Source organism: Melozone crissalis, unplaced genomic scaffold (genome assembly GCF_028551555.1).
Source record: "Melozone crissalis strain CALT ecotype California unplaced genomic scaffold, PUWL_Pcris_2 ptg000061l_1, whole genome shotgun sequence".
NCBI lineage: Eukaryota > Metazoa > Chordata > Aves > Passeriformes > Passerellidae > Melozone > Melozone crissalis.
Window position 1 is genome coordinate 16,348,318 of NW_026535839.1, and position 136,896 is coordinate 16,485,213.

Genomic DNA, 136,896 nt, shown 5'->3' on the forward strand with positions numbered 1-136,896 from the left:
GGGGTGGCAGAGGATTTGTTGGGCCAGAAGCTCACACAGGGAAGCCACAGGAACAAACTCTGCTCCTGGTGACAGCCAGGCTACAAAGCTGCCCCTGAGGGGCTCTGCAGTGCCCTGGCAGCCCCAGCCTAGCCCCAGCCCCGTCACTGAGCTGTCCCACACAGGCAGGGCTGAGCCCAGCAGCACAGACCTGCAGGAAACACCTCTGCTTTTCCTTCCTGCAGGTAATCCTGCCCCTGGGGAATCAAATCCACGCTCCTCAGTCCCATGGGCATCTCCCCCTAGGAAATTTGGTTAACACAAAATAACCAGCACACTCAGGTGGGTCAGGGCCTGCCAAGTTCCCCCTTTGCTCAGCACAGAGGGAGGGAGAGGATTTAAAGCACTTTTCTATCCCCAAACTCTCAGTCCCTAAAAGATGAGAGAAGGGGAAGAAGTGACACCCCCATGGCTGCCCCACTCCCAGAGTAAGGTGCAGCACACCAGCCTGGGCTGTGGCAGTGCTGGGGGGCAGCAGGGAATGCTCCTGATTCCCTGGGCCTGCTGGCATGAGGGGAATGAGGAAAAGGGTTTGGGGTGAGAGCCAGCCCTGGCTGGGCAGCACATCCCAAACCAGCTCCTGTCAGTGCCAGTGTGTGCTACAGGGCAAGCAGGCTCTGCTGTGAGGTGTGAACAGCAGCCGAACATCTCAGCTGTGCTACAGAGAGTTTGGGAGGTGGGAAGTTCCCTCCAGGCTCTGATAAACACAGGTGGGAACCAGGGAAGGTACAAACACTTCCCAGAGCACCCTAAACAGCACGGATGTTCTTATCCCAGTTTCCTACTCAGGCACAGGTGCACAAAGCTCCCAGCCATGCTGCACCTGTGGAACAGCCTGAGCTCCAGGAGATGTTACACTGAGTTCATTAACTTGGGGTTGCTGTGTTTTGGGGCTCAGAGGTAAAGCTTTTGTTTTCCTACTTTACCTGTGAGCCCCAAAACAGAGCAACCCCAAGTGATTCTTTATGTGATTCTTTATGAGAAATTATGACAGAATATTCATTTCTCCCCAGGAGGGAATCTCTGGGAGATTCTGAGCAGGAAGGGCAGTGCCAGCCTGGCCCCATCCCTGGTGCCAAGGGGTTTGCAGGGCACAGTGTGGATGCTCACACAGGGAAGTCACAGAGGTGCAGCAGGAGCAATCCCTGGCCCTGTGCCCTGGTGACAGCCAGGCCTGGCAGTGCCCAGAACCCCCAGACCTCCCTGAGAGCACAGCCAGGACTCTGCTGCCACCCCAAAGCCCTCTGTGGGGCTGCAGTGTCTGCACCCACCCAGGGCTGCAGCCGGGCCTCGGAGCCTCCATAGAATCCCAGCGATCCAGCTGCCACCTGGTGTCCGAGCACAGCTCTGCACGGGCAGCCTCAGTGAACAGAGAATTCAGCCCGGTTCTGGCGTAAATATCCTCCCATCAGGGGTATTGCCAGGGTTGGGACAGCCCCCGCTGCTCTGGGCACCCTGTGCCAGGGCCTGCCCACCTGCCAGGGGACAATTCCTGCCCAATATCCCTCTGGCAGTGGGAGACCATTCCCTGTGTCCTGGCACTCCAGGCCCTGTTGTTGCAGTTTGGTACTTGGACAAACCCTCTCTGACACTCTTGGTTTTGACATTACCTTCCCACATCCCTTCCCTGCTGAGTTCTCCCTCCTCAGTGAAGAATCCTGATCCACCAGATCCCTCCTCACGCAGGAGCTGTGGCAGACCTTTGATCACCCTTCTCCACCCCCAGTCTAACCCAATCACAATTTATTTGTGAGGGATTTCTCTGGACACCAACACCCTGGCTTATTGCCTGCTTTATGTTTTAGTGATCAGAACTACAGAACAGTCCCCAAAAAGGCCTTGGGACAGTGAGAGTGCAAAGTGCAGAGGCTGTTATGGACACTGCAACTCTCAAAAATCATGGCATTTTAAATAACTGCAGGAAAAATCTCCTGAACTGGCTCTGCAGCTTCCTGCAAAGCTTTTGCTGGACTCAGAGGCATAACAGGAGTGTCCACCTCTCTTGAAAGGGAGTTCAGGGTGCTCCCCTCATGTGCAGGGATGCCAAAAACTCACCAACATTTACTCTGAGGAGCAGAATTCCCTCCATTCCTTCAGACAATGGATGACACTGCCCTGCCAGGGACATGCTCGACCCTTGGGGGAACAGGAGCCAAAAAGGTGTGGGGATGAAAGAGACAAACAACAGGTCAGGTAAGAAAAATACTGCCTCTTCTTTAATGTTCAAAGACATCAGTAAACAAACAGAATCGTACAGACAGAGGCTGAACCCCCCACCTCCCCCAACAGCACGTTCCAACCCACCACAGGGACCAGCTGAGCACTCAGGACAAGGAGCAGCAAAATCTGGGATTGGAGGGGTGGCCAAGGGAAATCTCTGCTGGGTGAGGGCAGGAACAGAGCACTTGCAGGAAGCAGCTTCCCTCACCCAGCAGCAGGGCAACATCTGCTGGGTACAGCCCACAACTGTTTCCTCTCAGAGCAAACAGCCCAGATCTCTTGCTGACACACAGCAGGGCCATGTGTGAACTTGGGGAACACAGCTGGAAGCTACATTAGAGGTGCAGGACACACTAAGTACTGACTTGGGCAGCCAAACCTCTGTTCCACAGGGATTTAAGCCTCCCAAGGAATAAACACAACAGGGAGGTTGTGTCCAGCTCAGCAAAGTGCTGCAGAACTCGTCTGTAAATGCAGATCTGGGTGTGGGGGGAAGGAATGACCTTATGCTCTGCACACATCCTTCCATGCCATTCCATTGAGCTGCTCCAAGAACATCCCTACCCCATAACTGGTCCTATCCAATAATTCCTGGAGCTGTGGAGCATCAGCTGCTTAGCAGGGACACCAGGAGCAGCTCTCAGGGCAGGCTGCAGAGGACAGCAGGGTGGTACCTGAGGGCAGGTCAGGGACAGCAGGGTGGATCCTAAGTGCTGCAGAGAGGCAGAGATCGTAGGCACAGCTGCTCCAGCTCCCAGCTGGCTGGCAGGAGCCTGCATGGGAGCCATGGAGGTGGCTCAGGCTCTGGGGCAGTCCCACAGCTGCCAGCCAGGACTCAGCAGGGCTCCGTGCCCACAGCGGTGACAGCCGGAACCGTGACGTGGTGACAAGTAAGGAGCACACGTCACCTCTGTGCCTCTCCAGGTGGCAGGAGCCTGCAGTGGGGCTGCTCTGCTGCCACCACACACAGTCTAAGATGGAGAGAGGGCTGAAGTGGCTCCTGCAGGGCCCAGCTGTGTGCTCCAAGCATCAGTGTCCAAGGCGGGAGGCCCCGCAGCCCAGAGCCCTCAGATCTCCACGTCACTCTCCTTGTCATTGTCGTGGTCACCATCATAGAACTCGTTGGGAGCTTCAGGCCTGGGGAAAGAAAAATCCCTGTCAGGGAAGGGGACAGAGACCTGGAACCCCTGGGGCCTGAGGGAGTGTCATAGCAGGAGACCACAGAAGCTCCTTGGGTAAAAACAAGAGGCTCAGAAGTGACTTCCCCACCCATGGGCTTTAAAGTCCCTTCCAACCCCAAATTCTGGGATTCTGTTGTAGGGGGATAGAATGTAAGTAAATAAAGGTAGTAGAGAGAGTAATCTTACCCCCTAAAGAGTTGCAGCTGGGTTAATTATTAAAGATTAGGAGCAGGCCTGATTTTAACAGGCCATACCTGTAGCCAATAAGAAGAGTGTTATAAAAGAGTGGGTGTGTTGGTTGAGGGGAACTGGAGTCAGTTTACTGCAAGAAGAAGGAAGAGTCAGTGCCTAGAGGGGCTGCCTACCAGAAACATCAAGGAGGTATGAAACTCTAGCAATGTGGAACTTTGGCAATATAACAGAACTCTTGCAATGTAATGACAACATTCTATGACTTGTTCTAGGACTCAGATGGATTCCTCTGTATCCCTCCCAGGGGCAGAAAGGGAGGCCCATTGCCCCAGAAGAGGCTCAGGTACCTGTTGTAGTTTTCCTCAGAGCCCCTCTCCTCGGGATCGGGCTCATCTGTGCGGTCGTAGCTGAGCAGGTCCGAGGGCACGTCGTGGATCTGCACGCTGGGAGCGTGGTTCAGCATCTTCAGGTTCTCAAATATGGTCTGCCTGATCTGATCCAGGTACTGCAGGGACACAACACACAGGGATCACCACAGGGCCACATGTCACAGCTCTGTCACCTGCCTGCATCACCTCTGTGCTGGCCAATAACAACACATTTGTGCAAAAAATCATTTATCAGAGCAGAGTGAATTCAATTATTGCCACCCAAGCAGGAAACACTGACACAACCCAGTTGTTGTTTCTCTTTTTTTTTTTTTTTTTTGCCCTGGGCTCTAGCTGGTTTCACAGGACAGAGCATCAACCACAGGGTTTTGGAAATTGCAAGGTGATATTGCAGCATGGCTGCAAGCACTCACCTGCCTGGAGTTCTGATTCTCAATCCTCGTGCTGACATCAGGGTGAAGGGTGAAGTCTGGAGCGAAGTACTCAAAGTACTCTGGGATGGAAGGAGGCACAGTTAGAGCACAGAGGGCCAGAAGCTGTGCAGAGAGCAGAGCTCAGCCCCCCACCTGCCTGGGGGAGAGCAGAGCTTAAAAAGCACAGTGATATTTAACCCTGAGTGCAAGGGATTAGACAGAACACCAGGAAATGGTGCAAACTGAATCACCCTGGACACACGTGGCTGTGTCTGCCCAGCAAAGTGGGTGGTGGGAGATCACAGAATGGTTTGGGTTGGAAAGGACCTTAAATCTCATCTCACTCCAACCTTCCACTAGAGCAAATCCCATCCAACCTGGCCTTGGACACTTCCAGGCATGGCTAAGGCCATCTCCAAGGTCAGGAAGTGCTGACACTTTGGCCCTGCTCAATGCAGAATAGAACATCCCAAGAATTCCAGCTGAGCTCATAAGGAGAAAAGGCAACTCCAACTTACCACTGTAGGGGAGCTCATCACTGATTGGCTCATCCACGAGCAAGGAGGTTTCATAAGTCCTGAAAAGATGGGAAAAGAGGAGCTCAGTTCCCTGAAAGGGACGTGGGAAATGCAGGGATAAATCCCACAGAAGTGCCCTGAGGGGCAGAGAGCAGAGGGGACTCACCAGCAGCGAGCCACGTTCCGGACTGTGTAACCTCCTCCTCCCAGCACCAGCAAGGGGATGTTGAAGCTCTTCACGTACTCCACACACTCCCTACAAATCCCAAACAGGAAAATGCCAGAGCTGGAAACTGCAGCACAGGTTCTTGTGTCAGAAATGTCCCCCTGAACTCCCAACAGCACCAGGTCTGGTGTGATACACCTGGAACTTCCACCCAGGAATCTCCAGCACAGGGGCTGGGTTGGGAAGGACCTTAAGGCTCATCTCATTCATCCCCTGCCATGGCAGGGACACCTCCCACTGTCCCAGGCTGCTCCAAGGCTGTCCAGCCTGGCCTTGGGCACTGCCAGGGATGCAGGGGCAGCCACAGCTGCTCTGGGCACCCTGTGCCAGGACCTGCCCACCCTCACAGGGAACAATTCCCAATTCCCAATATCCCATCCATCCCTGTCCCCTGGCAGTGGGAGCCATTCCCTGTGTCCTGTCCTTCCATCCCTTGTCCCCAGTCCCTCTCCAGCTCTCCTGGAGCCCCTTTAGGCCCTGGCAGGGGCTCTGAGCTCTCCCTGGAGCCTTCTCCTCTCCAGGTGAGCACCCCCAGCTCTCCCAGGCTGCCTCCAGTCCTCAGGACCATCTCTATGGCCTCCTCCTCCTTCACCACCCCACTGATCACCTCCTACAAAGCCTCATTCTCAGAACACCTCTAGTCACACAAATGTTAAAAAAAACCCCAAAAACTGCCGGCAGGTCAAAGCCAAAGCTCCAACCTCACAGCAGAGACTCCTCAGAGCCCTTCAGGTGGTTTTTCTGAGCCCAGCCCTGCTGTACTTACCCATGGCCTCTTATACTGAGGTTAAAACATCCCAGCCGGTCACAACCCAGAGAATCAGCACCACACTGGGGAACAGAGAAACAAGAAAACCAGAAAACCAATTTGGCATAGCTCTCCAGATCCACACCAGGGGATAAAAGGTAACACAGACACAGCCCTCTGAGCCCTCTGTAGGCGTGGATGTGTGCACAGAGGTTTGCTTCCTTACCTGCAAGACTATGCAGGTAGGCTGATAGTAATCTACCACCTGGTTAATGACTGGCTGGAAGAGGTGCTTGTAACCTTTGGAGAGAGAGGTGGATTTGTCATGGCTCTGGAGCAGGAGGACCAGGAAACCCCTGGGGCCAAGGGGAAAGGGGAGGGAACACCTACTTTGGTCATCGATGCCATCTCGGAGGGGCACGTTGAGACAATAGTACCGGCCACTCTCTGCACCAACCTCGTACATGTCACCTGCAAAACAGCACAGGCACAACTGTCTGAGGCTTCAGAGCTGTGCAAAGCCAGGTCTCAGCTGGGTTGAGTCTTTCCACTTAATCAGGACCTCTTTCTTACAACCAACTACAGCTCTGTTCCTCTCTAATCGCTTTCTCCCACCATTTCCCCCCACAGCTCGAATTTTGTGATTTCCTCTTTTCTACTCCAGCAGAGCTTCCAATGGATTCTAAAGCAGGTTCCCACTAGAAATTCAAAACTTACCTGTGCCAGGAAAGAAATAATTGCCATATTTGTGAAATGACACTGTCATGACACGATCTGTCAGGTAGAAAGCCTCCTGCACCCCATCCCCGTGATGGATATCGATGTCGATGTACAGCACCCGGGGGTGATACCTGTGGGACACATCAAAGCTGGGATTCCAAACATCTGAACACACTCAAATATCCTCCTTTGATGTGCTTGGAAATTGGTATTTAAAACATTTTCTTCTGAGTTGGTTGGAAATGGATATTAGAACAAAAAGGTTTTAAATAGGGCCAGAAACATCTTAGAAAATAACTTGTTTAAGCAGCTGGGTGTTCACAAGTTGCAGATTCTTGTTTCCAATGTGCTCATAGTTAATCTTTAAGAGCTCCAGTGATTTTAATCATATCAGGGAATGAAAGGCAAGCTGGCATGGAGGAGGTGGGAAATGGAGCACTTTGTCCCAGCTGGTGAGCACCAAAAATTCCAGGCTAAATTTACTGGGGAAGCAGCCAGAGCCACAGAGAGAGAAGCACACTCAAAATGCAGTGACCTCTGCAGAAATGGTTCCTGGAAACAGGCACATAAATAACATCCCATGAGGGGTAACTGAGCTGTATTTGAGGCCTCTTGTGGATGGGATTTGAAATGGGAGTGCAGGGATAGCCAGGGAAATCCTGGGGTTCCAAACAGAGCAGGGAAGGGGGAGCAACAAACCCCAGTAAATCCCATAAATCTGACTGAGAGCAAATGAACTTGCCAGCAGTCATGTAACTATTGTTTGATCAAATCCTTTCTAATTCCATGACAGCTTGTCTGAGGTTCAGTGACAAGGAGGGCACTTTGAAGTACAAAAAAATCTCAGATAAATTCAAGAAACTAAAGGTATTTCTGTAACCTTTCCTCTCATTCTGAATTTATTTTTAATTTCCTAAAGTGAAAAATAACCTGACTCCTTTCTATGGAGACCAAGTGTCCTTTGATCATCCATGTGCAGCCCAAAACCTGTTCTTAAGATGCTCAAACAACTCCAGAAAGATTTGAGTCATTTTTGTGTCACCAGTGAACCAAAACTTGCATTCACCTACAAAAGGCTCACTGTGGCAAGAAAGGTTGAGACTCAGGAGCCCTGAAATGGGATTGAAGAACTCTTCTGTATCTCTCAAGCTCCCTGAGGGATAACAAAACATCTGACTCCAACAAAACTAGAGTCAGATATTCCAGTGTTCAAACCCTTTTGTGTGCCTTACAGGTAAGGCCAGGACAAAAATGAAGTTTTTGGACTTCCTGGATTCCAGAAAGGCAAATGGGGCAGGGAAAGAGAGAAAGCAGAGGGAAAGCACAAAGTAGCCAGCAGAGCTCAGCCCTGGGCCCTGTCCTTACTTGAGCAGCTCCAGGATGCCGATCACGATGTCATTGACGTAACAGAAACCCGAAGCCTGGAAGAGAGAGAAACCCCAAGAGTTTTAGGATGAGATCAACAGAGCCCAGGCCCCAAAGATAAGAGGAATCCACAGATCTCATTACCTCAAACTTTTTGGCATGATGGAGGCCCCCTGCCCAGTTTATGGCAATATCACAGATCTAAGAGAGGAAAGAGAAGTGAGTTTGAAGTGACAATATGGTGACAACAGCCCTGTACCCTCCTTCCCAGTGCCACCTGCCCATGCCAGGGGTCCACAGCACCCTCCTGGCTTTTCCTCCTCCTCCTCCAAAGCTCCAGCTGGGTTCCACAGGATCAGCACTCAGCCCCTTACCTTGTTGTTCAGCTGTGTTGCTCCCTGCAGGGAGGCCCCGGTGTAACGAGAGCAGAATTCAAAGAGGCCTGGAAACACTGGGCTGAAAAAGAAAGCACATTCCAACTCAGAATCCTCATTCCTCCCCTTTTCTGCAGAGAAAAATGAATCAAACTGGCCAGGGGTAACACCTGAGCAAGAATAAAGCTCAGTTCTCTGTGGAAGAGTTAATTTGGGATCAGGATCACTCTGACCCTGCCTGTAACTCACTGAGCCCCAGCAGGGGAGTGAGCTGCCTGCAAACACAGAGGGGAACACAGGGAAATTGAGAATGATTCCCAAAGCTTCCAAACCAGCCTTGAGAAGGCATCACTGTTCCCAAAACCTGTCAGAGTCTCGTGCCCACAGCTGGGACATGATTAGACACTGCCTCAGGAGGCAGGGGGGGAACTGTCATAGCTCCCAAACCCAGAATGATTTGGCTTGGAAGGGAGCTTAAAGTTCATCCTGTTCCACCCCTGCCATGGCAGGGACACCTCCCACTGTCCCAAGCCTCATTCAGCCTGGCTTTGGACACTTGGGAGGGATCCAGGGACAGCCACAGCTGCTCTGGGCACCCTGTGCCAGGACCTGCCCACCCTCACAGGGAACAATTCCCAATTCCCAATATCCCATCCATCCCTGCCCTCTGGCAGTGGGAGCCATTCCCTGTGTCCTGTCCCTCCATGCCCTGTCCCCAGTCCCTCTCCAGCTCTCTTGTCAGCTCCTTCAGGTACTGTAAGGCCACAGTGAGGTTACCCTTTCCCTTCTTCAGGCTGAACACTCCCAGGTCTCCCAGCAGAGCTGCTCCATCCCTCTGCTCACCCTGGTGCCTCCTCTGGATTTGCTCCACCAGGCTGATGTCCTTTCTCCCCCAGAGCTGGATGCAGACTCAAATTCTTACCAAAGACAGCTGCCACATTCCAGATGAACTGGAAGCTCTTCCAGAACAAGCAGAGTCTGCAACCCAACAAGCCCAAATCTAGAGCCAAAATGGAGCACTGCAACACCCCCAGTGAAGGGAAAGGAATCCGGGAGGCTCCACACCCTTATCCACATGTCTTAGGCTGGAAATGGGGTGTGTGTTCTATTTTCATCTGTCAGAGCTGGGGCAGTTCTCTGCTGTCCATGGGGCAGTTTTTCCTTTATCTCTGCCACAGCCAATCCTCCCTCCAGGAGATCTCTGCTATCCATGGCCACTGAGTGTCCCTTCCTCATCAGACACCTGGCTGTTCAAAGCCAGCCAGCACAGGAGGGACACATCCTGGTGCTGCCCAAAGCAGGGCAGGAATGGCACATTGCAGCAGGGCCCTGGGCAGGGCAGGGCAGCCCCTGGGCACTCACCAGTCATCACCCACGTTGAAGGCATTGAGGCTCTTGGTGAAGCCCTGCATGTTGTTGGGGCTCACCCTCTGCAGGAAGTCGATGTAATCCTCGGAGTGGAAGCGGCACATGTCGTGCTGGGAGGCCTGGTAGGGCTTGAACACCTTCCAGAGATAAAAACAGCAGTTATTTCCCATCCAAACTCTGCTTCCTTGGGCTGGAAGGAGGCTCAAGCTTATTGACAAGTGGCTTGCATAAGGTACATAAAAAATGTGCTAACACTGGTAATTGTGTTCATTTAAATTCAGCTGCTCCATGGAACCTGCTCTCCTCTCATTTTCCCTTTCATAAACCCAAATCTTGCCTCTCCTGACTGCAGCTCCTGCCATAAAATTTCTTCCTACCCCATGGCACATTCTCCTGCTTGGGCAGCAAAATAAATCACACCTTTTCCTTCCCTGGGGGATCCTTCCTTCCTCACTCACCAGTTTAAAACCTTGATCTAGGGGTGCTTCTGATCCCTCTGTAAGATTTACTCACAGGTTCCAAATTATTTGGGGAAAGCTCCCAGTGAGATGGAAGAGGTCCATAAGTTTTGTTTCCTTTGGAAAGGAAAATAGGGGGAATGGTCAGGGAGGTGGATGGACTCAAATTCAGGACATTGTGACAACACAGGTTTGGCACTTGGGGCACATCCCTCAGCAGAGGGGAAGTTAAAAGTTAACCCCAGTGGAAGAGGGAATTCAATTGATAAGAGATATTTTCTGTGATTACTCTTATTTAAAATTCTCTTATTTAAAGCAACCACTTCACAGGAAAAGTGGAAAATGAACACAACAGAAGATGCCCAAGCATTTTCCAAAGGGAAATTCCTCAGGACAACTGCAGCATGCTCCTGTTTTCTGTGCTGAGCAGGAAACCTGGGCATTTTCAGAGCCACCATAAACCAGAACAAGCCCATCTCCTCCTCTCCTGGTGTTTTCCATGTGGAATTTGGTGTTTCTCAGAGGCTGCTGCCTCTAACAACCCAAACAGTCCCAGCTGCTCCAAATCCCTGGTTTCATTTCTCCTGACTTTGCCAGTCCCTGACTGTCTGGGGATGAAGATTTTCAGCTTCCTAGTGGAAAAATAACCCCCCAAAAAAGAATTTCAAGACTAAAAATGTACAGCTCTGCTCACTGCCTCCTTCAGGCAGGGGTTTGCTATTTACAAGTGTTAGGTCAGAACAGGATTTTTGGTTGTTCTTGCAAGGAAAAGCCCAACTCTGGGTAAGTTACTTGTGGAAATTATAATTAAAAAAAAAATTCTGGGGAAGTTTCTTACGGAAATTAAAAAAAAATACTCTGGGGAAGTTTCCTCTGGAAGTTACTTGAGGAAATAAAAAAAAACACCAAAAAACTCTGGGGAAGTTACTTGTGGAAATAATAATTAAAAAAAAAACCTCTAGGGAAGTTTCTTCTGGAAATAAATAAAACTAAAAACAAGCTCTGGGGAAGTTACTTGTGGAAATCCACACAGAGACAGTAAAAATCTGGAAAAGAAATTTTGCAAACAGTCCCCACAGTTCCCTCAAGTGCTGCATTTCCACACAGTCACTGCCCTGGATGTGGTTTTATTTGGGAATTTTAGTAATTAAGGAAATTCTTCTCATGTCTAAATATCTACAATTATTTCCACAAATTGCATCTTTACAGTTGCCTGACCTCAGCAGCTCCTTAGAAGCCTCCACAGCCGCACCTACAGCGCAGGACTGAGCTCTAAAATCATCACTGAGCACTGTCACCCACCCACCCGTGGGGTCCCCAAAGCTCTACAGCCAACACTGAACCGGTCACCCATCTGTGGGGTCCCCAAATCTCCAAAACCATCACCAATCACTGTCACCCATCTGTGGGCTCCCAAAGCTCTAAAGCCATCACTGAACATGTCACCCACCCCTGGGGTCCCCAAAGCTCCACAGCCATCACCAGTCACTGTGACCCATCCTTGTGGTCCCCAAAGCTCTGCGGCCATCACTGAACATGTCACCCATCTGTGGGGTCCCCAAATCTCCAAAACCATCACCAATCACTGTCACCCCCCCACCCCTGGGGTCCCCAAACCTCTACAGCCATCACTGAGCACTGTCACCCATCCTTGTGGTCCCCAAAGCTCCAAAACCATCACCAGTCACTGTCACCCACCCCTGGGGTCCCCAAAGCTCTGCAGCCATCACTGAATATGTCACCCACCCTTGTGGTCCCCAAAGCAGCCCAGGGGGCTCAGATTGAGCCTGGCTGACCCCTCCAGGATGCCCTGCTGTCCCCCCCACACCCGGCCGGGCCCACGCGTGGCTTACGATCATTTTCTTGTAGAGGCCGTAGTGCAGCACCAGGCTGTGCGTAAGCGCCAGGCGGTGCGGCTTCATGGGGTGCCCCGCGCCTGGAACGGAACCGCGCGGGGATTAACGGGGCCGCCGGCGGGGGCACAACGGCCGCTGCCGCCGCCCGCCGCGCTCCGCTGCAGGTCCGGGCTGAGGGGACGGGGGGAACCGGGAGAGGGGAGCGGGGGCGGGGACGGGGACAGGGAGGGAGGGCAGGGCCGCGCCCCTGGGTCCAGCAGGCCCCGCCCGGCCCCGGCCCCACAGCAGCGCCTCCGCCGCCCCGCCCCGGTGCTGCCCCGGCCCCGCTCGCACCGTAGTGGAAGTTGCCCACGTCCGGGTCGTAGAAATAGGCCACGGTCTTCGCCATGGCGGAAAGGCCGCGCCGCGCGCCGCGCTCCTGATTACGTCATCAACCCGCGACACCCGCCAGGGCCGGGGCGGGGGGGGGCCACGGTAAACACACACCCAGAAAGGGGCGTGGTTTGGTGCGGGGGCGTGGCCACTCTGCGATCCCAGTGACCACACCCAGCTGCTCCCAGTTACTCCCAGTGTCACCCCCAGTTACTCCCAGTGTCACCCTCGGCTGCTCCCAGTTACTCCCAGTGTCACCCCCGGCTGCTCCCAATTACTCCTAGTGTCAGCCCTGGCTACTCCCAGTTACTCCTGGTGTCACTCCCGGCTGCTCCCAGTTACTCCCAGTGCCACCCCCAGTTACTCCCAGTGTCACCCCCGGCAGATCCCAGTTACTCCCAGTGTCACCCTCGGCAGATCCCAGTGTCACCCCTGGCTGCTCCCAGTCACTCCCACTGACATCCCCAGCTGCTCCCAGTTACTCCCAGTGTCACCCCTGGCTGCTCCCAGTTACTCCCAGTAAATCCCAGTTACTCCCAGTGTCACTCCCAGCAGATCCCAGTTACTCCCAGTGTCACCCCCGGCAGATCCCAGTTACTCCCAGTGTCACTCCCAGCAGATCCCAGTTACTCCCAGTGTCACCCCCGGCAGATCCCAGTTACTCCCAGTGTCACCCCCAGTTACTCCCAGTGTCACCCCCGGCAGATCCCAGTTACTCCCAGTGTCACCCCCAGTTACTCCCAGTGTCACCCCCGGCAGATCCCAGTTACTCCCAGTGTCACTCCCAGCTGCTCCCAGTGTCACCACAGCAGATCCCAGTAACTCCCAATGTCACCCCCAGCTGCTCCCAGTTACCCCCAGCTGCTCCCAGTTACCCTCAGCAGATGCTCCCAGTTACCCTCAGCAGATGATCCCAGTTACCCCTAGCAGATACCAGTTACCCCCCCAACAGATGATCCCAGTTACCCGCAGCTGCTCCCAGTTACTCCCAGCAGCTCCCAGTTGCCCAGTGGTTTCCCTTCTGCAGGCCTGCAGCTGCCTCCCAGTCATTCCCAGTTATTCCCAGCTGCCTGCTGGTTCTCTCCCATAATTCTCCACCTGCTCCCTCAGGTGCCACCATCGCTCCTCCCTCCTCCTCACCTGCTCCCAGTCACTCCCAGCAGCTCCAGTCACTCCCAGTGAGCCCAGCTGGCCACTGCATTCTCTTCTCCAGGCCCCCAGCTCCCCCCAGTTCCTCCCAGTTCCTCCCAGTCACTCCCAGCTCCCCTGTCACCCCCACAGGGCACAGAGGATGGGCAGTGGGGTTCCCATGGGACACTCACACCCTGATGGGGCTCATTCCATCCCAATCCCTGAGGGATGGGGACCTGTCACTGCCAGCTGTCACCTCCAGCTCTCACCAGGTGCCACCCTGAGGGGTGCAGGCTCTCCAGAGTTTTGGGGAGAGCCCTCTGGAGGCACTGCCAGGCTGGAGGAGGACAAAGGCTGGGTGGGAAATCCCTGGGGGTGAGGAGGCAGCGGGATGGGGAAAGCTGGAGCTGACAGGAGATGGAAACACTCCCATGGTGTGGGAATGGCAGCATGAGCCTGCTCCTGGTCCAAAAGCTTGGAAAACCAAGCCAAAATCAAGGCTTTTTGAAATTGTGGGGTTATTATAGGATATTTCTGGCTGTCTCTGTCCCCCCCTGTGAGGACAGTGCCTCCTCCACAGGCTCCTTGTGTGGGTTTCCTTTTAGGATCCTGACTCCAGCTGGAGCAAGGATCACAGGATGGTTTAAGGGATAGGATTGGAAGGGACTTTAAAGATCATTTCATTCCAATCCCTGCCAGGGGCAAAGACACTTCCAGAGGAGAGCCAGGACCCTCTCACTGTGACCCCACAGGTCACAGCTGGGGCTGGGCACACTCAGAGAGGACACCTGGCACCAAGCCCAGCACCGAATGAGGGAAATTTTGGGAAATTCAGGACTCCTGGCCCCTGACCAATATGATTAAGCAGAAGCTGTTTATTATTTACATTATACAGTTATTTACACTTTTAAACTCTCTGCACACATTTCTTACTGGTGCCTTTGTCTGGTCCACGTGTTCTGAGTGCTGCTTTTAGAATATGGGGCTGGTCACAGTCCAGCTGCTTTGCTGCTGTTATTTACTTCTTGTGGTCTTGGAATTTGGTTTCTCAGCTTCTTCTTTCTCGTTTAGCACAGTTTATATCTTAGAAACCTTGATGGATTCCAGAGGGCCCTGAGCAAACTCTGATAAGAGCAGTAACAAGTGGCATGGCTGGTGCTCTCTGAGGCCTGAGCTGTTCAGGAAATCTCTGGGGTTTGAACGTGCTGAGCAGCACGGCTGTGCTGGGAGCCCCTGGAGCTGTGATGGTGCTCCCTCATGACGCCTGTCCTGTCCGGTCCTGTCCTGGTGCTCCCTCATGACGCCTGTCCTGTCCCTGCTCCACCAGCTGCTGCCACCAGATAACGCCTGCCTGGGGACACGGAGCCACCCGGGACACGGAGCCACCCGGGACATGTCCCAGTGCCAGCCTGGGGACTGGGAAGGAGAGCAGAGACACATCCCTGCTTGAAGAGAGCAGAGACAGAGCCCTGCTGAGGAGAGGAGAGCAGAGGAGAAACACAGGCTTGCTTGGGGAGAGCACAGACACATCCCTGCTTGGGGAGAGGAGAAGAGAGCAGAGACAAGGCTCTGCTTGAGGAGAGGAGAGACATTCCTGCTTGAGGAGAGCTGACACAGGCCTGCTTGAGGAGAGGAGAGATACTGCCCTGGCTGAGGAGAGGAGACACATCCCTGCTTGGAGAGAGAAGACAGCAGAGACACATCCCTGCTTGAGTAGAGGAGATTCACAGCCCTGCTTGAGGAGAGCAGAGACAGAGCTCTGCTGAGGAGAGGAGAGCAGAGACACGGCCCTGCTTGAGGAGGGGACAGACACATCCCTGCTTAAGGAAAGCAGAGACATATCCCTGCTTGAGGAGAGGAAACACAGCCCTGCTTGAGGAGACCAAAGACACGGCCCTGCTTGAGGAGTGGAGAGCAGAGACACAGCCCTGCTGAGGAGAGCAGACACATCCCTGCTTGGGAAGCGCAGAGACACATCCCTGCTTGAGGAGAGGAGACACTGTCCTGCTTGAGGAGAGGAGAGACACATACTTCCTTCAGGAGAGGAGAAACATGGCCCTGCTTGAGGAGAGACAGGTCCCTGCTTGAGCGCAGACACACCCCTGTTTCCAGCTGGGATCTCTCTGCTGCCTGAGCTGTCCTTCTGGCAGCCGGGTGCTGCTCCGGGCATCTTCACGGGTGTTGGACAGAGCAGGGAAGTGTCACAGAGGGATATTTTTAGATGCTCTTTGTGCTCAGAGAGCAAAGGCAGGCTGTGGTTTAACGGCCATTAGCTGCTGGGCATGTTTGGAAAGCTGGATGGAGCAGGGCTGAGGATCCGGGGACACGTTTGACACCATGGGATGAAGCAGCTTCGCAGATGTGAGGATAATTTTTGGGCTGAGCATCGAAGGGAAGACCCCAAGAGGAGCCTGGATCTGGGCACCCCAGCCTGTTTAGCTGCCACGTGGACAGGCAGTGGTGGCTGATCCCCCAAAAGGACGTGGTCCCATTGTTTGTGGGGTAACATTTGCTCCAGTGGCTGTGGAAGAGGAGCAGGAAAAGAGCGGACAAGAGGTAACGTGGAATTTCACTGGGACCAGAGCCAGCCGAGGGACAGGGTGACAGGTGACAGCACTGTCCCACCAGCCTCTCCTTGGCCACTCTGTCCCCTCCCTCCCAAGCCTTCAAAGGCTGAAATTTCAGTGTTTCAGGCAATGCCTGGAGAGGGAGTGAAGCCTCCAAGGACCTCCAGCATTCAGGGAAGCCCTGAGGGGCATCCTGGGAAGGAAGGGCAGGGGATAGTTTGGGTTGGAAGGGACTTTAAATCTCATTCCAACCCCCTCCCACTAGAGCAAACCCCATCCAACCTGGCCTTGGACACTTCCAGGCATGGCTAAGGCCATCTCCAAGGTCAGGAAGTGCTGATACTTTGGCCCTGCTCAATGCAGAATAGAACATCCCAAGAATTCCAGCTGAGCTCATGAGGAGAGACGGCAACTCCAACTTACCACTGTAGGGGAGCTCATCACTAACTGGTTCATCCACGAGCAAGGAGGTTTCATAAGTCCTGAAAAGATGGGAAAAGAGGAGCTCAGTTCCCTGAAAGGGACGTGGGAAATGCAGGGATAAATCCCACAGAAATGCCTCTCACCAGACAGAGGGGAGTCTGTGGACCAGCACTGTCCTGGACTGTGTAACCTCCTCCTCCTCGTCCTCCTCCAGCTAGTGGATGAGGTGGGCAGGCACAAAGAAGGCAGCTGCCTATCCCAGAGCTCCAGCTGGATTGTCCTGTGTCTCAGATGCCACCACCTCAGCTGATGGGGTCACACAGGACGGGAGAGGAGCTGGGATGGGGTCAGGAGGGACAGAGGAAGCCCAGACTGTGGATGTGCCATGAGCAGGTGGTCCACAGCCATGGCTGCACCTCCCTGGCTTGGTGTGGGGCTGTCCCCATGTGGATTCTGTCCCCACACAGCCAGGATGAACATGGCCAGCCTGCATGGAAGGGAGAGCTCTGTTGTGTGGGTCCATGCCTCAAATTCTGGCTGCTTTTGGGGCACAGAGGTGCCAGGGTGTTGTTTCTGGCTCACCTGTGAGGTGCTTTGTGGGATCATTAAAATGCTAATGGGTTCCTGCAGTGGGACAAGGACTGAGGCCCTGGAGGGACTCTGAGGCTGAGGTGGTGGAAGCAGGATGGAGACCAGGAGATCCCTGGATGGGAGAATCAGGAAGAGAAACAGTCAGCTGGGGTAATCCAGCTGCAGAGCCAGGAGGGACAGTCCCAGAACCCCCTCCTCATGCTGGCTCACCCCACAAAGGCCAGGATTTGTCTTCAGGCAGGGCCAGGCTGCTGTGCCACGCTTGTGGAAATGCCATCACACACCAGAGGCAGTGTGAAAACGGGAATGTCCCCTCGAATGGGGAGTGCTGATCAGCCTGGCATGGCTAGGGTCAGGAAAGGGGGTGGGATGCTGGAAGGGGGCAGGGTGCAGCAATGCTCTGGGTGGGTGGGAATGCCCAGGAGGAGAAAGAAAGAGAGATTTATTGTGCAGGGCAGCGTGCGTGGGCACGGGGAGAACAGAAATACACTGGCCATGACTGCATCCCCTCAGGGCCCTGCAGAAACCCAGAGCTGCCAGCTCCCCCTGTGCATGGAAACAGGGGCAAAGAGAAATTGCCTCTGAGCTTTGCTTTGTGGGCTCTTCCTCAGATGATGCAGCAGCTTGTTGGTCCAGGGTTTGCAGAACTCTCCTCACCTGTGGCTCAGCAATCCGTGGCAGGAGAAGTCTTGTTCTTACACAGATGTTCCATTCCTGTCTCCCTGTCAGGACAGCGGGCAGGTGGGTGTCACCTGTGGTGTGGTGACATCCTGAAGTCACGCTGATGGAGGAGGCTCCTGAAAGCCAACTTGGTCACCTGTGCAGAGGGACAGGAGGCTCAGCTGAGAGCCTGGAGGAGTCACAGACTGTGTGACAGACTGGAGTGGGATGATTCCCATTAGGGATTCCCATGGGATAACTCCCATGGAGGAATGTGTGCATGGATTGGAGCTCAGTTCAGTGGAGATGGGCTGGGAGGGGTTTCAAGGGCTGGAGAACTGGCAGGTGGCTGAAGGATGGAGAGGTGCAGGTCTGATTCCCAGTAGCAAAGGAGTGGTGGGTGAAGCCTCCCAGAGTGAGGATAATGAGGTGGAGATGGAGAAGGAGGTCATGGGACCACCACAGCGTGAGATTTCCAATGGCTTAGCCTCTCCTTTTTTAGGAAGGAGGGAGGGAGACACAGGAGTCTCCCGGGGCTCTTTTCCCACCCTCTGCTCGGTGCCGGGATCCCCGTGTGGGGCTCTGCACCCCTCTCCCCCCATTATGCTGCTGTGTGATCAGCCCTGCTCTCACTGAGCTCCACTTCCACCCTTCTCCCTCCCATCGCCAGGGCTCGGTGCCCTAAAATCCAAGGCAAGGAAGGTGCCAGGGGAGCTCGGGGCTGGCACGCGTGCGGGTGAGGCTGTTCACCCCGGGGCGGGCGGCAGCGATTCCCTGGCAGCCTCCCCGAGCAGCGCTCCTGCGTGTCCTGCTGCAGCCTCCCTCCGGCATCTCCCCGAGCTCCTCTCCGCACCTTCCTCCGCCGAAACAGCTCCGGGGAGGTTTTTTTTCCGGGATCGGGACAGGCGGGTGCTCGTGTGGCAGAGCGCGGCAGAGAGCGGCGGGCAGAGGCAGCTGGCTCCTTCGCGGGGACGGCAGGCACGGAGCGGGGCCCGGGGGCCGGAGGATGCTCGCCGCGGTGCCCAGCCGCGGGGATGCGGGGTTGCTAGGAGGCAGGTGAAGGTGAAGGTGAAGGTGAAGAGGAGAGCGCTGCGGAGGACCGCAGGCCCAGGTAGCGCCGCAGCGGGGCCGGGGACAGGCGGGGGGGACATTGTCCGTGCGGGGAGCGGAGCCGGCGAGCGGGAACGCTGAGCCCTTGAGAAGGGAGCCGGGGCGGAGGGAGCCGGCTCGGTGCTGCGGGAGGACGATGCGGGAGCGGCCGCGGGCTCGGCCCTCCGCCAGCCCGGCTGCCGCGGCTCCCTGCCCGCCTCTGCCGGTACCGGTGCCGGTGCCGGTGCAGGGCCTCGGCCGTGAGTACCGGGGGCTGCGGGGGAGCGGCGCGGCGCGGCGCGGCGCGGGAGGATGCTCAGCCATCCTCCGGCAAGGGCGAGCCGGGGATGCCGCCCGCCGCAGAGCCCCGGGCAGGCCGGGGCACCGGTGCCCTTGGGAAGCCGCCTGCAAGGGACGGAGGAGCGCCGCAGCCCGGGGCCGGCGGGGCCTGCGGGGACGCTGCCGCCGCCGCTGCCCTTGGGATGCCTCTTGCGGGGCCGTGCGGGGCAGCAGTGTCCTTGGGAGACCGCGAGGAGCCACCTCCGGCCGGTCCTGCCCTGTCCTCCGCACGGCGCCGGACCCTGCGGGGCTTGGGCTGAGCCCCCGGGTGGGAGCTGCCCTGGCTGGAGCTGCCCCGGCTGGAGCTGCCCCTGACTGGGAGCTGTCCCCGGGCTAGAGCTGCCCTGGATGGGAGCTGCCCTGGATGGGAGCTGCCCCCGGCTGGAGCTGCCTCCGGCTGGGAACTGCCCTGGATGGGAGCTGCCCCCGGCTGGGAACTGTCCCCGGGCTGGAGCTGCCCCGGCTGGAGCTGCCCCGGCTGAAGCTGCCCCTGACTGGGAGCTGCCCCCGGGCTGGGAGCTGCCCCTGGCCCCGCAGGAGGAACGGGAGGATGGCACAGGGTGGGGGTAAGTGCCACGGCTCTGACCTGCCTTCCCCCTCCTCCTAGATCCGCATGTCAGACCATCACGACCCCCACTATGGGGAGTCAGAACCCCAGCACGGCATCACTGTGGTCTTCCTCCTTGTCCTTGTGTTCTTCATCATGGGGCTGGTGGGGTTCCTGATCTGCCATGTCCTGAAGAAGAAGGGTTACCGGTGCCGCACCTTCCGGGATGAGCTTGACCCAGATGACAAAGATGAGGTGGAGGAGCTCGATGATGGTGAGTGCTGGGGCAATGGGGCTCGCTGGGGGCTCAGCCTTGTGCCTGCTGTGGGCTGGTGCTCCTCATGCACCCTTCTGGGCTGTGGGACGGGGCTGGGAGGGTTACTTGTCACGTGTGGCTGGGTTGGGATGAAGGGCTGGGGTGGTGAGACCAGTGTGGTGTTCCCTGGGGATTGGGAGTGTGAGGGACAGGGATCCCTCAGATCCACGAGCTGACAATGGCTGGAGGTGACAGGGAGGTGGCAGCCAGTGCCTGGCCCTTCCCAAAGGAGTGTTATCACCAGAAGGTAATTCTCATGAACATCCAGGACTTGCTGAATCCCCAGACTCTCAATCATAACCCCTGTTCCCTCAAGGAAAACCTCTCCCAGCTGGAGCACAAGTGCCTCTGTCCCTCTGGCATCAGGATGTCTGGCAGGGAGCCAGCTGGTGTTTGTTATTGGCCATGTCTTCTTGTGGTCCCTGCTGTGTTCTTGCAGACCACAGAAGTAGGGCTGCTGCTGGAAGGGGAAGGGACCTGTAGGGAATTTTTTCCATGGCTTCAGGGCACCGCAAGTCGCTCTGGGCTGGCTGGATTGGGAAGTCAGTGCTGCATCGAGCGTGGGTGCCCGGCCCAAGCTCTGTCATCCGGTGCTTTCCTGAGTCTCTGCTGAAGGGGGAACACACATTCCTCTGCTGCTTCCCAGGCTGGGAACAGCCACATGGTGCCACAGAACTCCTCCAGCTCCGTGTGCTGTGGCAGTGCTGGGGAGGATCAGCACCTCCTGCTGCCGCTGCCTGAGCTCAGGAAGGAAACAGCTCCTTGGGCTCGTCCTCAGTGCAGCCAGAGCCTCCACGTGCCCATGGATATGCTTCTCTGGCTTTTATGACTTGGCTGTACATGACATGGAGACAGCCTCTGAACCTTCCAGGATAGGCTTTGCCCTCTGGACACACCACAGCCCAGGGAAACATCTCCATGGGATGATGGAGATGTTCTGAGATCGTGCTCCAACCTGCTTACAGGAACATCTCACACTGCTGACCAGGCTGGAGGTCCGTCCATCCATCCATCCATCCATCCATCCATCCATCCATCCATCCATCCATCCCTCCTACCTCCAACAGTGGCTGGAAGCAGGTTGAACTGAAAGCTGTAGGTGAACTCCACAGCAGAGCAGGCACCAGCCAAGATTCCTCAGAACAGTCTTTAAGCTTTCAATAGTGTGCAGCTCTGGGGCTCTCTCTGTCACTGTGTGATCCTCATTTCTGTATTTAGTGGGTCCCAGTGGGTTTATTTTCTCTGGACGTGTCCTGTCTACCCTTGGGGCCTTGAGCACTGTCAGCATCCTGCAGCCAGGGGCTCCAGGGCTGGACAAGGACCCTCCTCTTCCAACTTTTTAGAACCTGCTTCCCTCTCATTTCTCCAGATGCTCTGAAGGAGCAACACACCCCCTCTCCCTGCACACGCAGCTGCTGGCTCAGCCGTTTCTTTTCCAGGATGAGGGATCTGGTGTTCCCCTGTGCCTTCCCAGTGTGACAGGGGACTCGAGGCTTCTCCAACAACTCTGCTGATGCAGCTGCTCCTGGGAAGGGATGAGTGAGCAGAGCCCTGGAATCCCAGCCCTCAGTGCCACGTTGTGTCTTTTCAGATGAGGCTGACAAGAACGATGACACCGTGGAGAAGATTGTGAGATGCATCATCCAAAATGAAGGTGAGCACTTCCTTGGGCCAGCCTGGAGCCGTGCTGATCACTTTGGCTCGTTTTCCCTCTCTCTTCAGCATTCCCATTTTTCCCTCTCTCTTTAGCAAATGTGGAGGCCCTCAAGGAGATGCTGGGGGAAAATGAACCGGACGTGCCAGTGCCAGTGCCCAGGTGAGGGAAGCTCACAGCAGCTTGTGAATGAGGGACAAGCAGCCCCTTTCCAGCTGCCACAAAACATCTTCCCCACGGGGAGTCCTGCTCTCCTGAGGGCTCTGAGGAGTGCTTCACCCCACTGTCAAGTGGAACAGCTCTTCCTCATTCCTGTCCCCCCCAGAGCTGCTGCTCCAGTGGGGCTGCACCAGGGTTGGGACATCTCCCCGAGGTGACACAGCCTGTCATCTTCTGTTGCAGCCTTGGTCACCACAGCAGCAGCCAGGACGGGGGCCCGCCCCATCACCACACGGTGCACCTGGGCTCCACGCACGCCCCCTGCATCCACTGCAGCAGGAGGAAGAGGCACCCCCTGCAGCGCCAGGGCCGCTCCAAGGAGGGCAAAAGCAGGATGCACCCTGGAGAGACCACCGTCTTCTCAGTGGGCAGGTACCCAAACGAGCTTTGCCGGACATTTCCCTGCTGGAATGAGCACCACAGGCTCTCCTCAGTCCTGTTCCTTCCCCCTTCCTCTTGTACCCAAGGTTCCCTCTTGCTGTTGCACACGGAGATGCCCCAGCAGCAGCTCTGCAGCTGGAGCTCCTGAGCAGCCAGGTGGCTGCTGCACCTGGAAATGCCTGTGGTGTGTGGCAGGCTGTGATGCACCGGTGGCTTCCCTCCTTCCCTGGGAAGGTGACTCAAGCTGGGTTTTCCTGCTGAGTCAGTGCTGGGCACAGCCCCAGCTCCATGTCCTTCCAGAGCCCGCTGTCCCAGCTCGGTGCAGCAGGGCCTTGCTGCCCAACTGGGGGCTTCAGGGACCTCCCTGAGGGCACAGAGGGGACAGCATGTCCCAGGTGCAAGCCACCATCTGCTCAGGATGAAAGAGTGCCTGTGCTGCTCCAGGTTGCTGCCTCTAACAATGTCTGTAATTAGATGACACAGCAGCAATGTAAGAATAGGGGAGTGTTCCTGATACTTCCCACAAATGCTTTCCATCCCCACCTGGTTTCACCTCAAGGGACTTCCTGTGGTCTCACTGTGTCGTCACTAACCTGTAGAGCAGTCTGTAGGCTCACCCAGGCTCCCCCATTCCCCAGCAGAAAGGGTTTGGAAAGTTCCTGGGCTTGGCTCCCTCCGGCTGTGGTGGCTGGGGCAGGGTGACAAGCAGCTGCTGGTCCCTGGATGGCCACCATGGTGAGACACAGAGCTCTGCCATGCTCAGATTGTGCTCAAGGTGCTCATTCAGGGCCTGAGCCTTGATGGAACTTCATGTTGTGGTCCAGAGACAGTGCTTTCATGGAAATGCTGAGCCAAAGTGGGCATGGAATCGTGGGATGGTTTGGGTTGGAAGGGACCTCAAAGTTCATCTCATGCCACCCCTGCCATGGCAGGAACACCTCCCACTGTCCCAGGCTGCTCCAGCCCCAGTGTCCAGCCTGGCCTTGGGCACTGCCAGGGATCCAGGGGCAGCCCCAGCTGCTCTGGGCACCCTGTGCCAGGGCCTGCCCACCCTGCCAGGGAACAATTCCTAATTCCCAATATCCCATCCATCCCTGCCTCTGGCTCTGGGAAGCCATTCCCTGTGTCCTATCATGTGGATTTTCCCACCACCCCGGGCAGGAGCCTCAGCAGGGAGGTGAGCTGGGGCTTTGTGGGCAGGTGGAGAAGCAGGGAGAGCTGCTGGACTGCCCAGGCCCAGCTCAGCTCGGATCACATCTCGTGGGCACTGCCAGCTCCCGGCTCTCCGTGCCCGTGGCTGTCCTTGGAGGTGGTGCCCGGCAGGCCGGGGCTGTGCACAGCTCCTGCTCACCACTAATTCATTCCCTGGCTGGTGCCCAGCTCCATCCCCTCCTCCATGTCCTCTGTCCGTGCTCTCCCAGCCTCCTCTCAGCACTCAGAGTGCTGGACAAGATGCTCGCCTTTCCCAAAGGCACCTTCCCTCAATTCCTGATTTTCCTCTTTAACCCTGTGAGTGTCATACCTCACATCAGCCTTCTCCACAGGGCACTCATCCCATTTCTCCAAGGCTTTACTTTCAATCCTGAATCTCTTTGGTACAAGGTCCAGCTGCTAAAGGACCTATGTGCCCATGACGTACAATCCCACCCCCAAATTCTGCTTCTTATTTCCAGGCTGGCCCCTTTTCCCTTCCAGATCCTCCAGGATGGCCCTTCCTGTGTCTTATTTATGACAAATATCTTGAAGTACTTTGACCCTGCACTAAAGAAACCACAGGGCTTCTTTAACTCACCCCTAGAGTTAAAGACACCCTCAGGTCTTGTTCTGCTTTGTTTTTGGTATTGTTCTTGCCTTGGATGCAGTGGTTGATGGTCCAGCCTGATCCCACATGGAATGGGTTCTGGTAGGCACAGGCTCTTTCCTGAGGAGTGGAAAGCTGTGGAGGTCCACCAAGATCATCAGGGCTGGAGTATGGGGCACCTGGGGAGGCTTTTTTGGCCTGGAGCATTAGAAAGGGATGATCTAATTGTCCTCTAACACTTCCCAAAGGGTGGGTGGAATTTAAGTGAAGATGGAACAAGACTCTCCTCAGAGATCTGCACTGGGAAGGGCAAGAGGCAATGGCCATGAGTTACAGCAAGAGAAATCCAGAAAAGATGCCAGGAAAAACTGTTCTGCCATGAGGATGGTGCAGCCCTCAACAGGGCCCTGAGGAGTGGAGGAATCTCCACCCCTGAAGATTTCCAAAACCTGACTGGACAGGGCTCTGGGCAAAGGGCTTGAGGGTGGGAGGGGACCCAGATATGAGCCGGTGTCTGGACTGGAGACCTCCTGAGGGCTTTTTGCTCCTAAATTGTTCTAAACTTGTGTGGCACTCAGGGTTATGCATGGTATGGGATGATTTACCACTTAGCTCAGTGCTTTCCCTCTACCAGGTGTAGTCAGTGGCAGAGCTTGTCCATAAAACATCTGTGTCTGACCCTCTGTCCTCAGCCCCATCAGGCTGAGTGTGTCACATCCCACTGAATCCCAGGGGTGCTGATGAGGCAGAAGCCCAGCCAGGGCTCCTCTGCTTTCCCTCACCAGCCAGAGGTTGGCTATGTTACCTCTTGTGCCCTCTCTGGTTCAAACCCTTCCTGCTCTCTGACTCCACTCCTGACTCTTCCAGGATGACATTGCTCAATGGCATTACCAAGAAGTGATCCTGTCACTTGTGTCTCCTTCCTGTTCCTCTTCAGGGCCAGAACATTCTTTGGTCTCCCCAAATCGTAGTGCTGGTGTCTTATCTCTGAATATCTGGACAGACCTGAAAGGTCACATTTGCTGTTGCTTGGCCTGGGAACCTTTTCTGGAGCTGGAGCATTTCTCTTCTCCACCCTCCCAACTCTGAACAGCTTTTGGCCCTGCTGAGGGGTTGGTGCTGCCCACGGGCTGGGCTCCAGCCTGGAAGTGCTCTCCTTCATCTCTGCCAGCTGTCCTGGCATCTGTTCTTATCTTTTGGACCTCTCTGCTTTTTCCTTTGGAACAGCAGCGCTGCCATGTGCTTGACCTGTGTGTCTTGCTGTTCTTTCCACACCAGCAACACTTGAACTCTCTGACATTTTGCTTTGCCCTGACACTGCCTTGCAGCTGAACCTCAGCAGAACCAGGTCTGTTGGTTTTCCATGTGTGATCCAAGCACAGTGAGAGCAGCTGTGGGTGAGCCATGGGCTGCACGAGCTCTCAGTGCTGCCATTGGAGTGCTCTGCCTGGTGGACACCAGCTCACCATGGAGGAGATTTCCTCTCTGCTGGTCCAGTGCTGGTGAGGAGAAGTCACAATCAGCACAATCACAGTTCAGACTTTTAGGCTTTGCTGACACCTTGCCCCTCCCAGGCTGAGGGAATTGGGAGAGGAGAAAGCCCCAAGGAGACTTTAGAGCCCCGTCCAGTGCCTGGAAGGGTTCCAAGAGAGCTGGAGAGGGACTTGGGGCAAGGGCACAGAGTGATAAGACACAGGGAATGGCTCTCTGCTGCCAGTGGGCACAGTTAGAAGGGATATTGGGAAGGAATTGGTGGGCAGGCCCTGGCACAGGGTGCCCAGAGCAGCTGTGGCTGCCCCTGGATCCCTGAAAGTGTCCAAGGCCGGGTTGGATGGGGCTTGGAGCAGCCAGATTGAGGGGAAATTGTCCCAACCCATGGCGGGGAATGGGACTGGATGATCTTTTAGAACCTCCTTCCAACTTAAGCCATTCCATGAGTCTATGATCCCTAACCCCTCTCTTCTCCCCACATGCAATGTTACATCACCTCTGATTATGAGCCCACCCTTTGAGGGTGTCAGACCCATTTCTGCAGCTTTTCTCCTGCCCACCCAGAGCTCTGAGCTGTTACCTGCTCATGGTGGAACCTTGGTGAGCACTCAGGTACCATCTGCCCCTCGAGGGGATGGTGCAAAATGTGCTCTGGCAGATTTTAGCCAAACAGCTTCTCCAGCCTATGATCCCTGTACCCAAATCACTGCCAAACCCCTGTCCTGCCCTCACTGAGGGCACACTGTCATCCAGAGCATTTCCAAGAGCTGTGATCCGTCTTGCTGCTGGGAGGACAAACTCTGCCCCAGCCAAGACCTGGATTGAGCTTCCCATCCTTCTCTTTCTGTTTGTTTTGCTCAAAATGAAGCGGAAAATCAGTTTGGGAACACAGCTTGTGTAGGTGTGAATGGGTCAGACAGGTTGGAGATCACAGCAAAGCGAGGAGATCTGGGGTTTGGAGGTACAGAAAAACTGGGAATCCAGCGGTGGGACGGCATGGAAAAAACTGCTTGTAAGAGCATTGGGGGTAGGATGGTCAGGATGGATGGAGACGAGAGATCTCTGCAGCCAGGTCAGGAACTTGGGGTTTATTGCAAAGGGCCTGGGTGCAGGGCCCTGCTGGGAGCTGCAGCCACAGCTCAGAGCAGGTTGAGAGAAGAGAGGGGGAGAGAGGATGAGAGGGTAAGAGAGTAAAAGGGTAAAAGAGTAAAAAAGGTAAGAGCCAGGTTCCCGTTACAGTACAATAAATCTTCCTGTGTGTTGAATATTCTAATTCTCACTAACCAATCTAGTACAAGATACAAATCCTATAGCATTTACATACAGCCTGTAAGAATCACTACATTACCACACTGTGTTACATTTTAAACCCTAAAATCTCCTCTTTGGGCCCCTTCTGCTAAGCTGCAGGGTCTGCTCTGACCCTTGAGCCTGTCTGCAAGCAGAAGGTGTTGTTCCATCAAAAGGGGATCACCTTCAGCTGGCCACACCATTGTTTTCCAGTTGTTCAGTAACTGAGGGATCTCAAAGCTTGCTTTCATTTCAATCTTGCTTATAGTTTCCATATTCTCAAAATCTTTTGCCAGACAATCATATTTATAAGGCTTTCCTGTTTCATCTCCCCCAACACCTGCTGTGTCCTGTCCCCGTTGCAGGTTCCGTGTCACGCACATTGGGAAGAAGCCGTGCCTGCCGGAACAGCCGGACGGGGCCCTGCCCGTGGCCAGCCGCCCGCCGAGCACGGAGGAGCTGGAGCGCAGCAGCGAGCTGCTCAACGGGACTGTGCCCACGGCCGGCCTGCAGAACGGAGCCGTCCACACGGGCACACAGAGTGCCAGGAGCACCGAGCAGAGCCTGTCCGCCAGCCCGGCCGCCAACACACCTGCCAGCGCCGGCACCCGTGACAGCCGGCGGGCGGGCACCGCGGGGTCTGGCCCGCTTGGGTCTGGCATGGTTGGATCCAGCACGGTTGGATCCGGCACGGTTGGGTCTGGCACGGCGGGGTCCAGCACGGTTGGGTCTGGCACGGTTGGGCCTGGCCCGGTTGGGTCCAACCCGGTGGGGTCTGGCCGAGCTGGGTCCTTGCCGGGTGCTGGCTCCGCTCCCGGGAGCTCCAGCCGGCAGCGCAGGCTGCTGAGCCTGCCCATGCTGGGAGCGTCGAGTCCCAACATCCCGGGAGAGCTGGCGAGGGAAGGAGCCGGCATGTGCCTGGAAGAGATGGGACTGGCGTCGGCAGATGAGGTGTCGGATATTCACGGGAGCCTGAGTCTGCAGGAGCAGGCCGAGGAGCTGGCGAGAGACGAGAGCAGCAGGAAACAGTCCAGAGGGGAGGATGGGAAGCAGCAGGTATGTTCCTCCTCCTCCTCCTGGTCCCCATGTGGTCTGCTGGGCTGGAGGGGAATTGCTTTTTCCCATCCATTTTCTGATGTCTGAGGCAGTGGAGTGACTGTGACAGGTCCCACCCTGCTTCAGGGGCAGTGGGAGGTGCTGCAGACCTGCTGCCCCTTCCCCTTGGCACGGGACTCCTTTTCCTTTGGGGACATCCATTGAGATTTTGACCTGGGAGAGGTCTGTTACCCTTGGCAAGAGACTCCTTTTCCTTTGGGGACATCCACTGGGATTTTGACATGGGAGAGGTCTGTTCCCCTTGGCAAGGGACTCCTTTTCCTTTGGGGACACCACTGCTGCACGTGGTGTCCCCTGAGCTGTAGCCTCACTGGGGTCCAGTGTGGCCCCACAGGAATAGACAGGGGCAGATTTCTCCAGCCTTCTTTACCTCCAAGGCCAGGAAATGGCAAAGCCAAGTGGTCATTTATTGGCTCTTTTCCCTGCTCCTGAGCAGCTGTGATCAGAGAGGAGGGAAGCCCACCCTTCCTGGAGCTCCCAGTACCTAGTACCTCCCAATGTCCCACCCAACCACCTTGCTGGAGGGGTTAGAAAGCTCCAGGGGATTTTCTCCCTGGAATTGCCTCTGTGCTGGTTCCAGTGAGCAAATGAGGCTGGTGGTGGTGGTTGTTCAGACACCCAGAATTTCACTTACACACTCATTTGTGGTTCTACAGCTGGGAAAAGGGGATTTTCATGGAAAGGGGGCTGGGAAACACCCCCTGTGTAGTGTCAGCAGCTCCAAGAGCTGGGCCTTAACTTGCCTCACAAAACCAGCCTGATGTGGCAAAGCCCTTGGGGAGAAAAAGGAAGCCAAATGCCTGGGTAAAATTCCTGGCATGCTTCAAAGCCATGGAGATCCCCTGGGGCTGGTTCTGCACGGGCTGGGCACATGCCAGCAGCCCTTGGCAGGGGGTGGGATGGGGCAGGACTGGGTCAGCACGGGAGAGGCCTGGGGAAGGTGCCTGGCTGGATGCTGGATAAGGACAAAGCAGGATCCCACTGTTTCCACCTTGGCTGGAAGGTTTGAGCTGCCCTTCATGGAGAAGGGCAAGGCAGGATAGAGCTGATGGGCTGCAGCCCTTCCCCAGAGAGCTGGGGAGGTGGTGACAGGTCCTCCTGTGGCCCTCTGAGCCTTGGGAATCCCTCTGATCCCTGGGGAAGCAGTTCGGTGCAGGGCAAGCCCAGTGCCAGGCTCCTGTCCTGGATGCTGCCCGTGATGCTGGGGTGCGCCAGGACATGGGGTCCCAGGAGAACGGTGACAGGAGCACCCTGGGATGTTTGTCACCAAGCCCTGGTGCCATGTGGACCATCCCCCATGCCCTCAGTTGCGGTCAGAGCCAGCACCAGGGTTGGTGGGTGCTGCTGTCACGTCCTGCAGGTTGTGGGGAAGGGCAGAGGTGGTGCCTGGGCTGTGCTCACTCCTGGAGGCTCGGTGGGGTTCAGCCCCTCGGGTCACTGCTGTGACCATGGGAGAGCCCCAGCCCAGCCCCAGCTCCATGGGAGCGCTGACCCCTCTCCTCCATCCCACAGGAGCCCAGCGCCACGGAGCAGGACCGTGTGTGAGGTGAGTGCCTGTCCCCTGCCCCTGGGACAATGTCTGGGGGGTGGGAGGGCACTGCCAGTGTCCCTGTGTGAGGTGAGTGACTGTCCCCTGTCCCCTGCCCCTGGGACAATGTCTGGGGGGTGGGAGGGCACTGTCACTGTCCCTGCATGGCGGGTCTCAGCTTGCTGCTGGAGATGGAGAGAGGCTGAACCCTTTCTCCAGGGGTCGGGACGTGCCCAGCCACAGGCAGCGACCCCGGGCAGTGCCATTTGGGTGGTGGGGAGGTGCCAGGGCTGCGGGCACCAGCCCCATCGTGCCTCTCTCCCTCCCGCAGCTGCTCTCCGCTCCCGGCTGGAGCGTGCACGGGAGGCGCGCAGCCCCCGGGCCCCTCGGGGCTGGGGCTCTGCCGTGGGGCAGCCGCGGGGCAGCCGGGCTCGGCCCCGGGTGGGCAGCTACGCGCTTGGCATGGCCGGAGCGACGCGCCCGCCACACCGACAACCGCGCTCGGCGGCGCCAGCCTTCATCCCATCGGCAATAGGTACCCGAGTCCCACCCACCGCACCCTCCCCGGACACCCCCGAGGGACCCTCGGGCCTGGCAGGGGCAGGACGGCGCCCGGAGCCCGCTGCCCCCGCGGCCCCAGCTCGGGGGAAGGATCACAGGGGCGGGGATGGAGGCAGCGGCTTGAGCCCCCCCCCGGGGCGGTGGGGAGCGCCTCCCGCCCGCCGGGCACGTTCAGCACAGAGCACAGCCCCCCCGGGCACCCCTGCCACGCAGAGCGGGCACTGGCACACACCCGGCACCGGCAGGGCCTGGGAGATGCTGGCGGAGATTGGAGCTGCCGGCCCCATCCCGGCACCGGCCCGGGGGGCGGGATGGCCCCGGGCCAGGCCAGCGGGCAGCCCCGGGCCGCGCCAGCTTCGGTGTGTAACGCCCTGTACATAGACGAGCTACAACCATTAAAGCTGCTGAACCCCTCGGCAGGGCCAGCGGGATTTATTGATTTATTGGGGACAGCCCCCCACGCCCGCTCCTGCCCGTGGGGGCTGGCAGGGGAGAGAGAGGAGCCCCCCAGGAACCAGGGCTGGGAGTGCACGGGTGATGCCAGGCAGGAAGGATGGAGGCAAAAGGGGGGTGAGATGGGGCCTGGCTGTGGCACTGGGCACCCCAAAAAGGGGTTCTGGGTGCTGTACTGGGGTGCAGGACCAATCTGCAAGCAGCACTGGGCAGGACGCAGCCCCTGGAGAGACCAGCTCGGGGCATGGGGCACAGCAGCTCCTGTGGTGGTTTGCCTGGGCAAAGCTTTTTTGGGGAGGGGGCCGGGGGCACCCACAGGGTCAGCTGAAGTGAAGCTCAGGGTCAGGCTCGGCGGCTCTGCCAGGCGGTGGGGGCGGTGCACGGAGCTGCAGAGAGGGAGAGGAGAGGGAAAGGAGAGGGACAGAAGTGGTGCCAACATGCTGAGGCCACTCATCCCCCTTCAGACCCCCCAAAACACACGGGTGGCTCCATTACAGAAGGGCTGGGGCAGGTTTTGGGGTCACAGCATCCCTGTGAAGGGACTTACCGGCCGCAGGCGCGTGGCTGCCAGGTCTGGAGAGCTCTGCCCGCTGCCCGTGCCGTCCTGCCGGCAACCTGGGAGGGCCCAGCAGCTCAGCCTGGCTTTTGGGCTCCCCCAGCCCCTTCCCAGTTTCCCCAGTTTCCCCAGCACTCACCTCCCAGCGCTGTCTCAGGAGCAGAGCCGGGGACCAGGCTGGCCCCGGGTGCGAGGCCAGGAGGGGAGAAGGGCGGAGGGGATGGTGATGGCAGCTCCTGGGAAGACACATCCAAGAGGGATGGGCATGGTGGGAAGGGGCTTCACCTCAGCACCCATGGAAGCACCACAGTGACACAATGACCCTCCTGGCACCAACCTGCCCAGCTGCCTCCCGGGCCCCGGTGAGCTCCTCCACCACCAGGGAGGGGAAGACGCCGATGCGGCCATCGAAGTCGCCGGTCCAGAAGCCATCGTCCACCTCGCCAGCAGCACGGGGCAGCACCCGGATGATGGCCCCCTCAGGGAAACTCAGCTCCTCGGGGCTCTGCCCCTCGTAGTCGTACAGGGCTCGCACCAGCCAGGCTGTGGGGAGGGCGGGGAGGGGGCTCAGCACCCTCTGGATGCCGCCCCCCTCTCTGGGGTGGGGGTGATGCCCAGCACTCACCTCCAGGCTCCAGCACCAGTTCTGCAGCCATGATGCTGGAGAGCTGGCGGTGCAAGGCAGAGGGGCCTGGGGGGCCCAGCCCAGCCCCCGAGTCACACCCCAGGGACAGCAGGTACTTTTCAGGGACATAGCCGACCTGCCCTGCCTTGTTCCGAGCCTGAGGAGGCAGAAATCACATGAACATCTCAGGCTCCAGAGTGGGGCCAGCCTGGGGACCTCCAAAAGGTGTCCCCCAGTATGGAGGGGGGCTCAGCCTGCTCCCACCTTCACCCACTCCTCTGCATCCCCATCCTCGATGATCTCCAGCTCCTCGCCCTGGCTGATGGACAGCTCGTCTGCCTGGCAGCCCTGCAGGAGACGGGGGCAACGTGGCAGAGAGGCTGAGGTGCCAGCCCTGGGCAGGCAGGGCGAGGGCCAGGCAGGCAGGGCCATACCTGGTAGCCAAAGATCACCCGGCAGGTGTAGGGGTAGGTGCGGGCAGCAGGCCCAGGCTCGTCGTCCTCATCGGGCTCATCACTGTCCTCGTAGTCATCGAACTCAGCTGGGTCCAGCCCCGTGGGGGTCTCCTCTCCTGTCCCCCCCATGGCCCCGGCCAGCCAGGCGTCCACGTCCAGCCCTGCCGCCCGCAGCAGTGCCAGCCGTGCCTCGGCCTTCACTCGGCTCACCTGGGGACACCACACATTGTCACAGTGCCCAGGATACCCCTGGTGGCGTCCCAACCCCATCACCCCCATCCCCAGCACCACACCCCAACTGCAGCATCCCAGCCACCAGCCCTCCCTGTCCCTACATCCCCCACCCCTGGGGGTGACAGACAGATGTCACCCCAAGCTCCCTGACTCAGGGTCCCACCTCTGCCTTGCGAATGTTCTCCCTCACTTCCTCCATCTGCCGCTCCACGGCCGCCGCCTCCGCCTCCAGCCCCTGCTGCCGCCTGGCCTCCAGCCGCTGCAGCACCTGGGTGAGCATCCACAGCTCAGAGGGTGTGCCAGCTGGTGAGGAGCTGCAAAAGCCCCTCTCTGCACCCCGCAGTGGGGCAGGACAACACCCACCTCCTCGCTGTGTGCCCTGTTCTTGTGCTCGCGGGCCACGCGCGTGGCCCAGCGCCGCGCCTCCTTCTCCAGGCTGGCCCCATCATCTGCTGGTGGCAGCAGGCACACCTGGGCAGGGACACGGCGGTGACAAGGGATGGCTGTGCAGACCCCACCTTGCTGTAATGATCCTCTCCACTTACCTCCTCCATCCCCGTGAGCTGGAAGCGCTGCTCGGGCGCCAGGGAGAAGGCGGGGTGGTCCTGCAGGAAGAGGAGCAGGTCCTGCTCCCGGCACACCTGCAGCAGGGGAGCAGCGTGGGGCTGGGGGCTCACCTGTGCCCTCATGTCCCACCCAGCTCAGGGCACAGTGCTGTTACCCGTGCAGATGCCTCCACAACACCCTGGAACCAGTCTCGGGTGGCCCGGCAGGTCTCCACCTCCGTCCTGCTGGCAACTGACAAGTGCTCCCGGAGCCGCTCGTAGAGATCCCCATCCAGAGCCTGGCGGAAAGCAGAGGGAACCCCCCAGCACTGCCACATCCTCCCACTGGACATCCCTGATCCCCTGGGCAGCCAGCCCTGACCCTGTGCAGCGGGACCCTCCCTGCTGGCAGTGGGGAGAGGCTCCTTGTGGGACCCTGGGGAAGGGGCACGGGGGCCCGGGCATCCCCTACCTGCATGGCTGCGGGCAGCTCCACACGCTGGTAGTGCTCCAGGTGGGCAGAGGCAGCCACCAGGGCAAAGCTGTACTCATTCTGCACCCCCGCCAGCTGCCTCGAGTGCTCGGCCAGTCGTGCTGAGAACTGCGGGGACGTGGGCAGCGAGGCTTGGTGATGGTGCCCTGTGTCCCCAACATGGGTACCCTGCCATCCCCCACGCCACCAACCTTGGCACTGAGCTTCTGCAGGCTGGCCTTGGTGTGAAATATCCGCCGGTCGCTCTTGCGGAGGCTGGGGAGGACGGAGGGGGCTGTGAGACCACCCTGAGGCACAGCAGCCCCCCGGCCCCGTGTGCCCTGTGTGCCGCACTCACCGCGCCTCCACGTCGGCCGCCTTGTCCTTGGCCACCTCGCTGCTGCGCCGCAGGTGGCTCAGCTGCTTCTTGGCCTTGTCCAGCTCCTTCATCGTCTCCAGCAGCTCCACCTGCGCCTTCTGCAGCCGCTCGATGCCCTGTGGGGAGTGTCAGCTGGGGGGCACAGCTGTCCCCCCGGCCTGGGCACAGGGACATGGCCTTGCCCCGGTACCTTCTTGAGCGTCCTCTCCTTGCAGAGGCGGGCGCTGCGGGCGGCCTCGGCGGCCAGAGCGCGGTAGCTCTCGGAGGCGGTGACACGGACCTGCCCGGCGTGTGCTGTCCCCTCGATGACGCCTTTCCAGACAGCTGCCACGCTCCTGTGGGCACAGGGTTAACACAGGGACGGGCACTCCCTGCCCCATGACACCTTCCAGGGGTGCCCAGCAGGACTGCCAGCACCTCCAGTCACAGCAGACTGGCACTGGGGACATCCCACCCATGGCTGCATCCCGGTGACTGGAACTGGGGACATCCCACCCACAGCTGTGTCCTGGTAACACCCAAATCCTGGTTGGCATTAAGCATCTCCAAGTTGGGAGGGCTACAGGCAGGTATGGCAAGCCCCAGCTGCTTGTCCCCAGCCCTGTCCCTCTCCGCAGCCCACCTGGAGTCGCCGGCCTCGCCACGGCCCCGATGCCAGTCTCTCTTCACGAACTGGCTGGCCAGCCTCTGCAGAGCCTGCAGACAGACCAGACATCACCATCACTGCCTGACCCTGCTCAGCACCCACCAACCCACCCTGGGCCCAAAACTGGGCTCCCCCCCCACCCCAGCTGCTCACCCCATGGACCTGGGGACACACACGGGTCCCCTCAGAGCACAGACACATCCCCGTGGCTCAGTGTCAGCAGGAATCCCATTGTGCTCCCCAAAACCTTCCGGGGGGAGGCAGCCACCACAATGAAAGGACCCCCCCTGCTGTGGCTTTTGGGACAGAGAATTTTGCAAGGGGACATCAGCAAGGGACGCTGGCTACAGAGACAGAGTAGAGGAGCCCCAGCAAAGCCAGGCACAGCAAGACCCCAACCCTGGGGGAATGGATGATCACCCCCAGTCTGGGGGTGTGAGGGAGGGAAGTGACATGGTGACCAGCTGCAGGAAGGGGGGACACAGTTCTGTTGCAGTATGTCCCCAAGGGATGCTGCAGGGACATCTCACATCAAAACCAAACTGACATTTCAGAGCAGCGCCCTGCGATGACCCAGCAGACAGCAGAGCCCAGCGGTTTCCTCCCCCACAAGGTTTTCCCTCCAGGCTCCCAGAACACCCAAGGTTCGGGCCACGCCGTGCTCAGCAGAGCCCCCAGCAGGTGCTGGACGTGGTCAGGGTGCTCCTGGCAGGATAAGCCATCTGCCACCACCCTGCGGGGCAGCACGGAGCAGCCACGCTCGGGTGATTCCCGAGGCTGCCCTCTGCCCGTGTGGGGCCGTGCCCAGCTCCTGCCCCAGGCCGCAGGATGGGGCCTGGGCCTCCCAGGACATTGATCCCGAATCTCAACGTGGCACCTCCTTACCTGCCCGTACTCCCTGTCAATGGTGGCCCTCTGCTTGCTGTAAGACCTGGGGGGACACAGGGAGGACACACAGAGAGGGGCAGGCATGGCCACCCCTCCCTGCACGTGCTGCCACCATCCACCTCCTACCATGTCCCCCTGCCACCATCCTGTCCCCATCAGGCCACCCCAGTGGGTGATGGAGCCCATGACCTCGAGGTGACAGGCTCAAGGTGACCCAAGCCCGGTGCCTGGCACACCCGGGCCGGGTCTCAGCCTGGGGGACACACACACACACACACAGACACACAGACACACAGACACACACATAGACCCACACACAGACACATGCAGACATTGGATGAGATGCCCGGTGTCAGCTTGGGGACACACACACAGACGCGGGATGAGCTGTTTCATCTCAGCCTGGGGACATACACACAGGATGAGCTGCCCGGTCTCAGCTTGGGGACACAGACACATATACACATGCACACAGACACGCACACACACGGGATGAACTGCCTGGTCTCAGCCTGGGGACAGATACACAAACAGACACAGACACAGACACAGACACACACACACGATGAGCTGCCCGGTGTCATCTCGACCCGGCTGTCACCTGTGCGGGCCCTACCTGATGTCCTCCAGCAGCTCGGCGTCCCGCTGCTGTTTGCTCTGCAGGCCCGACAGCTGCTCCAGGAGATGGACCCGCAGCTCCTGCGTGAGCTTCACCTGCGGGCAGGTCCCGCTCAGCCCCGCGGCCGCGGCGGGCACGGGGATGCGCTGTGCGCCCTGCCCGGGTACCGGTGCCCACCGGCCCCCCCTCCCGAGCGCCGTCCAACCGCGGCCTCGCTTCCCCAGCCCCGGGAGGCTCCGCCGGGGGCGAGGCTCGGTCACGGCTGCAGGACGCGGCAGCGAGGGAGGACCCGGCCCCGCTGATCCGGCCCAACACGGCCCAGCCCAGCCCAGCTCGGCCCGACGCTCACCTTGCGCGGCGGTGGCTGCATAGCTGCGCTGCCCCGGTGCCGGCGCCGATCCCAATCCCGGTGCCGATCGCCGCCGCCCCGATCCGCGTGTGCGGAGCCCGGAACTGCCGGGCCGGCCGCGCCCCGCCCACTGACCACGCCCCTCTCAGACCACGCCCCAATACAAGCCCTGCCCCATCAGGCCCCGCCCACCGCTCACTGGCGGACACGCCCCCAGAGCCGCCTCCAACCAGCCCCGCCCCTTTTCCCGCGCCGCCGGGAGCCCCGCCCATGGAGCCCAGCAAGCCCCGCCCCTCGGAGGCTGCAGCGCCGCCTTGTGGTCAGTGCTGCACCTGGGCGGGGCGATAGGACCCGGGGACAGGGGACAGGGGACACGGGGAGACAGGGACATGAGAACACAGGGATATGAGAGGGGGGGACATGGAGACATGGTGATGGAGAGACAGAGACATGGGAACACAGGGATATGTAACACAAGGACATGTGGACACGGGGACACGGGGAGATAGGGACATGGGAACACAGGGATATGAGAGGGAGGGAGATTGGGACATGGGGATGTGGGAAGACAGAGGCATGTGACAGGGATATGTGACATAGGGACATGGGGACTTGTAGGTGGGGAGACAGGGATGTGAGGACACAGGAATATGAGAGATAGGGACATGCGGACATGGGGACATGGGAGACAGGGACATGGGGACACAGGGATATGTGACACAGGGGAATTGGGGAGACAAGGACATGGGGACACAGGGATATGAGAGGGAGGGACATACGGACATGGGAGACAGGAACATTGGGACACAGGGATATGTGACACAGGGACGTGGGGATATGTGGACACAAGGAGACAAGAGGACAGGAACATACATGGGGACACAGGGCTGTGAGAGATGGGGATGTGTGGGCACAGCATCACAGGGACATGGGGGATGGGGAGTGCTGTCCTTGGGCAGGGGGACATGGGGACATGGGGACATGGGGATCACAGCACTGGGATCACTGGGGACCGAGTCCTTGTGCATGAGGACGCACAGGATGTGGTGACACATGAGGTGCTGGGGCACTGGCCCTGGGATGTGGGGACGTGTGGGACACTGAGGGGACAGCCCCAGCACAGGGACATGTGGGGTCTCACATCACATGGAGGACACGGAGCCCCTGGCTTGGCAGGACCCTGCCGTGGGGACAGGGGCACAGAGCTGAGCAGTGATATTCAGCGGGGGCCACCTGGAATCATGAAGGACCCCAGCCAGTCCCTGTTTGTCCCCCTGTCCTCCTCCCAACCCTCTCCCACTCCTTTCATCTCTCACTTCTCTTTCTGTCTGGATTTCTCTGTTCCTTGCACAGCTCATGGCTCTCTCCACTGTCCCATTCGTCCCCATGACATTTCTGGGGTTGGCTGCACATGTCCTGGTCCCCTGGCCTGCGACAATGCACAGGCTGGGCTGGGGAAGTGTCACTGGCTCTGGTATTCCCCTCCTTAGCTGGAAAAATGGACTGGAGGTCACCCAGCCACTTTGGTGACAGGAAGGGGACAATGCAGGGTGGCACCATCTACACCAAGCTGTGACACCAGCATGTCAGCCTGGCCCCAGTGATGGATCCTGGCCATGTGTGGCCCTGGCAGGGCTGGGCAGGCAGGAGTGCTGCAGTGGGGCAGGGCCACATGTCACCAGGCTGGGAACCCGCTGCCACCTTCCTGTCCCATGCACAGAGCACAAACAGCTCCATCTCCCCGCTGTGCTGCTCCTGGCTGTTCCAACCGCCTCTGCTGCTTCCTCCTCCCCACACACGGTCTGTGTGGTCGTGTGACACAGCTGGAAATTTCCCCCTCCGTTGTGTGCCCCAGGTGCTCGCTGTGGTGACAACTGGCGGTGACCCCGCGCCTCAGTCTGGCTGTCACAGCGCAGGGATGTGGGCAGGACGCTGCCGTGACGTGGTGGAGACACAGGGGGGGTGTCAGCAGAGAAAGGGACGGTGCCAGCCCCGCCGTGTCACCAGCCCTGCTGTGTCACCAGCCCCGCCGTGTCACCAGCCCTGCCGTGTCACCAGCCTGTGCCATTGGTGCAGACCCGGCTGGCACAGCGGGCACTCCGCAGAGATGTCGTGGCGGGTGCTGTCACCTGTCTCTGCTGCTGCCTGTGTCACCCTCCTGCTCAGCTGTGCCTGCCTTGGCTCTGCTGCCCAGCCCTCCTCAGGTGAGTGCCTCGGTGGGTCTGGGGGTGATGGGATAGGGCAGGGACCTCATTGGGACACCCCAACATCACGTCCTGTGACACTTGGAGGTGATGGCTGGGTGACATGGGGAGAGTCTGGGGCCCTGCTTGCTGCCTTCCCTCTGTGTTCACACTGAGAATCTGAGTGAAGACCTGAAACCCAGCCAGCATTTCCCCTTTTGGCAGCAAAATTCAGATTGCTGCTCTTGTAACCTGAATTTTCCATCCCCTGGATGTGGAGAGGGGGCAGAGGTTGTGGGATTTGCGTTGGATGTAACCAAAGCCCCCCGGGGTAGGGTGTTCTGGGGACCATCAGGATAGAAATTCTGCAGCTGGGGATGACGTGCAGAGCCTGTCTGGTTTCTTTTTTGAGCAAGCCAGAAAAGGGATTTGATCCTGGGTTGTTTCTCTGGTGCCCTGGGACCTTCCTGTTCTTCACTTTAGTTCTTTGCACACAATGAAAATCCCCTGACCACAGGAAGATGAGGAGATGTCTCTGTCTGTGGTGGGGAGCTGAACTGGGGACGTGGCTGGGGCTGTCCCAGCCCTGTGCTGCCCTCCTGATCCCTTTGTGCCAGGCTGGGTAGGACAAGGGACACCAGCAGCACCAGGGCTGTGGGAGCAGAGCCCATCCATGCTCTGCACTGGGCTGGCACTGCTGTGGTGGTGGCTGGCACAGAACGGGGCACAGCTGTGCAGGGTGGGGACAGCAGGGTGCTGCTGTGGGACAGGGAGATGCCACCTCCTGTGTGCAGTGGTGGCTCTGCAGGGAGGGGTGACAGCTCCTGCCCTCGGCTGAGCCTGACGCCTTGTGTCCCCTTGTCCCCCTTGTGTCCCCTTGCATCCCCTTGTGTCCCTGCAGTGCCCAACAAGAAAGGGCGAGCCCTGCTGCCCCTCACTCCCCAGGAGAAGAACGTGTGCTCCCAGGCCTCCGAGGAAGATTTTCTCAGCAGCACCCTCAGCACCCGCCTCCTGCCCGCCCTCTACTCCGTGGTGCTGCTGGTGGGGCTGCCAGCCAACGCTCTGGCCTGCTGGGTCCTGGCCACCAACTTCAGGAGATGCTCCAGCGCCGTCTTCCTGCTCAACCTGGCTGGGGCTGACCTGCTCTTTGTCCTCCTGCTGCCCTTCAAGATCTCCTACCACCTCCTGGGCAACCACTGGCCCTTTGGGGACTACCTGTGCCGCGCCATGATGGCCTTCTTCTACGGGAACATGTACAGCTCCATCCTCTTCCTCACCTGCATTGGCCTGGAGCGCTACATCTCCATTGCACACCCCTTCCTGTGGAAGAGCTCCAGCTGGACAAAGGGCAAAGTGGGCATCTCTGTGGGCATCTGGCTGCTGGTGGGGCTGGGCATGAGCCCTCTGCTTCTGCGCTCCCACACACACGATATCTCCAGCCTCAACATCACAACGTGCCACGATGTGCTAGAAAAGGAAACCCAAAGGTTCTTTGGCTGCTATTTCCTGTTCCTGGTGGGGCTGGGCTTTGGGCTGCCCTTCGTGCTCATGATCATCTCCTACAGCTGCATCCTGGTGCGGCTGCTGGCCAAGGGAGGGGGCCACGGGCAGGTGATCCGTGTCCTGGCCCTGGTCCTGCTGGTCTTCATCCTCTGTTTCACGCCCAGCAACGTGCTGCTCTTCATCCACCACCTGCTGGAGCCCACGGGCTGCAACAACGGCACCTACATCTCCTACGCCCTGGCCCTGGTGCTCAGCGCCTGCAACAACTGCTTTGATCCCTTCATCTACTTCTACGTGTCCCGGGATTTTCGGGGCTGGCTCCAGGATGCAGGAGGCCGCTGCCTGCGGGGGCTTGAGGCCTCGTCGGGGAGGTCCACGGAGAAGACAGCCCTGCCCCTGAGGTCCAGTGAGCAGAGCCAGGGCTGCCAGGCTGTGTCCCCCTGCCCTGGGGATGGGGGAGCCTGAAGCATGCCCACCATGAAGGGCTGGCAATAGACTTGGGCAAAAAATCCCACCTGGATCCGAGGCTCACAAGGATTTTGCCTCGGTTTTGCCTCCCTGATGACACCAGCACTGCCCAATCCCATGGGACCCTCAGCTGGGTGCCTGGCACCCCAACCTCCCCACCTGCCAGACCCTGGCATCCCTCACCGCTGCCCCTGCAGTGACCAAACACTCCAGAGTACAAATAAACCTTTATTTCTCCCTGCTGGTGGCAGGAAAGGTACAAACACCCTTGCAGAGGAGGGGCTGCCCTCCATCGCCAGGACTAACGCCAGGCACACACGGCCAGCCCTGCTGCTGCTGCGCTCCCTTTCCCCCCAGACTATGCCCCAGTGGATGCAAGGAGGGGAAGGGGAGATGGCTTGGGTGTCCTGGCCCTGCCCTGCAGGCCCAGAGCTGGAGGGGACACGCTGTGTGCCCCCGTGCTGGCAGGCACCCCATGCCCCCTGCCTGGCACGGTGCTGCCAAACATGCGGGCACCACATTCCTGCTTTGTTTCCCCTTTACTTGTGTCCCTTGATGCTGGGCTCCATGACAGGTGTGCCACCCATGAGCAAGGGCACAGTGGGTGGCAGCAGTCCCAGCCCTTCCTGAGGGGGTACCATGGCCCAACATCCTGGTCACCACTTGTCCCTTCGGTTCTGATCCCAGCCTGGCTGTGGGATGAGGAGGAGGAGCAGGGTGGAGGCTCCACGATGTGGGAGTGTGGGGTACCCATCCTCTCTGCCATGGGGTACCCATCATCGCTGCCACCGGGCATGGCTTGACCCTGGGTTGGTGGCCATCCCTTTGGCACAGCGGGTCATGTCACCGGCTGGCCAGGCCCCGGGGGTTGGCCATCGCTCTTCCTGAGGATGACACTGCTGAGCTCCTGCATCAGTTTGTCACTGATGGGAGAGGGAGGCTGCAGGCTCCTCTTCCTGGGCAGCTCCAGGGAGGTCTCTGTGGTGGGGCTGCTCCCTGGTGTGGCTGCCTGCTCCCAGTCCCTGCCCAGAGCCAGGGAAGGCTCCATGTTCCTCTCCAGAGAGGACGTTTTTGTGGGTCTGAGCCCCGGGCTCGGGGCTTTGCTACTCTCCAGGTTCAAGCCCCTTTCGAGGGACACGGCTTTGGTGACAGAGGGCCCTGTCACCCTCTGGGCTGGGCTGGCAGGCAGTGAGGAGCGCAAGGCAGTGCCTGGGGGCTCCTCAGGGAACGGGGATGGCTTCTTGGACCTGTCCACGGGGGGCACGGCCACCAGCTCTGCCAGCAGCCCCTGCCCCAGGTCCAGCGCCGCCAGCTCGGGGAAGTTCCCCACTTCCTCGTAGACAGGATCAGTGTCTGCCTCCTTCTCCTGCTGCTCCTCCAGAGAGTCCTGGTGGACCTTCATGGGCTGGGGAGGGCAGGGGGCAGGGTGAGGGGCACTGCCCACACAGCTCAGCTGTACCCCTCCGTCCCCCCTCACCCTGCCCTCCCTGCACTGCCTGGGGATCCTCGTCCCTCGCCATGGGGCTGATACCTGCAGGGCACCCACCCTCCACCAGGTGCCTCGGCTCAGGCACTGCTGCCCTTTCTTCCCCACGGCTGAGGAAGGGGAGTTTTGGTCTCTGCCTGGGAATGGTCCACGCCACCAACCCAGCACCCCTTGGTTCCAGGGTCGGGGGGCAGGTGGATCCCATGCAGAGCACAAAGCCAGGAGAGATGAGGTTCAGCTCCGTGGCCTTTTTGGAAATACCCTGATGGCAAGGCACACTTAAACCTCTTTTCTCGCATTCCTTCCATTGATACCCTATGGGCACTGTGTGCCCAAGGGGAGAGAGGCTCTGGGAACTGGGCTGGACTGGTGACCCCTTGCTTGCCCACACTGGGACCATGCAGGGACCCTCATCCCCAGGAAGGGAACACGCAGAGCAGTGGGCACCCCCTCATCTGCCACACAAGGTGGGCACATCTCTGAGTGCCCGTGGGATGCTGCAGGTGAGCCCTGGCACAGTGCAAAGCCAGCAGCAGGTGCTCCAGGTGTGCAGGTACTTACAAAGAACATGGACAAAGTCCTTCGCGTGTGCAGGCGGCGCTAGAAACAGAGGAGACGGACAAGGGGTGAGCACGGAGAGCACAGAGCAGGGCCACGGCTGCCTGGGCAGGCAGGGCAGGGCAGAGGCTGCAGGAGCTGCCACGGACACGGGCACGGACACGGACACGAGCATGGCACACAGCACACACAGCACCATCGGTGCGCCAGCCTCTCCAGCCCGGCGGTGGGCACGGGGTCCTGGGGTGGGTACAAGGACCAGGATGGGTGCAGGAGCACCTGTGGGCAGGGGGAGCTGCAGGGGCTTTACCAGGGTCTGGTTGGCAGAGAGCATGGTGGCATCGGTGCTGTCCCCGTGCAGGGGCACCAGTGGCATTGTCCCGAATTTCTGCTTGGCCAGGTCGGAGGAGGAGCGGCGGCGCAGCACCACGGGGCGCAGGTCATCGTGCTGTGCACAGGGACAGGGTGGGCATGGGGGTCAGGTCCTGCCAGCCCCCTGCCAGCCCTGCCAGCCCCCTGCCAGCCCCCTTCTGGCCCTGCCCAGCTGGGTGGCACTGCCAGCCTGCACCCACCTGAGCCTTGAGGATGCTGGTGGTCCAGTCCCACAGCTCAGCCTGCCCTGAGCACACCAGGTACCTGCAGAGCAAACAGTGGAGAAGCTGCCAGGGAGTGGGGGCAGAGGGGCCCATGTCCCCTTGTCACGTTGTCTGTGAGCCTGAGGCTCTCAGGTTCATCTACGCCCTACAGGGCTAAACCTCTGAACATCTCTGTGTGCCCAAATTGCTGCTTTAGGGCAAGGTGGGAGCTTTTAGGGCACCCAGCACCACCCAGGGGTGCTGGGTGGGTGGGGAGGCAGGAAGGCTGCATGGCAGGGACGTGGGTGGCTCCTGGAGCCTGGCTCCCATCCTGTGCCAGGGACAGTGGCAGCACCACTCTGCCTCTGAATAGCCCCAGCTCTGCCCTGACCCCAGGGCCTTGTACCACTGCTCCTGGCTGTTCCACTCCTACTAAACTGGGGACAGATCTCAACCTCCCCCAGGCCCAGGATGGCAGGGGAAGGTACTCACAGCTGCTGCTTGTCCAGGGTCAGCGTGAAACCCCACCTGGAAAGGAACACAAGGCTGTAGGGCAGCACTGCCAAGCTCAGACACAGCCTGGGGTCTGTGGGCAGGGGGCTGAGCTCGCCCCACAGGCACAGGCTTTGGGTCCAGGTGTACCCCAGCAGCTGGGCTTGGGTGCCAGGAGCAGGCACTGAGGGGTGGATATCTGCCCCAGTGCCATGCCTGGGAAGGTCCCACTTACTGAGCTGGTGGCTTCAGCTTCTTCCTAATGCCCATGTAAACCTTGGCAGCGTCCAGGGGCCACTCACGCTCTGGCTTGGCACTCTGGGAAAGGACATCCAGTGGGTCAGCCTGGCTTGGTGCCAGCCTCCCTGCCAGGAGAACAGCCCCCACTGTGCCGCTGCTGTCCCCAGGCTCCTCCTGCCACCCCTGGGGCTGAGATCCATCCCACAGCACCCCCCTACCCTCTTCTCCTTGAGCAGCAGCAGCTTCCTGTCCTGGATGACGAAGTAACGCTCCTGGAACTTGTTCCCCAGCAGCTTGGAGGGCTCCTCCCGGCACTTGAGCAGCCCACACTTGGGGGTCTCACGCTTGGCACCTGCCCAGTGTGGGGACAGAACAGTCAGGAGGGCTGGCAGGGTGGCATTGCAGGGGCACCCTGTCGCAGACATCTTTTATGAAAAATCCTTTCCTTAGGAGTTTTCCTCTTAAGAAGCTGAGAGGCCTCAGGAACAAAATGTAAACAATGATTATCTGCTGCTGTGGAATGCAATAAGTAGATCTTTGATTAGCTCATGTTAGATGATTGTAATTAATGGCTAATCACAGCTCAGCTGGCTCGGACAGAGAGCGAAGCCACAAACTTCTGTTATTATTCTTTCTTATTCTATTTTAGCTAGCCTTCTGATAAAACTTTTTCTTCTATTCTTTTAGTATAGTTTTAATGTAATATATATCATAAAATAATAAATCAAACCTTCTGAAACATGGAGTCAGATCTTTGTCTCTTGCCCAATCCAAAAACCACCGGTGATGTGCCCCTGATGGCTGCAAGGGGAAGCTCAGGCAGAGCTGTCCCCCTCTGGGGACACCCCGAGGGGCTGGGTCCCTTTGTGCCCGCCTTACCTGTGAAGAGACAGCTGCCCTCGCCGATGGGCACCTTCCTCACCAGCAGGTACGCAGAGCTGGGCTCCGGGAGCTTGCACCACTGCAAGGCCTGCTCCAGCACCTTCTCCTTGGGGTGCAGGGGCCGCTCTGGGGACACAGGGACACTCTCACCACCGTGCCAGCTCCTGTCCCCTCTGCCACCACCAGAAAGGCAGTTTGATGTTGGGTTTACTAGGATTGTGATTCATATAATACCGTAACCTCCAAGTTTTAGAAGCAGGGCTGCTAGTAGTATGGAACTGGCAATGGGAGATTCTATATGGGCTTCAGGCAGTCACAGATGCAGGCTGTATAGGGAGGCTTTAACTACAAAGGCTAGGAGAAGAGCTAGGCTTGTGGCCAGGCCTGATCAAGAAGAGTTTAATGTAGGATGTGAAAGTTTGAGTACTGGGAAGTATAGTGTGCCAATTTGATTGTGCAGGTGGAGGATAGCAATTAGTAGTGGGAGTGAGCTGGTGAGTGTATAAAATAGGAGATAAATGCCAGCATTTAGGTGTTCTGGTTGGTTCCCTCATCGTGCGATGAGGATGAGGGTGGGGAATAGGGTAGCTTCGAATGCAATGTAAAAGAGTATTTAGCTCTGAGGCTGAGAAGGCTGAGAGGATGAATAGTTGAGCTAGAATACTGTTGTAGCAAAGACTCGTTTGTGGTTGGTGGGTTCTTGTTCTAGGTGGTTTTGGCTCGCTGTCCCCCACGCCTGCCCCTCACCAGCCTGGCCATGCCAGGAGCACCCCCTGGGCCATGCCCTGTGCTCACCCAGCTCCCCGTGCTCACCCAGCTCCTTGTGCTCACTCAGCTCCCCATGCTCACCCAGTTCCCCATGCTCACCCAGCTCCCCGTGCTCACCCAGCTCCCCATGCTCACTCAGCTCCCCATGCTCACCCAGCTCCCCGCGCTCACCCAGCTCCCCGTGCTCACCCAGCTTGCTGTGCTCACTCAGCTCCCCATGCTCACCCAGTTCCCCATGCTCACCCAGCTCCCCGTGCTCACCCAGCTCCCCATGCTCACCCAGCTCCCCGTGCTCACTCAGCTCCTCGTTCTCACTCAGCTCCTCGTTCTCACCCAGCTCCCTGTGCTCACCCAGCTCCCCGTGCTCACCCAGCTCCCCATGCTCACTCAGCTCCCCATGCTCACCCAGCTCCCCGTGCTCACCCAGCTCCCCGTTCTCCAGAGCCTCGAAGGTCAGCCAGATGTCCAGGCTGGCGGGCACGTTGCGCATCTCCAGCACCTGGTTGGTCAGTTCCTCTGCTGTCATGGTGGGGGACACCTGGGGCCAGACACACGGGGAGCTGCACTGGGTGGTGCAGGATGGGTCCCAGGGGAGCCAGGAGCTCCCTCCCCACGTGCTCTGGCACAGCCCTGCTCTGGGACTCACCTTCAGGGTGACGCAGCAGTCGGACACCTTCTGCTCCAGGTACACCTCAATGATGAGGTCTCCTGCCTGGGAGAGCTGCGGGGAGAGTGGTGGCATTGGTGAGGTGTTGGTGTGGGTGCTGAGCACATCCCACCCTCCTGGGGCTGGAGATGGTATCCTGGGAAACTGGGGCTGCTCCTCCCCTGGGAGGAGCCTCAGGGTGGCAGGCACAGGAGAGATAAGAGGGGGATAAGATAGCAGCAAACATCCCTTCCCAAATGAGGATATGGGACAGTGTGGATCTAAGGCATGCAGCCTGGGAGTGTCCCCATCCTCCAGCCAATTCCCCCAGCCCAGGGGTCCCTGATGTGGTGAGGGCCAACAAGAACATTCCCAGTACCTGGGTGTCCTTCCAGGTGGTGATCAGGCTGTTCTCCAGATCCATCTGGGATACCTGATCCTCATCAATCTGCCACAGGAAGGGTGCACAGGGTCAGCGTGGAGCAGGATCAGGCTTGAGGACACAGGGCCAGGGTGGAGGAATGCAGGGGGAGGCAGAGGTGGGGCTGTGGGGGGATCCAGGGGATCAGAGCCAGCATGGAGGGGGCTGCAGGCCCCTGCTTACGTTGAAGATGCTGACATAGTTGTCAATGAGATCTTCCATCACCTTGACCTCGTGCTCCCCTTTGCCGTCGGTCTGGAAGAGGCTGGGTGCGAAGAGCAGCGACAGGTTCTTGGTGCTCATCTGGTTGAGGTCTGCACATTTCTGCACCCTGGCACAAGGAGCACACAGGTGAGGGGCTGGTCCTGCTCAAGGTTTCAGCCCCAGCCACCCTCCTCTGCCTCATACAAACAGCCTGGATGTCCCCAGCCCCTCAGCAGTGGGAACTCCAAACTGGGCAGTTCCTGTTTTGAGAACTTCCCTCTGACATCAAACCAGACAAGGGTGCTACCTCAAACTCTGACCCACAATGGGAATTGAGTGTTTTCTGTCTTTTTGGGGCACTGCATGATATTTACATCCTACAGAGTGGTGTTCCCTAGTCCCAACCCTCCTGTTGCTCCCCCTTGCTGGAGGATGACTTTGGGAATGTTCAAGGTGTCCCAGCACCAGCTGTGTGGGTGGAGCAGGGCATGGGCCCTCCCTGTCTCTTAGGGGTAGGAGCCAGCACTCCCTGGGCAGCAGGGAGATGCCCCAGGGCTGGCTGAACATGGGGACCCTGGCTGGGGGCCCCACTGACCGGTAGAGGTGCCCGATGAGCGCAGCCAGGGTTTTGTGGTTGAGGCGAGGCAGGCGGTGGATGAGCTCCTTGTACCGCTCCAAGCGCTGCGGCTTCGAGGAGATCTCTGGAGGGAGGAGAACCAGATCCTGGCTGAACCCAGTGATCCAGAGGTGACACAGCACCCAGGCTGGCACCAGAACCCATCCAGAGGAACACTGGCCCCAGGGTGTTGGGGAAGATGAAACAGGAAAGCCTTATAAATATGATTGTCTGGCAAAAGATTTTGAGAATATGGAAACTATAAGCGAGATTGAAATGAAAGCAAGCTTTGAGATACCTCAGTTACTGAACAACTGGAAAACAATGGTGTGGCCAGCTGAAGGTAATCCCCTTTTGATGGAACAACACCCTCTGCCTGCAGACAGCTCCAAGGGTCAGAGCAGACCCTGCAGCTTGGCAGAAGGGGCCCAAAGAGGAGTTTTTAGGGTTTAAAATGTAACACAGTATGGTAATGTAGTAATTCTTATAGGCTGTATGTAAATGCTATAGGATTTGTATATTGTACTAGATTGGTTAGTGAGAATTAGAATATTCAACACAGAAGAAGATTTATGGTATTGTAACGGGAACTTTGCTCTCTTACCCCGTTTATTTTTTTACCCCTTTATGCTCTTACCCCTTTTACTCTCTTACCCTTTTATTCTCTTCCCCTCTCATCCTCTCTCCCCCTCTCTTCTCTCAGTCCTGCTCCAGCTGGCAGCTCCCAGCAGGGCCCTGCATCCAGGCCCTTTGCAATAAACCCCAAGTTCCTGACCTGGCTGCAGAGATCTCTCGTCTCTGTCCGTCCCAACCATCCTAACCCCGTCACTCCTACACAGGGAACCCAGTGGAGAGCAGGGCTGGGTGAAGGAGATACCTGCAGCCTCCTTCCACTGCGGGTGCAGCTCCAGGGTGAAGATGGGATCTTCCAGCTCCCTGAAGAACCTCTTGAGCACGTCGGTGACATCCTCGATGAAGTTGTCGCTGATGCGCAGCTTGACATTGCGGGCGTCCCGCCGGAACTCCTCCATCAGTACCTTGATCCGGGACTTGGCGCCGTTCTTGCGGTAAATCCCCTCGTGCCGCAGCCCTGGGACAGGGACACGGGGTCACAGGGGCCGGGTCCTGCTCAGAGAATCCCTCATGGAGCTGGTGGCCCCGGAGTGGTGCCTTCTGCCTGGATTGTTGGCCATCCTGAGGTGCTGGAGAGCACAGGGACGTGCTGGGCTCACCGTACTGGGTGATGAAGGCGATGCAGGAGTCCACGATGATGGGGATGTCTGCCCTGCTCAGCTGCTGGTCCCTCAGAGCGTTGCCCCGGCCCCCTGCCGATGCCTGGATGTCACTGTACCACGCTGCCGAGTCTGCCCGCGACAAGCCCTGCAGGTAAAATGTCCTGAGAACAACAAGGGCAGAAAAGAAGGAATGAGGGTAGTCCCAGGGGCAGGTTATCCCTCCTGCCTGTGACAGGGTGTGAAGGCCATCCAGGCTGAGCTGAGGGACACCCTACCCCACCAAAACACCCCTGCAAGGCCCTCAGTCACAGCCCTGCTGTCCCTGTAACTTCCCCACCAGGGATTTGGGATCAGCGTTGGCCCATCCCTGTGGGAACACTTACTACTGAGAATTACAGACTGTCTGTGCTGACAGGCACTGACCCCCAAGAGAACACTGCATTTGAGTCTCAGCTCATCTCACTACACCTGAGTCCCAGCACATCCCAAAGTGCCTTTGCCCTGGGCAGCAAGTCGAGGTTGCTTGGCTCACTCCCCATCACCCCCACGGCCAGGACTCACCTCCCCATCTCCACCAGGACCAGCAGCTCCTTCTTCTCCGGGGTGTCCGTGGGGAGAACCAGACCTGCATTGGGTGAGAAGCTGAGCAGTCAGAGCCACACAGGGCCACCATGGTGCCCGTCCTGGCCCTGTGAGCTCCCGGCACTCACTGAGCTCCTGCAGCCGCCGCAGGTTGATGCTGTCCTCGGCCCCGTCCTCCTCGGCAGGGCAGATGAAGAGGTGGCTCTTCTGCAGGATGAAGAAGGCCCTCTGCCAGCGCTCGGGGTTCAGCATGCACTTGTAGCGCAGCTGCCCCACGCGCTGGAACTCGTAGCCCAGCAGGCAGTGGCAGCTCACGGGGGTGAACCACTGTGGGATGGAACAGGACATGAGTGGGGTGAAGAATCCCGAGGGCTGACCCCCATGAGGATGGGGGCTGTCGCAGATATCTTTTTATGAAAATCCTTTCCTCAGGACTTTTCTTCCTGAGAAGCTGAGAGGCTTCAGGAACAAAATGTAAACATTGATTATCTGCTGCTGTGAAATGCAACAGGTGCATCTGTGATTGGTCTCATGTGGTTGTTTCTAATTAATGGCCAATCACAGTCAGCTGGCTCAGACAGAGAGCCTGAGGCAGCTGCCTTTGTTATCATTCTTTTCCTTCCTATTCTTAGCTTAGCTAGCCTTCTGAGATGAAACCTTTTCTTCTATTCTTTTAGTGTAGTTTTAATGTAATATATATCATAAAATAATAAATAAAGCCTTCTGTAATATGGAGTCAAATTCTCATCTCTTCCCTCAACCTGAGGCCCCTGCGAACACAGTCACAGGGGGCAGCTCACCAGGGAGGACAGGAGCCCTGGAAAGGGAGGAGAGGCTTCCCACAGTGGATGAAGGGCATGGGGAGCTGTGAGGAATCACAGTGGGTGAGCAGGGACAGTCTGGGGACACGCTGGGGCTGGCTCACCTTGCCGATGGCACTGGCCCAGGCTTGCAGCGTTTCAGGCCCATCAGTTCCCAGCTGCTGCACTTTCTCCCCAGTGAGGAAGAGCTCAAGGGTGAAGCGAAACCTGCAGAGGATGAAGCAGCCGTGAGGGCAACCCTGCCCTCAGAGCCAGAGCAGGGAGCCCAGCCCTGCTGTCTGTGTGCCCCAGGCTCTCTGGGCAGGACTGGGGGCATGGCGAGGGGTACCTTTCCGTGGGGCCGGGGCTGGTGAGTGCCTGGTGGGCTCTGTTGACCCCCAGGGAGAGGAGATCCCCGCTGTCAACGTGGCCCAGGGGCTCAGTGCATTTCTCAGTCTCGAAGAAGAGCAGGGCTCTCTCCAGGGAGCACCACGTGCGCTGGAAGTCTGCAGGAGCAGTGGCTCAGTGGCACCGGGGTGGGCACCTCTGCCTGCCCTCCCCAGTGCCCACACTCACCCTCTTTGCTCTTCCTGGCCCCTGGGAGCTTTGGGGGGGCCGTGGCCCGGTACAGGTACCCGCTGTGTGTCACTGGCTGGGTGATCTCGTTGTACACACCCTCGGGACCCGGGTCCTGTGTGCGGGGGCTCCCTGTGGGACACAGTACAGAGGGTGGGGGGGTGTCGGAACTCAGTGAATCCCTCTGGGTGTCCAGAGTTGTTGAGAACCCCTTCAGGGGGCTCAGAGACCCCGGCACACATCCCATAGCACCTGTGGATTTGATTTTGACCCTTGGAGCAAGTTGCCATCTTTGTATGAGGACTTGAAAGTCACACAGGTTTGAATAGTGTAATAACAAAATGATCACAGGGTGAAAATGTAGATTTTAGGATTTTTGGTATGGGGGTTATGGGGACAAGATGGAGGAATCTGGGCGTGTCCAGCCTTTCTCCTTCTTCTTGTTCTCCATTTTCTACAGTAATGTTGGCACTTTGGGATCGGTCTAGAGTAGAAGTGCACTGTCTAACATAGGTGATAGGTATTGGGAATTAAGTGTAAATATGTTATACGTAGTTTGTAGTATAAAAAGACAACACTGCCTCGGGGACAGTCAGAGTGCCTGTGGCTGCCCTGCTGAGCAGATCTCGGCTGGGCAGAAAGAAAATTTTATAGATAAGAATTAATAAACGACCTCAAGACCGAAAAGTGAAGAGTCCAGACTCGTTCCTCAGCCACGCAGGCCGAAGCAGAGACATCCTGCACATCTCGGGGCAGCAATTAACAACAGCAACCCGAGGTGGGGGGAGCAGGAACCCACCTAATTGTGGCTACAGAGGGAGATCCCCTCATGCAGGTGTAGGCAAAGGGGTGTGCAGACATGGGGTTCTCTGAAAAGGGACTCCAGAGGAACCCGCTCATCAGAGATCCCAGAGGAATCCTTCAACAGGGCGAGTCCCCCAGGTAGCCAGGACACCCTGAGTGTCCCCGGCCTTGGGCCATGCCAGGAGGGGCAGGGCCAGCAGCAAACAGGAATTTCCTCCACCACAGCCAGATGGAGCTCAAGGCCCCTCTTTACCTGAAAGGTTCCTGGGCCTTTTGCTCTCTGGTCCCCACCAGAGGTCGGCCCCCGGGGCCGCCTCGCTGGCAGCAGGGTCAGAGGCCAGGGCAGCCTCCGAGGATGAGAAGAACTGCAGGATGGTCTTGAGCAGGGCTGGTCCTGCCACTGCAGAGCACAGCGCCTGGGGTGAAACAGCCACATTTAGGGATCCCACCCTGGCTCATGGAGACCCCAGTGATGCCCCAAGGCAGCCAAACCAGGGCACAACCTCCCAAAATGTGCCTGGCATGAAGGAGCGAGCACACGCAGCCAGGCAGGAGGGGCTGGCACCTCAGGCCAGCAGCTCTGGGGTGGCTCCAGTCCCTGGAGGTGTCCCCTACCTGCAGCACCTCCTCCTGAGTCCCGTAGTGAGGGTGGGGCAGGCGGTACCGGCCCTCCCGGTACTTGCGGGCGATGAATTCCCGTCTCTGCTCGGCGCTGCTCTCCGGGGTGATGGCCTCGCTGGCGGGGAGCCTGGCGGCCCAGAACCGGTTGGCTCGGTCATTTCCCAGCACGATGAAGAGCTGTGGGAGAGTCCCGTGGTCATGGCGAGCCCCAGAGTCAGCAGGAGGAGCAGCATTCCCAGTGTTCCTGCATCCTGAGGGGGGCTGTGCGGATGCTGCCTGCCAGGAGCAGCCTGGGCCCTGAGCACAGGATGCCCTGGTCTGAGTGCCTGACCTTCATGATTTCATTGCACCCCTGAGTACCTTACATACATGATTTAATTGCACCCCCGAGTGTATCACCTGCATGATTTCATTGCACCCCCAAGTGCCTTACCTGCACAATTTCATTGCACCCCTGAGCTTATTACCTGCATGATTTCATTGCACCTGAGTGCCTCAACTGTATGATTTAATTGCACCCTGAGTGCTTCACCTGCACAATTTCATTGCACCCCTGAGCTTACTACTTGCATGATTTCATTGCACCCCAAGTGCCTCACCTACACAATTTCATTGCACCCCTGAGTGTCTCACCTGCAGGATTTCATTGCACCTACGACTGTCCAACTTGCATGATTTCATTGCACTCCTGCCCCATCTGCATGATTTCACTGCACCCCTGAGTGCCTCACCTGTATGATTTCATTGCACCCCCAAATGCCTCATCTGCACTATTTCATTGGACCTGAGTGTCTTGCTTGCACGATTTCATTGTGCCCCTGAGCGTCTCACCTGCATGATTTCCTTGCATTCCTGAGTGTCTCACCTGCATGATTTCATTACATCCCCAAGTGTCTCACCTGCACGATTTCATTGGACCAGACGCTGGTGTCCAGCTTCAGGCTTTGCACCTTGGAAATGTTGGAGCCCAGGCTGCGGTGCTGCCCTGCAAGGAGCAGGAGAGTCAGCACCCCTTGATCCTGCCAGGGAACTGAGCCCCAAGTTATGCCCACATCCCAGGCAGACCATGCCTGCCCAGGCCAGCCCAGCCCACACCCTGTGCCCCCCAGGAGCTGTCTCACCTGCACACTGCTTGCAAATCACCACACAGAGGTTGATGGATGCCCAGTCAGGACTCTGAGCACAGCAGTCAGCACAGTGTTTGTTGGTTTTGTTGGACCAGATCTTCTCTGCCACCTCGTAGTCGTAGAGCATCTCGGCGATGGCCTCCTGCAGCGCCTCCATCCACTCCCGCTTCTCCCGCTCTGACTCAGCCACGAAGCTGGGAGCACAGCACAGCCCGAGCTCAGGGGCTGCAGCCACCAGTGCCCAGCCAAGCCCCAGGCTGCTCCTCCCTGCCCATCCCCTGAATCCCAGCATACCTGAACGTTTTGGAGGGGGTGATGAGCTCGAAGCTGCGGCTCTTGGCCTCGCGGATGGTGGAACCGCGCATCTCGATGAAGAACATGGCAATGCCCATCTTGAAGAACTGCAATTCAGGGTGACAGCGCTGTTGGTTCTGCTGGGCACCACCCTGGGCACGACTTGGGGCTGCAGCCATGGCACCACCAGCACCCCATCCCTGCTTTGCATGGACAAACTCCTGCTACTCCCTCAGCCACCTCTCACCTGACATAAAGCACCCTGCAAACACCTTCAAATGAAAGGCAGCTTCTGCCCACAACCCTGAAATATGGATACCCAGGTGTCCTGGGCTGCAAGATGTGGTTTGGGGGTGTGTATTCTGTTTCCCATCCATTAGAGCTGGAGCAGTTATCTTCTGTTCATTCAATAACTTAATCTTATTATTAAGTTTCCTTTATGTCTCCCCCAGCCAATCCTCCCTCCAGGAGATCTCTGCTGTCCATGGCCACTGAGTGTCCCTGCAGGGCTGATCCAGTTCCAGCATCCCATGGGGAGATGCTGCGCCCAGGGGAGGAGCCAAGCATTCCTACCTGGATCCAATCTGGGCCTGGCACAGCACAGCAGCCTTTGCCCCCTGCATTGCCAGAGGAGCAGCTTTCTGCTGCCCTGCATGGCCAGAGGGAGCCCAGGCCCATCTGCAGCAGCCCTGGAGCTGCAGAGGAAAACTCCCCCCTTGTGCAGGATCCCTGCTGCAGCAGAGCCACAGCTGGCACTGCAGGAGGGCTGAGCCCCCATGGGATGGGGCTGGGACACCCCCTGACACACAGGGGGCAGGGCATGCTCTCACTCTGGCAGTGTTGGTTTGTATTACTGCATTGTTTATTTTATTTTATTTTATTTTATTTTATTTTATTTTATTTTATTTTATTTTATTTTATTTTATTTTATTTTATTTTTCTTCCCTAATAAAGAACTGTTATTCCTGCTTCCATATCTTTGCCTTAATTTCAAAATTACAATAATTCAGAGGGAGGGGGTTTACGTTTTCCATTTCAGGGAGCCTTCTGCCTTCCTTAACAAACACCTGGCTTTTCAAACCAAGACACCAGGTCCCTTTTTTTGGGGGATTCAAGTCAGGGACACTCTCAAAACAAGTATCAAACTGAGCCAACTCCTCAGAGCTGATGCTGCTAAGTGCACAGCAGGCACCTGCAAGTGAAGTGATGGAAATAAAACCAGGGGTGCTAAGAAAATTAAGCAGGAAGGAAGTGAGGTGTTCTGTGGGCAGCAGCAGGAGCAGCAGTGTGGGAGGTGACAGGGGCCAGCTCTCCCTGTGGGTGCCCCTTGCAGCAGGTGTGTTTGCTGCCATTGATGCAGCTGCCCTGGGATGGGTTGGGATGCTTAGTGTGATCAAGACCAAAATGCCTGGTGGAGATGATGATGATTTGGTGATAGTGAGAAGGTTGGGAGGGGGGTCCACTCCTGGTACCCACCCCTGCTGCCCTGGGTAGGATCTCCAGCTTCTTGCTCTGCCATTCCCCTTTTCCTGCCCACCCATTTCCTCTGTGCTCTCCCTTTGGCACCAGCCTTGGCTCAGCTCCCTCCACCCCTCTCATCCCACGTGGGGGTCTGGCCACAAACCTGCTCGCTCTTGTACAGCCACATCTCAGGCAGGCTCAGGGCTGCGAAAACCTTGGACTTGTGGCCCTTCAACTCCAGGGTTCCTGACTTCTGGCAGTGGGCAGTGTTGGCAGGCCGGGGCCGGGACCCCACCAGGCGCTGCTCCATCACCTTCTTCTGCAGCGTGGAGCACCACTCATTCCTCTGGGCTGGGGGGCAGGCAGGAGGGAGCGGGGCTGAGCCCTTCCCACAGCCCTGGCACGGAGCAGAGCACCCAGAGGGCAGGCAGGGAGGCAGGGCATGTTTTGGGGATGGGGTGAGAGCTGCCTGTAGGGTGCTCTGCCTGGAGAAGGGAGGCAGGGATGGCTCCTTAGGGCTGGTGGGCCCTGGCCCATGTTTTCACTCACCCTCGTTCTCAGCACGGAAGACAAAGATCCGATGGCTGGTGATGACCTGGAACTTGTTGTCCTTGGTGGAACGAGCCATTTCAATCACAGACAGTGGGATCACTCCTTTGGGATAGGGCTCCTGGAACGAGCCCCAGGTGGGGTTACCCCCTTTGCCCTTCCCACAGGGCACCTCCATGACCTGGCACATCCTCCACACCCCCAGGTGCTCTGCTGGTGCAGCCTGCGGGCGCCAGCAGCCAGGGGAGTGCTGGGGGTTCAGGAAGGGGTGGATCCATGGCTGGGATCCTATTTCCAGCAGGACCTCCCCTTCCCTGCTCCCTGTTGGCAGAGGGACCCTTGCTATCCTGGGCTCCCCATGGCTGAGGCTGTGCTGGGAGCCTGCCTGGCATCAGCTGCTCCACCCTGGTGATGGCAGAGCACTGCTGGCTCCTTCCAGAAGGATAAGGGCAGGCCAAGGGGATGTGGCAGCTCCCCAGGTGCTGTCGAGGTTCAGCCTCCCCACCCTGCCCTGCTGTGCCGTCGGTACCTTCTCACTGCTGGAGTACATCAGGTTCTTCCCATCGAAACGGACGTAGCGCCTCTGGAAGACATAGTTCCTGTTGGGATGGCAGAAAAACTGTTGGGAAGAGGATGAGTGCCCCTCATAGATCCTTCCTTCTCCCAGGCATGGCCGCACAGAGAGGCACTCAAAAGGTTCCTCTTCCAAGGGACCACCAGTGCAGCCACCTCACCTTGCACAAGGGGGCTTTACCTACAGGGGCTGCCCCATCCCTTCAGGTGCTCCAGGCCAGTTGGACAGGGCTGGGAGCAAACTGGGATAGTGCAAGGTGTCCCTGCCCATAGCATGGTGTGGAACGAGATTATCTTAATGTCACAGACATATTTTATGAAAAATCCTTTCCTTAGGATTTTTTCTCCTGAGGAGCTGAGAGACCTCAGGAACAAAATGTAAACAATGGTTATCGGCTGCTGTGGAATGCAACAGGTGCATCTGTGATGGGCCCATGTTGATCGTTTCTAAATAATGGCCAATCACAGTCAGCTGGCTTGGACTCTCTGAGAGTCAGGAGCTTTTGTTATCATTCCATTCTCTGCCTTCCTTTCAAGCCTTCTGATGAAATCCTTTTTTTCTATTTTTTTAGCATAGTTTTAATATAATATATATCATGAAATAATAAATTCCTTCTGAAATATAGAAATAATAATAAATAAATATAAATATTTAAATATATAAATAATTATAATAATTACAAATATATTTAATATATAATAAATATATTAAATATACAAATAATTGTAACAATTATAAATATTTAAATATATAAATAAATATATATAACTATATAATAAATATATAATAAATATATAATATATATAATATATATAATATACATAATATATATAATATATATAATATATATAATATATATAATATATTATATATATTATATATATAAATAAAGAATTAATTCCTTCTGAAACCTGGAGTCAGATCCTCATCTCCTTCCTCTTCCTGGGACCCCTGTGAACACCACCACCATTGGTGACCCCGAGTGACGAAAAATTCCCACAGTCTTCAGGTCCTTCCCAACCCAAAGCCCACTGTGACTCCACGCCATCCCATGTACCCCTGAGGGGACAGCTTGTCCAGCCAAGTTGTGACCCCACACCAGCCCCACGTACCCCTGAGGGGACAGCTTGTCCAGCCAGCCGCTGAGCATGGTGGGCCGTGGCTCGCACAGCGAGGTGAAGCTGGCGTACGGGGAGATGGTCAGGTCGTCCTGGAGCTCGTCAGGGTACAGGTGTGCGGGCAGGCTGAACGGGGAGCCCTGCGCCCGCGGCGCCTCCACCGTGGAATAGCCCTCGGTGTCGCTGTGGGCGATGCGCTCGATGAGCCGGCTGCGGCCCTCCTCATCCTCACTGCGGCCCTCGCTGCTGCACTCGCTGCTGGTCCTGTGCCAAGAGGGGCTGGCAGGGAGCTGGGCACCACAGCCTGGACCTGGGCAATGTCTGGGGACACCTGGCACTGCTCCTGGGCAATGCCACCCCGTCTGGGGACACCACTGCAATGCCACCCCGTCTGGGACACCTGGCACTGCTCCTGCCTGGGCAGCGCAGCACAGCATGCTCCTGGGCAATGCCACCCCGACTTGGGACACCTGGCACTGCTCCTGGGAAATGCCACCCCAACTGGGGACACCTGGCACTGCTCCTGGGCAATGCCACCCCATCTGGGGACACATGGCACTGCTCCTGGGCAATGCCACTCTGTCTGGGACATCTGGCACTGCTCCTGGGCAATGCCACCCTGTCTGGGACATCTGGCACTGCTCCTGGCCTCAGCCTGGCCTGCCTGGGGCACCCAGGGCTGTTGGGGTTTGCCTCTCTGGGAGTGCTCAGGAGCCCTGTGGCCACCAGCAGCCCGAGGCTCAGCTAGTCCTGTGGGATGGCACAAAGGCTGGGGCTCCCCTGCTTTGGGGAATGTCACACAGGCCACCACCACACCTGGCATCACCTCCTGTCCCCCTTCACAGGCAGCAAAAGGAAGCCAGGCAGATTCCCAATGCTAAATCCTGCTACACACCCAGCCCAGCTGCTCCCTCCCTGTGCCCTCCAGCATTCCCAGAACTGTGGAACTCCTGCCAGGACATCTCTGTGCCTGCTGGGCTGGTGGAGCTGCTGCATCCATCCCCATTCCTTGGGAAGCCATGCTAAACCCCCAGCCAGTCCTGCTGGGGCTCTCCAGCCATAACAATAAAAGGAAATTATAAAAATAAACTGCAAAGCCTGCCCCTTCCCATCAACCCTCTCAGCCAGGCGTTTTTATTTCCCTGGAAAGGAAATGTGCTGGAAAATGTCTGACAGTCCCAGGAGGTCACAGGGGCCGGCCCAGGTGCAATGGTGATGGGAGGAAGACATTCCTGGGACACCCCAACACCCACAGGAGAGCATCCCACCAAATTCCCCTGGGGAATCCAATGCCAGGGTGAAGAGGGGGCTCCTAAAAAGGCAACAAGGATGATCCAAGACTTGTCCCAGCTTCTGTGTGAGGAGCACCTGAGCAAACTGGGCATCTCCAGGGGACAGGGTGGATGATGGGGCAGGGTCATGAGAGCTGGAAGGACTCTCTTGGCCATCACTGCCTCAGCCTCAGGAGCTGGGTGACTGTCAGAACTCAGTGCATCCCTCCGGGTGTCCAGAGTTGCCAGGACCCCGCTGGGGGGCTTGGAGACCCTGGCACACAGCCCAGAACACCTGGGGATTTGATTTTGATCCCTGGAGCAAATTACCAGCCTTGTATGAGGACATGAAAGTCACAGAAATTTAAATAGTATAATAACAAAGTGATCACAGGGTGAAAATGTAGATTTTAGGATTTTTGGTATGGGGCTTTTATGGGGACAAGATGGAGGAACTTGGGCGTGTCCAGCCTTTCTTCTTGTTCTTCTTGTTCTCCATTTTCTGCAGTGATGTTGGCACTTTGGGATTGGTTTAGGATATAAGTGCACTGTCTAACATAGGTGTTAGGTATTGGGAATTAAGTGTAAATATGTTATACGTAGTTTGTAGTATAAAAAGACAACACTACCTCGGGGGCGGTCAGAGTGCCTGTGGCTGCCCTGCTGAGCAGATCTTGGCTGGGCAGAAAGAAAATTTTATAGATAAGAATTAATAAACAACCTCAAGACCGAAAACTGAAGAGCTCTGACTCGTTCTTCAGCCGCACGGGCCGAAACAGAGACATCCTGCACATCTCGGGGCAGCAATTACCAACAGCAACCCAAGAGGGGACATCAGACAAAGCCAAGGAGCAAGGGCAGAAGCACGTGGGAGAGGAGCAGATGAGCTATAGGAATCCTCCTTGGAGATGGAGATAATTTTGGAGAACAAACCCACAGAATGTGTGAAAGTGTCTCCAGTGTAAGATCATGAGAAGTTCAGGATCAGGAGGAGGATCCCAAACACTCCTAAACTCTCCCAACACCTGGATTTGGGCACTGCCTCATCCTAGGACAGGCCCTGGACAGGCACCTTCTGAGGATCAGCTGTCCCTGGTCCACATGGGACAGGAGCAAGCCCAAAATCCAAAATCTACCTGGGAAGATGCTGGAGCCACCCCAGCTGGGTCTGCTCAGAGAAACGGGATAGTGCTGGGGCTGAGGAGAGGATGGAGAGGGAAAACGGCCCCGTGTGGCTCCAGGAAAGACAAGGAATGGCCCTGGCTGGCCTCGAGGCTCGGAGCACAAGGAAAATCGCTGTTTAATTAGCACAACAGAGCCTTGGCACGGTGACTCATCTGGCTGGAATCCCAGCCTTGTCTGCAGATGCTTCAGGAGGGACTGGACAGGGATCAACGGTGTGGCTGGAGGACTCTGAGTCACAGACAGAGGGACAGCAGCCTTGAGTGCCAGGGCTGAGAGGGAGGCAGACCCACGGAATGGGGCAGGAAAAGAGGAAAACGGGAAAAAATCCACGGCAGCCCCTCCCTGAGCTGAGTCTTACAGTCAGTGAAGTTGCAAAGAGACAGAGGGCTCTGAGCATCTGTCAGGGCAAGCAAAGCCCACCCTTGGTGCCTGGTGAGTGTGACCCAGTGCCCTGAGCTCCGTGGGGTGACAGGGACACTGCTGTGCCACCTCTCTGTCCTGCTGGGGCTATAGCAGGCACCAGCGTTTCGGGGGGCTGAGCATCACCAGCGTGGATGCAGGTGCTCAGGCTCAGAGCAGGTAAATCCCACCTGCTGCACCCTCAGCTCCCAGTTTGCAGGAATTGTGCATTCCTCTCCCTCTTTCTGGGGATATTTTCTTGCAGGTGAGGTGGCTCTGCTCACCCCTGACACTGGCACTGTACACCCCAAGCCAGGGAGCAGCGTGGGCCAGACAAAGCTCCTCCAGAACACAGCAAGAGGAGCTACCACAGGTAGGAAAAGGGGCAGAAGGGCCCCTCTGGGGGTTGGGACTGGGAAATATTTCCCATGACCCAAAGTGGATGGGTGGGCTGCAGAGGATGGCTGGTCTTCCGCAGTGACACAAGGATGAGGACTGGAGAAGCAGCAGTGCTGCAGGGGAGGGTCAGGAGGTCCCACAGAGGCAACAGAGCCCCCCAGCAGCCCCTTGGACCCCACAGCTCTGCTCCAGGGAATGGGCTGGGACCAGTGGGGCTGGGGTGGGATGATGGAGTCTGGGAGTCTGACAATTACAAACACAGTCAAAACCTCCCTCTTAATCAGCCTAATCCCTATAACAATCTACATCCACTCCGGAGCAGAAACCCTCACCTCCTTCTGCAAAAGGGTCTCAGAGCTTTTCTGTCTCCTGTTCCACTCTCCACACCCCAGCCCTGCTTGGGCTGGGAGGAAAAACCTGAACTGCTGTCCCTGACAGTGCTAATGGCCACATCCTGCCTCCTCTCAGCAAAACCCCACAGCTGCCAGTGCCTGGCCAGTTCCCTTGGGGTGTTCTGAATCCCAAATCCCTGGAAGCCCCTGGATGCAGCCAGGTCAGTGCCCAGCTCCTCTCTGAGCTGGTTCAGAGGCTCCACAGGAGATTTCAGTATTTCTGTATTCCTATTTCAGTATTTCTGTGTGCAAAACTCCAGTTCCCAGGTGCTGGAGCTCTGGATCCTGAGAATTTTTGACTTTCTGTGCAGACACACTCTGATCCCCAGGAAAGCACTGCATGTGACCTGAGGCCATGGAAAAGGCTTCCAAAATTGATTAATAGCACTGGGATTATGGGTGTGTAGTTGATTAGAAGTGTGCAATGTCACAGGGTGGAAAACTTTGCCGTTCCCCATCCATGGCTGTGATCTGTGCCATGGATCAGGTGCCACCACGGTGCCACACACCCAGGGCACGAGAGGCACTAGGAGTGTCCCCAGGCTGGGCAGAAAGGCAGGACAGGGACAGGCACTGGCCAGCAAGGCCACAGCAGGGCTGGAGGCCACAGAGCTGCAGCTTCACCTCCTCCTCACTGAGCAACACAGGAAAAGGAACCCTCCCCATCCGAAATGGGAAGAGCAGCTTTCCTTCCTCTTTCTGAGATGCTATCAGGAGTTATGGAAAGTACATTTCAAAAGTGTTTTAAAGGTGCCCATCACAATTTTGCTGTCTTCCACCACAGAGTGCATGAGCAGCAGCAGATGATGATCTGGTGCTGCTGGAGCCCTCAGGGATTGCACAACCCCTCACCCAGAGCTTGGAGCCAGCTAATTTCCGAGTAATCCCTGTCCTCCATGGTGTTTCCCAGTTCCCAGAGGCCAAACAAGGTTCCTCTGGATGTGCAGTGTGCACTGCCCCTGGTGCTGCCCCTGCTGTGCCCCCTCTCAGAAATCTCCCACCAGCACAGCTCCTCTCATCTCCAAACCCATCAGCCCTTCTGGAGGCTGCTGACACCATTCCAGAGGCTCCTGATCAGCTCTGACGTGGGGTAAAACCCCCATTCCCCCTCAGGCTGTCCCCAGGGCTGTGCTCTGTCCCCTGAGGGCTGTCCCCTGTCAGGCTGTCCCCAGGGCTGTGCCCCCAGAATTCTCCCACCAGCACAGCTCCTCTCATCTCCAAACACATCAGCTCTTCTGCTGACACCATCCCAGAGCTCCTGATCAGCTCTGCTGTGGGGTAAATCCCAGGCTGTCCCCAGGGCTGTGCCCTGTCCCCTCTCAGGCTGTCCCCAAGGCTGTGCCCTGTCCCCTGTCCCCAGCTTACAGGGGATCCTGATCCCTACCTGCAGCCTTCCTGCTCCAGCTCCAGCTCGGACACGGCCTCGTAGCTCTGCTCAGAGGAGCTGCCAACACCCTGGGAGGAGAGAATGGTCACAGCTCCTGTCCCCTGTGCCCTGTGCCACATGCCAGATCCCCTGAGCCTGCCTGGCCTGCAGTGCAGGGGCTCACCTGTGACCCTGACCCAAAACCACAGAATGTGCTGAGCTGGAGGGACACATCCAGCCCAGCCCCTGTCCCTGCCCAGACCCCCAGCAATCCCCCCTGTGCATCCCTGGTGCCCAAAGGCTCCTGGAGCTCTGGCAGCCCAGCTCTGGGGCACCCAGGGCTGTTGGGGTTTGCCTCTCTGGGAGTGCTCAGGAGCCCCATGGCCACCAGCAGCCCGAGGCTCAGCTAGTCCTGTGGGATGGCACAAAGGCTGGGGCTCCCCTGCTTTGGGGAATGTCACACAGGCCACCACCACATGTCTCCAAACCCCTGGCATCACCTTCTTCCCACCTTCACAGGCAGCAAAAGGAAGCCAGGCAGATCCCCAATCCTAAATCCTGCTGCACACCCAGCCCAGCTGCTCCCTCCCTGTGCCCTCCAGCATTCCCAGCACTGTGGAACTCCTGCCAGGACATCTCTGTGCCTGCTGGGCTGGTGGAGCTGCTGCATCCATCCCCATTCCTTGGGAAGCCGTGCTAAACCCCCATTCCCTGGGCAGCCTGGGCAGTGCCAGCACCCTCTGGGGGAAGAACCTTTCCTGGGCACTGCTGGGCACCGTGGCCTTACCAGCTGCAGCTCCTGACTCTGGGATGCAGGGTGACAGCAGGGGACAGCCACCACCCCCTCAGTGTCCCCTCACCTTTGTTTCCCGGGGCAGCCCCACATGGCCGAAGATGGTCTCACTGTAGGGGGTGATGGGGGGCTCGTTCCCCTCTGTGGGCAGAGAGGGAGGGAAAGCATCAGAGGGGAGGCAGAGTGCCAGCCCTTGGGAGGGACCCCCGAGCCCACCACAGAGCCCCCAACACGCAGGGAGTGTGACACAGTGACACAGTGGCACAGGGGCTGGGCTGTTCATGGAGTGGCCACCCTCGGTGAGGCAGGGGCAGGGCTGGGGGGCATGCAGGGGCTGTGGGTGACCCCCTCCCCTTTCCGGGCACACCTCGGTCCCTGCTGTGCCCCGGGGCTCACCTGGCTTGCCGCTGGGTCTCTGTGGGATGGGGGGCAGGGCCCCGGGCCAGCCAGGACTGCAGGGAAACAGGACAGGGGTTATGGACTGGGGCCGTGCTGTCCGCTCTGGCTGCTGCCGAGCCCGGCTTTGTCCCCTGGAATGTGCAGCGTCCCCTCCCTGCTCCCAGTGCCCCCCTTGCTCCCTTCTCTTCCCACCCTGGCACTGCTGGGATGTTTTCTGGCACTGTGGGGCATTTCCCACCGCAGCATCTCCCCCCTCTGACATCTCCCACCTCATTCCCAGCCCCAGAACCTCACTCAGCCACCCCTCAGCATGCCGGGGACCCCCAGCCCTGCTGCCAGAGGGGCACAGAAAGGGCAGCAGCCCCTCCCTGCATCCAGCAGGAGCCATCGGGGGGCCCAGGGCTGTGCTGTCATCCCAGAGGGATCCCAGCTGCCGGGGAAGGCATGGGGAGGGTGCTGAAAGGGGCTGGTGAGCACCTGGGGGCAGCAGGGCCAGCTCTGGGGGGTGTCCTGGGGCTGGGGGGTCTCTGCACCCTCATCTCTGCCTGCTCTGTCCCTTCTAGTCCCGGGGCTGGGGGCTCTCTGCACCCCCATCTCTGCCTGCCCTGCCCCCTCCCTCAGCGCTGAGGGGCAGCCTCGGCTCACCCAGACCTGTCCTCCGGCCGGGGCTGCTCCTGCGGGCAGGGGGCGGGGGGCGGCGGGACCCCCTCGCCCCGGGGCCCGTCCTCCCCTCGCGGCTCCTCCGCGGCCGCCGCCGGGCGCTCGAGTCCCTCGTAGATGACATTGGAGACCATCTGCAGCCGGGGCTGCCCCGAGCCCGGCTCAGGGGGTGCCCGCGGGCTCGGCGAGGGGTCCCCCCTGCCCGGGGCAGCCTCCTGGGCACTGCCAGGACCGGGCTCGGCTGCCGGCGCCCTGTGCCTGTGCCGCGGGGGCACGCTGGGCACGGACGGGGGGCATGTCTGTCTGTCCTCCGCTGTGTCCAGGCTCTGTCCGTGGCTGGGGGATGGCCGTGTGTCCTCCCGAGCGCTGTCCCGCCCTCGCAGCCGGGACGCGATGGCACCCATGGTCACGGCTGCCCCCGGAGCCGCCTCCGGGCTCTCCAAATCCGTGGAGCTCTCCCCTGGCACGAAGCCCTCGAGTACCACAAAGGCTGATGGTGCCCGCTCGCTGCCCGCGCTGTGCGCTGGCACCGTGGGGCGTGCCAGGGGCGCGGGCACCGATCCCTGCTCCGCCTTTGAGCGAGGGAACACCGTCCTGGGCTTGGGAACGGGCTTCGGGGCGGCAGGAGCAGCGTCCTTGTCTGCAGGCGGTGCCTGGCCGGGCACGGGGACACGCGGCTGCGTCCCTAAGGCGTCGCTGGTCGCTCCCGGCTCTGCTCTCATGGCATCCTTGCCCTCCTGGGGGGCATCCAGCACCTCCGTGCCTTGGCAATGGGGGTCTCCTGCCGCAGCTGTGCCCCGGGGTTGGCTCAGCAGCCGAGTCTGCTGCGCCAGGGTGAGGATGCGCTTGCGGTGCCCGGTGGCGGTGATGCCGATCTGCTGCAGGTGGTGGCTGTCCAGAGAGGTGGCATCTCTGGCCACGTGGTATCCGTGCTGCTTGAAGACATCCCGGTACCGCTCCAGGTGGATGCTGGCCAGCCAGTCTGCGATATCCGAGTCAGGCCCGCACGGGGAGCTCATGGCCCTGGGGTGCCTCCGGACGGATGCTCAGCCCATCATCTGTGCGAGGAGGGGAGAGAGGGGCTCAGGAGGCGGCAGGGAGGGAAAGGGGGTGGGTTCAGATGCCGTGAAGGGCGCGGATCCCGCGGCTGGGAGGGCTGGATGCTCACAGAGGTGCCCACACAGAGGGCAGAGGGAAGCGCCGTCCCGCAGCCGCTCACCTCCCACTCCCAGCTTCGGGAGCCCCAGTCCTGCTGATCCCCAGCTCTACAGCACTCCCCGGGGCTGCCGGAGCCGTGACCCGAGCCCGGGCAGGGACTGAGGCTCACGGGGAGTGGGGCTGGGGCAGATACCGAGCTCCGGGACGCTCCGCGGGGCTGGGATGGATGCCGAGCTCCGGGACGCTCCGCGAGGCCGGGTTCGATACCGAGCTCCGGGACGCTCCGCGGGGCCGGGTTGGATGCCGAGCTCCGGGACTCCGCGGGGCCGGCGGGCGGGCAGAGCCGCGGGGTGGGGGCCGGGCAGATAGCGGGGGAGCCGCGGCCCCTCCCCGGGGATGGATGATGAGCTCCTGTGCCGGCCAGCGCACAGGGGAGGGCTCTGCGGCCGGAAGGGCCAGACCATAATCTGTCTCTCTCACTGCTGGCGAGGGCATGGGAGAGGTCAGCATGACTCACGGACAGACAGAGGGGGGACAGACTCCCACCCACCCACACACACACACACCCGCACATCGCTGCGGAGGCACGGGCAGGCTCGGGTGCCACCAGGGACGCTGAGCCCGAGGTGACTCCGCGGCACAGCCCGGGACAGAGCCCGCTGAGGGCCTTTTCCCATGAATCACGCAGCTCCGCGCTAAACCATCTGTGCTGACTGTGCTGCCACTGGCTCTTTTTCCAGTTCCTCCATTTCCCTCTATTGTTCGGCTCGGGCTTCCTTCCTGCTGCCTGCACGCTCCCACGCATCCCCTGCCCCCTCCCGCCGAGCCGCGTCCCGAACAGAGCCGGGAGAGCCGCGCTGAGCCCCCGTGCCCGGGCCGGGGCTGCCCGGGTGCCCTGCCAGGCTGCCGTGACCCCGCCAGCACGTGGGGGACGCTGTCAGCGAGGAGGAGAAGGGACAGCCACGGGGAGGAGGACAGGGGGACAGGACAGCTGTCAGGCTGTGCAGGACCGACAGAAAAGGCCTGGCAGGGCAGCAATGTCCCTCACAGAAAAGTCAGAGCAGGGCAGCGATGAACCTCACAGAAAGGGCAAGGGAGGACAAAAATGTTCCACACAGAAAGGGCCTGGCAGGGCCGGGCAGGGCAGGGCAGGACAGCGATGTCCCTCACAGAAAAGGCAGGGCATGGCAGAGATGTCCCACACAGAAAAGGCAGGGCAGAGATGTGACACACAGAAAGGTCAGGGCAGGACAGCAATGTCCCCCAGCAGTGTGGGCTGGGTGTCTGCGCCCCAGGGTTAAAGGGCTGTACCCGCTTCTGCCCTGCAGCTGGGGCCCAAATGGGGCAATTTCCCCCTTTTCCACGCCTGTATCGCCCTGAGGGATCTGCGGCCAGCTCTGCCCGCTGCCTGCCCTGCCCGGGGCTTCTCCAGTGAGGAGATGGCTCCTGAGACCTCCCCGTGCCTGGGGCTCTGGGGTCGTGCTGTGCTGTGGCCCTTTGGGGCAGTGACACTTCGCGTGCAGGTGGGCACCATCCCCGTGCCTATCAACCCCTGCCCAGCTGGCACAGTGAGCACGGGCTGCCCCAGCCCTGGCCCTTCCCAAATCTGTCCCATCCCTCTCCTGCCACCCCCGCGGTTGTCGCTCACCTCTGGCGGCCCGCAGCCCCCCGGGCCGGCTCCGGCGGGTGGGTGGCAGCGTCCTGGCTCTGCTGGGGCAGCACGGAGGGTGGCAGTGCCCTCTGGGCTCCGGGGGGATGCCAGGGCAGTCCCGTGCAGGAACCGCCGCGGGCTCCGCAGCGCCCAGCCTGCGCCTCCCACTGCCGGTCCCTCCTCCGGGCCAGCCCTCCGGTCCCCATCCCTGTCCCACCCTCTGTCCTGTCCCTTCCAGGCATGACGCTGCCCTGGCTGTGCTGGGTCCTGTCCCTCAGCCAGGCTCTGCCTTCCTTGGGGCTAGACTGAGGAAAACAAGCTAAAATATTCATGCTGATTATGGGAATCAGAGGCTGGCCCTTGAGGGTGAAATTTTGGGAAGATCAACACCTTTGTGCTGTGGGGATGCTGGGAATGCTGGCATCCCACTTCTGGGGGATGTGGGGTGAGCCGAGGGGCAGGATGGCAGCGGGGCTGGCATGGAACAGGGGCATCCAACGGGATTCCCTCCTGCAAGGAGCCTGAGCTTTCAGCACAGCCTGGCCCAGCTGCTTTTAACACAACAGCTCTTGCAAGAGCCCCAGCAGGGCTGCCCACCTCAGCTCTTACCAAACCTTGGGGGTGCCAAGGCTGATATCTCCCTCCTGATGCCATGCTGATAATCTGTCCCTGCCCTGTGAGGGCTGAGCATTGCCTTGCTCCAGCTCCAGCTCCTGCAGGTCCTTCCCCACCCCAGCAGTGCCCCAGAGCCAGTGTGGGGGTGCTGTGGGTATAAAACCCCTGCGTGCAGCTCAGGGGGAAAGGCACTCACCACAGGCTGCTGCTGCAAAGCAGAAGCTGAATTCAGCACGAGCCTGGCAAGGCTTCTGCCTTCCTTCCCTTTCCCCAGTGTCTGCTCCAGCAGGGAGGGAGTGACACATCCCCAGGGCAGGGGTGACACCAGGGACCCCCCTGTGCGTGGAGTGTGGGGACCCTCGGGGTGCCAGGGGACCCTCGGGGCATGCAGGGGATGGCACAGTCTGCCCTGCCACCCCCCTGCCTTGCAGAGGAAGCTGTTGGGCCCTGCTCTTCTTGGGAAGGCTGCTGAGGTCTGTGGTGTGGCTGGGAGGGACAGAGCACGGATCTGTCACCATCTCTGTCCTGCTGTGCTGCAGCAGAGAGCACAGGCTGGCACCTGCAGCACCTCCAGGGACAGAACCTGGGCAGGGTCAGGCTGGGAGGATCCACAGGGGCTCCAGCAGGGCCAAACCTGGTGCTCAGACAGAGCTCAGGGCACAGCAGGGTGTGCTCACAGCTCTGCAATGTCCCCAGGCAGGGACACTGCACAGCCCCTGCACCATCTGCTCAGGGCTGGCACTGCCAGGGCAGCAGTTCTGCCTCCTGGGCAGGGGCAGCTCCTGGGCTCAGGCCCTGCCCGTGGCTCTGGGGCCATGGCTGGGCCTGGAGCAGAGCCTGGGGTGCGCTGGGCCTGCACACAGGGACACACTGGGGACACTGGGACACACAGGGACACAGGGACAGACTGGGGACACTGGGACAGACTGGGACACAGGGACACACTGGGACAGACTGGGGACACAGGGACAGACTGGGGACACAGGGACACACTGGGGACACTGGGACAGACTGGGACACAGGGACACACTGGGGGACACAGGGACAGACTGGGGACACAGGGACACACTGGGACAGACTGGGGACACAGGGACAGACTGGGACACAGGGACAGACTGGGGACACAGGGACACACTGGGGACACTGGGACAGACTGGGACAGACTGGGGGACACTGGGACAGACTGGGACACAGGGACACACTGGGACAGAGTGGGGACACAGGGACAGACTGGGACACAGGGACACACTGGGGTCACAGGGACAGACTGGGGACACTGGGACAGACTGGGGACACAGGGACACACTGGGACAGACTGGGGACACAGGGACAGACTGAGACAGAGTGGGGACACAGGGACAGAGTGGGGGCACAGGGACAGACTGGGGACACAGGGACAGACTGAGACAGACTGGGGGACACAGGGACAGACTGGGGACACAGGGACACACTAGGGACAAAGGGACAGACTGGGGGACACAGGGACAGACTGGGACAGACTGGGGACACTGGGACAGAGTGGGGACAAAGGGACAGACTGGGGGACACAGGGATGGACGGGGACACACGGACAGACTGGGACACAGGGACAGACTGGGACACACAGGGGACACAGGGACAGACAGACAGAGACACTCAGGGACACCCATGGCCATACAAGGACACATGAAGACACACAAACACCCAGGGGTACCCAGGCAATCCCCAGGGCTGAGGCCCCTCTCTCTCCCTGGGCTCCTCTCCAGGCTGAGCAGCCCCAGCTCCCTCAGCCTTTCCTGGGCACTGAGATGCTCCAGCCCTTGCTCAGCTCCAGGAGCTCCTGGCCCTGCTGTGCTGGGGATCCAGAGCTGGACACAGCAGCCAGAGGTGCCCCCAGGGCTGGGCACAGGGGCAGGATCCCTCCCTGAGCTGCTGGCAGTGCTTTTGGGAGTCCTCAGACCCTGCTGCTGGGAGCAGGGCCCCTCCCTGCTGCCAGGAGGGCAGGGATGGGCAGCAGGGGAGGGAGATGTTGTCTCTGAGATGTCCTCACAATGGCAGGTCACTGTCCTGGCAGGGTTGGTGTGCCCAAGGGCAGGGTGTAGCTCCCACACCCTGCTGGTGCTGACAGAGCAGCAAACCTTCTCCACTGCTCCCTTCTCCCTCACACTCACTGAATTCCTGGGTTTGGGGTTCTGTTCCCTTGGTAGGAGGAGCCCCTGCTCAGCACCTGGTTCCCAAGGAGGAGTGCTCCTTCCCAGAACCCTCCCAGGACATCCCCCAGCCATGGCACCACCCCAGAACTGGCACGAGGAGGGAAGCAGGGCACAGCAGGGCACCAGGGCAGGGCACAGGGGTGGGAGGTTTCCCAAGGAATTTTTATCAGCCCATGTTTTGTAGAGCAGGTTTCAAAGCCTCTGCTTGCTCCTAGTGTTTGCCAGCCTGCTGATGAGATACATTTACATTTATTTTATATTTATATCTATATTTATACCTATATTTATATTTACATTTATATTTTGTTTTAGAATTGTATTTATAGTTATATTTAAATTTATAGCTATATATTTATATACAGCTATATATTTATATACAGCATATATATTATTTATATACAGCAACATGCTTGGGCAGAGGCACAGAGCCCTGTCCTGCCATGGTCACAGGGCAGGAAGGTCGTGCCTGCTCCCAGGAGGAGGCAGATGGGCAGGATCAGAAAGGCCCCCTGGGGCTGGATTGGGCTTTGAGAAGATGCTGGCAGGGGCTGCAGCAAGCAAACATCAAAGTGAAGGTTGGAACCTTCCAGCATGAAAGGATCCTTCCCTTCTCTAGGCAGTACCCAGGATGACACTGCCCCTCAAGATTCTTGTGTCCAGGTGCTCATTTATCATCCATCCATCCATCCATCCATCCATCCATCCATCCATCCATCCCTCGCTCCCTCCCTCCCTCCCCCCCCCCCCTCCCTTCCTCCCTTTCCATTGATCCATCCATCGATCCCTCCTTGGATCCCTCTTTCCCCAGCCATCAGCTTTTCCTGCACCCTGGGCCAGATTTTGCTTCACCTTCAGCCCCAGCAGTTCATGTGTGGGGTGATGGTGGGAGCATCTCTGGGGAGCAGGACAGGGCGAGTGACACTCAAGGCTCATCCCTAGAGAGGAAATATCACACTGGACAGCTGGGAATGTGGGGTTGGGACTGACCCTGAGGGTCTGCAGGGCATGGCAGAGAGCTGAGCCCCTGGGAAGGAGGAAACTGGAGTCCTGGAAATCTGCTGGACCTCTCCAGGCCAAAGTCCTGCTCAAGGCCAGTCCACGAGGCTGCTGGGGGGGCTCCTCGCTGTCCTGCTCTGGGTGGTGGGGCTGAAAGCTGCCCAAGACCTATTCCTGAGCTCAGGAGTCACAAATCACGGGATCCAGGGATGGAGTCACATCCTGCCCCAGCAGGGGCACGTTTGACACGAAGTGTGGCCAGATGGAGCCCGTGGCACGCTGCCGCTGCCCCCGATCCATCAGGGCCGGCTGACATCACTGCCTCGGGCTAATCTCCCGTCCAGCAGCAGCTTCCCGTTTCCTTTCCAACCTCTGCTCACGGGCGGCTCCCCCGCGCTCGGAGCCGGGCAGGAAGAGCGCCCAGCTGGGCTCTCGTGCGGGGCCGCAGCCCCCGCGTGTCTGGCCCTGGTCCCACCGAGCCCTGAACCACCCGCTCCCCCAAAACCCCAGCGAGGGCCCCCGGGGGGCTCCGAGCCCCCCGCACCCTGCCCGCCCCATCGGGATGCCGGTGGCCGGTCCCTTTCCTGTTTGTGCCGCAGGAAACGCGGTAATCCTAGAAGGTTGAAGTAGGAGGAAGATTATGAGGGATGTTAAAATCAGGGCTCATTTGTGTCCTTTTTTGTCTAGAGATAGTATTAGTTGTTTTGTAACTAGGTTGATAAACCGTAGTTGGAGGGTTGAGAGTTGGTTAGTGATTCTTCGGTTATCCAGGGATGGTAGCAGGAGGGCTGGAAATGTTATTGAGATGAGGATTAGTGGGATTCCTAGGAAGGATGGGCTTGCAAACTGGTCAGAGAAGCTTAAGTTCATGGTCAGGTTCAGGGGGTAGTGCTTGGGTGGTTTGTTAGAGGGGGGATTTATTGATATGAATGACAGAAGTCATTCGTTCCAGGCGAAATCACCGTGCTGGGACTGCTGGGGCCCGGTCCCACCCTGCTCGTTCTGGGGGCCAGGAGCTCTCCCAGAGCCAGTGCTGGATGCACGCGGTGACAGGGACACTCCCTGCGCCACATCCCGGGCTGAGGTGTCACCCGGCCCCGCACAGCTCTGCCTGGGGCTCCCTGCAGGGCTCTCGGTGCTCAGGCTGCAGCTCCTCACTCCCACTCAGGCTAAAAATAACCCCCGGCAGAGCCGCAGCCTGGATCCTGCAGGGAAACATCCGGGAGTGCCAAGGGATGAGGGATGAGGCTCCTTCCCGCGGGAGAAGGATCTGCACCCCAACATCCACAGGGCATGTGGTGCCAGAGGGATCTGCCCCATCAGGGCAGCACTTGGGGTGATATTCCATGGTTATCAGCTCTGCCAGAGTGGTTTTGGGGCAATTTGGGGCTGGGTTGTGTCTTTTAACAGGTGAAATAATCCCTGTGTGCTTCCAGAGGTGGGAGCACTGTGGGGAGAGGGAGCCCTGTGAGCTGCACAGCGCCTGTCCCTGTTTTCCGCATTTTTCTCGCAGAGGTGGCTTCTGTGCAGCCAGCCCTGCTGCAAACCCCCGGATCCAGCTGTCCCAACAGCCAGCCAGACCCTGCTGTCCCCTTCCCAGCACTCTGTGTGTGTGTGATGTCCCCCGAGGCAGCAGGGGATATTTGTGACCTAACAGGGTGGCTGAAGGGGGACAGCAAGCATCAGTGACTGAGATATGGGGTGGAGAAAAGCTCCAGGTGTGGGGGAAGCACACACAGGGCAGCTCTGGAGTGGGACCAGGGTGTCAGGGGGCTCAGGGAGGTGAAGCTGGGTCAGAGTGGGGGTGAACCTGCAGTGACACCCCCATTTGCACTGACCTTGCACAGCTCAGGCTCAAACCCAGCTGGGGACGGAGCCCAGCAGCTGCCTCGGGTGGGGGGGCGAGGAGTGGGTGGAAAATCCCTCATTTGTCAGCGAATTCCCACGACAGTGCCTGTCTAGACCAACTTCCCGTTGTCCTGTGGAAGCTGCCCCCTGCCCACGCACGCTCCCGTGGGGTGCAGAGCCCTGCATCCCTCTGTCCTGTCCTGTCCTGCTGGGGCCACTTCTGTCCCTGCTGAGGGTCACCCAGGGTGCTGGGGCTGTGTGGATGTGCCCTCCTGTCCCACTCAGAGCTCTGGGTGGGCTCTGTGCCAGCCCCCTCCCCATGCTGTGCCACCCTGTGAGCTCTCACACACACCAACCCCTTTATTGTGCCAGGAACCACAGCAGCGGCAAACACTGGGGGAGTGGGGACACGGGAGGCCCAGGACCCCACAAACAGCAGGGGAAGGGGTCCCCAGAGCCAGCTGGGCTGCAGCCAGCCTGCAGAGGTGAACCTGGTGCTCAGCAGAGGGCCTGTGAGGGCTCCCTGAGATGGGGAGGGGGTCACACTAAGCTTGGAGGGGTGTGGAGGGCTGCAGTGGGTCCAGCCTGACCTCGGGCAGGCCAGACAGGGTCAATGCAAACCTTGTGCTGCTGCAAAGCCTGGGCAGGACCCTGACAGACCCCCCTCTTCTGGGCCTTTGAGGGTCATAGAGAGGCAGAGACATATCCAGGTGCCAGGAAAGCTCTTGAACACCCACTGCCCTCTCTGTCTCCTGCAGGGACATCTCCATGGGCACAGGGGCCACCAGGGTGCCCACCCTGCCTCTTCCCAGCCCCTGTGGCTGCACAGATCCCACAGGACATTTCCCACTGCCTGGGTAGGGAGAGGGGTCAACGATGAAGGACTTGGAGAGCAGATCTGACTCTGGGGAAGCAGGGACAGCCCAGATTCCCAGCTGTGCCCCCTGGGTGCCAAGGGGGCTCCCTGTGCTCAGGGCTCAGGCCTCGTGGTCGCTGGTGCTCAGGTGCTCCTCGGGCAGGCCGGTCTCGTCGATGTTCTCCAGGGACTCGGCGTGCTGCACGGACAGCTCGGCCAGGCTGACGCTGGGCAGCGTGTTCTGCTCGGGGTACACCCAGGGCTTGTAGCTGGGGTCGTGCCGCCGCTTCCACTCTGGGTACTTCAGCCCAGCCTTGTAGATCTTCTTCATGGCCTGAGGATGCAGCAGGGATGGGGTTTGGGCTGCTCTGGGCTGTGGGCACAGCTCCCAGGACCCCAGTGCAGGGTTTGGGGTGCTGGCAGGGTATAGGGGCCTGGCTTCCCCAGCAATGTGCCCAGTGCATGCCCTGCGTCACCCAGCACTTATCCTGGGAGCTCTGCGTCACTGAGGATCCATCCTGTGAGCCCTGGATTGCTCAGCACCCATTCTGCAGGTTCTGGGTCATCCAGCACCCATTCTGAGAATTTTGGACTACCCAGGACCCCTGCTGTGAGCCCTGGATCACACAGCACCCATCCTGTGAGCTGTGAATTATCCAGCACCCATCCTGTGAGCCTTGGATTACCCAGCCCATCCTGCAGGTTCTGGGTCACCCAGCACCCATCCTGTGAGCCTTGGATTATCCAGGACCCATCCTGTGAGCCCTGGATCACCCAGCACCCATTCTGCAAGCTCTGGACCACCCAACATCTATTCTGCAAGCTCTGGACCACCCAGCACCCATCCTGAGAGCCTTGGACTACCCAGGACCCATCCTGTGAGCTCTGCGCCACCCAGCACCCATTCTGCAGGTTCTGAGTCACCCAGCACCCATCTTGTGAGCCTTGAATTATCCAGGACCCATCCTGTGAGTTCTGGATCACTCAGCACCCATTCTGCAAGCTCTGGGTCATCCAGCACCCATCTTGTGAGCCTTGGATTACCCAGGACCCATCCTGTGAGCTCTGGGTCTCCCAGCACCATTCCATGAGTTCTGGGTCTTCCAGCATCCCTCCTCAGAGCCCTGGGTCACCTAGCACCCACCCTGCAGGCCCTGGGTCACCCACCCTGTCCCCCCAGGGTAATTTGGGCAGCTCATCCCTGCTGCCCATGACTCCCATCCCCTTCCTTACCTTGGGTGCCACAAACTGGGACACGCGGTTCACCACCCACTTCGGCAGCGACCCTGCAAGAGCCCAAAGCTCTGTCACCAGAGGCGCAGGGCCAGCCCCAGGGGAGGCACCACAAGCCTGCAGCACCCCCAGGGCTGGCGTGGGCACCCCTGCATCCTGGGGCTGCCCCCATTCCTGGGTGCGTGGGTGATGGAGAGCCATCTGGATATGCATAGATAATGTAGTGATGATGGGAGGGCTTCAGAATGAGTTTGTGGAACTGATTCTGCAGTCGGATTTTGAAAAAGAGGTTATTCTATAAAAGTAGTTGTATTACTTTTGAATTGATAGAAGATTGTGACTGTTGCAGAAGCAAAACACCAGGCCAGAGTTACTCTTTTTCTAATTAATACCATGTCTTCCTACATGACTCCTGGGCTTGAGCCTACCTTCTGGAAAGCCTTGAGCTTACCTTCTGGAAATAATTCTGCAGCATTAAAAGACATACAATAAACCTGCATACCAGAGACACCCATATGGTGACACACAGGATCCCAAAGCCTTTAAGCCATGATCCTACAAACTAAAATTTGAGTTCCATTGACTCGACAGGGGTTCTTATGACTGGGAGGATCAGAGATTAGCAGACAGATGGAACCTTTTTAGGCTGGAAAAGGGAGGTTGGAAAACAAAAGTGGCATAATATAAAATCAGAGCCAGGGGGGTGAGCTCTGGGTGAGGGGCACTCACCTCGAGGGTCCACCTGGGTGAGGTAATAGAGGATGCAGGCGCCGTCCCCGTTGGCCTTGATCAGGTACCCGGTCTGCAGTGACACGGCTCTCACGAAATCCTTGCGGGGTGGGTATTTCTGTGGGAAGATTTTGGGCACCTCAGAGCCTGCCCAGCCCTGCCTGTGCCCACAGACAGCCCTGCCAGGCCTGGGGCAGCCGGGGCTCACCGGGTGCTTGACGCTGTAGTTGATGATCATGTAGTCATTGCCCAGGGGCAGCCAGGAGCGCAGCGTGACGAAATCCCGGTTCTTCAGGGGGCTGGGGCACTTCCCTGCGGGCAGATCCCATTAGCCCCGGCCCCATACACACTCAGGGGGCTGGGGAGGGGCCCGGGGGTCTTGGGGGTGCTCACAGGAGTAGTATCCCACATCAGCGTTGACGGTGAGGCGCCCGATGTCGTAGGTCTCGATCATGTTGGAGTCCCACTTGCTGCGGTAGCGGGTGTCGTGCAGCACGTCATAGAGCGTCTCTGCAGGGACGTCCTTGCACGAGATGCGGGTCTGTGGGGAGAGGGGCAGCACCAGCCTGGGCTGTGCCCACTTCGGGCTGTCTCATGTCCCTGGGCCATGGAGGATGGCACCAGCACTTCGGGATGTCCCCTGTCCCTGTGCCATGGAGGATGGCACCAGGGCTTCCAGCTGTCCCCTGTCTCTGTGCCATGGAGGATGGCACCAGGGCTTCTGGCTGTCCCCATGCCATGGAGGATTGGACTAGGACTTTGGGTTGTCCCCTGTCCCTGTGCCATGAAGGATGGCACCAGGACTTTGGGCTGTCCCTTATCCCCGTGCCATGGAGGATGGCACCAGGATTTCAGGCTGTCCCGTGTCCCCGTGCCATGGAGGATGCAGGACAGTCCCTGCTGCAGGACAGCCTCAGAGCCACCGCCGGGCTAGAATGACCTTCACACTGATGGTCCAGCTGGTCCAGGCTTTGGTGCCTGTCCCCTACCCCATGTCCTTGCAGAGCCAACAAAGGGGTGCCGTGTACGTCATGGTAGTTTTGGGTGTGGGGTCCTATCCCAGCGGTTTCAGGCCCACTTTGGGGGGGTTTTGTGTCCACCCCCGGGGGGTTTCAGGCCCACTCTAGGGGGGTTTCAGAGCCACTCCTTAGGGGGGTTTGGGCTCTCTCCCGGGGGGTTTCGCGTCCGCTCCCCAGGGCTGTCGGGCCCGGCTGTAACCGGAGCCGCGGAGCTGCGCCAGCCTTGCATTATTGATGAAGGCGGCCGCCCTGCTCGTCGGAGCGCCGGCAGGAGGGAGATGTCATCTGCTCCTCCTTAGAGCCCTTGCATCTTTGATGAGGCGCCGTGTAAGCGGAGATGGCCCTGTGAGCGTGGCAGGTGCCATCAATCTCGGGCCAGCTTTCCCTGGGGACGGATGGACTCGTGCCCAGGGCGGCTCGGAGATGTGCTGCAGTGCCCAGGGCACCGGGGGAGGGTGGCAGCACCCGGCCCGCTCCTCCTGCTCTCCCTCCCTGCCTGCAGCCTCGCAGCGGGGGCTGCAGGTGCTGCTGCTGCTGGTGAGGGAATTTTCCAGCTGCAGGTGGAGCTCATGGGTCTCCAGGAAACTCTGGGTGTCGCAGAGGGACCGTCGCAGCCTTGCAGCCCCAAATTCTCCACTAAAGCCTGTCCACCACCTCCTGCAGGCTCGGATGGACGGCCCTGCCCGGCACAGCAGCAGGGATGGGGGAAGCACAGAGCCCAGACCCACCCACAGGGAATTCGGGTGGGAAAAATCCATAGCTGCAGCTGCTCAGGGAATCTGAGGTAATTAACTCCCTCAGTTAATGGACAGACTGATGCTCTCCTGACCCCAAGGGAGCTGTGCAGCTCAGGCTGCATCCCACGTTATGGGAAAGGGGCTCTGGGCAGTGCCAACCCCTGCACCGTGCCCAGGTCCTCTCCAGGGCAGGGAAACCTCCACGATTGCCCTGAACCAGGCAGGTGATGCTCCCTGACTGCCCAGGACCTGCCTGGGGTCCTGTGGGGCTCAGCAGTGGCAGGGGGGACAGAACTGCAGCCCCTCTGCCAGGCTGGGCTCCAGGGGCTCCTGCCAGCCTGTCCTGGTCACTCTGAGCAGCATCCACCTCTCCAGTCCAGATCTCACCACGGGAAGCCCTGTCCAAGGCTGGACCTGCCCACAGCCACAGACCCAGAGCTCTCCCTGCAGAGATGCAGGATTTACCCTTGGCAGGTCCTTGCTGCTGCCACCACTGCCCTCCTCCTTCAGGACACGGCTCCCAGGAGCACATTCTCCGTGTCCTTCCCAGGGATTGGGGTGACACAGCAGCCCACAGTGCCACCCTGGAGCTTCCTTTTGGGACAGGAATGTGATTTTTGCCTCTTTCCAGGTGCTGCAGTCACCAGGACTTTTCAGAGAGGTGCCGGCCTGGCTCCTCAGCACCCCTTAATCCTGTGCATGCCCAGCTGGTTTAAATGCTCCCTGACCCAGGTGCAGAAGCCCTTCCCTGACTCACAGGACCAGGGAAATATGAACTGCAGCTGCAGCCCTGCTGAGAGTGCTGCTCCTGCTCCTCGCCGTGGCCCTGCAGGGTCTCTGTCCATGGCAGCAGTGAGTGCCCAGCTCCTCCTTGTGCCCCAGCTGCAGGAGAGGCACTGCTGCCGGTCCTGTGCTCAGGAGAGGGGGGGACAGCCTCTTCCAGAGTGTTGTCCCCTCCTCACCACCTCCCCGGGGCTGTGGTGACACTGCTGGGTGAACTCTAACCCTGACCCTAATGCTCTCCAGCAGCTGGGCTGCCTTGCAGGTCGGATGTTCTGCATGGGGAACAGAATGCTCTCTGCAGCTGCCCTGCAGGTCGGATGTTCTGCCTCTCCTCACTATGGCAGATCCCATCCCTGCCCAGGGGTCGGGATTCTTGGTGCCAGAAAAGCCAAAATCCGTGACACCACCCTGGGCTCACCCCATGCCCCCTGCAGCCACTCCTGGCGTGCCCAGGGTCACCTGGCAGTGCCCCTGGGGCTGTGCAGATCAACCAGAGGGTACCTGAGGGATGGCTGAACCTCCTGTCCCTCTGCAGCACCCCAGCTCCAGCCCCTGGCAGGTGTCAAACCTCCCAGAACAGCACCTGGGGCTGCCACAGGATCTCACCCATGGGGATGGGAGGGGACGGCAGAGCTGGGGAAGGGACACTGGGGACACATCCCATGAGCCCGTCTGGGGGCTCCAGCAGGGCCATCTCTATGATGTGACTGATCCCAGCGGTGTGGGGATTGGGTGAGCCCCCAGTGAGCAGCAGGATGGGGGATCCTGGCGAGTGCAGCCCCCAGTGAGCAGCAGGATGCTGTGGGGACAGGAGGCAGCCCCAGATGTGCAGCAGGATGCTGTGGGGAGCAGGGGCACCCCCAGGTGAGCAGCAGGATGCTTTGGGGATCGGGGACAGCCCCCACACGAGCAGCAGGATGCTGTGGGTACCGGGACAGCCCCAGGTGAGCACAGGATGCTGTGGGGAGCAGGTGCAGCCCCAGGTGAGCACAGGATGCTGTGGGGAGCAGGTGCAGCCCCAGGTGACCATAGGCTGCAGGATCGCGGTAGGTGCAGCCCCAGGCCGGCAGCAGCAGCAGCTGGGAAGCACCTTCGGGTCTAACCCTGCCAGCCCTGTAATTCGGGGCAGAAACACCCCCAGGCAGGCCAGACTGGCACGGGGCAGTGCCCAGGGACCCTCGGGAGCAGGCGGGCACACGGCTGGGGCAGGGAAAGCTCCGCTTACCTTGATTTTCTGCACGGTGCAGCTCTCCTCCTGGCCCTGGCTCCACACGGTCACGCCAGCCTTGTTGTAGCGGCAGTGCCAGCCCTCCAGGCTCTCGCACTGATCCCTGAAGGAGCTGAAGTCGGAGTCATCGGGGATATAAACCATCTCCCCTCCTCTGGACATGGGGCTGAGCTGCTGCCTGCCTGCGGGCAGCCTCTGCCTCACCCCCCGGGACACCCAGCCCTGCCCTGCAGCTTTGTGCTCGCTGGGTGCCCGGGCAGCTCACATCGCCCTGCCAGCCCCAGCCCGAGCCCCCGGAGCGGGCCGGGCAACCCCGGGCAGGCCGGGCAGGCCGGGCCGAGCGCTGCGGGCAGCCCGCTAGGCCGGGAGCTCCTTGGGGCCGGGAACTCCTTGGTTGCAGTCGCTATCGCAGCTCCGGCAGCAGCTCGGATGTCCTCCCGGGCCGCCTCAGCAGCATCACATTTCTCTGGGCTGGCCGGCAGCTCCTCTATTATTCAGCAGGCAGAAGCGCGCAGGTGGCTCGGCTTTCAGGGCACGGCTGCCCCCGGCCCCCCGAGCCCCCCGGGCTGCCACCCTGCTGTCCCCTGGCCGCTTCCCCGGCAATCAGTGTGCCTGACTGTGCAGCAGCGGCTGCCCGGAGCGATCAGCTGATGCCGGGAGCAGCAGAGGGATGTGGGCCAGGCAGGGGCACGGCCCAGCGCACAGGGCCCGGCTCTCAGCCCGCCCTGGGGCTTGGGGGAAGGGATTCGTGAGGGGAGGTGGCCCTTGCTGGGCTCGCAGCGTGCTGCACTGTCACAGACATCTTTTTATGAAAAATCCTTCCTTAGGATTTTTCCTCCTGAGAAGCTGAGAGGCCTCAGAAACAAAATGTAAACAATGATTATCTGCTGCTGTGGAATGCAACAGGTGGGTCTGTGATTGGCCCATGTGGTTGTTTCTAATTAATGGCCAACCACAGTCAGCTGGCTTGGACAGAGAGCCGAGCTACAAACCTTTGTTATCATTCTTTCCTTTCTGTTCTTAGCTTAGCCTAGCCTTCTGATGAAACCTTGTCTTCTATTCTTTTAGTATAGTTTTAATGTAATATATATAATAAAATAATAAATCAGGCCTTCTGAAACATGGAGTCAATATTCAACATCAGACCCCTGTGAACACTGTGACATTAAGCACCTCTGGGGGTGTCCAGCCCCCTCCCACCGTGAGCAGGACACCAAAGGTCACCCAGGGCTCGGCCCAGCCTGCAAGGATGGATTTGCCCACCTCAGTGCCACAGCTGTGCTGTGACCATGTTCACAGGGATCTGAGGATGAGGAAAGAGATGAGGATCTGACTCCATGGTTCAGAAGGCTTGATTTATTATTTTATGATATATATTATATTAAAACTATACTAAAAGAATAGAAGAAAAGGTTTCATCAGAAGGCTAGCTAAGAATAGAAAAGCAAGGATGATAACAAAGCGTCTGTCTCGAACAGAGAGTCCAAGCCAGCTGACTGTGATTGGCCATTAATTAGAAACAACCAACATGGGCCAATCACAGATCCACCTGTTGCATTCCACAGCAGCAGATAATCTGTGTTTACATTTTGTTCCTGAGGCCTGTCAGCTTCTCAGGAGGAAAACTCCTAAGGAAAGGATTTTCATGAAAAGATGTCTGCGACACTGTGCCACCTCGCCAGGATGAAATACCGATTCTGCTGCCCAGCCTGGAGCTGCAGTGAATGTCCCTTGTCCCTGGGTACCAGTTGTGCCCTACTGAGAGGGACTGGCTCTGTCACCTGCAGGGTGCTGGTGGATCCCAACCCAGCTCTCCCCCAGCTCCAGCCCTGCCAGCAGCATCTGCTGCTCCTTTTCCAGCCCCTCCATCTCTCCCTGGATTGGGAACCACTCCGAGCACAGAGCTTGGGGTTGCCTGGTGCTGCCAGGAGCACCCAGGCTGGGGCCACATCCTCGTCATGCTGTCCATTTGTCCATTCTCCTGTCCAGAACCTTATCCAGGACCTCTCACTGGGATCATGCTCAGCCCCTGGGCCCCAGCCTGCCTCACACCTGGGGTTATCTCTCCCATCCTGTTGATGTCCACAAGGTTTCTCTTGACTGGAATTTTGGGGTTCTTGAAGCCCACCTGGAAGGAGGCTCCACCACTCTCACACCCCTTCCCCTGGTTCAGCCTCACATGCAAGGCCAGGCTGCAACTCCCTCCTCATCCAGCCTGGGGTGAGCTTTGGGGACAGCCCTGGTGCTGACCCTGGCACAGCATCCCCTGGGCACTGAGAACTGAGGAGGGCAGGGAGGAACCTGGGGAGCAGCAGCTGCTCCCAGAGGGCAGAGTCTGCCCAAGGCTGCCCAAGGCTGCCCTGCTGCTCCCCAGGCACCCAGGCTGTCCAGGGCTGGCAGTGCCACCCAGCTGGGCTGCTCAGGGCAGGGCTGGCAATGCCACGCTCCATGAAGGAGCTGCTGCAGTGGAGGGGAGGGGTAGATCCCGGCCTGGAAAGACCTTGGGGTGGCCTTGGGGCCGTGGAGCAGCTCTGGTCATGCAGATTTATGGCCCAGAGCTGTCCAGCCCCGTGCTGCAGTGTGCTGTGTGTGTCCCTGTGCAGTGGGGACTGTCCCCAGGTACAGCCTGGAGGGGCCTCCTGTGGGTGGGACCCGAGGTGGGGGCTCTGGAGCTCCCAAGGTGTCCATGGGTGAGAAAAGGGAGGACACTGCAGCCCTGGGGTGGAGGAGCCCCTCAGTGAAGGAGCAGCACAGCAGCACTGAGGTGGAACCAGCCCTGCTCTGCACCTGAAAGGTGTCAGCATTTCTCTCCCTGGCTCTTCCAGCTGGAAACTCGAATGGAAAGTTCTTTCTTCCCTTCTGCAGCAGCCCTGGGTCAGTGCTCAGGCTGGAAAACTCCACAGACACCCAGGAGCTGCTGCTCACCACCACATCCCCCTGCAAGCCTCCAGTTGTGTCACAGACATCATTTATGAAAAATCCTTTCCTTAGGAATTTTCCTCCTGAGAAGCTGAGAGGCCTCAGAAACAAAATGTAAACAATGGTTATCTGCTGCTGTGGAATGGAACAGTTGGATCTGTGATTGGTCTCATGTGGTTGTTTCTAATTAATGGCCAATCACAGTCAGCTGGCTTGGACAGAGAGTCAAGCCACAAACCTTTGTTATCATTCTTTGCTATTCTATTCTTAGCCAGCCTTCTGATGAAATCCTTTCTTCTATTCTTTTAGTATAGTTTTAATGTAATATATATCATAATAAATCAAGCCTTCTGAAACATGGAGTCAGATCCTCATCTCTTCCCTCATCCTCAGACCCCTGTGAACACGGTCACACAGCTGGGCTGAGCTGGGCTCCCATGGCCCACCTGGAACACTCAGGGCTCCAACCAACTCCTTCACCACCATCTTTGGCTCTTCTGGAGCCAAGGTTTGGGTCTGGAGGTGCTCTGGGAGCTGCCCAAGGGAGGAGGAAGGTCAGTGCAGCAAATGTGGAGCCTCGTGTTGGTGCTGCCTCTGTCCCATCTTGCTTAACTTCTCATGGAGCTGCTGGGTGAGTCCAGAGAGGCCACAGAGCTGCTCCAGGGCTGGAGCCCCTCAGGAGCCCGGCTGGGAGAGCTGAGGGTGCTCACCTGGAGAGGAGAAGGCTCCAGGAAGAGCTCAGAGCCAGGCCAGGGCCTGAAGGGGCTCCAGGAGAGCTGGAGAGGGACTGGGGACAAGGGATGGAGGGACAGGACACAGGGAATGGCTCCCACTGCCAGGGGCAGGGATGGATGGGATATTGGGAATGAGGAATTGTTCCCTGTGAGGGTGGGCAGGCCCTGGCACAGGGTGCCCAGAGCAGCTGTGGCTGCCCCTGGATCCCTGGCAGTGCCCAAGGCCAGGCTGGAGCATCTGGGACAATGGAAGGTGTCCCTGCCATGGCAGGGGTGGGATGGGATGGGATTTAATTTCTGTTCCAACCCAAACCATGATGATTATTTAATCTCAGAGACAATTTTGTGATGTGCCCTTGAGGTCCAACAGTCCCATCAGTCCCATCCTGGGCTGGAGCTCCACCCTCTGGGCTGCCCAGGGGTGCTGGAGCAGCAGAGTCCTGCTCTGGGCCACGCTGTCCCTGTGTGGGGATGGCACAGGGACTGTCACACCAGCAGCTCCAGGGGTCCCTCCATGCCCTGAGTGCAGCCTGCTGGAGTCAGGGCTTGTGGGGCCCTGCTTGGGGCACAGGGAGGAGCACCCAGCTCTGTCCTGTCCGTGTCTCACTGCTCCCTCCCTCCTCCTGCTCCTCTTTTCACTCTCCAGGTCCATTTAAACCCTCCAATGTGTTCACAGAGCTGGGATGTGGGATTGCCATGCTGGGGTTGCAGGGCATTGCATGTGGGTGTTCACAGCTCCATTAATGCTTGGATGCCTCAGCAGGATGAGCTCCCAGCTCTCCAAAACTGGAGAAGAACATCCAATCCCCTCTGCAGCGACTGCTCCTCTGAGAGTCACCTTTGAAAGCCTTTGCAAGTTGGAATGAAAATGTTTTTCCTGCAGAAAACAATTCTGCTTTGGCTTGATGTGAAGCACAGCCCTGACTCTCCTCGGATCCTTGTTCCTTCAGGGTTTATCCCCCAGGGAATAAACAAGAGGGTCAGGAGGAAAAGCAGAAGATGGGCTGAGAGTTTCTTGTCCCAGAGAAACCTGGTTGGAGCTGCACCAGGAGATGGGGCTGGGAGGGGAGGATGGTCCCAGGGTGGGAGCAGGAAGGTGCTGAATACCTGAGAGACATCAGGGTCCTTGAGGGACACAGAGGCAGGGAAGGCAGGGAAAAGGGAGATCTGATCCAGGAGTGGCGCAAGGCAGCAAACACTGGGGCTACAGGGGAGATCCCAAAGGCCTGTAGGTACCCTGGAGCTGAGAGTGGCCTCAGGGCCCCAGGGCTGCAGGATCCACCCTGGAGTCCCAGGGCTGCAGAACACCCACACAGGGGCTCTGGTGAGATACCAAAGCCTGGGGGCTGCAGAACCCCCGAGGGTCCCTGGGAGACTCCAGAGCCCCAGTGCCAGCAGAGCCTTGGGGCTGCAGTGAGCCCAGGGACACAAATGGGACCCCAAAGTTACAGGGACAAGATCCTAGAGAGACTCCAGAGCCCCAGGGGGATCCCAGAGCCCTGGTGAGCCCCAGATCTGCAGGGACCCTGGTGTGGAGAGAGCCCAGAGCCTCAGGGCTGCAGGGACTCCCGAGTGCCTTGGGGAGACTCCAGGGCCCCATGGCACTCAGGGACCCCCAGATTCCTGAAGACACCCCCAGACATCCAGAGGGACCCAGAGCTGTGGGCTGCAGGGAGCCCTGAGTGACTGGAGAGGCCCCAGAGCCTCTGTGAGACCCCAGAACCCCAAAGTTACAGGACCCACTAGGTCCTGGGGATACCCCAATACTGCAATCCAAGGTGTTGGGGAGACCCCAAAACCCCAAAGTGGCAGGGCCCACCAGGTCCTGGGGAGACCACAGAGAGACCCCAAGGTTACAGGACCCACCAGATGTTGGGAAGATCCCCAAAACCCCAAAGTCACAGGGCCCACCAGGTCCTGGGGAGACCCCAAAACCCCAAGATTACAAGACTCACTAGGTGTTGGGGGGATCCCAAAACCCCAAGGTTACAGGACCCACTATGTCTTGGGGAGACTTCAAAACCCCAAGGTTATAGGATCCAGTAGGTCCTGGGGAGACGCCAAAACCCCAAGATTACAGGACCCACTAATTGTTGGGGAGACCCCAAACCCCCAAGATTAGAGGACCCACTATGTCTTGGAGAGTCCCCAAACCCCCAAGGTTGTAGGACCCACTAGGTGTTGGGGAGACTCCAAAACCCCAAGGTTACAAGGCTCACTAGGCCTTGGGGAGACCCCAAAACCCAAAGTTACAGGATCCACTAAGTCCTGGGGACACTCCAAACCCCCAAGATTACAGGACCCACTAGGTCCTGGGGAGACCCCAAACCCCCAAGATTAGAGGACCCACTAGATCTTGGGGAGACCCCAAAACTCCAGAATCACAGGGCCCACTATGTCTTGGAGAGTCCCCAAAACCCCAAGGTTGTAGGACCCACTAGGTGTTGGGGAGACCCCCAAACCCCAAAGTTACAGCACCCACCAGGTCCCGGGGACACCTCAGAGGGCCCCCAGAGCCTTGGGGACTGCGGGGCTGCCCCAGCTCTGCCCCCATCCAGGTTACCCCCCCATGAACCCCTCGGGCGGTGCCCCCCGTTCCCTCGGGAGCAGCCCGTGTCGCACACGGTGCCAGCCCCAGGCAGTGCCCCCGTGCCCGGGTACCCGCTCATGCAGTGTACTGCTCGCCCACCGGGTGTCCCCCGTGCTCCACGCACGGAGCGACACGGCCAGCGCCGGGAGCGGCCGGGAAAGGGACACCGAGGAGCAGGGCTGCCACCAGCAGCGTCCCCCTGTCCCGCTCTGATGTCACCCCTCGGCTGAGGGGGGACTCTGTCCGGAAATGTCACCCTTAAACTGAGGATAGAGTAGAAATCGCCCGGAAATTTTCCTCCTCCTCCTTGTGCTGCCATTGCGTCCCTGCTGCTCCTGGCAGCTCCCAGCAGCCCAACCCCTCAACCCTGGGCACCCCGAGCCCCCCAGAGAGGGGACAGAGCGGGGACAGCGGGGACAGCACGGACATCCTGTGCCCAGAACCTTCAGCTGTAACACGGAGCTTTTTGTTGGCACTCGGGGAGTTTTGGGGATCAGGGAAAGTCTGTGTGTGTGTGGGGGGTCACCCCCCAGCGTCCTTGGAGCTGAGACCCTGCACACCTGGGGTGCCCATCCCAGCCTGGGGTGCCCATCCCAGCTGGGTTCCAGTGGGCAGAGCTCGGTGGCACACCTGGCACAGCACGGGGGTGTGGCAGGAGGCTGCCAGGCACATTCCCGGGGCTGGCACTGCCCACAGGGGCATGGAAGGGTGGGTGGGGCTGTCCTGGCCATCCATGGGATGAGGTCTGGCCTCAGCTGTGCCCTCCGTGCATGGGGGAGCTCCTGGGGGTCCCACAGCAGCTCTGTCCCACTGCAGGTGCCTCAGAAGGCCCCATGGATGATGGGACTCCATCCATCCATTGGAGGGCTGGGCTAAGATGGGCTTTAAGGTCCCCTCCAACCCCAGCCATGCTGTGATCCATCTCCTGAGCCACTCCTTCATATCCTCCAGCAGCTGCCACCTCCCCCTGTCCCTGTCCTGTGACTCTGTGTCCCTCCTTTCCTGTCCCTCCCACCCTCTCACTGCTTGTTTCAGCCGAATCCTCCTCCTCAGGGCTGCTCAAAGGACAGCCATGCTCACGTCCCCCCTTTTCTTTGCCCTGGTCCATCCCTCCCTGCCCACCCTGGGCTCCCCAAGCTCCCTCCCTGCTCCCCCCAGTTGTTATTCCCGTGCTGCCAGGAGGGATTTGGCACCCACAGCCCCACGGCTGCCAGGCCAGGGTTTATTTGCACAGAGCCCAGCCAGGCCTCAGGATGATTTAAAAGGACTGTGAAAAATGTAGTTATTTTTTCCCCTTTCAGCTGCAAGTCAATACTCAGGGAAGGATGTTTAATTATCTTTGTCACCCTCCTAAATCTCTTTATGAGAAGGTTTGGCTGCAAATCTCCACATCATTTCAAAGTTATTGGCTGGTGCAGCACGCAGCCACACAGTAAATTAGCCGGGTGCAGCAGGCGTGGGTGCTCCCACACCACTGCCAGGCCTGCCCGTGCCTGCTGCCCTCCTCCTGGGGCTGGGTGGCAGCAGGGAAGCCCCTGTTGGCTCAGGATTTAGGCTGGTGTCCCCTCGGGTGTGGGTACAGCAACAACCTAGTACCTGCCCTGTCCCTGGGGATGTGGCATCTCCCACAGGGTGCAGGATCCAGGGGACATGGCACAGCCAGGACCACCCCAGAGTGACACCCTGCACCCTGAGAGCTTCATTCTGCACAGAATCCTCTGCCAGCTCAGGAGTTTTGCTGATGTCCCCTCGGGTGTGGGCACAGCAACCAGCTGGTACCCGCCCTGTCCCTGGGGATGTGGCATCTCCCACGGGGTGCAGGATCCAGGGGACATGGCACAGCCCAGAGTGACATCCTGCACCCTGAGCTCTTCATTCTGGGGGGATAACCTCAGCAGGCCCTTCCAGACTCTCCTCCCAGCCTGGGAATGCTCTCCCCAGAGCTGGCTGTGCTCACCCGGTGCAGGATCACTCTGAGCTCATGGGTGGAGCAGGATGAAGCTGAGGAGCCCTAAAGATGCTCTGAGCCCCCGGAGCTCCCCAGTGAAGGCAGATGGGTGGGCTGAGACCCAGTGCTGGGTGCTGCTGCCGTTCTCAGGGCAGGAGCCAGCCAGGGGCAGGGCTGGTGGCTACAGAACGGTGAAAACGCAGGATGGAAAACGGGCGGGAGCTCCCCTCCCATCAGCATCCCTGGAGGCAGCACCCGGCACCCTCCGTGCCCAACCCCCCCCCGTTCTCATGCAAATCACCGAGCCGGGGCTGGGCTGGAGGCCCGAGATACGCCAGAACCAAATCCCACCTTGCCGATAATGCCTTTTATTGGACTAGGTGACACGCAGGCTTTAGGGGATAGCGGGAGAATCCTCCCGGCTCATCCGCAGACAGGATTTCCACAGCGCTGCCGGCGCTTGTCAGCCCCTGAGCAGTGACGGGCTCGGAGTGCGGGGCTCTGCCCCTCTGTGCTGCTGCTTACCGAGATTACCCCGCCTCGGAGTAAGCCCCGCATCAGACAGCGCCTAATCAGAAAATTAGCAGCGAAAGAAACTTTGTGGCAGGAATTTATCTCTGCCGCTGCTCCCGCTGCTCCCACACCGAGCCCTCAGGGTGAGGCTCGCTCGGATTGCAGCGCTGAAAGCTGATAAACCTCATCCCATCCCACCCCTGCCATGGCAGGGACACCTCCCACTGTCCCAGTGTCCAGCCTGGCCTTGGGCACTGCCAGGGATGCAGGGGCAGCCACAGCTGCTCTGGGCACCCTGTGCCAGGGCCTGCCCACCCTCACAGGGAACAATTCCTCATTCCCAATCTCCCATCCATCCCTGCCCCTGGCAGTGGGAGCCATTCCCTGTGTCCTGTCCCTCCATCCCGTGTCAATTGTCTCTCTCCAGGTTTCCTGGGGCTCCTTCAGGCCCTGCAAGGCCACCCTGAGCTCCCCCCAAAGCTTCTCCTGTGCAGGTGAACAATGGCAGCTGTGCCAGCCTTTCCTGCCAGCAGAGCTGCTCCATCCCTGGGATCATCCTGGAGCCTCCTCTGGCCTGGCCCCAGCAGCTCCAGCTCCTGCCTGTGCTGGGGCAGCTCTGCAGGTGGGGTCTCTGAGCACAGGGGCACAGGTGAGGCCTCAGGTTTCAGCTTTTATATGTTTCAGATTCTATTCTGCTTTAGTGTGAAGTCTGGGCTTCATATTATGGGATGGTGAGCTCTCTGCACAGAGCAGGGAGACAAAACAATTCCTGCTCCAGCTGGGCACCAAGGACAAATGATCCAAATCTCAGCCCCAAGAGCACAAACACCGTGGGCTGGAGAGAGAAAAACAAGCAGGATGGGACTGCATGGGCTAAAGCTGGAATTGGACGATGAACTGCAATATGCAAATGGAGCAGAACTGATAAAAGTGTGAGACCCCCTGACCTGTTGTCCATTTTGTGCCCATTTTGGGTTGTGCTGCCCAAGGTGGATCTATTTGAGGCCTCTTAATAAATCCCTACTTTATTCTTTAGCTCAGTCTGGTCTCTGTTCTGGGTCAGCCTTCACAAGGCATCTCAGGGACAGAATCCCCTTTGCCCTGCTGTGGGATCAGTCCAGGGCTGGGGGTTCTGAGTCGGGGCAGATCCAGCTCCCACCCCCAGCACCCCCAGATCCTTTTCCCAGCCCGGACTGACCCCAGGGGTTGTCCCCATCCCGGGGCAGCACCTGCACTTGGTGTTGTTGAACCTCCTCGGGCTTGTCCAGGTCCCCGTGGCCACTCCCGCGCACGTCGGGACCCCTCCCACGCCCCCCCCCCCGAGGGATGTGTCCCGAGTGACGTCCCCGGTGTGACATCAGTCCCCGCACCTCGGGAGCAGCGCTGGACACCCAGTGCCACCCATCCTGTGCCAGGGGGCAGGGCCGGGAGCCGGGATGGGGGCAGGGAGCTCTCAGGGTGATTAAAATGCGCTGTTTGTGGCGCTGGAGCCCCGGCGTCAGGGAGGGTTGCAGGGCACTGAGCTAGAAAATGGCATTTACAGCCCCCTGCCCCTGGCACAGCCAGCCCCTGTGCAGGCTTCATCGGTGCCATATGTGTGTGTTCAGCGAGGGGACAGCAGAGGGACACCTGTGCCCCCTGCCCCCAACCCTACAGACCCTCTGTGGGACCTCGAAAACAGCCAGAGGGGCGAGACAAGGACCCCTCCCCACTGTCCCCAACCCTACAGACCCGCTGGGGGCTGTCCTACAGAAGGTGAGGGTGAGGGCTGGGATCCTTCCCATCACCCCCAACCCCACAGACCCTCCCTGGGACCCCAAACACAGCGAAAAGGGCGGGGTCAGACCCTCTGTGGGACCCCAAACACAGCAAAAAGGGGAGGGCAGGGACCCCTCCCCACTGCCCCAGCCCCTCTGTAGGACCCCAAACACAGCAAAAAGAGAAGGGCAGGGACCCCACTGTCCCTACAGTCCCTCTGTGGGACCCCAAACACAGCAGAAAGGGGAGGGCAGGGACCCCTCCCCATTGCCCCAGCCCCTCTGTGGCACCCCACATGCAGTCACATCCCAGCTGGGGGCTCTGGGGGGATGCCCAGCCCCGTGCGGCACAGAGGGTTGGTGGCACTGAGGGCAGGCACAGGGGCTGTGCTGTGCCCCCTGCCCGGTGCTGGGCAATGCCAGGGCCCCGCGTGGGCATTGCCCCAGCCCCATTTGGGAACGGCAGCTCCAGCCGTAGCAACAGTTACCACGATTTCCTCTTCCCATTCCCTTTCCCCTCCATCGTCCTCCCAAAGCAGCCCTGGCGCTGCCGGGGATGTGTTTACAGGCAATTAAAGCTCATTAATGGCACGCAGAAGCAACAGAAGCCCCGCGGCGGTACGGGAGGGGTGAGTCCCGCAGGGGACAGAGCAGCCCCCGCCGTCCCTGGCAGATCCGGGGGGATGCGGGGTCTGCACGGCCTGGGTGAGCCTGGCCTGGGGCGGTGGGGGTGCTGTGATGGTGTCACCTGCCCGGCAGCGCTGTGGGGACATTACCCGGGCACCAAACCGAGGGGCAGAGGGGTGAAACCCGCAGTTTCCTCCTCCTCCTCCGGGGGTACCAGCCCCATATCCCCGCTCCAGCCCCGCCCTGGGGATGGATTCAGCCCCATCCCTGCAGGAGGGAGAGGAGCAGGATCCCGCTCGAGGGATCCCACACGTGTGTGAGCAGAGCTGGCACCGGCTGGGCCCGAGCGCTGCTCCCGGGCTCGGGAAAACATCGGGAAAACATCGGGAACACAATAGCGTTCGTTAGCAGGAGCAGAGAAACCTCCCGAGGGCTGGAATGAGGCTTTGATTGGGAACAGATGCGGGAGAGAAGGTACCGGGATGGAGCGGGCACAGGGCCAGAAACCGGGGAGGGAAGGGGAAGGGAGGGGAGGGAAGGGGAAGGGGAAGGGGAAGGGGAAGGGGAAGGGGAAGGGAAGGGAAGGGAAGGGAAGGGAAGGGAAGGGAAGGGAAGGGAAGGGAAGGGGAAGGTTAGGTTCGGTTCTCTTCGTGCTGTCCTGCCTGCCCCAGGGCTGCCGGGATGCCCTGAGCAGGTGAAGGATGGAGCAGAGCCTGGGATGCTCCTGGCTGCCCACACCGGCTCTGTATCCAGCCCCGGGCATTCCCAGAGGGATGACCCGGCCCCAGCTGGGTGAGGTCATGTTCTGCTGTACCGGGAGGAGCTGCGAGGCCAGGATTTGTCCTGCCAGGAGGGATGTGAGATTGTGTGTGAGGCTGAGCCCTGTGCCCCACATGCTCCTGCAGGACCGGCACAAAAAATGCAGGGAAAATCCTGGTGTGACTTCCAGCTCATCTTCCTCCTCTTCCTCCTCCAGTGCTGGCCCCAGCAGGACGGCCCACAGCTCTGCCAGGCTGAGGCCAAGGGCACAGCTCCAAACAAAGACCAATCATGGTGCTGCTGAAATCCCCTGCCCTGCTGCCCACGGAGAGCCTGGCGTGTGTGGATCTGGGCCCTGGGTTGCCAGCAGAGGTGCCTGGGGCACGGTGCTGTCAGCAGGAGATGGAGAGAGGCTCAGCAGGGCCTGACCCTGTGCCAGCTCTCCCTCCTTCCCTCCCTCTGGTTCTCTTTCCCTGCAGGACCATGATGGAGGCTTGTGGGGGGAGCAGGAGGTGCAGGAGGGGTGTGGAGGTGCCCACATTCCTGATCCTTGATTCCCATTCCCTGCTGGATCTGGGCTCAGGAATGTCCTGAGGGAGAACAGAGCACCACACTGCCCTTTGGAAACCCCCAGACTCCCCCAACAAGGCCTGCCGAGGGTCCTCACCCCCTCTGAGGCTGCACAAGCCTCTTCCCCCACAGGATGGGGTGGCACTGGGAGCACCTAAAGGTGTCCAGCCCTGCTCTCCAGAATGCCAGAGCTCCGTGCAGCTCCAGGACAGAGGGAGGAGGACGAGTGGGCCCAGCAGGGTCCCCCAGCCCTGCCTCTTGGAGCGACTGTGACTCCAACCCCTTGCACCAGCTGCCAGGGCTGGGAGGCAGCCGTGCCCTCATTCCTGGGCAGGGATGCAGCAGGGTGGGGAGGGATGCAGAGCCCCCCCCAGCCAGGCTGCAGACACCCACCCAAGCCCGGGTGACCCCACCCAAGCCCAGGTGACCCCATCCTGCTCTGCCCCAGGGGACGCAGGGCTGGGGGCTGCCAGGACCCACCTGGGGTGACAGCATCAATACTCACGTGAGCCAGAGAATCCCAGCACCCAGGGAGAGCAAAGGGCTCCATGCACCTCTCCCCCGGCTCGGTGGCAGCAGCCCCAGCGCCTCTGGAGCCGCTTGGTCCCGTTTAACCCTTTCCTGGCAGGGCTGGCTGCCAGCGGGCCGTGTCCCCCCCCCCCGCCCTCGGGAGGCAATCGGCAGGCGCGCTGCGGAGCGGCGCTTTTCTTCTCTAATCTTCTTATTTCATTTTAGCATTTACAATACAGCCAGCCGGTAATCCTGACATCAAACACACCACGCGCGCCTCCGAGCCGCGCCGACGTCAGGCAGCGAAGCGCTGGCAGGAGCTGCCAGCTCCGACGGCTGCGATAACGCGCGGGAGGGGCACCGGGGAAGGGCTCTGGCAGCAGCGAGAGCGGGCACCGCGCCCTACAGAGCCCCTGGGCACCCACAAGGTGCCCCTCGGGTGCAGGGTGAGCTGGAGTGAGCTGAGTGCGGGTTTGGTCCCTAGCAAGGGGTTGGTGTGGGAACCCAGGACATCCCTCTGGCTGTCCTGAGCAGCCCAGACCCCTGCCAGGGGGCACAGAGACTCTAGCACAGAGCCCAAAATGCCCCTGTGGGTTTGATTATGACCCATGGAGCAAATTACCAACCTTAGATGAGGATCTGCAAGTCATGACAAATTAGGCAGAATGATAGTGAGTTTATCATGAGGTGGAAAAGTAGATTTTGGGGGTTCAGAAGGCAAGATGGAGGAATCTGGGCATGTCCAGCCTTTCTCCTTCTTCTTCTTGGCCTCCATCTTCTGCTGTGATGCTTGACTTTGGGATTGGTTTAGAGTAGAAGCTCACTGTCTAACATAGGTGATGGGTATTGGAAAGTGATTGTAAATATTGTAAATGTAGTTTTTAGTATAAAGACATAACACTGCCCTGGGGACAGGCAGAGTGCCTGGAATTGTCCTACTGGGCGGACCTTGGCAGGGCAGGAGAAAATTTTTTATAGATAAGATACAAAAAACAACCTTGAGACGGAGAACTGAAGAGCCCTGACTGCTTCTTCAAGTGCCGGGCTGGGAAAAGAGACTTTGGAACTTTTCTCGGGGTCACTCTGACAAGCTAGAGATCCCGACAGGTTGGAGTCACAGTCGCTCCAAGAGGCAGGGCTGGGTGACCCTGCTGGGGCCCACTCATCCTCCTCCCTCTGGCCTGGAGCAGCACGGAGCTCTGGCACCCTGGGGAGCAGAGCTGGATGCCTTTAGGTGGTCCCTGTGCCACCCCATCCTGTGCCATGGGCAAGGGGGCAAGGACCATCCTGGTGCTCGAGGCCCTTCCTGTTCTTCATCTCACTGGAACATCCTCTGGTTTCCAGGAATGGCAGCTGGACCCTGGGGAATCCACCTGGAAAGTGTCCCCCCTCCAGCAGGAGGGCAGGGCTTGGGGACACCCTGTGACACCCAACAGCCTCAGGCAGCGCCTCATGGGGTGCACTGGGCTGGTGACAGAGCCCCAAGGGCTGCACAGCCCACGGAGTCCCTGTCCCCAATGCCATCACCATCTCTGATGGACACCAGTGGCTGGCACAGGAATCCCTGAGGTGGGCAGGCCCTGGCACAGGTGCCCAGAGCAGCTGGGGCTGTCCCTGGATCCCTGGCAGTGCCCAAGGCCAGGCTGGATGGGGTTTGGAGCAGCCTGGGATGGTGGGAAGTGTCCCTGCCCATGGAAGGAGATGAACTTTGAGGTCCCTCCCAACCCAAACTGAATCATTCTGGGATTCTGTGCGACACTTCCCTGCTCCCCCTGCAGTGACACAGATCCAGCAGCCTTTGCAGAGTCCCTGGGGTGGGTTTTCTTTCCCAGCCTGATGTCCTGAACGGATTTGCAGCTCCTGGGAAAATCCTGGAGTTTCCTTGAAGCTGAAATGTTCCACAGGGCAGGATCAGGGGAGGAGGATGGAAAATGATGAAGCTGCTGAGGATGGGACCCCTGCCTGGATTCCTCTCATGGCAGTTCCTGAGGGCACCCCGAGGCTCAGCCCTGTGCCAGAGTGGTGTCCTGTGCCCTTCCTCTTCCTCAGCTCGTGGAGGAGGAAGGAGTCCAGCAAACACAGGCCCTGTCTGGTGCTAGCAGCCCCAGGGGATGTGAGGAATGAGCAGGAGGAGAAGGGCTCAGGTCCCCATGCCAACCTCAGAGCTCTGTGCCAGGTGGGCACCGGTTCTGCTGTGGGTTCTGCTGTGGGGTCACCTCCCACGGAACACTCTCACTTCTAATCCGTGTCTCAATATTTGGGATTTAATCAGCACTGAAATAAGTAGCTTCTGTATTTTATTTTTTTTTTCTCTCCTCTCTTTTAAGGCAGCGAAGAGCTGCGACTCAATAGGAATTAATTTGCCTAATTAGCGTCTTTGGGAAGCTCTCCCTCCCGCGCATGCCTCGATGGGGGAGATTCCCTGGCTCGGGGATGCTGTGCCCCGTGGGAGCTGCCCATGGTCCTTCCCTGGCGGTCCAGGCAGCGCTGCCCGCGCCCCGCGGGGTCCATCGGGGGGTGCCCATCGCTGTGGGGGCACCCCCGGACCTGCAGGGTGGGCACGGGGCGGGGGCCGGCCCGGGGGTGCGGGAGCGGGCGGCTGCCAGGGAAGATGAATGGTTTTAATCACACCGCTCACAGGGCACCAGCTCAAGTTTCGTGTAAGTTATGATAGCGACAGTTTGCACGAAAATTGTATTTCCAGGCTTCATTGACTGGCTTAATGAGAATCTTTACGTGTCAGATATTAAATTAAGAAATTAAAGAGCTGTTTCGGTGTGTATAGACTCCTTCCCTCGCACTGAGCTGCTTCTTCCAGATCAATCAGGAACGCGCCTCTAGAAAAGATGGGAGAAGCCTTTGATTTTCTGTCACCGGGGAAGTGAATCTAATACGCCTTGGCACCTAATTCATGTTTTATTAAAAGGCATGAGGTGCATGCTGCCGGCCCCCGCCTCTGCCCGCTGCCCTCTCCCGGAGGAGGGAGCGGCCACCCCCGGCTCCCGGCGCTGCCTGGCTGTCACACGTGTCCCAGATGCCACCAGGAGGTGCCAGGCGCTGGCTGTGCTAGCCTGGGATTAAGGTCAGCTCGGAACGAGCCACGCTGGGATGGGCAGGTTGGGAAATGTTGCTGCTCTCCTGTGTGGCATCCCCGCTTTGCTTCCTGTGCTGGCTGAGTTTGACCTGAATTCCCCGATCCTCTGGGTGTCTTCCCTCTGATTTTCTGGGAATGGGTGCTCGGCCAGCTGGGAACTCCCCAGCTGGAGCGGGGACGATGTCACAGCCATGGGGTGGCCAGAGGACATGGAGATGGAGCAGGGCTGGGCATGGCCCGCTGGATGGGGCAGAGAATCCCACTGGAGATCAACACCTGGCACAGGGATATGGAGAATAACCCCGAGATCAGGGAGCCCAGGGATCGATGTCCCAAGGCAGAGACACCCAGGGACAGCAGGGATCAATGCCTCAGGTGGGGACAGCCAGGGACGCCAGGGATAAATGGCCCTGGATGGCCTCACCGGGGACACCAGGGATAAATCCCCGTGTTCAGGAGGCACACAGGGACACTGGAGATAACCCCTGGAGCTGGGACATGCTGGGACAGAGCAGAGGAGCTGGGGACACCAATCAGCTCAGTGAGAGTGCAGATGGGATGTGCCCATGTTTCCTGATCCTGGACCCTGTCAGGGAGGACCCTGGGGACACTTTGGTCCCAGAAGGGGGACAGGGCTATCAGGCTCTCTTAGATAAGCCCCAATCCCAGGTGCTCAGCACTCCTGGATGGAATCTTGGCACTCTCACAGTTCCCCCACCACATCTGCACCTTCCAAAGCTGAGGGTGAGGAGAGGGAGGTGCTGTTGTTCCAAACTATCTGTCAGGGCAGGAAACACCCCACCCTGGGCCCTGAGCACCACCATCCATCTTCTGCTCCTTGTGCCAGCCCTGGCTTCTCCCTGTGTGGGGGAACTTGGAGCAAACAGCTCCATTTGGCACCATCTGAGTGGTGACATCACGTGCTGTGTCACCATCCATCCCCAGCCACACGGCCCCGTCACTCATCTGGGCTTTTCCACTTTTGATATTACAATGGAGGGGATCAACCTCCCTGCAGCGCTGGTCTGGGCTCACTGTGTGTCCCTGGGACCCTCTGTCCCTCCAGGAGCCTGGTCCCAGTGCCACCAGCCCTGTCCCCACTCCCTGTGTCCCCGTGTCCCTGCAGGAGCCTGGTCCCAGTGCCACCAGCCCTGTCCCCACTCCCTGGAGCTCTGTGTCCCTGCAGGAGCCTGCTCCCAGTGTCTCCACCCTCTCCCCATCCCCTGTGTCCCCGTGTCCCTGCAGGAGCAAGGTCCCAGTGTCCCCATCCTCTCCCCACTCCCTGTGACCCCGTGTCCCTGCAGGAGCGTGGTCCTGGTGCTGCTCACAGCGTTGCTCCCACATCCTTTGGGACATTTTGTGGGTGCACAGGGGGATGTGGGAGAAGCTGGAGCCGCCCTCCAACAAGGGCTGAGGGCCGAGGTGCCTGCAGGGGTGATGCCCCGCTGCTCCTGGCCCGGCAGGAGCTCTGTGTGGCTGTCCCCAGGCCCTGGCCAGCTCGGTGTCGCTGTCCCCAGGCTGGCCGAGGTGCCATCCCCGCCGTGCCAGCCCACCCGGGCAGCGGGCACCCCGCCGGCCCTGCCTAAACGCCTCATTAAAGGGATTTGCGGGGCTGCCGAGCCGGGCTCTGATCTGGCGCTCACCCTTCATTTGCTGCAGCGTCTCCGGCAGCCGGCGAAGGTCCTTGGATGTTTAATTACGGGCAGAGAGCGGCGGCAGCGGCTGCGGGCGGCCCGAGCGCTCCTAACGAGGAGATGCTGCCTGCCCCGGGGACACGAGCAGCGCTGTCACAGCGCCGCTGTCACCGCGGCCTTGTCACAGCCAGCCAGGCAGCCGACCCACGGTGACCGCAGCCTGGCCTGGCATTGTCCCTGTCCCCATCCTGCTCCTTTTTGGCAGCGTCACGGCACAGCCCGGCTCGCCTCCCTGCAGCTCCTGCCGTGCTGTGTGACACCGTGGCTGCCCAGCCTGGAGGATGGGGCTGTGCTGTGCCAGGATCAGCAAGGTGGCCAGAATTCCCGACTGGCCACATCCTGGGATGTGCTGATGCCTGGGGGTTCTCCCTGTCCCCAGAGCCGTGTCTGGGGAGGTGGTGGCTGTGAGGGGACAGGCTGTGGGTGCCTGCATGCAGCATCCCAGGGTGAGGAGTGTTCGAGCCCCGGGGCTGTTCCCCGAGTGCCCCCATCCCCCAGAAGATGTGTGGGTGTTGCACAGACATGGCCTGGTTGGAGCTCTGAGCCTCCTGGAATGGTGGGAAGGGCCCTGCCCGTGGCAGGGGTGGAATGGGATGGGCTTTGGTGTCATTTCCAGCCTGAGCCGCTCTGAGATTCCATGATTTTATGATCCAGGCTGAATTCCAGGGCTGCCCGTGCCCACCTCTCTCCCTATGTGGCTTGTGCCACGCGGAGCCGTGGGGTGTCGGTGCTGAGGAGGGTCCCGAGGGCCCCGCGGGGCTAACAGGGCCCCAGGGAGCAGGATGGGCTGCGGGAATGTCACCCATTGTCCCTCCCCTGCGTCGGAGCCATCCCGCACGGTCATTATCGGGCTGTCACCTCCCGTGCTGACAGCTGCCACCAGCGCCTGACACCGCTCCGGGCTGCGCTGCTCGTGGGGTGACAGGAGGGGGCCGCGGATCGCGATGTCCCCTCTGCCCCCCTGCCTGGGGGTGGCCGGGTGACGCCGTGCAGCGCTCCCGCTGTCCCCCGCTGTCCCCCCGCTGTCCCCAGGGGTGCACAGGCTCTGCCCTCCGCTGCCGGGGGTCCCTGCGGCGCTGGGGGTGCCCCCGGGGCTGGCTGCAGCCTGAGTGACAGCCTGTCGCGCTAATGAACCGCTGCCAGGCCGGTGGCTGACACCCGCGGCCACCTCCCGGGGCCATCCCCGAGGGCTCGGCACCGCCAGGGATGGGGGCTGGCTGCGGGTGACACTGGTGCCGTCCCTTCTCCTGAACGTGGCTGGGTGTGCCTCAGCCCGGCAGGCTGAGGGTTCCAGGAGGTGCCTGTGAGTGTGCAGGGGCTCGGGAGTGTCCCCTGCCTGTCCCCAGCCGTCCTGGGCAGGGTGGAAGGGGCTGGAGACAGGCTGAGCCCGGCCAGGGCTGCAGGTCACGGTGGGCATTGGGCACCCTGAGTGATTCTGGGGCACAGCATCATCCTCCCACGGTTCCTGGAGCATCCTCTGCCTCAGATTATCCCTTCTGGAGCATCCTCTGCCTCAGCATCTCCCTTCTGGAGCATCCTCTGCCTCAGATTATCTCTTCTGGAGCATCCTCTGCCCCAGGTTATCCCTTCTGGAGCATCCTCTGCTCCAGGTTATCCCTTCTGGAGCATTCTCTGCCCCAGCAAATCCCTTCTGGAGCATTCTCCTGCCTTGGCATGGCAGTTCTGGAGCATCCTCTGCCTCGGTGTCACCATTTTTGGAGCATCCTCCTGCCTCAGTCCTTCCCTTCTGGAGCATCCCTTTGCCTCAGCATTTCTGGAGCATCCTCTGGTGTCAGCATCAGCATTTCTGGAGCATCCCCTGCCTTGGCATCTCCGTTTCTGCTCAGTTCCTCATCACTGCAGCTGTGCCCACGGTGCCAATCCCAGCTCCCAGCCCCATCCTTTTCCCCATGAGAGCTCTCATCCCGTGTTTCCCTGTCTCCCATCTCTCTCCCTCCCTCCCACGTCTCGCTGGCTCCCTTGAAGCCTCACACGCCTAATCCTCTTGTTAGCCTCTCCCTTCATCTAAAACCAATATGCAGCTGAATGCTGGAGATAATTAATTGATCAGTTAGATAGAGAACTGCCTGTGCTCGTGGCACTGAGCACACGGGGGAGGGGGGGCTGTGCCAGTGCACCTGGCAGTGCCCACACCTCAGTGAGGGAGTGCCCTGTCCACCCTGGGTGTGCTTGGCGTCCCCAGTGGAGGGGACAGGCCACCAGCCAAGGTGACAACGAGTGCAGGTCATCCCTGTGCCACGTACCCCGTGTGACACAGGGACACCAAGGCTGGGAGGGTGCAAGGGAGCTTCTTCACCCCGGCACCCCCAGCACTCCACTCCTCCTGGCTGTGCCAGGGCACCCTCAACCACCCCAGAGCACATTGGGGGGTGCTGAGCCCCTGGAGGAGTCCCAGTGGTCAGGATGGGGGTCCGACCTGTCAGAATGGGGGTCCCAGCTGTCAGAGTGGGGGTGCCAGTGGTCAGGGTAGGAGTCCTGGCTGTCACAGTGGGTCCCAGCTGTCAGGATGGGGTCCTGGTGGTCAGGGTGGGGGTCCCAGCTGTCAGGATGGGGTTCCAGCTGTCACAGTGGGGTCCCAGCTGCCATGATGGGGGTCCAGCTGTCAGGGTGGGAGCCCCAGCTTTCAGGATGGGGGTCCCAGCAGTCAGGATGGGGTCCCAGTGGTCAGGATGGGGTCCCAGTGGTCAGGGTGGGGGTCCCAGTGATCAGAATGGGGTCCCAGCTGTCACAGTGGGGTCTCAGCTGTCACAGTTGGGGTCCCAGCTGTCAGGGTGGGGGTCCCAGCTGCTAGAATGGGGGTCCCAGCTGTCAGGATGGGGGTCCTGGCTGTCACAGTGGGGTCCCAGCTGTCAAGATGGGGTCCCAGTGGTCAGGGTGGGGTCCCAGCAGTCACAGAGGGGTCCCAGCAGCCCGAGGGGGGGCTGCCAGGCAGGCAGGGTGCCGCAGGGATGTAAATAATGCAGCAAACCCATGTCTGCCAACCCCCTCCTCCCCGAGCTTTGAAAAGCAACACATTACCCTGATCTCCAGACATGAGTTTTTGTCACCAAACAGGGTGATGAGGAGACTTTGAAGCAAATAGAAACACCAGGAAAGGGAATACATAAGAAGAGAGTCGCGTGTTCTCTTCAGAAAACAATTGTGGTGTCAACTGCACGGAGCAGCTCCGCGGAGGGGGAGCTGCTAACCAGAAACTGACAGCCCCAAACGCTGGGAATTATCATCCAGAGAGGGAAATCATCCCTCTGTGACAGGGCTGCAGCATCTTCCCCTTTCCAGGTCACACAGGAGAGCCCTTCTCCCCCTCCCCTCACTCTGTGTGCCCCTTTGTGCCCCAATGCGGTGGCATAGCTGTCCCAGCTGGGGACAGATCCTCTCTTGTCCCTCCTGTGCTTTGTCAGCTGCATGCACAGGCCTGTCCTGCATGCTGCAGGCTGACCTTGCACACCTTGCACACGCACTCACACCCTGCAGCACCCCCTGCTCCCTGGCCACCCTCACACCTTGCCCAGGGCACTCTCACCCTCCACACTCCCACCCCACACACCTCCTGTGATCTCATTCCCATGGCTGCTCTCACATCCCCGTGGTCCTGCACTGCCCCACCTGTGTGCCCCTTTCTCCCTGACACCCTCCCTGGAGCTCCCAAAATAACATTTTATAATGTAACATAAAGGCAGTGCTACTGATAGCCTGGGAGATGGCATCACCCCGTGGCAGGGCCCTCTCTCCATCTTGGCACTTGAGATGGGAATTTGGGCAGGATTTGGGGCTCTGTCCTTGAGCCAGGCCCTGCACTCGGGGGGTTCAGGACAGCCCTTGGGAGCTCAGCCTGGGATTCTGCCCCTTCACCCCCTTGGGGCGCCAGTGCCAGGCTGTGCCCAGCTGACTCCTTGGTGTGGGGATGTCGGGGCACAGGGTGGCACCTTAGTGCAGCACACAGGCACTGCCTTGCCTGGAGGTGCAGCTGCACTGGTGCCCTGCATGTGCACCTGCACCGCCTGCATGCTCAGCACATGAACACCAACCCTGCACGGGCACTCCCACCCTGCTCACACTCACCCCTGCATTCCCACCCTGCTCACACTCATCCCTGCATGAGCACTCACACCCTGCTCACACTCACCCCTGCATTCCCACCCTGCTCACACTCATCCTTGTATGAGCAAATCCTATCCTGCTCACACTCATCCCTGCACGAATATTCCCACCTTGCTCACACTCATCCCTGCATGAGCAAATCCAGCTGCTCACATTCATCCCTCTGAAAGCACTCCCACTCTGCTCACACTCATCCTTATATGAGCACTCCCCCCCCTGCTCACACTCAGTGTGAACCCCCCTCCGGCCCTGCATGCCTTGCACACTCACTCAGCCCTGCACAGCCCTCCCCTCCCAGGCCCTGCCCTCTCTCCCCTCTCAGCACACCCTCTGTGCCCTCTCACAGCCCCTTGCCCTCCCAGCCCCTCTCTATGTGCCCAGACCCAGCTCCCTGATGCCCCCTGCCCGTGCCATCCCTCGTGCCTGGCACATGTGAGTCCCAGCCCACGCTCCGTGGAGCTCCCTGGCATGATCCCAAATCTGCTTCTCCCCATCCCTGTGCCTCCAGGCACTTCTCACCCCTTCCTGCACCCCTGGACCCCAAACCTTGCTTGGCCCCCACCCACGCCGTGCTGGGCACCCTGCTCATTCCCCCACAGCCCTGTGGACACCTCTCCACATTCTCTCCTCATTCCCTGCTCTGCTCATCCCTCCATCCATCCATCCATCCATCCATCCATCCATCCATCCATCCATCCATCCCTCCATCCTTCCATCCATCCATCCATCCATCCATCCATCCATCCATCCATCCATCCATCCATCCATCCATCCATCCATCCATCCCTCTCCTGACACCTTCCCGCTCCCGGTGCCGTCTCCCTTCTGCTCCCTCTTTATCTCCGGCTCCCAGCTGCTCCTGGCCCCTCCCTGCTGCTCCCTCCATCCCTCCTCTCCCCATCCCTCGCTCCCGCCGCGGTTATCGCTCCCTCGCACACATCCCTCCTCCCTCCCTCCTCCTCCTCATCCCTTCTCCCTGCTCTCCCCCCTCTCATCCCTCCATCCCCGCATCCCATCCCGGCCTCGGGGCCGCCACCCCGCCCTCCCGGCCGCGTCCCCGCGTCCCCCGGCTCACGTTGTCCCCTCGGTGTCCCCGCCGTGCCCCGTTTTCCAGCCTTTAAAGTTTCAATCAGGCTCGGCGGGGAGAGGCGGGGAAGGCAGCGCCTCCCGCTCGCAGCCCCGCGACGCCGCGCTGCCACTCTGAGTGCTCCCGCCTTATAAATTTTACATTATTACCCTCTTTAAAGTATATAAAATAACTATTCATAAATTATTGAGGGGAAATTTAAAATACTACAAATGTTTATAAATGTTTATCAAGAGGTCTTCAGAAGTGAGCGAGCGGAGCCTGAGTGACTTCCCACGGCTGGCAGGAGCACGGCAGAGCCCCGGCCCTGCCGAGGGGGGATTTTGGGGGAGCCCCCGGCAGGAGACTCCGGCAGCGTCGGTAATTCCCGTCCCCGTGGATGGTGAGGAGCAAATTCCCCTCCGTGCTCGGTGTGCGGGTGCCAGCCGGGCTCGCCTGTGCCGGTGTGACACCGCCCTGGGGCTGGCCCTGGGCACGGACAGATAGATGGCCCCTGCTGCTGGGGACGTGTCCTGCCCTGCTCAGAATGTGTCCTGTCCTGCTGGGACATGACCTGACCTACTGGGGACACAGCCTGACCCACTGAGGACACGTTCTGACATACTAGGGACACATCCTGACGCATCCTGACACACCAGGGACAGGTTCTGCCTTGCTGGGGATGTGTCCTGTCCTGCTGGGGACGTGTCCTGTCCTGCTGGGAACGTGTCCTGCCCTGCTCGGAATGTGTCCTGTCCTGCTGGGGATGTGTCCTGCCCAGCTGGGACATGACCTGACCTACTGGGGACACAGCCTGACCCACTGAGGACACATTCTGACATACTAGGGACACATCCAGACATACCAGGTACAGGTCCTGATACATCAGGGACAGGTCATGACACACCAGGGACAGGTCCTAATACATCAGGAACACATCCTGACACACCAGGGACAGGTCATGACACACCAGAGACAGGTCCTGACACACCTGGAACACATCCTGACCCATTAGGGACACATCCTGACACACCAGGGACAGGTTCTGTCCTGCTGGGGACGTGTCCTACCCTGCTGGGACATGACCTGACCTACTGGGGACACGTTCTGACATACCAGAGACAGGTCCTGACACACCTGGGACAGGTTTTGCCCTGCTGGGGACACAGCCTGACCCACTGGGGACACAGCCTGACACACCAGGGACACATCCTGAGACACCAGAGACAGGTCCTGACACACTAGGGACAGGTCCTGACACACCAGGGACAGGTTCTGCCCTGTCCCGACCCACTGGAGACATTCTGACCCATTGGGAGTACGTCCTGATGCACTGGAGACCTGTCCCAACCCACTGGGACATGTCCTACCTCACTGGGACACATCCTGCTCTGCTGGGGACACATCCCGACCCCCTGGGGACGTGTCCTGCCCCACTGGAGATTTGTTCTGCCCTACTGGAAACTCGTCCAGCCCAGCTGGGAATGAGTCCAACCCTGTGGGGACATGTCCTGCCCTGCTGGGGACACATTCTACCCCTCTGGGGTCATGTCCTGACCTTCTGGGAACATGTTATGACCCATGGGAGAGGCATCTTGACCCACGGGGAACGTATCCTGCCTTGCTGGGGACATCTCATGACCCACTGGTGACACACCCTGTCCTGCTGGGGACACATCCTGCTCTGCTGGGGACATGTCCTGCCATGCTGGGGACACATTCTGACCCATGGGGACATGTCATGGCCCAGTGGTGACACGTTCTACCCCGCTGGGGTGGCATCGTGTCCAACTGGAGACCTGTCCTACCCTGCTGGGGATGAGTCCTGCTCCAATGGGGACACAGCCTGGCACCCTGGGGACACATCTGATCCACTGGGAACACATTCTAACCCACTGGGGACACGTCCTGACACCCTAGGGACACGTCCTGACACCCTGGGGACATGCCCTTTCCCACTGTGGCAGTGTCCTGCCCAGCCTGGGGTCATGTCCTGCCCCACTGGGGCTGTGTCCTGTCCCCCAGGCTGGCCCAGTGTCCCCAGTGAGGGACAGAGGGGCACACCAGCCCTGTGCCCATGCAGTGCCAGCTGGCTCAGCCTTGGCACATCCATGGGCACTGCTTGGCAGGGCTGCTGCCTGCTGGGATCAGGGACAGGTGGCACAAAGAGGAATAACCACAGCCCTGGAAGAACCATGGCATGCCCCTGGAATAACCATGGCACAACCATGGCACAGACATGGCACAGGGGTGGCACATTCCCAGAATAACCATGGCACAGTTGTGGCACAGACATGGCACAGGCCTGACACAGTGGTGGCACATTCCTGGAATAACCATGGCACATCCACGGCACAGGTATGGCATATTCCTGGAATAACCATGGCACAATTCCAGCACAGCCATGGCACAGGTCTGGCACAGGTGTGGCACAGGTCTGACACAGGTATGGCACGTTCCTGGAATAACCATGGCACAGATCTGGCAAAAACAAAGCACAGGTCTGACACAGTGGTGGCACATTCCTGGAATAACCATGGCACATCCATGGTACAGGGGTGGCACATTCCTGGAATATCCATGGCACAGACATGGCACAGCTCTGGCACAGGGGTGGCACATGCCCGGAATAACCATGGCACAGGTCTGACACAGGTATGGCACATTCCTGGAATAACCATGGCACAATTCCAGCACAGCCATGGCACAGGTCTGGCACAGGTCTGACACAGATATGGCACGTTCCTGGAATAACCATGGCACAGTTCTGGCAAAAACAAAGCACAGGTCTGACACAGTGGTGGCACATTCCTGGAATAACTGTGGCACAGCCATGGCACATCTCTGGCATGGCCATGGCACATCTCTGGCATGGCCATGGCACATGTCTGGCGCTCTGACCAGCACAGCAAAGCCCCTGCACAGCGATCCTGCCCATCCTCTGCTCCTCTCCTCAAAGCAATCCAAATCCAGGGCTCACCCACAGCCGGGGCGGTGCCAGGGCGGTGCCAGGGCAGGACCTTGTCCCCATGCCCAGGCACAGCCGTGTCCCCGTGCAATCCCAGCTGTGCACTGCCCACCCCGCAGGGCCACCAGGGCACTGGGGGGACAAATCCCGGGAGCGGCGGCTGCGGGAAGGGCAGCAGCGCCCGGAGCCCGTGCCCACCGCGGGGTGGCAAAGGAGCTCTGCCAAAGGCCGGGCAGGGGCCGTGCTGGAGGCTCCGCGGTGCCAACGAGAGCCGCCGCCTGCAGGGATTGTGTTTAAAGCGGCGGCTGATTGGGGTAATCATGGGAGCAGGGAGTGCATTAGCTGGGAAGGTTTATAAAGGGAAATTAAAATAAAATTGGATGTGACAGAAAAGTACATGGAAAATTAGGATAAGAATATGAATATTTATGGCTGCGGGAGCACGCCTGGGGAAAGTGCTCCTGTGCTCTGGGCCACCCTCCCTGTCCCTGTCCCTGTCCCTGTCCCTGTCCCTGCCGCGGGGCTGGGGCAGCTCCTGGGGGTGGCACCTGGCTGCGGGACTGGGGACAGCCCTGGGGGACACTGCGTGCTGAGCCCTTGGTCACTGCTGGTCACTGTTGGTCACCATTGCATTGCCATCGCAGGGACTGTGGGGTGACAGAGGCTGTGACACCCCACTTGCACTGCCACATCACCCGGGGGTGACAGCAGGGCTGGCCTGTGCCAGCGTTGGTGGTGGCACCCCTCAGGGCCACCGTGGTGGCGCAGGGACAGGACAGACAGAGCCGGTGGCAGAGACCAGGGGGTGGCACCGTGCGATGCTGGCACACTCCGAGGCCGCTCCTGCAGGAATCAGGGCATTGGGGCAGAGCCCGGGCTGGGCACCGCTGTCCCTGTCCCCCGAGCACGTGCAAAGTGCCACCACCCTGTGGGGACACCGCCAGAGCCCCCTCCCCACCCCGAGCCCCGCCTGCCCCGCCGGACCCGGGGCCGCCATCCCCCTGTCCCCTCCCGCTGTCACACTTAGAAGCCATTAAAATAATTGAACGCTTTAAATATTCAGCGCTCGGCTTAAATATTCATCAGCGAAGTTCTGGTGATTGCTGAGCTGCATCAGCACGGGCTGGGGGATGGCTCCTCTCAGCAGAGCCCCCCCTGGCACGGCCCTGTGCCCCCCAGGCTCACGTGGGCACGCACGGCATGGCCTGGCACACGTGTGGCACACATGGATGTGTCCCTGGAGCCCCCGGGGCAGTGGGGCTGGGCTTGGGGACACTGAGGGAGCTCCTCTGGGGTGGCTGTGCCCCACACCCAGGTGCTGTGCCCCACACCGAGCTGGGGTGCCCTGTGAGCTGGGGAGGTTCTCGGTGCCCTGGGCATGGCAGGAGGGAGGGTTTGCAGATCCACCCAGCTGGGCCCATCCCTGCTCTCCCCGGGTGCCCACGGTGTAACCCCACTCCTGAGGCTGCTGGGGATGCTCCCCCAATGCTCAGCAGGTGTGGCACCACCAGCTGTGTGCCAGGGGGGTGGCAGGGGTGTGGAATCCCAGCAGGGTCTGGGTGGGAAGGGATCCTTAAAGCCCATCCCATCCCATCCCATCCCATCCCATCCCATCCTATCCCATCCCATCCCATCGACACCTGCCACCATCCCAGGCTGCCCCAGTGTCCAACCCTGGCCTTGGGCACTGCCAGGGCTCCAGGGGCAGCCCCAGCTGCTCTGGGCACCCTGTGCCAGGGCCTGCCCACCCTCACAGGGAACAATTCCTCATTCCCAATATCCCATCCATCCCTGCCCCTGGCAGTGGGAAGCCATTCCCTGTGTCCTGTCCCTCCATGCCTTGTCCCCAGTCCCTCTCCAGCTCTTCTGGAGCCCCTTTAGGCCTGGCAGGGGCTCTGAGCTCTCCCTGGAGCCTTCTCCTCTCCAGGTGAGCGCCCCCAGCTCTCCCAGCCTGGCTCCAGAGGGGCTCCAGCCCTGGGAACATCTCTGTGGCCTCCTCTGGGCTCATCAACAGCTCCACGCCTTTCCTGGAGGCAGCTCTGCAGGTGGGGTGTACTGAGGGCAGAGCAGAGGGGGGGAATCCCTTCCCTTGGCCCCCTGCTCCTGTTTGGGTGCAGCCCAGGACGAGCCCAGTCTCAGCCGCGTCCCCCTGCCCTTGGCTGCTCACCCACGTGTGACCGTGTTCACAGGGGTCTGAGGATGACGGGAGAGATGAGGATCTGACTCCATGTTTCAGAAGGCTGATTTATTATTTTATGATATATATTATATTAAAACTATACTAAAAGAATAGAAGAAAGGATTTCATCAGAAGGCTAGCTAAGAATAGAAAAAGAAGGGATGATGACAAAGGTTTGTGTCTCAGACTCTGTTCGGTACAGCTGGGCTGTGATTTGCCATTAATTAGAAACAGCCACATGAGACCAATCCCAGATGCACCTGTTGCATTCCACAGCAGCAGATAACCATTGTTTACATTTTGTTCCTGAGGCCTGTCAGCTTCTCAGGAGGAAAACTCCTAAGGAAAGGATTTTCCATAAATGATGTCTGCAACACCCATGCCCGAGGATTTTGGCCCTCAAATGCCACCCAGAACTGGGGTGGGGAGGGGAGCACCAGTGGGGCACCCCTTGCAGAGCTGGGGGTCCAGGTGGGACCCCAAGAGCACAAAGAGCTCTGCTCCATGCTGAGAGTCTCCATCTCCTCATCTCCTGCTGGGTCTGACAGCACCTGGAGGAATCTTCCATTAGAGACAGAGGATCTGTGCTCCCCTCCTCTGAGAGCAGAGCGGGGGGAGGAGAATGGAGAGCTGACATCACCCGTGGCTGGGAGCGAGGGATGCCTTGGAAACAAATTGCCAGGGGCAGCGAAACCTCTGGCAGAGGAATGAAACCAGAGCCAGCACCTGCTTGAGGAGGGTTTTCCTGCTCCTTCACCAGGGTGGGAGCCTACAGGGAGCTCACACAGCCCCAGCAAGGAACCACCTGCCCGTGTGGGATTCACATTCTCTGAACCTGAGAGAAGCAGAGAAAAGAATGATCAAAACAATTCTTATCTCATTTGCTGGGCCTATGTTGTGCCACAGTAGGATGTAGTATGGAGATTTTTTACCCAAAATGATGGGGTTTTGTTTCTTTGGCCTATCAGGGCCAAGAGTGTGTGTGTGCGTCAGGACTGTCACTGACAGTCACGAGATTCAGAGCAGTTGTGTGCAGTTGAGTGCTTGGCAGATTCAGTTTAGATATAGAATAATATGGTTAGATATAATAATTTAATAATAATAATAAATAAAATAATAATTTAATATTATAATTTAGATCTAGAATAATATAGATGTATAATAATATTATAGAATAGTATAATATATATTATTTATAGTATAGTATAGTATAGTATAGTATAATATATAATAATATAGTATAATATAGAATAGTATAATATATATATTATATATATATAATATACAATATAAGAATATAGTATAATATAGAAAAATATAGTATAATAAATTAATTAATTAGCCTCCTGATAAGATGGAGTCCTCCTCATCATTCCTCCTGGACTTTGGGCAAAAACATTTCCTATAGTGAGGAGCAGGAGCTGATGTTCAGCACCTCCAGGATGTGGGCACCAACCCCACCAGGGGCAGCCTCACCCAGGGAGGCCCTGCAGAGCCCAGAGCCTTGTGGGGTGAATCCTGCAATCCCAACCCTCACTCTGGGGGTTGTTGGTTGGTAAAATCATCCTACCTCTGTGCCAGGGCTGGTTTTCCCCATGGCAGAGCTGGCAGGGTGGGTGCTCCACATGGGCACTGGTGCCTGGCACATCCTGCAGGTGCTGGCACTGGCAGGAGGGGTTCGGGGGGTCCCAGCCCGAGGGGGGTGAAGGAGAGGTTTGGAGGGGGGGTACCAGTCTAAGAGAGGGGGGGCAGGAGGGGTTTGGGGGGTTCCCAGCCCGAGGGAGGGGGGCAGGAGGGGTTTGGGAGGAGTCACAGCCTGAGACAGGGGCCAGGAAGGGTTTGGGGGCTTCCCAGCCCAAGAGAAGGGGGCAGGAGAGGTTTGGGGAGGTCCCAGTCTAAGAGAGAGGGGCAGGAGGGGTTTGGTGGTCTCCCAGCTTGAGAGGGAGGTCAGGAGGGGTTTGGGGGGGTCCCACCCCGAGAGAGGGGGACAGGAGGGGTTTGGGGGGTTCCAGCTTGACAGAGGAGGACAGGATGGGTTTGGGGGGGGGGGGTCCCAGCCCAAGAGAGAGGGGAACAGGAGGGTTTTGGGGGGGGTTTCAACCTGAAGGGGGGGCAGGAGGGGTTTGGTGGATCCAAGCTCAAGAGAGAGGGGCAAGAGGGGTTTGGGGGTGGTCCCAACCTGAGAGTGGGGGCAGGAGGGGTTTGGGGGGGTCAGAGGGAGAGAGGGGGGGAAAAGGGTTTTGCAGGAGGTGTCCCAGCCCCTGGATCTGCCCCCTGCCCGTGGCACAGCCCAGAGGAGCCGAGCAGGGCTGGCTGTGGCCCTGCACGGCTGCTGAGCACTGGGAAGGAGTCGCTGCTTTATCTGATATGATTTAATCAGCCCTATAATTAGATTAATTTGTTGATTTGATAGCAACCCATTTCTCGCTGTTAGATTTGTTTATGTGTGTTTTATGCTCCAGTTTGGCAATAAAATAGGAACTGAGGAGGTGGGAAAAATCCCTCGGAATGCCCGTGCTCTGACCCCGTGGATGGATGTGTGCATCCAGGGATCCCTGTGTGGGATGGGGATGGGTATGGGCAGCTGCAGGGAGCAGCCTGGCACGGGCTGGGCACCCAGGATGGTGCCAGTACCACTCCAGCCACATCCCCACATCCAGAAAGGAAAAATCACCCCAAAGTGGTTCAGTGGGGGAGTAGAGAGGTTGTGGAGTGCTGCAACCCAGAGAATGTTTGGCAACGCAGGGGGCAGAGAGAGCTTTGGAAAGGCTTTGCCCCCTCCTCTGGGCTCAGCTTGGCACAGCCTGGCATGGCAGAGCCTGGCACAGCATGGCCTGGCAGGCAGCAGCTGCTGCTGATGGATGGGGATGGACACGGAGCTCATGGTGCCTTCAGGAAAAGCCCGTGCCACCCTGCTGTCCCCAGCCCTGCCCTGCCTGTGCCAGCCCTGTCCCCAGAGCCAGGAGCAGCACCAGGGCACCCACAGGTGATGCACAGGATCATTCCCAATCTCATCCCCTCCCCGCTGCTCCCCACGGATCAGGCAGGATTCGGGAGGTGTCACCTCAGCCACGGTGGGTGCTGGCATTGCCAGGTGCTGGGCACAGCCGTGTCACCTCAGCCACGGTGGGTGCTGGCACTGCCGGGTGCCGGGCACAGCCGTGTCCCCTCAGCCACGGTGGGTGCTGGCACTGCCGGGTGCCGGGCACAGCCGTGTCCCCTCAGCCACTGTGGGTGCTGGCATTGCCGGGTGCCGGGCACAGCCGTGTCCCCTCAGCCACTGTGGGTGCTGGCACTGCCGGGTGCCGGGCACAGCCGTGTCCCCTCCTGCCCCCGCTGCCTCCCCAGCAGGCGATGCCCTCAGCACCGTGCCCTCCCCCGTGCCAGGCTGGGCTGAATAATCCCAATTAAAGCTGGGATCGGGGCGGGCTCGGGCAGCAGCAGCAGCAGCAGCGCCGGGGTTTGCGGAGCGAGGACCGCTTTGATGGGCAGCGCCTTTGATCAGAGATCTGAATGCAGCCCTCACGTTTCCCCGTGTGAGCCCGCTGCCTAATTACCACATGGCAGGGCCGCTCCGAGCCCGCGGCACGTTGCTGGAATAGATTTCCCCGGTCCAGCCTGGAGAAGGACATCGATCCTGCCCACAGCCGCAGGCTCATGCTAAACATTGCATCCTATCGATTTTTTTCCTCCCCCCACTTTTCCCCTTTTTTTCCTTTTTTTTTTTTTTTCTCTTTTTTTAATAAGAATTTTCTTTATTTTCATTAAATCATTAATCAGGGAGAAATCTACATTTTTATCATTTCTATGGCTGGAGAGGAAGAGAGGAAAGTTATATTGCCATAGAAACCGCTCCCTACCATTCTCAGCCTCCGAGCAGTCCCTCTTGTGCTGTCTCTTGTCAAAAGGCGTAATTGTTGCTCCTGATCTTCACTGCTCAATTAGCAGTGATGTCTCCCTTCAAGTTAATTGCTGGAGATGGGAGGAAGTAGGACAAATGTAACCTTTTAGATGAAAAGATCTCTCCCCCTCCCCGCTCCTTCCCCGCCTCTCCTGGCTGGCAGCGCTCAGGGCCCCTCTGCACTGAGCCGTGCTGGGGGAGCCCCCCCGGCCTGGGCATGTTCACCCATCCCTGCTCCCTTCTGGGGCCCCCTCCCCACCTCCCTCATCATGGCAGGACCCCTCTGTGTCCCCTCTGCCTCTGACAGGTGCTCAGCACCAGCTCAGCCTCTCCGCGTCACCTCCACACCACCAGTGTCACCTCCTGAGCTGGGACAGCCCCCCTGGACTCTCCAGGGCTGCCATGGGCCCCTCCAGGCCTGGTGCAGCTCCCATGGAACCATCCCACACTGCAGCAGTGTAGGAGTGTCGGGGGATAGGACGGTGGAGATGGATGGAGACGAGAGATCTCTGCAGCCAGGTCAGGAATTTGGGGTTTATTGCAAAGGGCCTGGGTGCAGGGCCCTGCTGGGAGCTGCAGCCACAACTCAGAGCAGGCTGAGAGAAGAGAGGGGGAGAGAGGATGAGGGTGAGAGAGTAAAGGGGTAAGAGAATAAAAGGGGTAAGAGCATAGAAAATAAGAGCTAAGAGAGTGAGGTTCCCGTTACAATACAATAAATCATCTTCTGTGTTGAATATTCTGATTCTCACTAACCAATCTAGCACAAGATACAAATCCTATAGCTTTTACACACAGCCTATAAGAATCATTACATTACCATACTGTGTTACATTTTAAACCCTAAAAACTCCTCTTTGGGCCCCTTCTGCCAAGCTGCAGGGTCTGCTCTGACCCCTTGGGCCTGTCTGCAAGCAGAGGGTGTTGTTCCATCAAAAGGGGATCACCTTCAGCCAGCCACACCATTGTTTTCCAGTTGTTCAGTAACTGAGGTATCTCAAAGCTTGCTTTCATTTCAATCTCACTTATAGTTTCCATATTCTCAAAATCTTTTGCCAGACAATCATATTTATAAGGCTTTCCTGTTTCATCTTCCCCAACACAGCACAGCTTGTCCCTGGGGGTCCAGGGGCAGGGGGACCCCAGGGCCGAAAACCAGAGACAAAACAGGGCTGAGGGTGAAGGGTGGAAAAACAATCAGAGGGTTTCACCCTGCAGCTCACAGACCTGTCTGATGGGAGCAGGCACTGAAGCCAGCAGGGGAGGGCTCAGTGCTGCCTGGACAGAGGGTTTGTCACCCTCAGGGATGGCAGATGAGCCAGACAATGCATTAAGGAAAGGAGAAGTGTGGCAGCTGCCTGGACCTTGGCAGTCTGAAGAGGAGCCCTCAGACACTGACTGGAGTGTCTGCCAGACACAAATCACCCGGGCCAGGCACGGGGAGCAGGGCACAGACCCGGTGGCACTGCCAAGTGTGTGGGCAGGCAGTGCTGGCATGGGGACATGCAGGGACAGGGGTGGGGACAAGACAGCCTGGGCAAACCTGGGGCACAGGAGCCCCTCCTTGCGCCAGGTCAAGAAACAAATGAGCCCTTGAGGCTCAGGATGGAGGGGAGGGCAGTGTGGGTGCCCAGAGGATGGAGGGTGTGGGGGCACCCCAAGGGCTGTGTGACAGTTGGACACAAGGGAAGGCGGTGTCACCACACGTGGGTGACTCTGGGGCACCCTGTCAACCTTGGAAAGTCCAGGGCAGATCCAGAATGACAAAAGGAGAGCAGATGTTGTCTCCTGGCAGCCATAGAATCAGGGAATCATGGAATAGTTTGGGCTGGGAGAGACCTTAAAGCCCATCCAGTGCCACCCCCTGCCAAGGGCAGGGACAGTTCCACCATCCCAGGGTGCTCAACCTGGCCTTGGGCACTGCCAGGGATCCAGGGGCAGCCACAGCTGCTCTGGGCACCCTGTGCCAGGGCCTCACCACCCTTTGGGTATAGAGGGTGTCACCAATGTCCTCAGACACCTCAACACCTTCCCTGCAAGGACCCTGCTGCTCCCAATAGAGCAGGGGCAGGGAGAGCCCTCACATCCCACCCTGCTCTGCCTGAGCTGCATTCCAGGAGGGTCTCTTTATTTATTTTCATTAAATCATTAATCAGGAGAAATCTACATTTCTCCCTGGGACCACGGCTTCAGGGCCGGGGCTGAGGGGCCTGTGTGCATGGGGCCTCTCATCCAAGCCCCTTTTTTGGGCAGTGCTGCTCCAAGGGCCAGACCCAGGCAGAACCTCTGCTGAAATGCCCCAGGGATGCTCTGAGGAGCACCCACGTCACTCCCAGAGGATCTGGAGCTGAGCTGGGGCAGACCCACCTCCTTCAGCAGGCCCAGGGCACAGGAGACTGAGCCAGACCTGCTCAGCGCAGCCAGCCCTTGTTAAAGCCCAGCCTTGCTGCTGCTCAGTGATCACTGTGAGAGGAACCTTCTGAGAGGCCACGAGGTCATGGCCAGCCCTGCTCTGCTCTTGGGGTTCCCCCAGCCTTAGGCTGGTTAGTGCTGGGATAGATTTATCAGGGAATGTTGGAATATCCTGAGCTGGAAGGATCAGCCAGTTCAGCCCCTGTCCCTGCCCAGACCCCCCAGCAATCCCCCCTGTGCATCCCTGGTGCCCAAAGGCTCCTGGAGCTCTGGCAGCCTCGGGGCCATGCCCATTCCCTGGGCAGCCAGGGCAGTGCCAGCACCCTCTGGGGCAGAACCTTTCCCTGGTGTCCATCCCAACACCCCTGGCCCATCGCCAGGTGCTGTCCCTGTCCCAGGACAGAGCTCGGAGCTGTCCCTGTGCTGCCCCTCAGGAGCTGCAGTCCTGGCTGGGATGGAACTGTGAGGGTCAGGAATTGGAAGCAGGGGGAGCTCTCACCTTGAGGTGCTGGTGAGGGCTGTGGGCAGCACTGCTCACACCCTGAGCTGGGCAGGAGCTGCTCTCCAGCCCTCAGAGTGATGGTCCCAGAGCTGGTGGCCTTGGCTGATTGTCCCCTTCTCCCTCCTGCCCAGTCTGACAGGAATTCCTCATTTCCTTGCACAGAGTGGGACTGGGGGAGCCAATCTCCCAAATCAGAGCTGTGTGACAGTGTCACAGGGGTCTGAGGATGAGTGAAGAGACGAGGATGTGACTCCGTGTTTCAGAAGGCTTGATTTATTATTTTAGGATATATATTACATTAAAACTATGCTAAAAGAATAGAAGAAAGGATTTCATCAGAAAGCTGGCTAAGATAGAATAGAATTGAAGGAATGATAACAAAGGCTCTGTCTCAGACAGAGAGTCCAAGCCAGCTGACTGTGATTGGCCATTAATTAGAAACAACCAACATGGGCCAATCACAGATGCACCTGTTGCATTCCACAGCAGCAGATAATCAATGTTTGAATTTTGCTCCTGAGGCCTCCCAGCTTCTCAGGAGGAAAAATCCTAAAGAAAAGATTTTTCATAAAAGATGTCTGTGACAGACGTGGGTCACTCTCCTGGTTGCTGTCCCTTCCTGGATTGCTGAGCAGATCCACCCTCAGCCCCTGCTCTGGCGCCATCCCCACCCGCCCAGCCCTCAGCCCCCATCTCTGGGCTTGGGCACTGCTGTCCTGAGCAAATCCTGGCTCCTCCTGCTCCAACACCCAGCCCAGCACCCTGCACCAGCCCCCAAACAGGGCCACCTCCCAAAAACACTGCCCTGGACATGGCTGCACCTTCTCTAACACTTGGGATGCTTCTGCAATGCTTGGGAAGCTCTGGAAGCAGGATAAAACCATCGGGTGAGGCTGCAAAGCGACATTTTGGGGCTGAGCTCCTGGTCCAAGACCCACCCCAGCACCCTACACCAGGCCCAAACGGGGCCACCTCCCAAAAGCTGCCATCCATCCTGGCCATGGATGCACTTCTCCAATGCTTGGGATGCTCCTCCTGCAATGCTTGGGAAGCTCTGGAAGACCTTTAAACCAGGATAAAACCACCAGGTGAGGCCAAAAAGTGACATTTTGGGCCTGGTCCGAGACCCACCCCACCACCCTGCACCAGCCTCCAAATGGGGCCACCTCCCAAAACCCCTGCCCTGGCCATGGATGCACTTCTCCAATGCCTGGGATGCTCCTCCTGCAATGCTTGGGAAGCTCTGGAAGGCCTTTAGAGTAGGATAAAACCACCAAGTGAGGCTGCAAAGCAACATTTTGGGGCTGAGCTCCTGGTCCCAGACCCACCCCAGCACCCTGCACTAGCCCCAAACGGGGCCACCTCCCGAAAGCTGCCATCCATCCTGGCCATGGATGCACCTTCTCTATTGCTTGGGATGCTCCTGCAATGCTCAGGAAGATCTGGAAGGCCTTTAGAGCAGGATAAAACCCCCAGGTGAGGCTGAAAAGCGACATTTTGGGGCTGAGCACGTGGGGGAATCACTCGAGGACGCTTCCCTGTCTCCGGAAGGTGCCGAGGAGCACTGAGGAGCAATGAGGAGCAATGAGGAGCAATGAGGAGCCATCGGCGCCGGGGCTGCGCTCCCGCTTCCCTTCCTCGGGATGCAAACAAGCCCTTAACATTTCAGCGAGAGGCTCTGCTTGCGGGGTGCCGAGAGCTTCTCCAGAGCCCCCGGTGGCCTCGCTCTCCCCGGGAAGGCGGCAGGAGGGATGAGAGCCCCCGGGGGCTCCGGGCAGCTCCGTGTGCCCGATGGAGGGGGCACAGGGGTGCCAGGGGTGCCCCATCCCCACCGCTCCGGCTGCAATTAAAGCTCACCCCGAACGCTGCATTAATGTCAGGTTTGCATCTCATTTCCCCAGCGCCAGGTAAGGAGGGGCCGGCAGGCTTGGAGAAGGATCACACGTGGCAGCTTTTAATAGCAACCCGCCCGCCTGTCACTGGCGGCTCATCATCCCTCTTGAAGCGGTTGCTAATTACCAACGAGCCGTGTTTGTGTTTCGGGTGTGACGTTCCCCTCTGCAGCCCCGCTCCCCCCGCTCTGCTCAGCTCCCGGGGGCTCCGAGGTGCAGGGTGGGCTCCAGAGGGGCTCTAAGGACACGGATCCTTCAGGGATGGGCTCAGGGCTGGCTGGGAAATGGATCCCTCCAGTGCTCTCTGCCCCCTTACCATTTTCCGTGAAGGACAATTCCTTTGGAGCTCTCTGCAGGGTTAAAGATGATGAGCTGGAGCTTTGGGATCACTCCTGTCACCCCCTCCCATCCCGGTGATGCTCTGCTGGACCAGGACAGCCCTGGCACCAGCTGAGGCCCAGGATCAGCCTGTCCCATGCCGTTGTCCCCTCGCAGCATTTCCATGGCAGTGCCCGAGCTCCTGAGGACACTGTGACTCCTCTCCTCTCTCCTCTCTCCTCTCCTCTCCTCTCCTCTCCTCTCCTCTCCCCTCCTCTCCCAGCTGCTCCCCAGGGCTGTGCCAGGTTTTTCTCCCTGGCTGAGGGTCTCCTGCTGCAGGGATGCTCTGTGAGGACTGACGGAGCCGTTCCTCGGGGCTCTGACCCCATGGGATGTCTCCTTCACCTCTCAGCCCAGTTTGGGAGCCCTCCTGGGGCAGAATGAGCCAAGGGGCTGAGGGGAGGCATTGGAGGGGGAAAGCAGGGTTGGGAAAGGAGCTGGAGCTGCTCCAGAGGTGTCCTAGGGAAGTGCAGTGCAGAGGGGCTCCCATTGGGTCTCTCACACCTTCCCACACCCTGGGCCCCTCCTTGTGCCCAGTTTGATGTGGCAGTGAGTGCTGGAGCATGCCCACATGGGATTCTGACACTGGAGAGGGGTTGGGGAGAGGAACTCTCTGTTGAGTCCAGTTCCAACCATTCCCAGTGCAGGGATAACCCTTGGGACACCCCAAAGTGGGGGATCCCTGTGAGGGCTCCTCCTGCTCAGCTCCCCTGCAGGTCCCAGCTGTGTGCAGAGCCCAGGGGTGCTCTGGGGGCTCAGGAGGGCTCCTGTATCCCAGTGAAACCCCTTCCCTCCTCCCAGCAGCACGGGGATGGTGTTGGGGTGGGAGAAGGGTGGGAGTTGTGTGGGAGACCCCCGGCTTTACCCACCCAGCTCCGAGGGCTGAGGCAGGGTTGGAGTCGCGGCAGAGGGGCCCAGGCAGGAGCCCGGCTCGGGAGGAGCACCCCGAGGCAGGCAGTGCCCCAGGGCTGGGCAGAGGCTCGGGAGGGGCACCCCGAGGCACGCAGAGCCCCCAGGGCTGGCCGGCCCCGCTGCTGCCACCCGGCTGAGTGACAGCGCCCAGCCCCCCAGCCCACCTCCCCCCTTGTCAATCCTCTGGGGAATTATTTATCCTGACAATAGCAATTGTCTGCACGGGCCCTTCCCCCTCTCCAGCACCTACCCCAACAAAGGAAATCATCCTGATATGAAAGGGAAAATTAAATTACCCCAATAAAGACTTAGTGCTGCTTTAATGACATCACCAGACTCAGGCGCTAATTAGCTGAGTACAAAGGAAAGCTAAATGTGAAAACGTGAATTTCTGTTCCCTTTTCTCCTGTCGTGCAGTCTCGGGAGTGGGAGTGTTGGCAGGCATGGCAGGGGGAGCTTCTCCTGCCTGGCCGGGCGGCTGCTGGTGTGTGCCAGGCTCTGGGCACTGCCCCTGCCAAGGGGGAAGAGCTCCGGGAGCTGTTGGTAGAGCAGCTGGGCCCGTGTGGATGCAGCCAGGGATGCCCGGGCTGCCCGCGCTTGGATCCTGCTCGCTGCCATCACCTCCGTGCTTGAATCGCTGAGTTCAGGTGCCTGCACACATCACAAAAGCTCACACACAGCTCACACCGTGCCCAGCCCTGTGCCCGAGGTCCCTGTCCTTGCTCAGGGTCAGTATTGGCTGTGGGGGCATGTCCCCAATCCTCTGTAGGACCCTGGCACTGTCACAGTGCCAGCACCTCTCCTGGGCTGTGTCACCCGGGCCCCTCCCCACAGATCACCCATTTCTGATGGCTGCTCCCAGATCTGCTCTCCCCACCATGGCTGCAGCCCCTGACCCGTGGGTGGCCCCAGGGCCCAGGATCCTGCTGGGCATGGACTGCCCTGAGCTGGGATCCTGCTGGGCACGGACTGACCCGAGCCCGGGATCCTGCTGGGCACACACTGCCCCGAGCCCGGGATCCTGCTGGGCACACACTGACCCGAGCCCGGGATCCTGCTGGGCACGGACTGCCCTGAGTGGGGGAATTTTGCTGTTCTCCTCTTTATTCGTGTCTGGTTTTCCCTGCTGGAAGTGCTGCTCCATCGAGCCCCACCCGGGATAATTCCTGGGAATGTGCAGGGGATTCCAGCAGAGCTCCAGAGCTGCCTGTAGGCGCTGAGAGGCCGAGCTGCTCCCGCTCATGGCAGGAAAAGAGGGGGCTGCTAAACATAAAATTTCATTTTAACTAAACCTTAAATCATCCCCGAATCCTGGGTATTCCTCCTTTCCCCCTGAACCTGGGCCAGCACCCACAGCCCTTCCTCAGCACACGGGGCCCTCCAGAGAAATGGAGGGGCCATGTCCTGTCCCCATCCCCTGCTGAGGCCGGGCTGGCAGTGCCACCGCTCTGTCCCAGGGCCACCAGTTGCTCGCAGCTGGCCCCGAGGGAGGCTGGCCCCGTGTGTGCCCTGGGCTCGCTGCCGGCTGTCCCTTGAGGTGGCACCTCTGGGGACCAGCCAGGACACGAGGGGACGCGTGGCACCCCCTGCCCGCCCCCCGGGCTCCACGGCCGGGTTGGTGCGGCAGGGATGGGTGCGGATGGCTCCGTACCGCCTTAAAATGACATCGCCGGTCTCCATGGCAACCCTGCTCTGCCTTCGCCTCGGACCAGGAGCATCATCCGCTCCATCCTCCCCGCAGGCCGGGGCAGGCACCCTGCAGCAGGGCTGGTGCGATGGGTGCTCAGGGCTGGCACCCCCCGGCACCACCGTGCTGGCACTGCCAGCTGCCCACTCTGCAGCCAGGGCTGGAGGGACCCACCTGGGAGCATCCCCGGCTGCCTCCAGCCCCCTGCAGCCTCAGGCCTTCCTTCCCCTGCTGCCCGTGCCCGGCACAGCCATGGCACAGGGCTGGGGGACTGGCAGGGCTGCGATGGGATGGACCTGGCACCGCTGCTGGTCTGTGCCACCCCAAAGGCCTGAAAATCCATGGCAGAGCCCCTTGCTCCGTGTCCAGCTCCTCCTGGGGATGGGGGCAGCACCCTGGGGATGGGGCTGGCAGCACCCTGAGGATGGGGAGAGCACCTCGGGGATGGGGAGAGCACCCTGGGGATGGGGAGAGTGATTTTCCATGAGGATGGAGAGGAGAGGTGCTCAGGCAGAGGTGGCACGAGGGATGGGGTGACATGTATGGGGGCACCACAGGTCCTAGTGCACAGGGGGACACGGCAGGACCAGGGGTGTGGGGTGAATTCAGGGGTACAGGGAGCTGGCACTCAGGGATGGAGCGATGGAGAGCATGTGTGTGTGTGTACTCAGAGACAAGCAGGGTGGTTCATGTCCCCTGATGCCACTTTGTCCCCTCAGACACTCCTGCTTGGTGGCTCCAGGGCCACCTCAGCTCTACCTGTGCCCTACAGAGCCACAGCACTGCCTTCCTCCTCCTCCTCTTCCTCCTCCTCCTCCTCCTGACTGCTTTGCCAGGTGCCTGGTACCCTCGCAGCATCCCCCTGGGCTTGCTGTGGTCCCGTTATCCCCGTGCTGGATGTACCAGCCCCCCCTCCCCTCCCCTCAGCACCCTGCCTGTGTCGTGCTGTGTGGGTGTGTTTATTTATAGGGCTGCAGCAGAGCCTGGCTGCTGCGTGGGGCCTGCAGCCCCCCACCCTGCTGGGCTCCTTCCCTGGGCTCCTTCCCTGGTTCCCTTCCTGGGCTCCTTTCCCTGGACTCCCTTCCCTGCCTCCTTTCATGGCTCCCTTCCCTGGGCTCCCTTCCCTGCCTCTCTTCCCTGGTTCCCTTCCCTGGGCTCCTTCCCTGTGCTCCCTTCCCTGGTTCCCTTCCCTGCCTCCCTTCCTGGGTTCCCTTCCCTGGGCTCCCTTCCCTGAATCCCTTCCCTGGGCTCCCTTCTCTGGGTTCCCTTCCATGGTTCCCTTCCTGGGCTCCTTCCCTGGGTTTCCATCCCTGCATCCCTTCCCTGAATCCCTTCCCTGGGCTCCTTTCCCTGGGTTCCCTTCCCTGGACTCCTTTCCCTGGGTTTCCTTCCCTGTCTCCCTTCCCTTCCTCCCTTCCCTGGTTCCCTCCCCTGGGCTCCCTTTCCTGCCTCCCAGCCCGGGCACGGCTCAGCTTTGATGCCCTGGTGCCCACTGGAGGCACAGGGCATGGAATCCTGGAGCCACAGGCGGGAAGGGACCTCAAAGTCCATCTCATTGCTCCCCCTGCCAAGGGCTGGGACACATTGCACTGTCCTAGGCTGCTGCAGGCCCTCCCAGCCTGGCCTGGAGCACTTCTGGGATCGATGTGCAGGGGGAGTCTGGTGCCAGGGTTGGGATGGCTCTGGTTCCTTCCCCCAGCAGCACCATCCCCATCCCTCCCCCTGTCCTTCTGCACTGTGATCCAGCTGGATCAGCCCTGCTGCAGCCTGCAAGGGGCCAAACGTGTCCTGTGGGCTTCTCCTGCAGCCTCACTGAGGATTTGGGGCACACCTGGTGCTCCCAGCTTGTCCTGGCACCCTGTCCCTCCCTGCTCGTTGTCCTGGCACCCTGTCCCTCCCTGCCCATTCTCTGGGCACAAGGAGCCTGCACAAGGTGCCCGGGGGCTCAGGGCTGTGCTCCTGCCCAGCACCGTGTGCTCAGCCACGGCTCTGATGTCCTTTGGGTTACAGGGACACTTGGAGGGACACCCAGGTGTCTGAGCAGAGCAGGATCCCATGGTGCAGCTGGGGGCTGTGCCAGGGTGAGGCACAGAGGGGGCAATGCCCATGCCCTGGCATGCCCAAGGGGGCTCTGGCAGCTCTCAAGCTGCTCAGGGGAGAAGTGGAGGCTCAGAGGATCCAGCTGGCACCCAGGTCCCCCCTGCAATGGGATGGGTCGAGGAGGAGGGGGCCAAGCAGGGCAGGACCTTGCTGTATGTGGAGCATCAGCTCCCAAAAGGACCTGGAAAGGGGCAGGAGATGGGGTTGGGGACAGAGTGCCCTGCAGAACTCAGGCTGGTGCATGGGGTCCTGCTGGGGCTGGCAAACCCTGCCCTGCTGCCAGAGCTGGCACAGGGGGCTGAGCTGCCGTGTGCAGCCCCTATGCCCCGATGGCAGCAGCCACCAGATCCCCGAGGGCACCGCGCCAGCGCCAGCACATGGGACAGGGTCTGGAGCCACGGCCCGGCCCCGCTCTGCCTGGCCTCTCATTTGTTCTCATTAAGGGCTGGCAGGGTGGCTAATTAGGCGGTGTGAGTGCCAGCGCCCTGCTGGCAGACACCTGTGCCGACAGCCCTCCTCCTCCTCCTCCTCGGCCCTGCTGTAATTACCGTGCAGGAGCTGCCGTGCCCGGCAGGACCCGCTCCGCCCGCCGGGATACGGCTCCGTGCCAGACTCCGTGCCAGGCTGGCACTGCGTCCCCGCCGATGGGCACTCACACCCTGCCGCATCCTTGGGGCACCGCCCTGTGCCCGCCCCGGAGGTGCCACCAGCACTCTGTTGGCACTTCTGGGCATCCGAGGCACCCCACACACGTTTTGTGTCCCTTTTTGCCCCTGGGTATCTCAGAGCTATGGATGGAGCACGTCCTGCCCGTGCCCACCGTGGGCACCCACCTGAGCAGCTCCTGGGCAGGGCACGGTGAGGACAGGGCTGCCCGTGCATCCTCGTGTAGGGATAAGGAGCCAGCGGCTGCTTTAATTAGATTAATTGGCTCCCATTCGGCTCCAGAAGAGCTGTCAGGCTGCAAGAGCGCTCCTGCTGTACCTGGCTAATTACGGCACCGCGGCCACCGAGAGCTGGCACCGGGCACAGTCGTGCCAGGGAGGGGTGGCTGGGCAGGGAGGGGGTTCTGGCTGCCAAAATCCACGGGAGGGAGAATGGGGAGCGTCAGGGGGTGCTGAGGATGCTGCAGGCCGTGCAGAGCTGCAGGAGGAGCTGAAGTGCAGGGATGGGGTCGGGGAGCCCCAGGGGATTGGGATCAGAGCTGGGGGGGGGTTGGGGCAGCAGCCAGGGCATGGGGAGGGTACCCAGGCTGGTGCTGTGCCCAGGCTCTGGGGCTGGCAGCGAGGGTGCACACCGGGATCAGTCTTTGTCCCTGTTGCCCATGCCCTGAGGTAGAGGATGGCAGCAAGCAGGGCTGGGCACCCTCTGGGCAGGGTCTCCCACAGCTGTGCCAGGCACAAGGAGCTCCTGCCTGGCACTGGGGCCACGCTGAGGCACTGTGTGTTGATAAAAGCCACCCATGAGAGGAGCAAGGAGGTGACAGCCTAAAAACAAGAGGCTGGGGTGAGGAAGCACCACTGCCCACAGAGCAGAGAGGGGCAGGCAGCACGGGGGGATGGCTTTATCCTCTTATCCCAGGCTGTTATTACAGTGCCTACACACTTGACCCATGCTCCAGGGTGCTGTATCTCCCTGGAGGACCAACCCACCCTGCTCAGAGTGCACCAGCCTGGGCAGCAGGGCAGGGCAGCTCCAGGGGGAAATGATGGAGCCCAGACCCCCCTATACACCCCCAGCAGACGCACCACAGCCCCTCTGGGACCAGGACAGTGGCACCGGAGGGTGTGCCCAGCTCTGGGGAATGGCAGCAGCTCCCAGTGGCGTCTCCCAGCACACAGGGATGGGTTGGGAAGGCACCCCTGCACATGGGTGTGTGCAGGATGCAGCTGATGGTGGGCACTGGGATGGGCTGGACCCCGTGTGCTCTGGGGCACCCACACCCCTGTCCGTGCCAGCTGTGCCACAGCTGCCCTGGCATCCCTGAGGGGGTGGGTTCATCACACAGCTCAGCAATGAACCCCCAACCCCACTGCAGCTCCCCAGGACACCCCGACCACCTGCACGGACCCTGCAGCCCCCAAACCCCACCTGACCCTGGCAGATACCAACCTGCCACCCTCCTGAGCACAAATCACCTCCCCGAGTGCCAGTGCAGTGCCCGGGGACCCTGCCCAGCCTCTGCCACATCCTGACCATGCACCTCAGAGCCCCCAGCGCTGTCCCCACATTGTGCCCGGCCTGGGGGCGGCTCCTCCGGGCGACAGACGAGGGCAGCAGGAGGAAGAGGAGCGGCGAGGAGGCGAAGGCAGCCGGCTGCACGCTCAGGTGTGCGTAGGACACGTTCAGCGGGGAGCTCGTTAGCCGAGGCATCAGCAGCCCCTGCGAAGCGCTGACGCGGCTGCAGCGCGCACATCCCGGGGGCTCCCGGGGGATGCTGCGCTTCCATTCGTGCCGCACACGAGGCCCCCGGAACAGACGCAGCTCGGATGGAGTTATTTTTTCGCTGGTGAATGTTAATCCTGGCTCTGTTAATGCCTCTGCAGCGCCTCGCATGGACCCCCCCCCTCCCCTCCATGCTCCCACCCGGAGCATCCCAAGGCTTCCATGGGGCGTCAGGGGGGTCTGGGACCGCAGGCTCCGTTGCCGGGGTGGATGTGGAAAGGAGCGGGATGGTGGGAGCGCAGAAAGGGATTCCCCAGCTGGCGAGGAGGAGGAGGAGGATGTAATTGTAAGGTACAGATTGAGCCTGTCAGGCGTCCCTCCGACAGCACATCCCGGGGCACCTTCACCGTAAATAATAAAGAACAGCTCGGAGAGGAGGGGATTAACAAGGACAGGCGAGGCACTTATTCCCTAATTGATGGGTTCGGGTTCCTGCGGAGGCTGCAGCCACAGCCGCCCTGATGGACCGCGGGCAGCCGGAGCCTCCCCCCGCGGCTGCCGGGGAATGCAGGAGGGGAAAGGCAGGAAGGGAAATGCAGGGAAATGCAGGCAGGGAAATGCAGGCAGGGAAATGCAGGAAGGGAAATGCAGGTGGGGAAATGCAGATAGGGAAATGCAGGCGGGGAAATGCAGGAAGGAAAATGCAGGCAGGGAAATGCAGGAAGGGAAATGCAGGTGGGGAAATGCAGGTGGGGAAATGCAGGAAGGGAAATGCAGGTGGGGAAATGCAGGTGGGGAAATGCAGGTGGGGAAATGTAGGTGGGGAAATGCAGGAAGGAAAAATGCAGGAGGGGAAATGCAAGAAGGAAAATGCAGGTGGGAAAATGCAGGCAGGGAAAGGGCAGGCAGGAAATTGCTGGCAAGGAAATTGCAGGAAGGGAAGTTCAGGAAGGGAAAATGCAGGCAGGAAATTGCAGGAAGGAAAATGCAGGTAGGGAAATGTAAGCAGGAAAATGCAGGCAGGGGAAACCAGGCAGGGAAATTGCAGGAGGGAAAATGCAAGAAGGAAAATGCAGGAAGGGAAATGCAGGAAGGGAAAAGGCAGGAGGAGAAGTGCAGGAAGGAAGGTGCAGGCAGGAAATTGCTGGCAAGGAAACTGCAGGAAGAGAAATGCAGGAAGGGAAATGCAAGGAAATGCATGAAGGAAATTGCAGGCAGAGAAATTCAGGGAGGGCAATGCAGGCGGGGAAGTACAGGAAGGAAAATGCAGGCAGTAGAAACAAGGCAGCTCCAGGGCACAGCAGGATCTGGGGCACAGCACCAGCACAGAAAGGGGATGAGAACCCCATCCCATGGCATTCACCCTCCCCTAGATCTTGGGGTCTAGCCAGATCTCGGTGTTTTTCCTGTCATCCTTGCTTTAACCCCTTTTCTACGAAATCTGTAGAGCAGGGACCAAAGTCCTGGTGCCTTGCCCCATCCCTTGCTCTCAGAGGTTGGGTCAGATTTGCTCCACCTGCTTTGCCCAGGATTTGGGGCATCCCAGCTGGGCAGGAGGGGGGAGCAGGATGGGGTCCAAACAGCTTGAATTTCCACGTGGGTTTAGCTGAGCTAAAAGCAGCTCTGGGAGGAGGCTGGGCCACTTTGGGAGATATAATTATGTATATAAAAAAAAAAAAAGCTTATTTTGGTCCCTGCAGGGAGGGGCTGTGTCCAGCTCTGCCTCTCGGGATGTGTGGGACCCTCTGGGACCCCAGGCCCGGCTTGGCCGCTGCGGGGTGTCCCCTGCTGGCCAGTGCCAGGGCTGGTGCCTGCTCCAGCAGCGCGGCCTGTTTCCCGTCCTGGATTACCCTCTCCCCACCAGCGGGAGGGGGAAGAGCTCCCCGAGTGCCAGATGGTGCCGTTTAATTCCTTTTCTGGGTGAGGCTGGATCTGTTTGTGCCCGTGTGAGCAGGACCCCGGGAGAGCAGCGCAGGCTGCCAACCTCCAGCCTTTGGGCACAGCAATTCCCCTCTGGAAACGGGGGCAGAGCGTTCCCAAAAGCTCCTCCTGAGCTGCAAACCCCCCTCACTGCGCGGGGCAGGGCGGGCTTGGGGACCCCAGCCCCTTTTGGGGGGTTTGCCCTGGTGATCCCCTTTGCCCTGGTGATGCTCTGGTGATCCCCCTGCCCCGCCTGCAGCCCTGCCAGCTTTCCCAGAGCTGCACAAGCAGGCTGGGATGGGGGAGCTGAGGAAGAGGAGGGGTGAGGAAGGCAGGAGATGTGTGTGTGCAGGCAGCAGTTTCCCAGGTGCTGCTGCCAGATTGCTGCCCGTGGCCTCCACTCAGCTCACAATTATCTGGGGTAATGGCAGGGGAGGGTGACCCAGATAGCAGGGAGAAGGATAATAAGGAAGATGTAACCGAGGCTTTGGGAAAAGGGAAATGGGAGGGGGGGACATGAGAGAGGGAGGAGAGAAGCTCTGGGATGAACCCTGAGTGGGATGCTGATCCAGCACTGCTCTGAGCATCCCCACGGCCCATGTCAGCCCTGATCCAGGTAATGCACCCCTGGTAAGCAGAAATCTCCATTCCTGGATCGATGGCCCTGCAGGGTTTGGGGTGGAACAGGGGGCAGGCAGAGGACAGGGCTGGCAGCTGTGTCCCACATGGAATTTTCCTTCCCTGTGAGCTGGGATGAGTGTGGGGTGTTGTGCTGGGATGCAGCTCTCAGCATGGAGCTGTCCCCAGGTGTCACCCCCCCCCCCCCTCCAGGGGCCTTTTCTGGAGGGCACCTTGGGGACAGCACCTGCAGGGCAGCATGAGGGGCCTGGGGCTCTGTCCCCCTCCCCAGGGGCTCACACAGCAGCTCTGGCACAGCCAGGGTGACATTCCACCATAAATCTCCAGCCCTCGGCCATCAGCCCTGCTCCACCAGGAGCTGAGGAAGCAGAGGTGGGAGCCAGAGCTCGTCCATCACCCACAGAGGTGTCCCCACGCTGCTGCCACCTGCTCTGGCCACCTTGGCAATCTGCTGGGGCTGATCCCAGGGGGATTCTGCCTGTCCCTGCCCCTGGCTGCAGCTCCTCTCCCTCAGCCCATCCTGGGCTGGGGCAGAGCTCACTGTCCCCTCTCCAATGGGACTTTGGAGCTGATTTTCTGAGCCTGGGAACGCAGAGGACCAAAAGTGGGCACTGCCCATGCCAGCCAGCAGGGCAGGGCTCCTCACTTGCAATCAAAGCAAGCAGGAATGCTGTGGGGTCAGGGCAGCAGTGCCAGCACAGCAGGACAGCCCTGAGCTGTCCCCATGCCTGAAGGGGAGGCTGAGGGTCTTTGTGCCAGCACGGTGACACAGAGGTGACACTCACAGCATGGAGCAAAGCCCCCAGTGAGGCACAGGGTCTCATTCCAGGCTCTGTCTGGGAGCAGAGGCTGCCCTGACCCTGCAGGAAGAGCAACCCAGGGACAGGAGCTGCAGGAAGGGGCCCTGTGCTCCCTCTGGGTGTGATGAGGGGGCTGCTGCTGGCCCCAGGGAGGGTTTGGGCTGGGAAGGAGCTCCTGGGATGGGATATCATCGCTCTGGAAGGAGCTCCTGGGGTGGGAGATCATCGCTCTGGGCACAGCAGAGGGCCCTGGAGCAGCAGCAGCAGCACTCCCAGCAATCCTGGCTCATCATCGTGTGATATTTAAGTGGCAGAAGAGAAAATAAAGCAGGGGAGGGTGGGATGACGATGAGCTGGAGGGAAGGAGGAGCTGCCCCCCTTCCCTCCCACACCTCCCCACGGCTCTGGGGTGATGCTGGTGGGGGCCAGGCTGGGTTTTGAGGGGGGGACACCAGGCAAGGAGGACGATGTGTTCTGTGACAGGCTGGAACGTGACTCCACGTCACCTACTTTCCACCACGACAACTTCTGCTGCTTCATCTTCTCCGTGCAAATCTGGGGCTCAGGGAGCTCCAAACATGGCTCTGGAGGGGGGTTAAGGGTAGGGCCCATGAGGAGGAGGAGGAGGATGAGCTTCTTCCCCCTTCCCTCTCCTCCTGAGCTGCCTCTGAGGGTGCGTCTGCCCCGGGGAAGGAGCACCGAGAGCCCTACAAAGCCACTCTTTTATTAATTGAATATTCAATTTTCAAAATAACCTTGAGGAACTAAATGAAGAGGCTGGGAAGAGATAGCTAATTGTCAGCTGCACCTGCTCGGCACACAAGCATGAAAATGCTGCTTGCAGCTTCCTTCCAGCCCACTCACACAATTGAGAGGATTTGTTCCCTTGAGCAGTTTATGGCAGTGCGGAGGGCACAACAGCCTGGCAGGGCATGAGGAGCCAGCACTGTGGGCACCAGCGTGGGGTGTGAGGGAGAGATGGGGCTGGCAAGGCTGGCAAGTGGCTGATCTGCCCCAGGGGATGAGTTTTGTAGGGCTGGGAGGGCAGGTGGGGTGTGCAGGGGCAGGCAGGGATGTGTGGGTGCCATGCTGCCAGTGCCCCCAAACTGCGCTGGCTCAGTGGGGATGCAATGGCTGCAGGGGCTGGCAGGGGCTGGGGACACTCCAGCACGTCCCCAGTGTCACCAGGACAGGGCTGGGGCTCTGTTTCATCACTACCCACAGTGCTGGTGCAGGCTGACCCTTCCTTCCTTTGGGCAATCTCCCCATCCCTGCAGCGGAGCCAGATCCCCAGCCTGCCCTCACTCTGGAAATGCCCTGGTGTCCCTCTGTGCCATCCATGGGACAGCAGGAGCAGCAGGACTGCTATTCCTGGGCACCCTGAGCCCCCCAGCCTGGCTGTCCTGGGCATCCTGAGCTCCTCCAGCCTGGGCATCCCAGGGGGTTCTGAGGTCACCCAGCATCCCAGAGGTGCTGAGCCCTCCAGCCTGGGCATTGCCAATGTGATCATTGAGGAGGTTCTGAGTCCTCCACTCTGGGTGTCCCAGGGGTCCTGAGCCCTTCCAGCCTGGACAAGCCAGGATTTTGAGCCCCCCAGCCCAGCTGGGCATCCTGGTGGTTCTCACCCCCCTGCTGCCCCAGGATATCCCAGGGGTTCTGAGCCGCTTTTTTATTCCAGGTGCTCTGAACTGCCCTCCCCATCCTGCCCAAATTGGGGTTCTGAGCCCCCCCAGCCTAACCCTCCTCATTCTGGCCATGCCAGGGAAGGGAAGGGAAGGTTCCGGGAAGGGAAGGGAAGGGAAGGTAAGGTTCCGGGAAGGTTCCGGGAAGGGAAGGGAAGGGGCAGCATCCTCCGGGCGGGTTCGGGCCCCGGGGCTGATGCCGCCTCTCCGCGGCCCCCCTCTCTCCGACTCGCTGCCTGCCTCCACACTCGGCTGCATTAATAATCAGCCGGCTGATGGGGAAGGATTTACCAGCTGTTTTTCATGACTCCATTGGCCTCAGATAAATCAGGGAGGGGGTGTCGCTCGGCGCTTGCCAGGGCCCTGATGGATGGTGCCGAGCGAGAGGATCGCTCACACGCTGACACTCGCGGGCTCTGTCAGCCTGCCGGGGAGCGCTCCGGTGATTAATGGCCCCAATCAAGCGCGGGGGAATCGCCGAGGTGGTACCGAGCCCGAGCCCCCTCCCCAGCATCGCCCCGCCCCGGCTCTGCCCGCAGGGAGCAGCTGGAGGGACCCCTCCCCTCCTATTCTTTCCCATCTTTCCCAGTTTGCCCAGTTTGCCCAGCAGCCGGGCTGGCGTGGGCAGCTCCAGCAGGCGCGGCTGCAGGATGGAGATTAGCTCGAAAGAGCTGAGCACACACAATTATTTCCAAAGCAATTGCAAGCGAAGCAGGGAGCAGCTGTGGGCTGAGCAGCCCTGCCTCCCTCAATTCCGGCAACATCTGGCCGCGGCAGCTGTGCCGGAGAGCGAAACCTGTTCGGGGCGAGGGGGAAGCGTGCGGGACCCCATGGCTGGTGATGGGAAACCTGCCTGCGGCTGCGGGTCCCTGCGGGCCCGGGAATGCTCCAGGGGCACCATCCCCTCGCTGTGCTTCACACTGAGGGGCGGGGGGAGCCCCTCCTGCACCCATTGCCCTGAGAAGGCACCGGCCTCATCCCTGGGAGCTGGAGGGGGGCCGCTCCCGCCCCAATTGTTCCAGGAAGGCACCGGCCCCATCCCTGGGAGCTGGGAGAGACCCTCCTGCCCCAATTGCCAAAGGAAGGCACCGGCCCCATTCCCGGGGAGCCCCTCCTGCCCCCATCGAGCTGGGAAGGCACCAGCCCCACTCCCTGGGAGCTGGGGGAGCCCCTCCTGCTCCAATTGTTCCAGGAAGGCACCGGCCCCATCCTTGGGAGCTGGGGGAGCCCTTCCTGCATCCATTCCCCTGAGAAGGCACCGGCCCCATTCCCGGGGAGCCCCTCCTGCCCCAATTACCCCAGGAAAGCACTGGCCCCATTCCCGGGAGCTGGGGGAGCCCCTCCTGCACCCACTGCCCCAGGAAGGCACCGACCTCATTTCCGGAGAGCCCCTCCTGCCCCCATCGAGCTGGGAAGGTACCGGTTCCATTCCCTGGGTGCTGGAGGAACCCCTTCTGCACCCATCTCCCTGGGAAGGCACTGGCACCATTCCCTGGGAGCCCCTCCTGCACCCATCGCCCCAGAAAAGCACCAACCCCATCCCTTGGGAGCTGGGGGAGCCTCTCCTGCCCCCGTTGCCCCAGGAAGGCATTGGCCCTATTCTCTGGGAGCTGAGGGAGCCCCTTCTGCCCCCATCTCCCTGGGAAGGCACCGGCCCCGTTCCTGGGAGCTGAGGGAGCCCCTCCTGCCCAAATTGTTCCAGGAAAACACCGGCCTCGTTCCCGGGGAGCTGGGGGGAGCCCCTCTTGCACCCATCGCCCCAGAAAAGCACCTGCCCCATCCCTGGGAGCTGGAGGAGACCCTCCTGCCTCAATTGTTCCAGGAAAGCACCGGTCCCATTCCTGAGAGCTGGGGGAGCCCCTCCTGCCCCCATCACCCCAGGAAGGCACCGGCCCCGTTCCGTGGGAGCCCTTTCTGCACCCATTGCCCCGGGAAAGAACCGGTCCCGATCCTGGGAGCCGGGGGAGCCGCTGCCCTGCGGCCGCCGCAGAGGGACCAGCGCTCCCTGGCCAGGCTCGTTTGGGGTCCCTGTGGCTCAGGACCCCCCCGTGGGTGCCCCAGGAGGGGCTGGGGTGGTCTCAGTGGGGGGCTCTGACCCTCTGGGCAGCGTTCCTCGCGGTGGAGGAGGTTTGAAAGGAGAACTTTCCAGTGAGCCCGGCCCCGGATGGGGAGGATGTTGGAGCTCAGGGATTGCAGCCGGACACCAGGGGCTGCTGTAACCCCCCGGGAGAGAGGGGGTCCCCAAAAGCGGGGTCCCCAACAGAGCAGACCTTGGTGCTGTTGGTGACAGTGCTGCGATGTGAGCGTTGGGAGCTGGTGCCACCTCCCAGCCCCGCGTGGGGACGGGCAGAGCGAGCTGGTGGCACACAGGGTGTCCCCTGTCCCTCTGTCCTGCCATGGGGCACTGGGGGGCTGTACCTGTCCCCACTGAGCCCCACTGCCCCCCTTGGCAGTCCTGGGGTCGTGAGACAGAGCCATCTCTGGTGCCAGCCATGCTGTGTATGCCAGGGTGGCACCAGCAGTGGCAGTGCCAGGAACAGCCTCCTGGAGGCCAAAACCATGGGATTATTCCCTTTATTTTGGGGCAGGAACGGTGCAGGTGGCAGTGCTGCCTCTGTGGGCACAGCAGCTCCCTGTTCTGCAGGGCCCCCCTGTGCCCCCCAACCTCTGCTGGGCTCTCCGTGTGCCCCCGGGAGCTGCCAGCCCTGCAGGATGGGATGTGTGGGTGCAAGGGGCAGGAGAGGAGCTGGAGGGGCCTTTCCCCAGGCATGCCAGGGGACAGCTTCCAGCAGGAGGCTTGTGGGCACTCTGTGGTGCTGGGGACACGGCTGCAGCTCCTCGGTGTCCCCAGATGCACAGGCAGTGCCACCCCTGGACAAAGGGCAGTGCCAGGCCAGCACAGCCCTCCACAGCTCTGCTGCCCAGGTGATGCCCCAGCCAGGCTCCTGCCAGGGCTTTGATCCCATCCCTCTCTGTACCCACAGACAGACAGACAGACAGACAGAAATCCCTGCTCTGTGCCCACAGACAGACAAACTTCCCTGCTCTGTACCCAAACACACACACACACAAACACACAGATGGCACTACAGGGCCATGCTGCTGTGACACAGTGACAACACACACACACACACACACACACGGGTGACACTGCCTGGGCCATGCTGGGGTGTGACACAGTGACACACACACACACACACACACACGGGTAGCACTGCCTGGACCATGACAGTGTGACACAGTGACATACACACAGACACACAGACACACAGACACACACAGACACACACACACACACGGGTGGCACTGCCTGGACCATGACAGTGTGACACAGTGACATACACACAGACACACAGACACAGACACACACAGACAGAGGTGGCATTTCCTGGCTGCCCACACCTTCTGTGACACCGTGGTCACAGCAGCACCCTGTGCAGGTGACAGGTCCCCCAGGTGCTGTGCCCAGCAGCAGCCCAGCGCTGTCACCTCTTTAGAGGCCAGCAGTGGCTGTTCCAAGAGGGCTGGCAGAGGATGGGGGTTATGGACACATCTGGACACATCCCCAGGGATGGGGTGGGACACCACGGTGCTGTCCTGTCCCTATGGATGGAGCAGGAGGGCACAGGGAAGGATGCACCAGGAATTGTGTCCCTGCCACAAACCATTGAGCCTGCCTGGAGTTCTGCAGTGCTGCTGAGGCTGCAGCAGCAGCATTTGGGGAGAACAGGGCACTGCCTGCACGGTGCAGGGGGTTACAGAGCATGCCAACCGTGCTGCAGCACTGACATCCCCATGGCCAGCTCTGGGCAGCCCTGGCAGTGTGACAGCAGCGTGTCCCTGCTGCCAGCAGGACCTGCAGCACCCTGGGATCATTCCCAAAGGGGGCCAAGGTGCCCTGGTGCTGCCAGCCCAGCAGGAGGGGGAGGGCAGGGCCAGGCTGGTGCAGCTGCACACCTGTGGGTGCCAGGGGGGCAGGAGGAGGCTGAGGGCCCCAAGGCCTGGGAAATGTCCCTGTGGGCTGTGCATGGAGAGCCTTCCCAGGGCTGGGAGCACTGGCACAGCTTCAGAGCTTTTGTTCTCCATGAAAATCCGTCTGTGGGAGCAAGCAGGGCTGATTGATTCTGTGCTGTGCTGTGTGTTCTGTGTGTGCTGAGCTGTTCTGTGCTGGGCTGGGCTGGGCTGTGTGTGTGTGCTGTGTGTGTGTGCTGTGTGTGCTCTGTGTGTGTGCTGTGTGTGTGCTGTGTGTGTGCTGTGTGTGCTGCGCGTGCTGTGTGTGCTGTGTGTGCTGTGTGTGCTGTGCTGTGTGTGCTGTGTGTGCTGTGTGTGCTGTGCTCTGTGTGTGCTGTGTGTGCTCTGTGTGTGTGCTGTGTGTGCTGTGCTGTGTGTGCTGTGTGTGCTGTGCGTGCTGTGTGTGCTGTGTGTGTGCTGTGCTCTGTCTGTGCTTTGTGTGTGCTATGCTGTGTGTGCTGTGTGTGTGTGCTGTGTGTGCTGTGTGCTCTGTGTGTGCTGTGTATGTGTGCTGTGTGTGCTGTGTGTGCTGAGTATGCTCTGTGTGTGTGGTGTGTGTGCTCTGTGTGCTGTGTGTGTGCTGTGTGTGCTGTGCTCTGTGTGTGCTGTGTGTGCTGTGCTCTGTGTGTGCTGTGTGTGTGCTGTGTGTGCTCTGTGTGTGTGCTGTGTGTGCTCTGTGTGTGCTGTGTGTGCTCTGTGTGTGTGCTGTGCTGTGTGTGCTGTGTGTGTGCTGTGCTGTGTGTGCTGTGTGTGCTGTGTGTGCTGTGTGTGCTCTGTGTGTGTGCTGTGTGTGCTGTGTGTGCTGTGTGTGCTCTGTGTGTGCTGTGCTCTGTGTGTGCTGTGCTGGGCTGTGCTGGGCTGGGCTGTGTGTGCTCTGTGTGTGTGCTATGCTGTGTGTGCTGTGTATGCTGTGTGTGTGCTGTGTGTGCTGTGCTGTGTGTGCTGTGTGTGCTGTGCTCTGTGTGTGCTGTGTGTGCTCTGTGTGTGCTATGCTGTGTGTGTGTGCTGTGTGTGCTGCGCGTGCTGTGTGTGTGTGCTGTACTGTGTGTGCTGTGTGTGTGTGCTGTTCTATGCTGTTCTGTGCTATGCTGGGCTGTGCTGGCAGCACCTGCTCTTGCTGCCTGAGCAGGGACCTCTCCCACCCAACACCCAGCCTGGAGCACCCCCTGGCACCCCGGGAGGTGGCAGACAGGGGACAGGGCCTGGGCTGTCACCTGAACGTGCTGGTGCAGTCAGATGGGAAGGGGATAGGGGAGAGAAAGGTGGGAAGGAGCACTATGTGGGAATGAGGGTGTGGATGTTTCCCCAACGTCCCCATCAGAGAAGGGACAGGAGCACCAGCAGCCCCGAGCTGGCCCTGGGATCAGCTCTGCAGCCTCTGGAAGCTCTGGCTGGGCGGGATGGGGATGGGGATGGCGATGGCGATGAGGATGGGGATGGCGATGGGGATGGGGCTGAGAAGTGCAGTGCAGGACTGCAGGTGACCCAGCCGGACGCTGCCATCCCTCACCCCCCACCACCGCCCAGCTGAGCCCCCTCCCCTCGTGTGTGCGCTCCGCAGGGTGGCACCGGCCGTGTGACCCGCCGGTGTCCCTGGCAGTGCCCCGAGGGCCGTGAGGACACACGGGCGGCGGGGCCGTGCCGGGGCTGCCGGGAGCCGCTCCCTCCCCGGTAATTGCGGAGCGTTCTCCGCGCTGCCGCTTTCCATGGCAACGCCAGCCCGGCGCGCCGCAGCCTCGCAGATTGTTCCGAAAGGTCACCCCGAGGGGCGGGGGGGTCCACATCCTCCGGGAATGCGACGGGGACAGGGAGGGAAGCACAGCCCCCACCAGGGATGAGCCTGCCGGGTGCCTGACGGTGGCTGAGCTGCTGTCGGGGAATTGGAAACTGGGCATGGCCGTGGCACAGGGATCTGAGGGGCACACGGCGGTGTGGGGCAGCCTGTGGGACCGCGGGGTACCAGGAGGAACAGCAGTCCCAGCCCCGGCTCCTGCTTTGCTGGGAACTGAAGGTGACCCACAGCAGCATTGTCCGGATGGGTGGCAGTGCCACCAGTGCCCTTGTGTCCCCAGGGTGACTCCCTGTGCTGCCAGCACAACCAGCATTCCTGTGCCCACTCCTATCCCAGGCTTGGCAGGGATACCCCACTTCAAGCTTGGCAGGGATACCCCACCCCAAGCTTGGCAGGGATATCCCACCCCAAAACTGGCAGGGATACCCCACCCCAAGCATGGCAGGGATACCCCATCCCAAGCTTGCATGGATACCCAATCCCAGGTTTGGCGGGGATATCCAACCCCAAGCTTGGCATGGATACCTCACCCCAAGCTTGGCAGGGATACCCCATCCCAGCTTGCAGGGATACCCCACCCCAAGCTTGTTGGAGATACCCCACCCCAAGCTTGTCAGGGATACCCCACCCCAAGCATGGCAGGGATACCCCATCCCAAGCTTGCATGGATACCCCATCTCAGCTTGCAGGGATACCCCACCCCAAGCTTGTCAGGGATACCCCACCCCAAGCTTGTCAGGGATACCCCATCCCAAGCTGAGGTGCCACCGAGTTTTGGGAGCTGTGCTGGCTCTGGCTCAGGTAGCCCAGCACCAATCCTGCCAGCCAGCACAAGCTGCAGTGTTTGGGTGCCCAGCTGGACAGCAGGGCGCCTTAGAAGGAGCCAAGCTCCTCACATTCCCTTTTCCAGGACCCCTCCTGTGCCCCCACCGCCTCGGCAGCCCCAGGGAGCCGCTGGGGTTAAATATTCAGGAGCACTCACTGTGCACATTTTGTAAAGATCAAGCGGCTTCCAGGCCCGGCAGTTCCCTTCCCCTGCTGCCGGGGATGTGCCTTAATGAGTTTGCAGAATGATACATTTTTAAAGTCATTATTTCCGGCCCTGTTCAAAGTCCCGGCATTTCCTCTGCTCCAGTTGCTCCGGCGGCCACCCCCCTGTGCCTCCCCCGGGGACAGACCCCAACAGGGGGAATCCATGGGGATGGGGACAGATCCCACAGGGATGGGGCACCCATGGGGATGGGGACAGACCCCAACAGGAGGGGACATCCATGGGGATGGGGACAGACCCCATGGGAATGGGGACAGAGCTGACCAGGGATGGGGACAGACCCCACCAGGGGGGCACCCCATGGGGATGGGGCATCTGGGGAGGGGCACAGGGCTGTGGGGTGGAGCAAGGAGGTGACCCAGGGCACCCCCAACCCATCTCCTCCCTGTGCTGCTGCAGGGCTCTGCATGGGCTGGGGGTGCCTGGGGACACAGATGCCTGTCCTTCCTGGGGACATGGGGACACAGATCCCTGCCCTGCCTCATGACAGTGGGAATATTGATCCCTGTACTTCCTGGGGGCATGGGGACAGTGATCCCTGTCTTTCCTGGAGCCATGGGATTTGGAACCCTGTCCTTCCTGGGGCCGTGGGGCACTGATCCCTGCCCTCCTTTGGGACACGGACACGGATCCCTGCCCTGCCTGGGGACATGGGGACACTGATCCTGCCTCATGACAGTGGGAATATTGATCTCTGTCCTTCCTGGGGGCATGGGGACACTGATCCCTGCCCTGCCTGGGAACGTGGGGGCAGTGGGGATATCGATCCTGCCTTGCCTGAGGGCATGGGAATGATGATCCCTGTCCATCCTGCCTCCCAGGGACACTGATCCCTGCCCTGCCTTGTCCATCCTGCCTCCCAGGGACACTGATCCCTGCCCTACCTGGTGTAAATTGTGATTTCCATCCCTGTCCTTCATGGGGCCATAGGGACAGGGATCCCTGCTCTGGGGCATGGTGACACCAATCCTTTCCATGCTGTGGGATATGGGAGCACTGATTCCTTCCCTGCCTGGGGCCAGCCAGACACTGATCCAGGCCTAGTGGAAATGGGAATATTAATCCCTGTGCTTCCTGGGGCCATGGGACACTGATCCCTGCCCTCCTTTGGGACAGGAGCACTGGTCCCTGCTCTGCCTCACAGCAGTGGGGAGGGGACATTGATCCCTGTCCTTTTAAAGGTCAGGGGAGCACTGATCCCTGCCCTGCCTAGGGCTGTGGACACAGATCCTGTCCCTGCCTGGGGACACAGGGACACGGATCCCTGCCCTGGCTGGGGCCATGAGGACATGGATTCCTCATGGCAGTGGGAATATTGATCCCTGACCTGCCTGGGGACACAGGGACATTGATCCTGTCCCTGCCTGGGGAGACAGGAACATGGATCTCTGCCCTGCTTGCGGACACAGGGACATGGATCCCTGCCCTCAGTGGGGACACAGGGACATGGATCCTTTCCCTGCCAGAGGACACAGGGACATGGATCCTGTCCCCAGATGGGGACACAGGGACATGGATCCCGTCCCTGCCTGGGGCCATGGGGAGATGCTGGTCCTTTCCCCACTCTGGGGACAGCCCAGGCAGTGCAGCACAGCTCCCTTGGCAGCTGCACCAGGCAGGTGCAGGGGCAGGGGCCCAGCAGAGCCCCCCAGCAGCGGCCCCCTGCTAATTGTGGGTCTGTCTGCACTTAATGACAGCCTTGGGAGCAGGCAGCAGCTGGGAAGTGCCA

The 136,896-nt window shown here is 59.5% G+C and overlaps 6 protein-coding genes across 7 annotated transcripts; 2 read left to right on the plus strand and 4 right to left on the minus strand.

Moving 5' to 3' along the window:
• Positions 1 to 2,228: 2,228 nt before the first annotated feature.
• Positions 2,229 to 12,499, minus strand: HDAC3 (histone deacetylase 3). The gene is made up of 15 exons (XM_054287982.1): positions 12,401 to 12,499; positions 12,065 to 12,147; positions 9,748 to 9,890; positions 8,386 to 8,467; positions 8,156 to 8,212; positions 8,012 to 8,067; positions 6,644 to 6,777; positions 6,317 to 6,397; positions 6,153 to 6,226; positions 5,945 to 6,009; positions 5,119 to 5,208; positions 4,953 to 5,011; positions 4,435 to 4,514; positions 3,980 to 4,137; positions 2,229 to 3,396 (listed from the first exon to the last, which is right to left on the minus strand). Exons 1-15 carry the CDS (start codon positions 12,453 to 12,455, stop codon positions 3,327 to 3,329), a joined length of 1,287 nt encoding a protein of 428 aa, XP_054143957.1. The 5' UTR covers positions 12,456 to 12,499; the 3' UTR covers positions 2,229 to 3,326.
• A 5,870-nt stretch (positions 12,500 to 18,369) lies between these two features.
• Positions 18,370 to 30,441, plus strand: RELL2 (RELT like 2). Of its 2 annotated transcripts, none has more exons than XM_054287983.1 (8): positions 18,370 to 18,922; positions 19,847 to 20,060; positions 21,694 to 21,756; positions 21,852 to 21,918; positions 22,159 to 22,347; positions 27,304 to 27,994; positions 29,567 to 29,600; positions 29,914 to 30,441. In XM_054287983.1, exons 2-7 carry the CDS (start codon positions 19,853 to 19,855, stop codon positions 29,597 to 29,599), a joined length of 1,251 nt encoding a protein of 416 aa, XP_054143958.1. In that variant the 5' UTR covers positions 18,370 to 18,922; positions 19,847 to 19,852; the 3' UTR covers position 29,600; positions 29,914 to 30,441. The 2 variants fall into 2 exon arrangements, with proteins under 2 accessions (XP_054143958.1, XP_054143959.1); XM_054287984.1 differs by lacking the exon at positions 18,370 to 18,922 and adding an exon at positions 19,077 to 19,160.
• Positions 30,442 to 30,538: 97 nt separating this feature from the next.
• On the minus strand, positions 30,539 to 36,475 carry FCHSD1 (FCH and double SH3 domains 1). The gene is made up of 19 exons (XM_054287977.1): positions 36,365 to 36,475; positions 36,013 to 36,110; positions 35,394 to 35,439; positions 34,485 to 34,558; positions 34,053 to 34,197; positions 33,842 to 33,978; positions 33,696 to 33,759; positions 33,484 to 33,612; positions 33,188 to 33,310; positions 33,012 to 33,107; positions 32,830 to 32,937; positions 32,630 to 32,734; positions 32,212 to 32,442; positions 32,042 to 32,125; positions 31,778 to 31,934; positions 31,490 to 31,695; positions 31,292 to 31,388; positions 31,144 to 31,211; positions 30,539 to 30,982 (listed from the first exon to the last, which is right to left on the minus strand). Exons 1-19 carry the CDS (start codon positions 36,383 to 36,385, stop codon positions 30,917 to 30,919), a joined length of 2,055 nt encoding a protein of 684 aa, XP_054143952.1. The 5' UTR covers positions 36,386 to 36,475; the 3' UTR covers positions 30,539 to 30,916.
• A 1,996-nt stretch (positions 36,476 to 38,471) lies between these two features.
• On the plus strand, positions 38,472 to 40,515 carry LOC128944635 (proteinase-activated receptor 3-like). The gene is made up of 2 exons (XM_054287985.1): positions 38,472 to 38,568; positions 39,449 to 40,515. Exons 1-2 carry the CDS (start codon positions 38,472 to 38,474, stop codon positions 40,513 to 40,515), a joined length of 1,164 nt encoding a protein of 387 aa, XP_054143960.1.
• Positions 40,516 to 40,806: 291 nt separating this feature from the next.
• Positions 40,807 to 66,841, minus strand: ARAP3 (ArfGAP with RhoGAP domain, ankyrin repeat and PH domain 3). The gene is made up of 34 exons (XM_054287987.1): positions 66,818 to 66,841; positions 63,997 to 65,069; positions 63,349 to 63,404; positions 63,020 to 63,093; positions 62,178 to 62,248; positions 57,142 to 57,411; positions 55,985 to 56,054; positions 55,456 to 55,576; positions 55,070 to 55,257; positions 53,446 to 53,552; positions 53,146 to 53,345; positions 52,924 to 53,009; positions 52,019 to 52,201; positions 51,657 to 51,819; positions 50,600 to 50,731; positions 50,373 to 50,529; positions 50,149 to 50,251; positions 49,352 to 49,550; positions 49,203 to 49,266; positions 48,639 to 48,802; positions 48,284 to 48,496; positions 47,386 to 47,491; positions 46,770 to 46,917; positions 46,545 to 46,613; positions 46,166 to 46,240; positions 45,943 to 46,057; positions 44,749 to 44,877; positions 44,088 to 44,221; positions 43,865 to 43,947; positions 43,630 to 43,665; positions 43,135 to 43,198; positions 42,873 to 43,010; positions 42,566 to 42,604; positions 40,807 to 41,923 (listed from the first exon to the last, which is right to left on the minus strand). The coding sequence occupies exons 2-34, from the start codon at positions 65,028 to 65,030 to the stop codon at positions 41,357 to 41,359; spliced, it is 5,358 nt and encodes a 1,785-aa protein (XP_054143962.1). The 5' UTR covers positions 65,031 to 65,069; positions 66,818 to 66,841; the 3' UTR covers positions 40,807 to 41,356.
• A 6,607-nt stretch (positions 66,842 to 73,448) lies between these two features.
• Positions 73,449 to 79,218, minus strand: LOC128944636 (START domain-containing protein 10-like). Its single transcript, XM_054287986.1, has 6 exons — positions 79,054 to 79,218; positions 75,683 to 75,830; positions 75,498 to 75,601; positions 75,290 to 75,407; positions 74,561 to 74,613; positions 73,449 to 73,661 (listed from the first exon to the last, which is right to left on the minus strand). The coding sequence occupies exons 1-6, from the start codon at positions 79,216 to 79,218 to the stop codon at positions 73,449 to 73,451; spliced, it is 801 nt and encodes a 266-aa protein (XP_054143961.1).
• Positions 79,219 to 136,896: the final 57,678 nt, after the last annotated feature.

What these genes read in the sequence shown, in the direction of transcription:
- HDAC3 (XM_054287982.1), bottom strand. Translation starts at nt 12,455, where the DNA reads ATGGCGAAGACCGTGGCCTATTTCTACGACCCGGACGTGGGCAACTTC. An exon ending in CAACACAGCTGAACAACAAG is followed by an intron (nt 8,213 to 8,385) that starts GTAAGGGGCTGA and finishes TTCCTCTCTTAG; the next exon opens with ATCTGTGATATTGCCATAAA. An exon ending in CTACCTGCATAGTCTTGCAG is followed by an intron (nt 6,010 to 6,152) that starts GTAAGGAAGCAA and finishes TCTGTTCCCCAG; the next exon opens with TGTGGTGCTGATTCTCTGGG.
- RELL2 (XM_054287983.1), top strand. Translation starts at nt 19,853, where the DNA reads ATGTCAGACCATCACGACCCCCACTATGGGGAGTCAGAACCCCAGCAC. An exon ending in ATGCATCATCCAAAATGAAG is followed by an intron (nt 21,757 to 21,851) that starts GTGAGCACTTCC and finishes CTCTCTCTTTAG; the next exon opens with CAAATGTGGAGGCCCTCAAG. An exon ending in GGGAGGATGGGAAGCAGCAG is followed by an intron (nt 27,995 to 29,566) that starts GTATGTTCCTCC and finishes TCCATCCCACAG; the next exon opens with GAGCCCAGCGCCACGGAGCA.
- FCHSD1 (XM_054287977.1), bottom strand. Translation starts at nt 36,385, where the DNA reads ATGCAGCCACCGCCGCGCAAG. An exon ending in TGCAGAAGCTCAGTGCCAAG is followed by an intron (nt 33,613 to 33,695) that starts GTTGGTGGCGTG and finishes ACGTCCCCGCAG; the next exon opens with TTCTCAGCACGACTGGCCGA. An exon ending in GGGTGATCTTTGGCTACCAG is followed by an intron (nt 32,126 to 32,211) that starts GTATGGCCCTGC and finishes CGTCTCCTGCAG; the next exon opens with GGCTGCCAGGCAGACGAGCT.
- LOC128944635 (XM_054287985.1), top strand. Translation starts at nt 38,472, where the DNA reads ATGTCGTGGCGGGTGCTGTCACCTGTCTCTGCTGCTGCCTGTGTCACC. An exon ending in TGCTGCCCAGCCCTCCTCAG is followed by an intron (nt 38,569 to 39,448) that starts GTGAGTGCCTCG and finishes GTGTCCCTGCAG; the next exon opens with TGCCCAACAAGAAAGGGCGA.
- ARAP3 (XM_054287987.1), bottom strand. Translation starts at nt 65,030, where the DNA reads ATGAGCTCCCCGTGCGGGCCTGACTCGGATATCGCAGACTGGCTGGCC. An exon ending in GACAAGCTGTCCCCTCAGGG is followed by an intron (nt 56,055 to 57,141) that starts GTACGTGGGGCT and finishes CCATCCCAACAG; the next exon opens with GAACTATGTCTTCCAGAGGC. An exon ending in ACCCTGGACAAGCAGCAGCT is followed by an intron (nt 43,199 to 43,629) that starts GTGAGTACCTTC and finishes TTTGCTCTGCAG; the next exon opens with GTACCTGGTGTGCTCAGGGC.
- LOC128944636 (XM_054287986.1), bottom strand. Translation starts at nt 79,218, where the DNA reads ATGTCCAGAGGAGGGGAGATGGTTTATATCCCCGATGACTCCGACTTC. An exon ending in TGATGTGGGATACTACTCCT is followed by an intron (nt 75,602 to 75,682) that starts GTGAGCACCCCC and finishes ATCTGCCCGCAG; the next exon opens with GGAAGTGCCCCAGCCCCCTG. An exon ending in CCCAGTTTGTGGCACCCAAG is followed by an intron (nt 73,662 to 74,560) that starts GTAAGGAAGGGG and finishes CTGCATCCTCAG; the next exon opens with GCCATGAAGAAGATCTACAA.